The sequence below is a fragment of the Doryrhamphus excisus genome, chromosome 17 (assembly GCF_030265055.1).
Source record: "Doryrhamphus excisus isolate RoL2022-K1 chromosome 17, RoL_Dexc_1.0, whole genome shotgun sequence".
In the NCBI taxonomy this organism is placed as follows: domain Eukaryota; kingdom Metazoa; phylum Chordata; class Actinopteri; order Syngnathiformes; family Syngnathidae; genus Doryrhamphus; species Doryrhamphus excisus.
Window position 1 is genome coordinate 14,318,248 of NC_080482.1, and position 102,671 is coordinate 14,420,918.

At 43.2% G+C, this 102,671-nt stretch overlaps 4 protein-coding genes and 2 long non-coding RNA genes across 10 annotated transcripts; 4 read left to right on the forward strand and 2 right to left on the reverse strand.

Moving 5' to 3' along the window:
• Positions 1–3,380: 3,380 nt before the first annotated feature.
• Positions 3,381–9,283, forward strand: dync2i2 (dynein 2 intermediate chain 2). Its single transcript, XM_058054025.1, has 9 exons — positions 3,381–3,467; positions 4,224–4,484; positions 4,553–4,662; positions 4,743–4,900; positions 4,972–5,081; positions 6,481–6,648; positions 6,808–7,040; positions 7,107–7,264; positions 8,216–9,283. Exons 1-9 carry the CDS (start codon positions 3,390–3,392, stop codon positions 8,452–8,454), a joined length of 1,515 nt encoding a protein of 504 aa, XP_057910008.1. The 5' UTR covers positions 3,381–3,389; the 3' UTR covers positions 8,455–9,283.
• Positions 9,284–10,629: 1,346 nt separating this feature from the next.
• On the reverse strand, positions 10,630–21,639 carry ptpn2a (protein tyrosine phosphatase non-receptor type 2a). Its single transcript, XM_058053591.1, has 9 exons — positions 21,405–21,639; positions 20,839–20,929; positions 18,408–18,508; positions 16,923–17,021; positions 15,551–15,688; positions 13,865–14,074; positions 13,376–13,537; positions 12,509–12,681; positions 10,630–11,395 (listed from the first exon to the last, which is right to left on the reverse strand). Exons 1-9 carry the CDS (start codon positions 21,459–21,461, stop codon positions 11,203–11,205), a joined length of 1,224 nt encoding a protein of 407 aa, XP_057909574.1. The 5' UTR covers positions 21,462–21,639; the 3' UTR covers positions 10,630–11,202.
• Positions 21,640–22,322: 683 nt separating this feature from the next.
• Positions 22,323–28,544, forward strand: seh1l (SEH1-like (S. cerevisiae)). Of its 2 annotated transcripts, none has more exons than XM_058053589.1 (9): positions 22,323–22,588; positions 23,655–23,705; positions 23,867–24,013; positions 25,416–25,627; positions 25,743–25,841; positions 25,936–26,076; positions 26,145–26,299; positions 26,460–26,604; positions 27,762–28,544. In XM_058053589.1, the coding sequence occupies exons 1-9, from the start codon at positions 22,478–22,480 to the stop codon at positions 27,934–27,936; spliced, it is 1,236 nt and encodes a 411-aa protein (XP_057909572.1). In that variant the 5' UTR covers positions 22,323–22,477; the 3' UTR covers positions 27,937–28,544. The 2 variants fall into 2 exon arrangements, with proteins under 2 accessions (XP_057909572.1, XP_057909571.1); XM_058053588.1 differs by having other exon boundaries at positions 22,339–22,588; positions 27,481–28,544.
• A 179-nt stretch (positions 28,545–28,723) lies between these two features.
• cep192 (centrosomal protein 192) lies at positions 28,724–66,958 on the forward strand. Of its 4 annotated transcripts, none has more exons than XM_058053670.1 (51): positions 28,724–29,003; positions 29,767–29,970; positions 32,415–32,525; positions 33,272–33,429; positions 33,508–33,569; positions 33,644–33,785; positions 35,124–35,245; positions 35,433–35,582; positions 35,679–35,823; positions 36,771–36,979; positions 37,041–37,163; positions 37,758–37,847; positions 38,002–38,185; positions 38,248–38,385; positions 39,615–39,679; positions 40,642–40,866; positions 41,275–41,416; positions 41,520–41,602; positions 41,668–41,868; positions 41,967–42,423; positions 42,521–42,632; positions 42,972–43,122; positions 44,170–44,749; positions 45,891–46,076; positions 47,316–47,464; positions 48,181–48,411; positions 48,551–48,676; positions 48,792–48,932; positions 49,018–49,081; positions 49,909–50,048; positions 52,532–52,624; positions 53,264–53,376; positions 54,697–54,873; positions 54,948–55,038; positions 55,980–56,159; positions 56,248–56,508; positions 56,576–56,697; positions 57,358–57,467; positions 57,718–57,880; positions 58,012–58,102; positions 58,834–58,912; positions 59,645–59,768; positions 59,922–60,024; positions 60,091–60,307; positions 62,101–62,177; positions 62,379–62,474; positions 62,732–62,851; positions 63,825–63,937; positions 64,797–64,923; positions 65,082–65,140; positions 66,458–66,958. In XM_058053670.1, exons 2-51 carry the CDS (start codon positions 29,819–29,821, stop codon positions 66,594–66,596), a joined length of 7,494 nt encoding a protein of 2,497 aa, XP_057909653.1. In that variant the 5' UTR covers positions 28,724–29,003; positions 29,767–29,818; the 3' UTR covers positions 66,597–66,958. The 4 variants fall into 4 exon arrangements, with proteins under 4 accessions (XP_057909653.1, XP_057909654.1, XP_057909656.1 ...); XM_058053671.1 differs by having other exon boundaries at positions 29,775–29,970; XM_058053673.1 differs by having other exon boundaries at positions 28,725–29,003; positions 37,761–37,847.
• A 9,458-nt stretch (positions 66,959–76,416) lies between these two features.
• LOC131105624 (uncharacterized) lies at positions 76,417–79,414 on the reverse strand. The gene is made up of 3 exons (XR_009119967.1): positions 79,267–79,414; positions 78,979–79,147; positions 76,417–76,974 (listed from the first exon to the last, which is right to left on the reverse strand). It is a non-coding gene; the product is annotated as an uncharacterized LOC131105624 (long non-coding RNA).
• A 6,039-nt stretch (positions 79,415–85,453) lies between these two features.
• LOC131105626 (uncharacterized) lies at positions 85,454–97,858 on the forward strand. Its single transcript, XR_009119968.1, has 3 exons — positions 85,454–85,548; positions 94,731–94,805; positions 97,551–97,858. It is a non-coding gene; the product is annotated as an uncharacterized LOC131105626 (long non-coding RNA).
• The last annotated feature ends 4,813 nt before the right edge of the window (positions 97,859–102,671 follow it).

The window sequence follows — 102,671 nt, forward strand, 5'->3', positions numbered from 1 at the left end:
GTGAGGAAAAAGCGGTAGAAAATGAATGAATGAAGACCGTTTACCGTTTAAAATTGGTTGCTTGGAGCTAGTGCTAGTTCCCCCTTGGGGTGAAGTGCACCCCCTTGGTCAGGAGGGCACCAAGGGCCCAGCCCACTCCACCATTTAAAATTGTCACTTCCCTGCTAGTGTGCGTGTGTGGTTGCAATCAGTGGCCATTTTCTCTGGTTTTCTAATGTTTTCAGTGCTATATTTGAAGCATGAATTTCTTCTGCTCGTTTTATTGATATCCTGATGCCATTTTATAGTGGGAATGACAGCTGTGTTTGTTGAGTAAATAACATCTAACTGCTAAGCAAATGAGGTACTACGCCTAACCTGCATATCTGCAGTTGGCAGGTGTGTTAGTGTGTCTGTATCAGTGATGTGCAGTCAGGAGAGGCAGGTGAGGAACTATCATTATGAAAAAAACACAATCAAAAAAACAAATAACAAAATACAAATATTTTCTAAATGTATTTTCTATTTTAGTCCAATCGCTTTTAACATGTTCTTAAAAATTAAAATTAAAATTCTCTGAATTTGCACACTTCTCGTTCAAGTGAGGCAGCTGCAAGTTTGACACGCTACATGTTGCGTTGTGTCAGGGTGCCTGCCAGTTTGAGTTTGTGAGCATAATGTCTTTATTGTAAGACATGAGTATGGAAAAAAAACTAATTGTGTATATTTAAAAGTAATAACTGACATCAATGAATGAATCATACACGTCATAAGGCAGTGCCTCGAGCAGGACTGGAAGCACACATTAACAGTAGAAACCTTCCTGCACTCGATGTTCCCAGCACCACTCCTTCCACACTGAAAAGCGTGTTTAGAGCATTCATGGAAACTTATCAAACATTTTAAATGTGCCTGCACATGACTCCCCTAATCCTTAAACTATCACAAACAATAGACAAACTTAAAGAGACAAAGCAATACACTGTAACATATAAGCTGCTAGCACGTTAGCAAGACAAAATTGTCTAATTTGTCACATAAAAAATAATCAAATGCCGTGGTGGAGGCTGCCTGACAATTTGGGATCATTGTGTGATGGTGATATGATGCTACATATACATTCAATGCTAGCTAACTTAGAACATCAACTTTCCCTTTTAACAGTCAGTAACGGTCGACAGATGGATCGGCGCAGCCTCGGCAGTAATGCGGTTGCTGTACCGGACCGTCGTGGTGAAAAGAGAGCTGAGCCGGAAGGCAAAGATGGTGGCAGTCAGTACCCACCATTCCAATTTTGGTGTGTCTACAGCAGGGCTGGGCTTTAAGCACAAAATCAAAACCAAGCTTGTAGAGTAAAACTGGTTAAAAAACAGGCATTAAAAAAAGATCAAAATGAGACATCTTTACAAAAAACAATTGTTTCGGTAACAGGAAGAGTGAGTGCTCTTCTCATGGTTCAACAGTCTTGACGTTTTTTCTTCTCTCTGTGAAGCGCAAGCTAGCAATGGTAGAAATGGAGTTTGAAAAGCTGATAAACAGGCTGTGTTTGTTCTAAAACATTTGAGCCTTGGAAAACCTTCGTCTTTGTGAGTATCTGTGTAAAAATCACCTGAAATAGCAATCTCAAATGTCCCTGAATTGTTATATTGAATGTGTTTGTAAATTTGGTGTGATGTACTAGCTGTTAGCTGTCTTGTGTTTTGGCTAGCTACTTGTGTTTAGCATATTTAATGCACATTTATAGATAGTAATAGTATTCTCTGTATGTTACAGTTACCGCACGCACACATGTACGACAAAGAAAGCTTTAAAAGAAGCAAGAAAAGTAAGCCTTGTGGAGGGAGTTTTCTTTACTGGTTGGCTGGCTGTCTAGCAGCATACAGTCATGTATTGTGAGGACAGCATACTCTTCTCTGATTAAAACCTGGCTTGCAGTTCTTACAATGTAGACCCCTTGTACACATATTATCATATTATTATTATTATTATACTACTATCCTTGTTGTCTCTATAAGGTTCATTCAATAATAGCTAATAATCATACCTTAAAATAAAGTTGATATGGAGTATTAACATGTTGATTGCTGTGGTGTATGTGGCAGGAGCATCACTGTTTATTTGGACATGTCTTTTCAGTCTGCATCATAGAAAATCATAAAATAAAATCTGGAGGAAACTGAGCTGCAGACCAGATGGGGAAATACATGGCTCTGCATCACAGAAACAATATGGACAACAAACAAAAGCAAAAAAGCCATTTAGAGTCAGAATGTGAGCAGGTTACTGGAATCTAAATATGTGCAAGTAAATTATTGATTTTACTTTAATTGCATCTTGTTGCTCTTTGTTTAATTATCACATTCTTAATGTATGTATCTGTTATGTGTATTTATTAAATGTTGGCTAACCCACTGTTATTACAACTGGTATCATGACACATGACACAAGGAAAACATTGCAATATTTTCATGTGCTTTGGGTGTTATCAACAGACCAGCATCCCACCCTGGTGATCAGCCAACTATTGGTTTCACAGTTTAGTCACTAGCAACCAATCGCCAGCATGCCAGCATCCAAACAGTATACAGTATGTTGGTCTTGCTGGTCTTACCAGCATACCATGTCTATCCTTGTCTTACTCGCATCCCATGCTGGTAGGCTGCTCCACCACACCAGCAGAGACCAAAGGACGGTGGTGGTGCAGGATTGAAGGATTAATCTAAAGTTCTAGATTTTTTTTCATGGATAGCTGACACAAACACAAAATCAGTCGAGTGGAAGCTGCCACAGTCTTGCGAGGCTGTGCTTAAACACAGTAGGAGAGAATAGTGACTGTTTCGTTGTGGCATAAATAGTTAAGTACACAGCTGCAACAATGCCAAGTATAACATAGTGTATTTGTAATAAAGGCACGCCAAATTACCCTATTTAAAAAAAGTAAATGATTCAATAAATAAATAAGCAAACTAAAATTTATATAATTATATATATATATATATATATATATATATATGTACACACCCTTATTACTTCATTCATTCATTCATTCATTTTCTACCGCTTTTTCCTCACGAGGGTTGTTATCTTTTAATGTGTGCAGGAATATTTGTTTTGAGTAACTTACCCCAACAATGGCGTTTAGGGACAGTCCGAGATTTCAAAACAAACAATGGGGCGCTTTTAGATCACAGCTCATTGATGAGCTCATGTCTACGTTTACGCCATTTTTCTCCCTTCCTGTGTGGGGCGCTAGTTGGCCTCAGGCTGGCTGGCCGTCCCCAGACATCCATAGAAGAAGAATAGCAACGAACAGAAGAAGACATTTGTTGACGGGTGTTATGACAACATTGTTTGCCTGCGGTTGGTTTTATTAACAAGAGGAAAACGTTGATTATTTGGTATTTATTGCTATGTTTAGCGACGAAGCTCAAGTGCCTGTGAGTATACCGTCCTCATGGAAGAAATGTCAGCAGTTGACCCAGGAATCGGTACGTTTCACCAGCAATTTCAATACCGGAATCGGTATTGATTTGTATCGATGACGATGAACAGGAGGGCATTTGTAGTGATGAGGCTTCGTGAAGAAGAAAGAAAGTGTCTGTGTGCTTTTAAATCATTTCATACAAAAACGTGAAATGAAAATGTATTAGCAACTTAGCTTTTAGTCACAATGTCGATAAACACCTGGACTTTTACTGTTTTACTATTTAATGTTTTACAGCCTGAAATATACACCTTGACTTCTCCACCCTTTCTCATGTAAAGTTAGATTGCAGTGTGTGTGTGTACTGTATGTGTATAGACCTGGAGATGCAACTTTTTCTTGAAGTATGTATAACCTAATATTTCAGCTCTGTGCTACTAAAATGACATTATTTTTCTCATATTACGAGTTTATTCTTGTGAAATTACATCTGATTTTCCATTTCTGTTGTTTTTTTCCCACAATTTCCCAATTCCTAATTTTCCAAAACTATAACTTTAATGTGTTTTGTTTCTCATGTTTCCACTTTTTTCCACTTTCTTTTTTCTTTAATATTTCAACTCTATGCTGCTATAGTAACATAATTGGTATTACCTGTTTATTCTCACAAATTGCTTTGCAAAATATCAAAGTTTGATTTTCACCACTGCTTTATTAAACACATTTTTGGAGCAAGACCTAATATATGCTTTTTCCCCTTGTGTGTCTGTGTGTTTCTGTGTGTGTTGTTTTTGTGTGTGTCTGTGTGTAAATGTTTCAGAGAGGCTGTCAGACCAGGGTGATTGACAGCACTGAAGCAGGAGTCCAGGCTGTTTCCTGTGTGATTGGCGCTACTCAGACGGAGCTGCAGGATCAAGTCACAACTCACTTCCTCCAAGACCCACACGACGAGCTCAGTTCTCCGGGCCTGAAGGATTTCTTACGCCGGGTGGAGGTCCCAGTCATCAGAGAGTTGGTCAGGAGCGCTAAGAGTCACGCTTTCGATGGCTTTCAGGTCAACTGGGAAGAACACAATCAGATGGTAACACAGTACAACACTATGCTGGCAGAGAACACGCGGCGGGTTCCATGGGTCTTTTTATTTTGTAGGTTTTGTGCCTTCACCAACTTGAACATCCCAAAGCTGTGGAGCGATCGCTTCCTGTAACGAGTGTATCCTGGAGTTGCACTGGTGCATCAGTCGTCTGTGCATATGGCCGGTATGTTCCTACAGCCATCATCAAACACCCATTTGGCGTGAGCGTGTGCTTCACTGGCTGCTTTTTGCGTTGATGGGCAGGATGGGAGAAGGCGACTGGAGCGATGACAAGTCATACGTGTGCATGTGGAACCTGGACCATCGAGGTCTGAACCCCAAACAAGCTGATCTGGTCATCAATGTTACAACTGCAGTGACTTCCCTGAGCTGCCACCCCATGCGGCCTGCTCTCATCGCAGGTAGGCCATTCATTGCTGCAACCTTCTACCATCCCACTCAGGAGTGAACGTGTGTTCTGTCGTGGCTGCAGGTGGTTTGTACAGTGGAGAAGTGGTGGTCTGGGACACCAGTCAGACGACAGATCCAGTGCTGATGCAAACAGGCATGTCTGCAGACAGCCACAGGGAGCCTGTTTGTCAGGTCAGTGAGTCCACATGAGATTTTCCTTGGCTAGGGTAGGTTTAGGGTAGAGATACTTGAGCTCCTTCAGCTAGTACGGATGCCTACCAGACGCCTCCCTGTTGAGGTGTTCTGAGCCCAGCTGGGAGAAGCTCCGGGGGCAGACCTAGGACAATGCTACAGCCATAGCATTTCAGTATGTGGAATCAAACTATGGAACAGATTGAGTAAGGGGCTTAAATAATGGACTAAGATTTGCCAATTCAAGAAACAATGCAAGCAGTTGATGTTTGCTAAATACAAGGAAGAAGAGTGTTGAACTTACCTTTATCACTACACTGATTGTTGTATCAGTGTTTCCCAAAACACTGGTTGTATGGATTTTTGTATTTCAGATTCTGTTAAGGGGGTCGTGGTTGCTTTACAGTTGGGACATCATGGAAAGATTCCAGTCAAATATTGGACACTACATACTCAACAAGCAGGATCAAAACTAGCAAACTGCTGTCAGTGCATGAATGAACCACTGAATTATCTTCAATAGTTCGAGTTCAATACCACAATAACGTTTATGTTTTTACAGTGTGCAAGAGTGGGGGTACATGGCTTTAACAATTACATTATGTATTAAAAATCACATCTGGAGTACAGGAAGTGAATAAACGTACTGTGAAACAGATAGGGGTTGAGGGGTAGGATTAAATAAGCTTTGCTTCTTCCTACTCCTTTTGGACATGCAGAACTGTAAACTGAATTATGTGATGTATTCCAGCTTGATCCATGTTCAAATAAAATTAAACCATTACCATAGCTCATTCCCCAACAAATTTTTCCACTATTTGTCGTTTTAAACATTTCAGCTCTTTGTTCCTAAAATTACATTTTCCCTCATAATATTACAAGTTAACTTGCATAATATTGCAACTTTTTGTTGTTAAATTTAAACTTTTTCTCTTGCTTTTGGCTTTATCGCACAAGTGGTTCGCACGTAGGCCACACAGTCAGAGGATCGGGAAGACCTGGGTTCGATTCTGTACTGTGTGTGTGTGGAGTTTGCATGTTCTCCCCGTGCATGCGTGGGTTTTCTCCAGGTACTCCGGTTTCCTCCCACATTCCAAAAACATGCTAGGTTAATTGGCCACTCCAAATTGTCCATAGGTATGAATGTGAGTGTGAATGGTTGTTTGTCTATATGTGCCCTGTGATTGGCTGGCCACCAGTCCAGGGTGTACCCCTAAAGTCAGCTGGGATAGGCGCCAGCGTATCTGCAACCCTAAGTGATGATAAGCGGCATAGAAGATGAATGGCTTTGTTCTTGTAAAATTATTGCTGAATTTACTATATTTTTAAAATGTCTCCCTAATAGAATGACTGAAAAGAGCATCTGATGTGCTCTCTCTCTGTGTGTGTGTGTGTGTAGGTAACCTGGGTGCCACTACACGATAAAGGAGAGTTTGGAGTTCTGAGTGCATGCTCAGGAGGAAGACTCCTGCTGTGGACGGTCAACTCGGAGCAAGGAAGATTTGTACTGAAGGCAGCCTTTGCTTTGGTCCAACAGCAGCTTCCTTCCGTCAGCAGCAGCTTCAAGGTGAACGTGACCTGCCTTTATTTATGTCTTCTAACAGCAGATACTTTCATTTGTCTGCAATGAAAGACCACCGTTTGTCAGCCAAACGCTGACAAATCCAAACTTGTGGTTGTTTCTGCCGAGAATGTCGCTCCAAGCGTTCTTTGATGTTGCATGTAGGCACAAGGAACCATCACCGTGGGTGTCACTTCCATGGATCTCTCCGCCTGGGACCCAGATACCTTGATTGTCGGCTCCGAGGGAGGCCTTCTGCTGAGATGTTCCCTCTCCTCCCAGACACCAGCTGCGGTCCCGCCTCAAAGCCAAAGCGTTCCACTGAGAGCTCCGGTAGTCTTCTCCTTCAGGCCCGGCAGCGGTCCCGTCCACTCCATACACTGCTCACCTTTCCACAGGTACAGACGTGACAACGATGGCTGACTAAAGCTATGGTGACTCACGTTGCTGTTTTTTTGGTTTAGGAACCTGTTTTTGAGCGCAGGGACTGATGGTTTGGCTCACCTACATTCTCTGCTGCAGACCAACCCCCTACTGTCCCTTCGAGTGTCAGACACGTATGTGTTTAAGGTGCAGTGGTCTCCAAGCCGGCCTTTGCTCTTTGCTGCAGCCACAGGACAAGGTACAGCAAAGCTGTCTGTCTTATTAGCAACAAAAGGGAGTATACCCTGAATGAAAATGACCAAACTGGGCCCAATTAGTCTTTTTCCCCCTGGGGTCGTGTCACTTGTCAGTGTTAAAATGCGAGTTTTTATGTGGACATACTTTTGTTTTGTTGAAACTGGACATTTCTTCCACAGTTATTTGAAAATATTGCTGTCCATCCAACCGTCTGTAAGGCGGGAAATGTGTCCTGACTTCGGTAGACTGTCCATCCAACCGTCTGTGAGGTGGTCAATGTCTCGATTTAGCTTTACCGTCTGTGAGGCCATAATTGTGCCCCGACTTAAGCTTGTTTTATGCTGGACGCATCTGAGGGCCAAATTATGTCACTTTTTCATCCGGACCACGCACACAGTCTTGTCCCCGCATCTGAAGTATAGCAATACCGCCATTTATATGAATCATAGTGCAGAGACCACAGGGATAGCCAAGCCATGTGACAAACCTCTTCCTTTGCTATCACAGCAGCAAATAAAAACAAAACAATTCCTCTTCTTCAAGAAGTAGACGTGCAAGTGTCGCCATGTTGGCCGCTGAGTAAACAATGGCAAATTTCTTCCCTTCTAGTTTAGTACCGTAGAAGTGTTTTCGATACACTGCCCCCTGCAGTTTGGGAGCAGACGCCGCAATAAGTATAAAGTCACACATGGTCTCTCAAGCGGCTCGTTTCTGTCCCCCACCTCTCAACAAAAGCTGGGATAGGCTCCAGCATACCCCCGCAACCCTATTGAGGATAAGCGGTATAGAAAATGGATGGATATATTTTGTCCAGACAACCTGTAAATAATTTTTTGCTTGATTTTTAAATGTACATATGTATTTATGTTTATTATTGCTTAAATTATTTTTATTTTTCTTTAACTTTCTTGATAAATGTGTCTCTAATATAAGTTGTATTCTCCTTGGCCAGGTGAGGTGCAGATATTTGACCTGAGCGGCAGGTCACTGAGGCCGGTGGCCACCATTGGCCAGGGAGGCGATGGCAAGGCTGCAACGTGTTTGGCCTTCAACGGCCAGCACAGCGGCCTCCTCGCAGTGGGAAGAAGCGACGGAACAATTGGTGTTTGGAAACTAAGCACCGACTTGACAGAGCAGAAGCCCACAGAGACCAACCTGCTGGAGCAGATAGCCAGTCAGGTGGCAGAATGACACATGACAATGTTTCTTCTAGCTTGGTGGTTGGCGTGGCTTAGGAACATCAACAACATGCACAGGAGAAGAAGGAAAGTAACCAAAGCAAGATACTGAATTTTTAAAGGTGATGGATTGCTAGGTTGCCACCATGTGGCCAAGAGTAGTCTGCCTTACTTCTGGTGTTTGAATGGGGGGGTAACAATTCAATGACTTTTCAGCATCTTCATGCGTATGTGGCTATACTTCTCTGCTGTATAATGTATGGCAGATGAAAGGGAAAAAATGCCCCTTACATTATGTTGCTTTTCCATGTTATTGTCATGCAACAGCGCTGGCTTTGTAATCATGGTGGTATATTATGCAGTTTGTTGGATAATTGGAGCATTTAGATGAAGAGGTCGTTTACATTTTGGAGGCAAAAAAGGTGATGACAACTCCACAATAGAAGAGAGCACATTTGCTGCAGTTTTAAGCTGGAAACACGGCCACAGGGTGGCAGAAGTGCATTTTATATGAACTCTGCCTGCAACTTTTCCCACATAGAAATACATGCTGCATCGCAACCAGGAAGTGAAAAGTCTTGTAGCGTTCAAGAGATTAGGCATTGAGGGGAACTTTGAATGTATCCTCCCATGTGCACACACACACAGTTCAGTTGCAAAAGTGAAAATTGCAAATAGTTAATGGTTTTATATTTGTAAATAAATTATTTTCATGTAAAGCAACAATTTCTGTGTTTATGTTGTGACGTCATTGTTTGGACATTTAGGCTAAATATACATATGTGGCTACGTTATGTCAATGTAAAAGTTGATATATATGTATTTTTCCCCCAAATACTGTCTTTCTTTTCTAATTTGGAAGCTGATTACCAAAGAACACAAAAAGCTAGAAACAAATGTCTTTCTGATGAGAGTTTGAGCTTTCTTTTGGCACAGTACATACCACGTCCATATAACCTAAGAACACAATATTGTGTATCTCAAAAAGTCAGTCTAAAATGGCCGGTACCGAGAGGGACTGAATGAGTTAATGACAAATTGCGGTAAAATTCCCGGCTGTGAGAATTACTGTTTCAGACAAACTGATGGTAAAACAGTGACTGAAGACCTTTGATCAACTCACGGACCAGTGACACTGCTCATTTCTGGGAGAAACGGGTGTTAGTTATGTTATGTATCTTTCTCTCTCACAGCATCAACTTTGATGTAAACAGAAGTAGTACTTCCCACACAAACATTCCTTCACTTCACGATGACAGCATTTCATTCAAATTATTTCTGCAAAATAAGAGTTTGTTTTACAGTAAATTCCATTACTTTGGCCAATTCCGCAATTCCTTCAAAGGGGGACCTATTAAGCTTATTTTTATTGAGTTGTGGCTTATGCGGCTACACACCATAACCCACACAAAACTTTCTAGAGCTTCTAGAATCTGCACCTATTCCAGCTGTATTTCCCTGGATTTCCCTCTCGTGTTTTGAGCCATCCCAAACTTCTTTCAGGGCTCACTTTCAAATGTGCAAACCTCATGATCTGAAACTTTGGCATCGTTTAACACGAGAATACATCATTCTAACTCCATTTACAGGTCAGCAAAATGGAAAAAGCAGAAAAGGTCCCATTTAACGCAGAAATCATAGGGCCCTACAAAAGCACTTGTTCTCAAAAATGGCACCCACGGAACAGATTCAGAGCTTTGGTGCTTCAGTGAAAAGCACCGTGAGCCCATGTGGTGGAAGAGTTAAGTCAAAGCCATCTGTGTCACTAAAATAAGTGAAACACAGGTCGCCATTACAATCAAACAAGCCAACCTTGTTCAGTTGCTTGGCAGTGATATACACAAGCTAGCGCCAAAATAAGCAGTCAATGAAATGACAGCCATTAGTCCATTTCAAAGTCGCTGTGTGCTGTGACGTATGAAGCGCCAAACGTCAGTCACGTGACATTTGCAGCGCAATACAAGCTCCAAAGGACTATTTTGAAGTGCGATTCAGAGAATTCGGATTCACTTGCCCATTCCTATTACATCCCTACACCCCAGCAATACATGGTCACCCCAAAGTATGACAAAGCAGAAAATCCTGGAGGTTCTCCTCACCGTGGCTTGCAAAAAACACCAATGCAAGGCCAAGTCTTAGGAAAAAAGGTCATGTTTTATTGACATATGTGATGATTAGATGAATATTAAAAATAGTTAAAACATGGAAAGCAACAATAAATGGAATGCCAAGAAGTGCACCCCCCCCATCACCCCCACTTGAAGGCACATCCTCAGCAATCAAACACGTAGACACTTGCATTTGCTGTCACCTGGAGGAATTTCACGTGCAAACAAGATGGCTTGGTCCCAGTCACCTGCTGAGGTGTCACGTACAGAATACACACCGACTCTTTGCTTTCCTTCATCAATGAACGCCAAAGACGCAAGTGTCCGCTCGGCTACAAATCTAGATTTGGAACACTTACTCAGTGAGAACGGAAGATGAAGTCCTGGAAGGATTCCAATTGCGTGGAGTGAGAATAGAAATAGGATGTTGCACTGCACATTTGGTAGTACTTAGCCAGGGTACAGTACATTCAGAGATAAAGAAAAGGCTGGCACCAAGATCCTGAGATGTGACTTATATGTCGATGAGGTCTAAGAGAAATACACACGCATTCCTTTGATCTAGCACTCTCACGTGGTGACCTGAAGAAATAAATACCCTCTAAATCTACGCTGATCAGTACTTGGTCTCTTAGAAGTCTGTGTGGAGAGCCTTATGACTGGGAGTACATCCAGCACACCAACAGGCCCAAAGCCAAGGCAGCGCCAGCGCCGACATTCAGGACCAGGGGTCTCCAGGACTGCCACGTGTCCCTTTGTCTCTCACACTCATTCAGTCTCCGCTTCATCTCCTGGACCTTCTGCGAGGTGAAGGCAATCCTCTCTTGGCGCTGGCGCTTTCTCACGCTGCACACAAGGAAAGCACCAGCCATCCATCAACACACACAAATGCAACTTGAGAAGAAGTGCTTGAACTCATCACAGCCTGTACAGGAAACCTTTAGGAGCGCTCGTGTTGTGACAATCCCAGACTACGGTTCCCTAAAGAAGAAAAACTTGACATCCATTTAGCAATAGCAATGCTTTGTGCACAGATGCACGATCCTTTTTTCCAAACTGATACCAACAACTTCCTGCTTTTCAAGATGATATATGTACTTTTTTATTCAGATGTAATCGTAGTATGTGTACACCTGGAGGTAAGAAGGACGGGAACATCAGGAGAGCCAGAGTATAGCGGGGAGGGAGCCACCTGGCATGGCCCACTGACATGTACTGTATTTGGGCACACGCTCCGAGCAGCCAGTGTGATGCCACGAGATCTCTGGCAAATATTTTACAATTTTTTTTCCCTACTCACTCATCACTAGGCATTTGGTACAACTAGCACATGAAATGTTCCTTATAGAGTCAATGTTTGTGTAGAAGTGAACTTATAGGAAGGAACAGGCCATTCATCTCAAAAAAGGGATTTGAGCAAGTGTACCTGATGATTTGTCCTCATCAAATATCCCACCATCATAACTACTAGCAGGAGAAGCAAGAGCAGGAGGAGACATTAACACGCTGTTGGAACTTCCCGTGAGCTCACTTGTAAACAAACTTCCTTTCCAAGGAAGATGTGGTGTCCTAGTTGTATCAAATACTCCATGATGAGGGGAAAAAATCAGCCATCTGAAAAGCCAGCTCCATGGCGTTTGAAAAGTGCAAAAGGTTTGCCAGAGTCCTCCATGGCGTCACACTGGCGTCTCGGCGGGCTTATCTGAATACAGTGCACCTTGCTGGCCCCTCCGCTCTATACTCTGCTTCTCCTGATAGTAGTGATGTGGTAGTAGTAAGGTCATGATATTTCATTCGCGTAATTAACAGGTACACTTGGTTACATCCTCATTTGTTCCAGTCTCTCTTACCTCCAGGTGTACACAAAGGGCATACAGGTACATCATCAATAGGGGATCAAATACTTATTTGACCACTGTAAGCGTCTCGACATTATTTTTGTATAGTTGGGTTTCTTACTGTCCGGAGGTGTCTGTCTCGTTGTGGTCTTGGTTCTCCAGCGGGAGTTCTTTAGAGTCCATGGAGAGCGACTGCAGAGTGCAATAACTGCTGTTGTTAAGGTGAGGTCTGGGTGGAGGGGGTGGTGGTGGCGGTGGGGGCAGGTCTGGCTCAGAGTCGTTGCTTTGCTCCATCTGATGGCAAGGAAAGTGCTTTACATCACAGGGAACGATGCACAGTGGTGTGGATGTTTGGCGCAATTTAATATTTCAGATCATTAAACAAATTTCAATATTAGTCTTTTTACTGTTTTTAAACTCCTTCAATCCCAGCTACTCTACAAAAGCTGTCTCTGTCTGTAGATATATTTTTGACGATTTGGATTGATTTTTCAAGGCACGCAGAATATTGTGTTGTAGGGCTATATAGACATGATATAACAAAGAAAGATTAGACTCTCATCTTTCATCAGGAAAAAAAAGTTTGTTTCTACGTCTTTCCCGTTCTTTAGTAATCAGCAGTAGAACATCGGTCGGTTTCAGCAAAATATCACTTCTCAAAAAATAAAAAAGCAGCTTTCTTTAAAAACTTTAAAGACTGTGTGTGTATGCATGTGTTAACATTTACCTTCATTGCATCACCTTGTGCACCTACACGCCTCTATGCTTTTCAACTTCCTGTTTGCTGTGGAGTTTTTATTACATGGGGACGATGCATGCCCAGTTCTTATAAAATGCACTCCTGCAACCTTGTGGCCGCTTTTACGACTTAAAACTGCGCTAATATGATATCGTCTATAGCGCAGCTGCGTCATCCTCTTTTTAACTATTGTGCAAAAAATGTAAAAGATGTACGAACAAGTGATATACTGCATGTATTTGTTGCTACCTGTGGTGAATTGCTGGTCCCAATGAGTTTGGCTCCCTCAATGACAGCCATGTAGGAGAAGCGGAGCTGGTCAGGCGTCTGGATCAGGCCCATACGGTATTCCCTCATGTCCAGCAGCACCTTCTGTATGTCCACTGAGGATGGGTTATTCCTGCAATCCATCTGTAACACACGCCCTTCCTGATGACAATCAACAGGCTTTCACAAAATGACTGACATTTGTCATGGTGATCAGCCACTTGTGGGGGCTGGTAGGAGAATCACTGAAGAAGACATCGTATCCAGACAGGGAATTTGGAATCGTGTTCTCACTAGACATGGGTCGGTATGAGATTGTGACAGTATGATAACCTTGGGAAAAAATATTCACGACTAAAGTATTTCCACGTGGCAGCCAGGCTGAACCTGGCCTGTTTTTATAAAAACTGTGACTTTTCATGCCGTGGTATACTTTGAAACCAGTAACCGGCTCGTGCCTAACTTTCTTACCAAGACCAGGCAGGTGTCCACCAAGGCAAAGGTCCCGGAGCGGCCAATCCCGGCACTGCAGTGCACCACTGAGGGTCCATGCTCTGCACTCAGAGAGCCCGATTTCCGAACCTTGAAGAGGAAGTTGAGGAAGGAGGCAGGGGATTCTGGAACACCAAAATCAGGCCATGCGGTGTAGTGGAAGTGGTAAATGTGTCTCTGTTCCTTTGTCTGCAACAGATAAGATCACATATAACAAATGTACTTGGAGCAATGCTGAAACATCACTTTTTTCATGCTACTGTTACTTTAAGTCTATGCAGACAGGTTGCTAGGCAACCTTATCAGCTTGCTTCAAGCTTGCATATGTTGAAGGCACGCATTCACTACACTGGCACCAACTGGAACCAGTTAGATGCAGACCAATAGCCACCACTGATCCACATAGGGGAGCGGTACCAACCCTGTGAGGGTGGGACCTGGGAACAGCATATGTGTGTTCATGGGATGGACTCAAGTCCAGTGCTAAGCTTTGTGACACCTTCCAATTACTTCACTAAAAGACTGAAAACATAAAAAATAAATAAATTAAAAAAGTCAGTGTCCTGACTGATCTCTTCTCAAGATAAACAAATGTTCCAGTGCTGTGACTGGCTACACCAGGGGCTACTTGTAGCCCACAATTCGTTTTTGGTTGGCCTGCTCAACATTTTTCTTTTTTCTTTACTTTTGCTGTTTTTTTTATATATCTTTTTTGGTACTGTCCAGCCATTGGGGAAGATATTATAATTGATCCAAATGCCCTCACATGTTGATAAATTGTTGCAACACGGATCTCTTCTACGTATGAGGTGTGTTATGAAGCAGATGATTGCAGATTGTCAATGGAAGCGCTCAGTGATTCAGGGTGCAGACAAATCCGAACTACATGGGTTGCATCTGACAAATCTTAAGTAAGATTAATCAATTATACAATTACGTCAGCTTCTGATTGGAAACCAACAAGTAGCAAGCAGCTGTGATGGAAAACAAAACATCCACACGGCACTTGCTGGCGCTGACACTGAACACCAAAGTAGGTTAGATTGCAGGGTGTGCACTTCCAAAATGCCTTGAAATTTTTATACCTCTGTTGTTGAGTGATGAGTAGCTATGCCTTGCCTTTTATACTTGAAAAGCGTTTCATACCTGTGTGAAGCCTATTTACATACAGGTAAGACCTGGTTATAAAAGACCATTATGGCCGATGTAGTCCTGTTTGTTTTTGCTGTTCTGTTATTGTCATTGCAATGTTGCTGCTGTTCTTGTCTTTCTTTCTGTTGTCCCCACCTTACTCTGCACTCCTTGTTTTATTTTTTCTTCTTTTCAATGCCCCCCGCTCCAGTCTATCAGCTCCAAATTTGTATAACAACAAAACATCAAATAAAGCCAAATAGTAATGTATATAACAGCTCTAGCACGACCTTGTGCCCTTGTACCCTTGTGAGTATAAGCGGAAGAAAATGAATGAAGGAACAGGGAGGATGTAGCTGAGACTTTTCCCTGGCAACGCAAATCTGTTTATCGTGCCAGGGAATTTAGATCAATAATACCATCTGCCCAATGGTTGGACAGGACAAAAAAAATTATAAAGGGGGGGATTCACTGGTAGGCGTGGGAGGTAAATTCCACCAAAAAACATCTTTGTTCTCCCTGACTCAAGCATACCTTTGTGTTTTGTAATTCAAGCAGTCGGATTGTGAAATACGATTGGTCTTCCTCCGAAAGTAGCCTGACGACAAAGCCGGTGTCTGGGAAAGACATGTGGAGCTCCTCTGTCGTTGGCCAGTACTGCGCACACTTTTCCTTCAAGAATGAAAGGCAATCACGTCAGCAATACTACAGATTCACAATGTCTTTCTTTCCAAACTGGTACAATATCTTTGATGTGCATGGGGAACCTTTTTGGATATGAGAGCCAGGAAAGCCACATATCTTTTAATGCATTTCGATGAGAAATGTGTACATTTTTAACAAGACCTCAAATTTTAGAATATACGTCTCTGAATGTATTCTTTTTAACATTTAAAACGTAAGATTGTTATACTAAAGTTATCCAATAATTCATAAAATACTTCTTACCATTAATACTTCTTACAATTCATTAATTCTAGTGTTGCATGATTTTGCACAGTATTCCCCATCGTTCTTTCTTTTCGCCATTTTCTTCGTCCAAAGGGTTGGCCTAGCACAATTAGCTAGCGGACTATATGATTAAAGGAGGGAGCTTCTTGACATCTCAACACCCCAGGTAGGCTACCCCATTATCCATTATTACTGAAGAAATGTCAGAGCCAGATGTGGCTCATTTAATGGCTGCATCTCCTAAGCCCCTGCCATACAGTTACTTTTTTATATCACATTTTTTAAATTACGGTAGTTTGTGTACACCTGGAGGTGAAATTAGGATGTGGCCAAGTGTACCTGTTGATTTGTCCTCAGGAAATATCATGACATGACTACAAGCACATCACTACTAGGAGGACAAGCAGAGTATAAAGGGGGAGGAGCCGCCTGCTGTGGCCCAGCTAGTTACACTATATTCGGGCACACGCTACAAGCAGCCGATGTGACACCACAGATGTCTCTGGCTCCATGGGGTTTTTCCCCTCATTGCAGAGTTGCAATGAGGTGGTTTTTCTCATTAAAGGCATGAATTTCAACGGATTATGACACAATTCACCAAGTTCGTACTTTTTCTTCCAAAAAAGGTGCAGCATCCACATTTGGTGATAACATATTACATAATCCAAAAATTATTACTAAATGCGGCAAAGTTTATTGCAAAATGTCATCAAGAATTTTATGATAAAATGTGGCATTATTACATGAGGTGAAAATGTAGTCCATAATGCATTACATTACATATTATTACATCATGTCCATTAACTATGAATCCTATCCACTATTATCTACCACTGCTAAATAAACATCAATATACTATTATACCCTTTTACTGATCCAATCCTTCAATCATGGACATTTCTGATATTATGTTAGTGGAAAATATTAGTTAGTGGAGGTGTTAAAATATACTTACAGATCCCTTTTCAATGATTCTATTCAGCATAATGACAGCTTTGGAACACTGCTCCCAAATCATTAGCCAGAAGTGACCACAGGTGTTCCTTAAAGGACCCTGGACATGAAAACATCCAGAAGAAGCATCAACAAAGCCCATGAAGCTCAACAGTACAACAGTGGATATTCATTAATTAATTAGAGATGCACAGTATTTTTCATCAAGCCGATACCGCTAACTTTATGCTTGTCCAGACTGATAGCTAAGCCATTACATTTTTTTATGTACTTTTTTCAGTTCAATTGAAGTGTATATTGTGTACACCTGGAGGTAAGGAGGACTGGAACAAATGAGGATGTGACCAAGTTTACCTGTTGATTGTGCCAATGAAATATAATGGCACGGCTACTACCACATCACTATTATCAGCCAAGTATAGAGCGGAGGGAGCCACCTTGCTGGGCCACTGTATTCAGGTACATGTTCAGAGTAGCTGGTGTGATGCCATGGAGACCAATTTTTTGCAGTTTTTTTCCCACTCACTCATCGCTGGGCAAGACGTCTATGGTCGTATTTTGCTTTGGGAGTTACAGAGCAAAATGTGTGGGAATTTCAGGGTTGTAGGTCAAGTATTTCCGTCTCAGTTTTTTGGTGAAAAAACTGGTGTGTTGGTTGAAACCGTCCTATGTTCAACTGCCCATTTATAAAGACCCAAAGAGGCTACAAACAAACTAATTTTTTTCTGATTAAAAAAAGGGAGGCAAAAGTATCTTTACATAGTTTCAATGTTTATGTAGTCCTAAAACTCAATATTCTGTGGGTCTTGACAGTTCAGCAAAAATGCCCAAGGAGCTCCCTTCTCTGGCAGTCAATGAGTTCATCTGCACTTCAACACAGTATTGGTAATTTCGCCTCATTGGAGCATATTTTGAAAGGGGACCAATTATGCTCATTTTTTGACCCTTTGAATTGAGTTGTGGTCTCCTATAGAGCAGCTACGCACAATAACCCTCCCAGAAAACGTTTTAGATTTTGCAGAATCTGCACCTATTCCAGCTGTATTTCCTTTGATTTGTGCTTCCTGCCAAAATGGTCTGTTTTAATTTATTCCACCGACAGCCCGCCTCTGGGTATGCCCACTCCACTGTGATTGGTCACATGCCCAAAGTGCTTCCCAACTATGAACCATATAAGGAAGTCCTCCCCTCTGTGACATCACGAAAGGGCAGTTTTACCACATCTTTTGAAACAGAGAGTTTCGAGCCACCCAAAAATTTCCGGGCTCACTTCCAAATGTGCAAACTGAAACTTTTCCATGGTTTAACATGAGAGTACAACATTCTAACTACATTCATAGGTCAGAAAAGTGGAAAAAGCACAATAGGTCCCCTTTAAATGAATTAATGTTAGCAAACGTATCTGTATGATGTATCATAATTCCCTCCCATCGGCCCAATAATTATGGTGCAGCCTAATAAACACAGTAGAAGAGTCAAGGCTCACCTGAGAAAGAATGTAAGCTCTTTGGACTTCTTCCACCATGACTAAACTTGCATTGATGTAGTCATTGTCCGAGTTTGCCAGTTTGACGCGACTGTGATCATCTACAATGGAAGATAGAATCAGCACCAGATACTTACACATTTCATTCATCTCAAAACAATCAAAAAGTTCAGTGGATTGGGTTCAGCAACACTGAGTGCACCAAATTGGTTTTACCAATTTTACCAAATTGATTGGTAAAACTGGACTAATTGGGGCCCAGTTAGCCACTTTTTCTCCTCAGTGTCATGTGGCTCAGCTTGATCATCCTCAAGTTCAACATGGCACTTCCTGGCAAAGAACTTACTGAGGACGTGGAACAAAGGAATGGTGTTATAGGCCATGGGTGTCCAAAGTGCGGCCCAGGGGCCATTTATGGCCAGTGGCTGTTTTTTTTTTTAATTAGCCCTTGGCACATTCAGGCAACAGTAAAAATGGAAGCCTGTCTTCGCACATGCCCACTCCTCTGTGATTGGTCACACAGCCAAAGTGCTTCCTAACTATGGACCATAAGAAAGTCCACCCCTCTGTGACATCACAAAGGGGTAGTTTTACCACGCCTTTTGAAACCCAGTGTTTTGAGCCATCCCAAACTTCTTTTCAGGGCTTACCAAATGCTCAAACCTCATTATCTGAAACTTTGGCATTGTTTAACATGAGAATACAACATTCCAACTACATGTATAGGTCAGTAAAGTGTAAAAAAGATAATAGGTCCCCTTTAAATAAAAGAATTAATAATGCTGGTCTCAAGCAAAATACTGCCAGAACAGACGTAGTGGCATTTTTCTTGTAAAGAAAAACTAAGTCAGAAGCGCAGATTGTGCCTATTGTTTCCAAGATATTGGGTGAAAATAGCGAATGGTTACCAAATAAAGCAAAAAGGCTAGTTAATCACAAGGTACAGTAAGCCAAAAGGCTAGTTAATCAGAAGGTACAGTAGGCAAAAAGGCTAGTTTATCAGAAGTGTGTCTACAGGCAAGTCGTTCCATCTGAAAGCCTGTCTGCACATTCCAATACATCACGCAAAATCATTGTCATGACAACAAGACAGCAAAGTTGTTCAGTGACACTTGACAAAGTTAGTTCGTACCCCATGAACGTAATATCCACTTCCCTGTGGGACAAAAACGAGCTCCAGGACTTCTGCTTCTGGAGCTCGTTCTTCTCCAGAAGTTCTTCCAGAACTACTACTACTTCTTCAAACAAGCAATTGCTTGTTTGTTTTAACAACATAATGTCACTGCGCTAAAAAGTCACATTTAGAATCCAAAGACCAGAAGCTGATCCATTTAAAAAAATACATAAATTACTTTTTTTAATCTTAACTATATCTTCTTGGTTTTAAACGCAGAATCTCGCTGTGACCACAAGATGGCAGTGTTGATGTGTCTTGTAGCAACCTATTCTTTGTTGGTTTTTTTACAATATTTACATTTTATAGTATTTTCTTCCAGTTGATTGATGCCTCAGTGTGCTTGTGCCTCCAGCATATATTGTAATGTAAGAAGACTGACAGGCTGAGTACTCACGCAAGGACTGCTGTGACATGCAGTGCAGGAATTAGCACCAGGAGCCAAGGTGGGGGCGGGGGGACTGCTTTGAATGCTTTCTTGATGTTTGTGTAAACCAAGTCCAATGTATTCTCCCCTCTGATAGCAAAATCCACATGCTGGTAAAAATTTGGAAGCACCGTCTTCATGTTGGCCTGGTTAAAGTCTCCAGCAACAATGAACACGCTGTCGGGGTGTGTGGATTGCATGTCACTGATGGCAAGGTAGAGTACATTCAGGGCTATCTTACAGTTAGCATCAGGTGGAATGTATATAGCAGATCAAGGCTTTCAAAGTTTAATGGCTACAAACATAAGCCTAATCATTTATATTTCATATTGCATTTTATTCCTGTTGGTATATCTAGTGTATCATCTGGGAATACTCTTATTCTTTCAATTTTTTGTCTCTGTGTCCCCTCGCAGGTTGGGTAGGTTCTCAATAAATGCTGGCACCATATCCAAATGAGCTTAACAGTGAAACAGTGGCACTTTCATAGTCAATCTTAAGCTAAAAGCCTGTGCAGCTGCTTTAAAAGAGAGCTACTTTGAGAAATTACTTTGCGTTTGTGTTGTCATGACATGAATTGTCATGTCACCGCCGCAGAGCAATCACTTCTTGTGATAGGCATGTTAGAATAGCTATGAAAGACTGGCTGTCATAGGGAGGTGTGATGTGCATGGGTTAATGATGTTATAGATTTCAACGTAATTAATTACTGAAATAAATGAGCTACCACCGTTGCATGTACTGTTATATACGCATTTACAGCTAACTAGTGTTGTTCCAAGTGACACACACAAACACAAAGTGTACAATCACGTCAGCGTGACACTTACATGGGCTAACGTCTCTGTAGCGGTTTAAATTGCGATTGACAGGAAGTTTGGCCACTTTGTAGGGATGTTCATTGGCCTGGTTGCGGATTTCCTGCGGGGACAATGAAAAGACAAAGTGAGGATTATTTATTATGGACATATTTGTGCGACAAGATCATTGAAAGTCACGGTCAAAACAACTCTTGGCCACAACTAAGCACTGCTCATATTCCTCAATACATGCTGCTACCACCGCATCGCTGCTTGTACATTTCTTAACTGTCACGCTTTCTACTAAAAACTAAAACTAACTGAAAACGAACTACCGGCTAACACTAGCTACAACTGGCTAAAGCTGTATTAGCACGTTTTGATGCTACGGAAGTGGGGGAACCACTCGCTCACGAAGCTACTTCGTGGGTCAAAAGTGTGTGTGTGTCAACATGAAGGTGGAGTACCAGATAGCACGTTGATGTCAGTGAATTAACGTGAATGGAAAGGAAAATTAAAGCTTTGAAAGCGTGTTGTGTGTGTCGCTAGCTAGCATACAAAGCGTCGTCAACATGAAAGGCCAGTGTTACACTTACGTTGTAAATGTTTTGCCACCTTCCCGAACAATCAATGTCTTGGAATTGTTCCTCCATTGTACTAAGCTACTTTGTGGGTGGCTAAACAACGTTTGAAGCAACTTAGTCGTCTCTGGGAGCCATCTAACAATCTTCTAACAGCGTGGAATCCCTGCGGGGAGTCACCCTGATACCAAAGACTTGAGAGCACCGCGAAAAGCCTTCTACTGTACCACTACTTCCGTAGTGGACCGTAGGCGGCTTGGCTGCCATTTTAGTAAGCAAGATGCTCACTACGTCATCGGCATGTTGTTCGTCTATTGTTCAAATTGACACTCGCAGTCACACTAGCAGATGTGTCACTTTCCTCAAAAATAAAGACACAGATATGTGTCATAAATACATTGTAGATTTATAATGATCTCTTTTGCATAAGACTCACCACTTTTGCTGGGCGATAACTTCTCCAGATCATCGAATGAAGACATTCAACAAAGAATTACATTATCATTCACTAGTGGGGGGTAGAGTTTATACTTTACATGTGATTTAAAAATTACGTGAGGCATTTTAAATATAAACAAGTTAAATAAAAAAGTTAAATATAAACAATTACATCAGTGTCACAGTATCAACCTCAAATAACACATATATTTGTGAAAATAAACAGAATAAAATTAAAATACATGTAGCTCTTGCCGTGGTATCAATTCGGTATTGGTATTATCACTGGCATTGCTTGGCTCGGTGTTTACATCGATTACAATCGATTATTTTTATTGACTCGAATTTGTATGAGTTTGTGAGTCAGTGAATCGAGTACTGAAAATCTGTTGCTTTTCCACTGGGTTAATAAACGTATACAAATGCAGTTATAGGTAACAATCAATGCCATGTTGCTTTCGTTTGTGCAGTTCAGGTTGCGGCAGCAGTCAGCGAAAGAGTTAACAGAGACGAAATCCCAATACTGGGAGTCCCAGTTCAGTAAAAAAAAAAAAAAAAAACTCGCGAGTTTTGGACGACTCGGTCAACACTCGACCATTACTTTTGCTGCTTGCTATTGTGTGCATCGTGTTGCCAACTGGGTAGGAAAGATGTTTGTTGCACGCAGCATTGCAGCAGATCATAAAGATCTCATCCATGACGTTTCTTATGATTTCCACGGACGGAGAATGGCGACTTGTTCCAGTGACCAAAGTGTAAAGGTAAACAGTTAGCTTGTTTGTGTTAGCGCGGTTAGCGTGACTTCATTTCTGTGGTTACGCAAACTTCATAAAAGAACGAGCCGTCATACTAGCAGGTGTACTACGTACAAGTTGTTGATCAATTGTAGGCAAAAGCTTTAGTCCCATGGAAGTTGCTGCTTTTTACACAGGTAGACTGTTACCAGACTAGCATACAAGCTAGTGATGTATACGAATGATTTGTTACGCTACTTAAGTCGGGCTTTGATATTTGTACTTAAGTATTTCTGTTATAGCAGACTTTTGCTCTTAAGTTTACTATAATTTCGAAATAAAATGTATACTTTTATTCCACTACATTCAAATGAGCACTGTCGCAAGTCGTTACTTTTCGTTTGGTTTCGGCAGCCAATGGCTGTAAGAAATACTGTGATGCCGCTCGCCGAAGAAGAAGGTGTATTATATGAGGTATGAGGAGCCGATTGTGGGGTAGCAACCACGTGACTGAGAGGCAGCTCGCGTCACATGCATATTCGTATCGCAACCATATTTATGGTGGTCATTGAATAATTGGGCCCGTAGTTATAAATGCCCAACCTGTAGTTTTCTGTTTTAGGCAATTCTTACTGCATTTGGCATTTTCCTTAAAATGGTGAGCCCCACCAATATTTTAACTTTCCACTCGAGTCTGCAGCCACCTTCCTCTTGCGTTTTTTGGTTGTGAACTATTTTTTTATGGCACCCTTGTTTTATTTACACAATTAGACCACATGTGGCAAATAGCCGTCTTATTTTGAAAGCCGAAAGTGTGTTAAGAATAAATGTGAGCAAGCATACATTTACCTTGTGTGATTCTGTGTTTATCAGTAGTTTTTATTGGCCAATTCCACGATTCCGTTAACACGGAAATCATATGGCCCTGTTTATGGTGGACTATTTTAGTAATAATATTTCCTGAAATCCCTATGCGGCAGTGTCACTCCAACTCCCATCTGCTTGTGCCTGTGACAACACGAGCAAGACCTTATGTTTGAATGGAAGGATACAATTACATAGTGACTTCATCTATTCATCTTGTATTTTGCAGGTCTGGGACAAGAGTGAAAATGGAGAGTGGCACTGCACAGCCAGCTGGAAGGTGTGTGTGTGTGTGTGTTGTAACCTAATTTCTATGGAAAACCATGCAACATGTCCATACTGAAGTTCCAGTTGGTATTTTAAGATGAACACATTTGTCATGGCTGATTCCTTCAATCCAGTTGTCAACAAATTGTGCATTGTCTCCCCCTCCCCCCATAGACACACAGTGGATCAGTGTGGAGAGTGACTTGGGCTCACCCAGAATTTGGGCAAGTTTTGGCTTCATGCTCTTTCGACAGGACAGCAGCCGTGTGGGAGGAAATTGTAGGAGAGTCAAATGACAAACAGAGAGGACTGAGCCACTGGGTCAGTGCAATTCCGTATTGTGTGCTTCTTGCACGACTGATCTTATGAAGTATGGGTGCACCATAATTATCGGACTAGTAAATATCGGGCTGATGAGAGGGAGTTAGGACATCATACCGATAAATCCAATAACATTAAAAATGTGGTGACAGTATTGGTTTGACATTGAAATGTAGAACGTGCATCTTTATTGTAAAGCATTAAAAGGAACATGACTAGTAAGTCAAATTCAGTTGAAATTGAATGCTGATCTAAAAATTATCTGAAAATTGATCTAAAATGTAGAATAAAGGTTGAACTATGTGATGAAATGCTTTCATGTTGTAAGTATCAAACCAGCAACCATTGGGGAACCATCGGGAGATCACCACCGGGTGACCTGAGCCATCCCAGCATGCACAGAATAATGGCAATGAATTCCTACCAATAGGCGGGGACATTGAAATTGTCCATTCATTTTCAATTTAGAATTATGGAAAGCCTGGAATTTTTTTTAGGAAAGTACTGATAGACTCTCAAAACAACAGAATTTGAAATGTAAAAATGGAGAGGAGTTGTTGAAATTAGAGATGCACGATATCTATTTTTCCCCAAACTGATGCTGATGCCTTTCTCTTTTCAAGACCTATACAATATCTATAACTGATACCGTTTTTAGATGTACTTTTTTTTAAACTGCAGTTTGTGCACACCTGGAGATAAAAAGAACTCAAATTACGATTGGATCAAGTGTACCTGTTGATTAGTCCTAATCAAATACCACTATCATGACTACTAGCACATCAGGAGAAGCAGAGTATAGAGCGGAGGGAGCCACCTGCTGTATCCCAGCAAGGTGCACTGTATTTGGACAAGTGCTCTGAGCAGCCGGTGCAAAACCTTTTGCACTTTTCAGGTGGCTGACAAGGTTTTTTTTTAAGTGCTTGTTTGTTTTTTTTCCCCCCTCATCGCTGAGCATATGGTACAGCGCCCTTAGTCTTAAAGTGAATGTTTGTTTACATGTGAACTCTGGGGTGGTTAGGGCAGGCCAAAACAAAAAGGATTTGTTTTGCTCATCCACACAGTATGGGTAATCTCACGTCAGTGGAGCTTTTTTTTTTTTTTTAATTACTGGTTATCTGAGCTATTTTGAATGTTATCAAATTTATCAGTATGAGGTCATAATGCTCTGATAACGGCCCGATAATGATCGTACACCCCGAGTTAAAATGTATACTCACATAACATTACACGACCCCCAAGGATGGACCATTGTCAGCCTGGAGAATAAGCAGAAGGTTACAGTGATGGGAATGTTTTCCACCAGCATTCACACTATTAAGGAGAGCATAGAGTGGTATCGTGTAGAAGCAGGTTTTGTGTATGATCGCAGACTAATCTGTCTTTTCATCTTCCGTCCTAGATCAAAAGAACCACACTTGTGGACAGCAGAACATCAGTGACGGATGTGAAGTTTGCTCCTAAACACATGGGCCTGATGCTGACCACGTGTTCTGCAGACGGCGTGGTGAGGATCTATGAGGCTCCTGATATCATGAACCTGAGTCAGTGGTCCCTGCAGCACGAAATCTCCTGCAAGCTCAGCTGCAGCTGTATTTCTTGGAACCCCTCAAGGTTGGACCCTTCTAAGAATGGCTAGTGTCTACAGCCACGAGGAGCTCACCTTTGATTAGCGTTTGATTGCTGACGTCATCCCCCAATGTAATACTCCAACATTCCTCCCAACCAGTTCACGTGCCCATGCGGCAATGTTTGCTGTAGGGAGCGACGACAGCAGCGTGGCGTACGGCGGCAAAGTCCAGATCTACGAGTACAATGAAAACACAAGGTAGTGTCGTCTTCCGGTTCTTCTGGTTCGTGTTGTGTGTTACGTATGTGTCGTGTGTGTTGACTTGACTCTTCTCTCTGCATGTGTCCTCCAGGAAATACGCTAAAGCCGAGACGCTAGTCACCATCACAGATGCCGTGCACGACATTGCTTTTGCTCCCAACCTGGGAAGGTCTTTCCATGTCCTCGCCATCGCGACCAAAGATGTTAGAATCTTCAAGCTGGTGCCCGTCAGGTGACTTTTGCGTGCCGCTGTTGTGCACGAGTGAATGGGCCGAATGCAAATGCATTGTCTTCATCCAGGAAGGAGAGCACCTCCACAGGACCCACCAAGTTTGAGGTGCAGATCGTGGCCCAGTTTGACAACCACAACTCTCAGGTGTGGCGTGTGAGCTGGAACATCACGGGCACACTGCTGGCCTCCTCGGGGGACGATGGCTGCGTGCGCCTCTGGAAAGGTTGACTTCTTATCCTGTCATTGAAGTGACTTCTATTCTTCATGAGGCTGTTAATTAAAAAAAATATATTGAAAAATGTATGGTGTGTAAAATGATACATGTATGTAAGTATACAGTATGTATTGTAGGCTGCTCCTGTGTAACTCCTGGTCTTCCACAGCCAACTACATGGACAACTGGAAGTGCACAGGCATCCTGAAAGGCGATGGCAGCCCACTGACTGCTTCATCTGGTCAGCCCACAGCCATGAGAACCGTGATTGGGTCCTCGGCTCAGAACACCCTGAATGGCCTGCCTGCAGGAAGGTAGGTGGTGTTGAGAGCCTGACATTGCTCACCCCGCCCAAGCCCAGCCGCTCCAACTGATGAGCCACTTTGACCAACTTCTCCAACTTGTCCCAATGCTAACCTCATGCAAAGATGAAGATAACCAGTGTGAACACCTCCTCCTGTCTTTGCATCGCTCACCTTTCCAATCACCTGTTCTCTCTATCGCATGCGGAGGAGTGATTGCATTCATTAAACGACATGTCTTTATTTTGACTTGGGGAGTCTTTCTATTATGACGTGAAGGGAAATGTAACTGTGGAGAGCAATACAGTCAGCTACTCTGTAATTAGGAAAAAGCCGAAACAAACAAACTAAGAAAACATTGCATGTGTCAGCGTGTGCACATTTGAGTAGTTCAAGGATATGTTTGCATTAGTAACCATTTATGTATGTGTGTGTGCCCGAATGTGAATTTTAGCTTTGTGTTACATGTTTGTTACCAGCTACTGTTGCATGTGAAGTGTGTTCCGCAGTGTCTTACATGGGAGGTGTGCTTTCATAGTGTGTTACATCTGAGGTGTGTTACATAGAATGCGTGTTACATGTGAAGTGTGTGTTCCATGGAGGTGTTTTGTCACTAAGTGTCTTGCATGGTGTGTTACATGAGGGGTGTTGCATGGCGTAACATTTGAGCTGCGTTACATATGAGATGTGTTACATTGAGTTCTGTTACATGTGGGGTATGTGACATGAGCGGTGTCTTAGGTGTGAGCTGTGTTACATGTGAAGTGTGTTGCATGGTGTGTTACGTGGAAGGTGTGTTGGAATTGGGGCGTGTTACATGTGGGGTGTGTTACATTGTGATGAAGTGTGCTTACATAGGTGATGCTTGTGTTATTTTGTTGCATGCAGGAATTGAAGGAGGACACTGTCTCCCAGCTGACCTCTCCAAAGACACACCAGCGTCCTGCATACTACTAATGTCCACCGTACAACTAACGTGTACATCTTTGTTGCTGTGCATGAACGTCTGCTACGCCATCTTGTAGATTAGAAGAAAAAAAATAATTGCATGATGTGACTGCACTCCTTTTCACATCCCTCCTTTGTTCCCACAACTTTCTTTTAATGTCATTTCCTTTCGTTTTTCTTTCCATTCTTGTCTGCGTCTTCTCCTTCTGTGGTGTCTTCAGGTATTTCTTTCCACCTCTGGACCCCCCCAGAGCTGGAAGCGTGCATGGTCACCTGCTGCCTCCCTCTTCCCTCATTGAGCCCTGTGATGTTGAGCCCAGTCAACAGCAGGCTCTCCTTCCACACAGACTTTCCTCAAGGTCGCTCGTGTCCTTGTCACCGTCTGATGGACATTGATACTTTACCTGTCACACACACACCACTTTAAAACAAACATTTCATTTCTCCTGATGTCTATGTGTGTGCGTGTGTGTTTGTGGTAATGCAGTTTTCTGATGAACAACGAGAAAATGAACAAAAAACAAAAGCGAAAAATGACTTTATTAAAAAATAGAACATAGCTACAAGGCTTGTTTGGGTGTGTTCCCACAATAGGTGACAGATGTCAAAAAGGTTTGTAAATTATTTAATATAGGTCAAATTATGAAAAGCATGTCATTGCAGTGCTACACACATTTTTTAACTCTCGCAAGAAATACAAAATATGTAATTCTTCTCTAAAAGAACCGTTCTTGATGCTCCCAAGAACAATGTTGTATGGAAAGGGAATCGTAGATAAAAGGTCTACAGTTTGGACCTTCGTAATATTTTCAGGCAGGCCATTTTAGACAATGTTTTAAAAACCAATGTTTTAAAAAATGTATGACCTTTTAAACATGTTTTAAAAAAATAACAGCCCTATAGTTACCCAATATATTGATATCTGGCATGGGTTAAGGCTGCAACAGTAGCACGTGTATTATTGTGCCTGCTATGACTCATTCAAATCTACAATAAAAGCCTATTTTTTCACCAATCAGATCTGGTGCTTGTGTGTCTCACCCAACACGTCCCCAAAATGCATCCTTGTATTTGACTTCATGACGTTATTTGTGTGCTCGGAAATGCTTCATTTAGGCCGAAAAAGCACCTAACTTCAATTGCTTCAAGTGGCACATCTTTTGTCCAATTGGGAGTGAGAAGGGTTTGTGGCGCTCGTCCAATCAAGTGATTGTAAATGACTAAGTTCTGCCCTTGCTGAGAAGAAGCTGTGCAGTGGCGGGCTTCCTGCTCTCAGCCGTCGAACTTTGGCATTTTTCTTTCGTCTTGTTGCTCGCTTTTCCCAGACGGCGACCAAACTCTAAAATATGTGTCTAAATATGTTTTTAAGTGTGTAAAGTAGTTTGGTTTGCAGGTCAGCCATTACCTGCTGGAACTTGTGTTCACAAAGGAGACACGAGTGGAAGTCCCTGCATTGACGTTAAGTGAGTCAACTCGTGCTTTATTCCACTATTCATGTAGTTCACGACACTATATCACGCTTAACTTAAACTAACTGATTACATTGTACTACGAAGCTGCTGTTCTTGTATACAACGTGTGTGTTTTGTCACCCAAGTGATGAAACCTTTGTTTTTAGCCGCCAGCTAACTAGCCTGCTAGCTAGCAGCGGTATCCAAACTGCGACTCGGGGGACATTCAAGTTCCCCCACCAAAAAACACAAAATGAAATAATGCTTAATTTCAGCCTGTGTCATGTTCCAGTGTTAAAGTAGAGAGTTGTTACTTGACATCTAAACTGTTGCATTGAGTTGCACTCCTATATTGAAAGGGGTTTGGTAAACAAGAGGGCTATTATGTGTTGTGTTAAGTGATGTGCAGCTCGATAATTAAATATCAATACTTCCGATAGCCGCAATATCAATTCTCACATCTCTTCAGTCATTGGAGAATATGTTTGTCTGGAACGTGTGAGATTGTAAACATACATAGCTGTGTGTGACTTGTCATTCCTATAGTAGTTTTTCAAAAGTGTTTTAAAGCCTTTTATTTCAGCAGTCCAGTCTGGTACGTGTGCCAATACATATCAGACATAAGAAAAATATTCATTTTTCTGTTGTAAAAAGGTCGGTGTTCAAGGTTAGCTTGTGGCTTACATGGCAAGTTGGTGAAATGGCTTATTCATGAAAAATATGATTTGTTTTGCGTTTTCTTCATGAAATATTTTTGTCTCGTCTTGGCTGTAAGTGTTTCAGATGGTCATCGTCCGTGAACACAGCAGCTTGCATTGTTGCAGTAAATGGCAGAGAGTTACAGGTTAGAAGATGAAGCCTTCCCCAGCTTCCTGTCTTCGGACAGCACCACGTTGGGGAATGTGACCCAGGGACCCGGGCCTGGCCTGCCAGTGGCAACTTCTACAGTGGCTAAGATTAGACCTCATTCTGACAACAGGTGGGTGTGCATGCTTCTCCTTGGGGCGTGTGTCACTACCATCATGTGTTGTCTATTCCTGCATGACACACAAATGACTCAAACCCTCAGTCAGTTTTAATCATTTTAAATTTGTTTATACATTAGAATTTTGTTAAAAGTAATATTATTCTACTGTATGCAGATTTTTGGTCAACAAATTTATTTCCTTCAAAAATAAGCCATTTTATTCTGTATGAAACACATCTAAACACTGAAACACACAACAATGGACAGAGAAAATAACACAGAGCGATTTGTGCTGTCTGATTATTTTTCTAGTAGGCATTTTTGTGACGCAAATGTGTTATGCTTTTGAATGCATATTGTTTAGAGAAGCCAAACTCTTTACTTAACTGTCCTCAGCAACTAGCTGGAACTACTTTCCTCAGCACCGAAATCCGACCAGAACTCTGCTCAGGACACAAAGTGGGGAGTGAGTTGCTGTTGACAGACTTCACTGCTTATGTGAAAAAATCCCAACTATCCCTTTAAACTAATGTGGTGGCGGACTAAAATGCAAATTCTGATGTCCTTTAACTCGTCTTTTTTCCCTTGGTTATTGTAACGTCATGTTATTGGGACATGTACGTTCTCCTAGGTCAGGGGTCGGCAACCTTTACTATGAAAGACATTTTACCCCTCTTGCCCATTAAAGATAAATAGCCCGGAGCCGCAAAACATAGGTTTAAAACATCTTATAAACTCTAACAAGAGAATGAAGAAATAGAAGTGCAGTTAGTGTGCCGGATGCCAACTAGTAGGGTTATCATGGTATCATCCTGGTTAAACCTCACTACCTAATAAATGAACCTAATAAATGTGTAGTACAGTGAATTGAGAGCCTGTTTCTTTTAGCGACCAACAGCTGTGATGGATTTGGAGGATTTGGAGGGAATCAAAGTAGTTCAGATATGAAAAGACCAGTTCATCAAGTACTCTGGCTCGTATTGAAGATAAACTTACATACTTACTAGGGATCGAAGGATATGTTTTTTTCGGGCCGATACCGATTTTTTTTTCCATCACCCTTAGCCTATGGCCGATTTTGCTTGGGCCGATATTTGTGGCGGATACAGCTTTTGCTCCCTCAATTTACTTGAAAAAATGACAATGATAACAAATACTGCAGGTCTCAAGTTTAAACAAATATTTATTGAAATGTAAACACTGAACACCATAGGATTCAGCTTTCTTAAACACACATTTAAACGGCATTAACAACTTTAAAAGGAATATAGAATATATGCCAGATAAGTTAATGCTAAGATAAGATAATGCTAGATAAGTTTTATCTGGCATCGATGTGATGACTGCCCCCCCGCCTCCACACAAAAACACATCAGACTGACAAAACACATCAGAGAGAGCGCACACACATAACACGCCGCGCATTTAACCTCAGCCCGGCGTTCGCCGACTGAAACTCCTACAAGCACAATGGGACTGAATTGACAACACTGACATTAAAGCGTATTAGCATATTAGCCTCCAACTACATCAACAGCCCCCTAATTCCAATGGTAGGCACTTTTAAATATGAAGCATTCAGCAGCATTCCTGTTTTTCAGACCCACAAACTCAACTATATTTACAAGCCCGTATATAGCATGCACTTGGCATTCATGGTTCCTATTTGAAAGCAGTTGGAGGCTAACTGTTGGAGGCTAATTAAAAGTAAGTTGAAAACGTACCCTTGTTGTGATTCACCACCTTTGCAGTGGGGGAGGGGCACCGCGACTGCATGTGTTGCAGGGTCCAGCTGCCCGGCGGATACCTGTCTGAAAATCTTGCGGTGGAAAAATACATCGGCGAACCCACGCGCGTATCGGCCGATACCGATTCAAGTAAAGAACGCCCAATATATTGGCCGGCCGATGTATCGGTCTATCCTTAATACGTACATGTAGTATGTGTCTATGCTACCCCTTCTACGGTATTTTTCTGCCCAGTCGTGTTCCCTTGTCATTACCTTCCAACAAATGTAACTTATCGATTCGTCTTCATTCTTGTTCATTCTGTTTAAAACATTCCCACACTGGGACTGTGGCATTCACTTAAGAAACTCTTACTTCTGTGCTTTCATCATGTTGGCATATGCTAACTTGCTGCTAGCACTCTAGGATCGTTCACTCCAAGTTTATTCCATTATAGTACCAATGCACACAGACAGATGCAGAGTGAACACTCTTGTCATCAAGCATGTTTGGTTTACTGAGGCGAGGAAAAGAAACACACGTACACATTCAATTTACAGATTCCGGCATATTATTGACCTTGATTTTTTTTTATTATTCGCTTTAACGATCCACACGTGAGGGCAAGAGCTGTAGAAAATGTGTGGATGTTATGTGTTTTGTTGCGTATTTTAGCGGTGTTGAAATCAGTTCCAATGTGAATGAGTTGTGTGTTGTCACCATGAACAGAGGTGATCACATGGAGGCCTCGTATCTGGAGGAAAGACCACTACAGCAGAACAACTCCCAATCATCTCAGGTCCAGCAGCGCAAGTTTGCCCTCAGCTTCAAAGATGACATGTGAGTAAGCAAGTCCACGTGTCCACAATTACTGATGCTTCAATTGCTGATTTTACGTGTGCACTCAGGATATCACATTGACCACTTCTATACAATCATTTATTAAAGGGGAGCTGTTATGCTCATTTTCTGCCATTTTTATTAGGTAGTGGACTCCTATAGAGGAGCTTCCCACACAGAAAGCTTTCTTGATCTTCCAGAATCTGCATCGATTCCAGCAGGATTTCCTGCTTCCCGCCAAAACGCTCTGTTTTAATTTATTCCACACCCAGCCTGCCCTTGCACTTGAAAAATGCAATTTGCCAGAGACCTTGTGGCGTCACACCACCTGCTCGGAGCGTGTGCCCGAATACAGTGCACCTAGCTGGGCCACAGCAGGTGGCTCCCTCCGCTCTATACTCTGCTTCTCCTGATAGTAGTGCTATGGTGGTAGTTATAATGATGGTGATATTGGATTAAATCAACAGGTCCAGTTAGTCAAATCCTAACTTGGTCCAGTTTTTCTTACTTCCACTTGCGTCCAACTACAGTTAAATCATAAAAAAAAGGCGACATAAGCAAGTCAGTTATCAGTACCATAGCGATGTTGGTCTGGATCTCATGCAATCAGTTTCAGTTGCATGGATGAGCCTGGCTTGTTACTACTTCCCAACTGGTCAATCATTATCTCGCCCCTGTTTGCTGTGTGTGTCATTTAAAAGGAGCCCTGTTCATGATGTTCATGATTTTTCTATTTTTTTTAATAGGGACAATGCAGATGACTTTATTGCAGCCCATAATCTATCAGACATGCTGCTCAAGTTTCATGTGGATGACACTCCATCCCGAAACCAAGGCTCCCTGCTGCATCTTCTTCCCACTCACATGGCCTCAATCCAGGGCAGTCACACAGAACTTTCAACAGGTAAGAACATCCCTCTTATTGACCAAGAGTCCAACCCCTATCTTCCTATCCCCAAATGGTTCTTTTCTTCTTTGACAGAGCTTTCAGCGGGCCTCCTGACATTTGCTCAGTTTGAACACAAGCCTCGTACAGATACCAAAGTAGGTACCACGCTATTAGCATGTAGGTTTTACAAATTTACAGTCCCCCTCCTCCATGTGGTCTTTTTTGTTAGGCTTCATCCCCGCCATCCACAGCTGAGAAAGAGAATGTTGAAGGTGAAACCATGGACAGCGACCATTTCAGTGGCAGCAACTCCAGTTTTTTGGCAAATGAACAGCTCATGTCTGTGGACAGCATGAACAGTGACATAACTGGTATTTATCAACCCTCAGTACTTACTGACACGCTAATCCCTCGTTTATGGCGGCTTATTGGTTCCAGACCTGGTGATAATATCATTTCCACAAAGTAGTGGAAGAGTCTTTATTTGGAAATGGATTAATTGTGTTGTATACGACCTTCTAAATACGCTCTTTAACGTTATTGGAGCCCTCTAGACATTCATACAGTCTCTTTGTCTTGGTGGGTGGTGGCAAGGCCACTAGCATACACACAGACTGCAAAACAGTGTAATGTAGTATACATTTAATTAGTAGTTTCCTGTGTATTGTCATGTTTTTGGATATTTTGTCATTCCACCTTTTATAAAAAAAAAAAAAGTAATGTTAAAATCCAGTCACGCCTTGTTCTCGTAGACAAAGTCTTATATATCGTCTCGTCTCATGACAGCCCTATTATTTATAAATTTAATAGTTTTGTTTCCTGTGTACCACCTTCTACATATGGTGTTCAATATTATTAGAGCCCTCTAGACATATAATAGCAGTTGTCTTTACACTCCTGTCACCCAATATAGTAGGCATAAGAGAAAATAAGACATCATCACGTCTTTAAATGCATCTTCAGAATGCCTTATTTGTACTTTACTTCATTTAGCCAATTTGTTTGCTTAAATGCTTCCATCCATTTTCTATACCGCTTATTCTCGCTAGGTTCGCGGGCATGCTGGAGCTTATCCCAGGTGTCTTCAGGTGGGAGGCAGGGTACACCCTGGACTGGTCACCAGCCAATCACAGGGCACATCCAGACAATTATTCATAACAAAATATATGTAATAATTAAAAATACACAGTATTACCTGTGTACTTGTATATTTACTTTTAATTTTATAACGCTTGAGTAAGTTGTTCCACAACAAACATTTTTGGAATGTGGGAGGAAACCGGAGTACCCGGAGAAAACCCATGCATTGGGAGAACATGCAAACTCCACACACAGATGCCCGAAGGGGGGGGGATCGGACCCGCGTCTCCTAGCTGTGTGGCCTGTGTGCCCACCACTCAACCGTGCAGCCTTAGAAAATGCTTCATTTAGATCAGAAATATGTAAAGATTTTTGTAATGCATGGATGAGTTCCATCTAGAATAACTCCTTCTCTCTTTAGCTAACATGCTGGGAAGGAAGCTAACAAGCTACTGTAAATAGTTGACCTTAAAATGAAAGTACTCAAGATTGGCAGAGAGGCTGTCAGCATGTGTGTGAAGAATTTACTTGATTGTTCCATCCTTTTGAAGTAAAAGTTCCAGAACAGCATTGCAGATGCTGTCCAATGGCTTGTCTTATGGAGTCACTGCCATGTGTGTCACCCCCAGATGATGACATTGATTTGAACAACTTCCCTGATGAACTGGAGCTGTACTTCAATAACATGATGCCTGCAGCCATGGAACGAGGCACAGTGGAGGGCCAAGAGCTGCCTGCTGCTGATGTTGCAGTAAGAGTCAATCTTGTAGCATACTCTTTCCACTGTCAAATTCCCTGTCATTGGTTGGGGCCACCCCAAGCGTCCCATTCAAGGACCATCCAGCATGTCCAGTGCAGACATCCAATCTGTGATGATGATTTAATGAATTGGGACAAAATAAATATCCATGATGTGTGCAAATTCTCCATTTGTGCAGGTCAACTTCCAGATGCCTGATGTACGTCTGGCTGCCACAGGTATGGACTCCTGTCCTGCCAGCGACGAGGACACAGAGGATGAACTGGAATCTGCTAGACGGACCAGTTCCACAAGAACAAAGCTATTACCAAGCACCTCCAGACAGTTGGTCAGAAGTAGAATAGAAGTGTTTCTGGGTGAATCTAACCCCAATGTAATGTATATTGTAACTAAGATGGTTTGTGTATATCTCGTCTTCATCCAGGTTGGTGAGAGTCATCATCCCAGCTTTAGGCCAGGTTTAGAAGGAGGAAGCTCCGATGATGAGCCGTCAAGTGGCCTCGACGCTCCATCTCTGTCTGGAATTGAACACAGACGATCCGCTGAGGGACAAGTTATTAACACTACAGGTTGTACAGCTACTCTCACAAATGCGCCATGTTATTTGTTTTAAATGAATACCCATAACTTCTGCTTATAAAGACCAATATGGTACCATTAACTGATAATCCAAAATTTTAAAAGTACATAAACGTTAAGTGTGGATTGTGCACACCAGGAGATAAGAAAAAATACCAGGTGTACGTGTTGATTTGTCCTGATCAAATATGACATGACTACTAGCACATCACCACTATAGGGAGAAGCAGAGTATAGAGCAGGAGGAGCCACCTGAGGTGGCCCAGCAAGGTGCACTGTATTCGGATACATGCTCTGAGCAGCCGGTGTGATGCCACAGAGGTCCCTGGAAACCTTTTGCACTTTTCAAACGTGTTTGGGTTTTCCGTGTGCTCCATGGGGTTTTTTCCCCTCATTGTGGCGCATTTGACTCAACTACTATATGAATGTCTTCCTTGGACAGTGAATGTTTGTTTACAAGTGAGATCAGGGGAAGTTACAACTGTCCATTACAGTCACAGGCAGAATCGCTTGAGTTGCTTACCCTCACAGTAAGGGTAATCTTGCCTCATTGGAGCGTTTTTCAATTATCTGAGCTAGTATTTGTAATGTCATCAATATTTATCTATATGACATAATTCCCTCATATCAGCCCTCCTAAATATTGCATCCCTAATTATTATCATTATTTTTATTTTTTGACCTTTAATCAAATGCTTTTGAATCTACAAATATAATTATTTGGCACATTTTAAGTTTAAATGAATGAATAAATTAGTCCTGATTACCCCAATACCAGAACATGTTTTGTGATATATATACGTATATATATATATTTTTTACAATAATTAAAAAAAGAAGGATGTTTTCTGATTCATGACTTGAGGAAAACCTGTTGTGCATAGTATAAGTCATCCTGCACAGAGAAAGTTCCAGTGGCATTTGTTTTTGTGTGAAGCAGGGGATGGAGGCGGTGGTGATGGGAGCAGCGGGAGCGAAGAAGTTGGAAGTAACAGTGGGGTTTCAGCAATGCCTTTTCCAACAAGCACGAATGATGTGCTGCGTGGCCTGGGCCTGGTGGGTAGCAGTGCTGTTGGTGAAGATGGAGACGGCGCTCGTAAGAGTCTAACAGCACATGGAAGGAGCAACCTTTCCACCCTTGCTGAGGTAACGAAGGCAAATCCTAGTTATTGCTCATGATACAACCAGTCATGTTTATGTTTTCCAGATGGGAGATCGTGTGGGTCCTGTTGGAACTGTTGAGGCCAGCAGCTGTAAAAATGCATCAGAGGGAAGTCAAAATGTCTCTCCTGTGAACTGGACCATGCTTATGGACAGACAGGAGTCACATGTGAGTTTAAATACGATCCTGAACTGGGACCTATTATTATGCTAAATTTCTTCCCTTTATATTAAGTTGTGGACTCCTATAGAGCAGATACACACAAAGCTTTCTAATTCTTCCAGAATCTGCACCTATTCAGCTGTATTTCTTTGGATTTCGTGTTTCCCTCAAACTGTTATTCTGTTTTTTAATGTATTCCACCTCCAGGCATGCCTACTCTGCTGTGGTTTGTCACAGTTCTTAAAAGGACTTCCGGTTTCTTCTGCTAGCTGTGAACAGTATAGGAGTTGATAGTAAACTGTGATGTATCTTTAAAATGTCGGCCTTTGACATACAGCCATATGTGTTGGATTCCGAATCTTATCTGGAGTAGAGAGTCCCAAGTTTGTCAAGAAAAAGGGTTACTTCAAGGCGTGTCGCAATGGTGTGTATATATATATATATATATATATATATATATATATATATATATATATATATATATATATATATATATATATATATATATATATATATACGTACGTCCGTCCGTCCGTCCGTCCGTCCGTCCCTCCATCCCTCCATCCCTCCCTCCCAGGCTAACATGAGGAATTTGATTAGCAGGATGAGTCCAGGACCAGCACTGAACCGTCCCACTCTGTTGACATGAGAAGTGAAGCCCAACTTCAAGTTGCCCAGGACAACTCTCAGGTACACGTGGATGACAAAGATGATAGGCCTTTGACAGTTGGGGTGGCAGTTATTCTGTTTGCATTAAAAGGAGTATGTAGAGGGCTAGAAGTTCTTTAAAGTTCATTTGTAGAGTAAGTGATGAGTCTTACCCCAGGCGTGGACTTTATTGCAGTTGAGGGGAGGGCCGTGTGGTACTGCGTCAGAAGCTCGGGCGTCAGACACGACTAGTGAGGACGGAGACCTTCCTACCCCCCTGGACGCCAAGTATTTTTGCCAGAGCGTCCAAGAGGAACAAGGGGAATCAGATGATGCCTGGTTCAGCTGTCCAGAAAACCTGCAGTTGGAGTTTGACCAAGGTTGGCGGGAAGTAGATTAAAGGTGTTTATAGAATTGTAAGGAATTGATTTTCTCTTTCCAGGTGCCGGTGCTCCTCACAGTGTGGTGTACCAGAATGAAGAAGGGCAGTGGGTGACAGACCTGGCTTATTATACCTCTTTTGAGAAGGAGACAACGCAACATCATGCACAATTTCCAAATGAGGACTTTGTTTCTTCAGGTATGTACTCGGATCACGCTTGCACACATCATGATACCTTAGGGAAAAGAAGTATTTGATTTTAGTAACTTTATCCTGTTTATAAACTAGGGCTGGCAAAACTGTCAAAAATAGCACCTTAAAGAGGACATATTGTGCTAATGTGGGGCCCTTTGTATTGAGTTGTGGACTCCAGAGCAGCTACACACCATAACCCAGCACAGAAAACTTACTGCATGTTCCAGGATCTGCGTATATTCCAGCTGGATTTCCTTGGATTTCCAAAACACTCCATTTATCACTCACACTCACATTCATACCTATGGACAATTTGGAGTCGCCAATTAACCTAGCATGTTTTTGGAATGTGGGAGGAAACCGGAGTACCTGGCGAAAACCCAGGCATGCACGGGGAGAACATACAACATACATACAACTCCACACAGAGATGCCCGTGGGTGGAATCGAACTATGTTCTCCTAGCCCGCAACCAAGTTATTTTGGGAATTACAATAAAATGTCTAGTGCCATTAACACATATCAAGCCACATCTGTTATGATGGCAGGCAGCGCTACAAAACGTTTTCAACAGTCAGAGTCTGATGCTCTTTTAGAACTTCAACCTAAGCTGAACACATCAACAGCAGTGCAATTCCGAAAGTATTTATGTATCTCCAACTCACAAACACGTGTGTTCATGTCTTGCAAAAGGATTGTGGATGATGGACAAAATTCCAAAAATGGTGCAGTTGTCCTTTTTAATGTAACGTTAACACTTATTCTGCTACATAAACGATATACCTGGGAAGAGGAATGGACTAAATTAACGTAACAAGCCTGCAAGTTACCACTGAGCAAGTTAACCAAACTCCCAATCTCATTTCACATCACTGAAGCCACTGAATTCTTCATCCTTTGTATCCCCAGCCTAGAGTGCCCTCTTGTGCCTGTGCGCAATAATGTTCGCTGGTTTGTCAGTCAGTATGATTTTTTAAAATGTAGAAACGTTTGCAATGCCACATATACGTTCTGGATATATTCATAATTAAAGTGTACAAGTTGCAGTACCAACCAAACAACGAAGAATAGTGTGACTCATAGTTGGGAAAATACAGTATTTCCCTCAATCAGATATTCTTAAGAAGCTGAAAGTATACTGGATATGAAAGTTATTTTCACACCGTGTATTTTATAGTCACTCAGAGCGTGTACGTTGTCTGATCTTGATATTGTCATGTTTTGTTTTATAGGAGATGCTTTAGAGAAGATCGCGAAAGACCAAGAGGAATTTGAGAAAGAGCACCAGTTCATGCAGGTATGGGAGTGTTGCTTTGTACTGGGGATCGACCAATATGTTTTTTTTCCATCACCCTTAGCCGATGGACGATTTTGCTTGGGCCGATATTTGCGGACGATACTGCTTTTGCTGCCTCAATTTATATGGAAAAAATTACAATGATACAAATATTACAGGTCTCAAGTTTAAACAAATATTTATTGAAATGTAAACACTGCATACAGTAGGATTCAGCTTTCTTAAACACACATTTAAACGGCATTATCAACATTAAAAGGAGTAAATATTCAACCATGTGCAAAACATTTCTGTCGTAGTTTAAGTTTTATCTAGCATCGATGTGATGACTGCTTCGATGTGATGACTGCTCCTCCGCAGTGTGACGCACCGTCGATGTAATTACTTCGTCAGTTTGTAGTTAAAGTTGCATAGTTGTTCATTCTTGGTCTGCTCAACTAGTGAGAGTGCTTTTATTTGTCTTTTGCGTTGGTAGTGATGTGTTTGGGATTTCTTGTTGTCAAACCATGACTTAAACTGTTATGCCTAGCGATCACCCAGTGAAATGTGATGGGCTATGTATGGTGTAAAAAGCAAGCTTATTCTTTTACTTAGCATTTGTTTCCTATTTCAAAGCAGGTGGCAATATTTCAACTAAGCCTAACTGTTGCTGGGTCCTCCGGCAACACACAGCTGCCCGGCGGATGCCTGTCTGTAAATCATGCGGCGGAAAAATATATCGGCGAACCTGCGTGCATATCGGCCGATACTGATTTGAAGTAAAGAACGCAAATATCGGCCCGATACGTCGATCCTTACTTTGTACGGTCCCTGCAAAGCATTGGATTAGCTGCGTTTGTTCTACATTTCTAATCAGCAGCCCACATTTCAACTTTCAGGCGCGATTGCACACTGATTTTGCTTATTGTTTTTGCCTTGTTTTGTAATTGCACTTTGTAAACGGTGTGCTGCTTTTGTTGCAGGAGGAGCAGATTGTACCAGCCAGCAGCAACAGTACCTTGCTAATGGACTCTTCTTGGAAAGCTGCTAGCAGCAGACACGTCTTGATGAGGGCCTCTCAGGTTTCTTCGGAGTTTAACCAAGGGGACCAAAGCTACCTGCGGCTGTCATTAGGGCAGTTTTTTCAACAGCGTTCTGAAGCCCTGGGCTGTCTTGGTAGCGGTAGCCACGTGGACTGGGTCAAACGGGTCAGTGATTCTGCTTTACTTCTTCTCTGCTTTTCCTTCAAGTTCACAAAAACGCTCGAGCTGTTTCTCATATCAACTATTGCATTGTCTAAAGGAAACTATTTTTGTTATTCTGATCTGCTTTAATTACTAGTAGTTAAACACACCCCATCCAGTCTTTCTTCTCGGTTCACAGCTTTAGGGTGTCCATTCCATAATAACAAAGAAATAGACTGAAAAAATAATCCACAACATCAAAACAAAGATGTTTCATGAATGCAATTGCTCCTCCAGTTATATTACACAACCATTCATAATAAGGAAGAAATAGACTAAGTAATCCACTAAGTCCAAGATGCTATCCGTGTGCATGCGTATCTTGAGAGAACATGAGTTACCGCATATCTTCATGTTTCCTCCACACTGCAGCCATCTTTTGGCTTCATTATCAGCTCTCCAGAGAAGAGGGAACCGTTTGCGCTCATCCACCCCTCTGACTTGTCACCTGAGGGGAATTCTCCTCACAGTGACTCCATGGACATCGGTGAAAGTGATCAAACACTCAATCCTGGTGAGTATTGTTGAAGTGTCCAGCCAAAGGCTTGCTGATCAAAGGAATGCTCTGCTACCTTACAAGCTCATTGGATCAAATGACTGAGTTGAAGTTTTTGCAGATGACTTGGACAAAACGTTGGTGGTAGTGGATGAAAGGATGTTCCCAACAGAGAACAAAGACATGAAGTCTTCCAATCAGGAGGTAGAAGCATGTACTTACTGTTAAAATAGCCATGCTTGGCATACAATGAGTTGTCTGCTTTTCAGGGTGCCATACTTAGCCGCAATGAGGGTCCTGACTCTGCAGCCAATCAGAACTCTGTGTCCCCCAAAAATAACCTTATGCTGAATATCAGCACCATTGCATCGGCCATCGCGGACGCATCCATCAGTACCAACCCATCGCAGCTGGCTGCTATGATCTTGGAGCTTTCTAAGAAACGCAGGCAGGAAGCACGCTCTCAACATGTAAGACTTTTGGGTTTTTTTTCCCCAATTTGATTTTGTATATTGTTTTATATACACTGTCATGATCATATCCCAGCTTATGTCTTATCTGTCCTCAGGTCCACCCCGTTGTGGAGCAGAAGAGCCAGTCGGACACGCTACAAACTAGCACTAATGTAGGAGAACAGAGTGCCTTTGACTTGGAGAAATACCTGAAAAAGACGAACACGTCGTGCCACAGTGACACATCTGCAGCACAAACTACCTTTGACCTCAGCGACTGGCTTGGCAACTTCAACTCCTCTAAGGTGCGGACGGAAGAAGAAGAATGCTCACCTCACGAATCGGAGTGTGCGAGTGGTACACACCGAGAGAGAAAAGAGCCAAGATTCAAACCCGGATCTTCCAGCACAAAGGCTGATTCAAAAAGAAGCTCTAAGTCGTTGACTCACTCTCCGGGCAGGAAATCCAAGCCAGCCAAGATTGTCACGGCTGCTCTTCTGCATCAAAGCTCTGCAGAGAAACATGGAGACTTTTCTTCACAAAACACTCAGCCTGCCCTTGAGCACACATTCAGTGAGTCCAAGTCTTGTTTCCAACATTTTGCAGTAGTCTCTAAATGTGTGACGGCATGAATATGCTTTAATTTTACTATTGCATGTTGTTCCTGCAGGGCTGCCACCTGAACCTCACATGCAAGAAGAGACACAATGCAACTTCCGACCCTCCACCTCCCCTTTAACACACTCCTCTCCAAGTCAGAGCTCCCCTTCTGAAGCCGACAGGTACTGCATGGCACGGGTTCCCTTTTATTTAGTAAAGGTCATTATGATAAATTATTTTCATTTTCTTTATAGCGCCACATAACCATGTAGATTATTTGTAGCAATGCTCCATATGCATATGATCGTGTGTGTGATAGCAATCATTCAATTATTTTACAGATTTAGTTTTTTGACTGCATTGTTTTGCGACTCGGTTAAATTATAAAAAATATTGTGCAGTCATATATTTTCCAGAAAGACTGGATTACAAAGTCATGTTACACTTGGAAGTGGATAAGATGAATATTTAGAATGACAAATGTATTGTTCGCATGTTTATGTCCTTGTCTTTCCTCCCAGTATGGCGTCACCTTCCTCAACTAGTGGCATCCTGACACACCTTGGTCACGACCTCTCTCCTCAGTCTCCCTGCTGCAGCCCAAGTCTCAACAGGCTCACATACATCTCAATGAAAGACTCCACCCTCGTACCCACACCAGACAGGCACAAGGTACCTGGATGCATGAGCTCCCTGCAAGCAATCATATGATACTAATCTAACTTTATGGAGCTTCGTTGCTGCCAGGTCCAACCGTGATAAGTGAATTTCCACAGATTAGGATTCCTTATTTATCAACTTTGTAAATACGGACTTTAACATTATTAGGGCCATTTAGACATGAGGGATTGTTGAGCTGCATACGTAAGCAAGGCATCTCGCAGCACGCCATTGCTGCTCAGGATGGATGCAGTAAGATATCATTTGAAACGTCTTCAAACATCCTGAGCGTTACAGAACAAAAAAGTCAAGTGGTAGACCCAAAAGAAAATGTCACCGGCTCTGAGCTGGAGGATCCTATTGGCTGTGCATCATGACACGGGAGCATCTTTGGCCCAAATGAAGGTTGTTACTGGTGCCCAGTACAGTCCAATAACCATAACATACCATCACCAGGGACGACTTAAGAAGAACAAAGGTCTCAAAGGCCTTGTCTCCTTCAAGGCCACAAATTCCAAATTGCTTATTTGGAATTTGCAGGAGAGAACCAAACATGAGACATCGAAAGATGGAAGGTTTTATTCCGAGAAAAAATGTTACTGACATGACAAGGAGATGCCACCTGTGATTTTTTTCCACATGGCACAGTGAAGAGTGTGCCATCATGATCCTTCAGTTCCAGACTGTGGGAGAAACATTCCCACTAGCCTCCTGGAAACACTGGCATTAAGCCCAAAGCCATTTTTCACCTGATTAACAAGAACAGCACATCAACTCATTACTCACTCCTTATTTCAACATTTTATTTGTTTTAGCAGGGGTTCACATTTATGTTCTTAAACATAATTTGATTTGACATTTTGGTCAGCTCATGATCAACCATTTAAATTTAATGCTTGTTTGCAATAAATTGCTTAGGCAAACAATTTTTCTCACTCCCGTTTCTTCTTTTTGCATTTTGAAGCTGTGCAAAATGTTTTCAACTGCTAACATTTTAATCAGAAGTGCAGATGTTGAATGGACTGATTGTTTGTTTGATTTGTTGTATCTTTTGAACAGAATAACTGTACCATGGCTCTCAGCACCACCATCATCAGAATCAGTCCAACCCCACCTGTGGAGCCAGATGCCCCCTCTAACAAGGATCCACCAAAGCAGAGTCAAAGTCTGGAAGAGCTGCCGGTGCAGTATTGTCAAAAAATATCACATGGTGGAACTCCTCTGAGTTGTACCCGCAGCCAGAGTGAATGTGGCTGTCCCAGCCTTCAAACTCTGACCCACGAGAACCCCTCGGAGTCCAATGGAACGAAACTCACTAAAGTGGACTCTGGCTATTGCAGCCATTCTCACATTCCTCAAAGCAACACCACTGCAGCTCCCCAGACGTCGGAACATTGGGGAGCTCCCACCTCTGTCTCATCACTATTTTCTGGTGGTTTTCATGCCCTTCCGAACTTGAAGCCTGCATATCCCGGCATGATGAATTTAATGCAGCAAGGAGATGTGCAGTCCCTCCTGGCTGGACCCGCCCTCAACTCCCAACTGGCTCAGCAGTATTTAGGAAGTGACGTTCTATTAAATCCTGGGATGTATAACGTTGGAGCGTCAGGAAGCGGCCTCTACAGCATCTCGTCTTCAGGCATGTACTTTTTCAACTTCCACAAGAAAGTATTGCTTTATAAATAACTAGAAAAGCGCTCAGAGTGTGCATTCCTCAGTCAAGCCCCACAGCCCCCCCATCCCCCCTTGTGATTTACACCGGAAATATTAGCCCTTTATTTATTTCATTTACATATTTAGATTGCTAAGTTTAGCATGTTAGTACTGTTTTTTTATGTTGGAACACCTAGCATAATAGTTAAGTGTTGAGCTATGAAAATGGAAAAAAATGCTACTAAAATGTTAGCATGCTAGTAATGTTAAATCGACAACATGTAGCATAATTGTGTTCAGTGTTTATGTACAGTTTGAGTCTAGCTATGAAAATGGTTAAAAATGCCACAATGATAATGTTAGCATTGCAATGTTAGTGTGCTAATATTAGGATGCCAACACCTAGCATGATAGTGCTCAGTCTTTATAGAACTGCTTACCTATGATAATGGCTAAAAATGCTACTATGCTAATGTGAGCACACTAACACATTAACATGATAGCACAATGGTCCGGGAAGGCTAAATGTCCGAAATGGGTTTGGAATTGTGACTTGGGAATGGTCTGAATCGGTTTGGAAATGTGGAAGTAGTAGTCGGTGATAGCAGTTTTACAGAAAAGCAAACATCATGCAACAAAATGATCACTGCTGCACTTTTGCTTTGTGGAAGTATTAATTAATAGAAAATGTAATTCCCCATCCTTATATTAGTTTCAGGCCACACGGTCAGGAGGTCTGGGTTCGATTCTCTGCTTGGTCGTCTGTGTGGAGTTTGCATGTTCTGCGTGCATGGGTTTTCTCCGGGTACTCGGATTTCCTCCCACATTCCAAAAACATGCATGTTAGGTTCATTGGCGGCTCGAAATTGGCCATCGGTATGAATGTGAGGGTGAATCGTTGTTTGTCTATATGTGCTCTGCGATTGTACCCCGCCTCTCGCCTAAAGACAGCTGGGATAGGCTCCAGCATACCCACGACCCGACTGATAAGCGGCATAGAAAGTGAATGGATATTTGGATATTAATGTTCTATATAGTGTCCCTCAATGGTAGAAACACTGAAAATCATCTTCATGCTAGCAAATATCTATTATGTTGTTAAATCCATGCCGCATCATCTTTTCTAGGCGTGTCCAACAGTGAGCCGCCAGTGAGACACGTCCATCCCACAGTATGGCCTTTGGGGATGACTGCTGCTCCTGGGTCCCATTACCTTCCCAGATCCGCGCAGAACCATCAGGACATGGGGGTCAAACTCTTCAGCCAATTTGGTGCAGAACCACTGCTGGCAGGTGGTCTGGAAGAGCTAAGCGGTAAGCTTTATCTGTGAGATGAAGTATGAGAGACACTATATGGTAATTTAACTCCTATATCTTACCTCTAGGGATGCTCTGATCAGGGTTTCTTGCTGCCGATACCGATCATCTCTGAGTGAAATTGGCAGATACCAATATCGATCACGTGGATCAACATTTAACAATGTATAATTTATAACAGAATAACATTTTAAATATCTTTCTTATAGAAATATGTCTTGCTTAATATAAACAAGCATCGAAGCTGCAGATTTACTAAAGCTGCTTGGACAAAAAGAAAGTAATACTTGTGTTTTATGAGACTGCCAACTTTTACATTGTACTTAATTTACAAAGCACAAGTCCACTCAAACAGTGTGCTCATTGTCTTAAGGCTATTTTTTGTTAATTTGTCATTAGATACAGGCAATTGAAAAGTTATAATAAATGCTAAGATATGAAGCAAATATTCTTTAGTGGGTTCACTTTACTGTTTACTGTTGGTTCACAATCTACCTGGTAAGATAGCGTCACTATTTTAAAGCTGGACACACAAAGTGTTAATTTTGAAGATGAGCCAAAATTGTTACAATGGAGACAAGAGAGCAAGGTTGTTAAGTGACATTAAAAAAGTAAGACCTACCTGTCAGTCACATTGGACTGCATGGACCAGACCCCAGGCTCATAAGTGGCTGCAGGTAGCCGGGCTGGCCGCTGCTCGTATCGGCTATTTTCCCTTCGTGGCGCTGGTCTTGTGTCTATGTGTGTGAACAATGTCTTTTACCTGCCGATTTATATGCCTAGGTTTTTTTAACAGTCCCACACTGTACTCCTTCATCTAAGAGTCTAGTTTGGAGTTGTTGTTTTTTTCCCCTCTCCTAGTGTTGTTTAATTCAAGTTTTTCAAGTGCTTGAAATGGTACAAAGGTAAGTGGTAAGTGTCAGACCTAAGTACGCTGGGTGAGCAGACTCACTGCTGTAAACACAAGGGGCTTCAAAGTATTTATGCATCAACGTGCATAAAAATGCCCACAAATGATGCTCAAATGGAATTTACAGATGTGCGCCATCCCTCGTGTGTAAAGTGGGTGTTAAGAATGAATTACATGAGGCACCGTATTTCCTGAGATGGCTAAATTCAGCATTGTGGCTTGTCACAATTTTGCGACCTTGGCACTTAAAGGGTTAATAACTTCACATTGCACAAGTATTTGAGTACACGAAGTATGATTCCAATCGCATGTTTCATTGTCTTCAGTTCAAGTGGTGGTGCCTGAGGAGCTGCACTTTCCTAATGCCTGCTGTGTGGGCATCGCTTCCCAGACCACCCTCAGCCTCTTCAACCCCTCTGAACGATGGCAGCAAGTGTCCATCGCAGTTGCAAGTCTTGCCATCGATGGAGAGAAGGTACTTCTTAAGTGACAGCTCTGTGGCCTCATCTATAAAAATGTGCATGGAAATTTAATGAAAGTCCCCAAACGCCAAAAAGCCTGCCCTACCCTGTAGCTACGTGACACATCACAGATGGGTAGGTGTGCATGGGGGTATGCATATGTGGTTGTGGTTTTCTATGAGGGAACAAACACACAAGACAGTGCTAGTGAGCATATACACTTATGAGCCTATAAAGCGGCTGCAATGAAACTAAACATAAGCACAAGGCCTACTACAGTACACGTCGAGTGGCGATGCTAACAAGGCTAACTAACCAGGCAGTTCGCAACCAGCTTGGTGGTTGGATGTAAAGGCACATGACACTGTACAACACAATATATGGATCAAATGGCGTCTAACACTAAAAACAAGTGAGAATAAGAGTTACTCATGTTTATAGATGCACACAGCTAGTGATAGCATCAACCCAAAGTCTGTGTGGATACAACGGCTCCCGAAGCTAAAGGGCTGCTGTGACACATTCAGGTACCCGACCAGCGTAGTAATTCTGAGTTACGTTTGCATACATGTCAACTTGAAATAAACCAAAACGGAACAGGTATCACAAAGAGTGTCAAAATACAGTCAACACAGGCACCTGTCCTCCCATCTGGAACTGGAGGTTTTAGCAGAGAGTCTACACATAGTTGTCATTATAATGTTTTTGTTGTCTTTGCCAATCTCCCCAGGTGGCTGGTGTGCCTTACCAATGGCTGATTGTCAAGAACAAGACAATCATTGCCCCCAAAAGTACAGAAGAACAGAAAGTGTTGTTCATGCCTCCAAAGGCTGGGCTCTACCACTGTGTCCTCAGTGTTTGCTCCTGGCCTGCTTCTGCCAACACACAAGTGGCTGCCAGGGCTACTCTTTTTGCCAGAAGGGTGCTGCTGGTCGCCATCGCAGAGAATCCCTCCATAGAGGTCAGCCACGTATATATTATTATCTCAATCCGCAGCCATTTCAAAATGAAATGATGGTGGATGTACATGGAAGGGGTGACATTTCTTAAATTATAAACTACACACTCATTGACTTATGTTACGTTCATTCCATCCTCAGGTTGAAGTGGACAAATCTGGATGTTTGAATTTTGGTGATCTACCAGAAGGTAGTTCTAAATCAATTCCACTGAAACTTATCAATATGACTCGAGCCACAGTTCCCATCAGGCTGGTCGCCAATGCTGTGAGTGTACACACACGTAATCAGCTGTAGGCTACAGCAACCTCCAGTGGCATCTGTCACTTGATCTTCAAGTTGAACTGTTTAACAATGGCTGGCTCATAATAAATGTGTTCAGAATGCAACATCATGGCGCTGCTTCACGCTGTCTAAGCAGCCTGCTCCCTTGGCATCTGAGACGGTGCAGCCAGCAGGAGCCATGACACCACTGACATCTCCTTCTGTGGTCAATCATGTGATGCATGCCATCTATGGAGAGGTGAGTGTGTCTTCTGTCAGTTTAGGCTGGTGAACCAGTACATTCAGCTAGCAACACATATCTCACTCTTCTCACTCCCCTCTAGAATCCAGAATGTTTGATGGTTTGGGTTCACTTCAAGGCCTGGCATAAGTACACAACCTCATCAGGTACTTCATTGCTGCTGTAGCACCATTTGTAGAGAAGACATGGTTTTTCATGCAAGCTAAGTTTGCTTACATTAAAGGCAAAATAAACTTGTATTTGTGCAGTAAGTGAGTAAATGGAAAAGCCAACAAAATATTTTTTCAAGGTATTCTGTTCTTTAATGGCAGGTTCACTAGCATTAAAAATACAATATATAATAGAGCTGGACAATACCTTTTTTTCAAACTGATACTGATTAATTGCTACTTCTCAAGACCGATGTGATATTCATAACTTTTTCTTTTTTTTATATCTACTTTTTTAGAACTATATTTTGATAGTTTGCACCAGAGGGCTAAAGCAAATTATTTTTTGCAAAATAGCGAGCAACATGGTCTGTGAGCGCGCACTCTTGTTTATATTTACATTGCTGACCAAACGTCTCAGAAAGCATCGACTGTCGTGATGAAGGTGCTGCTGCCCGAGGCACCTCCGTCAGCAAGCGTACAATGCTGCAGTTTCGACTATGAATCCCTCTAAACAAGACAAAAAACTCTTAACAGCATTGCATCATTTGATATGCACGCTCTGATCATGCACACGTAACCTGGTAATATTATGTATCTGGAATGAATTTTAGATCTTTAAGTCCATCTTGTGAAAAATGGGAGCAAAAACAGAAGAGTTGCGTTTATGTTATGGAATAAATAAGAAAGTCGTGATGTCACAAAGGAACGGTTTTAGTAAATAAACTTATCAGCCACCTGAAATGCCAGCAAAGAAAAAAAGAAATCAGGAAGGGTGAAAACACCACTGTATTGTCTTACTGTCAACGGTTTGTGCTCCTCAGGAGAGCTGGGTCCCGCTGATGAGTACAACGCCCGCATAGACATTGAAGTGGACACACCCGGCGCCAGCCATGTGATCAAAAGTGTTCCCGTCAGAGCTCGGTCTGGAACTGCTCGAGTCCATGCACCTAAAGATCTACAGGTACAGTAGTCAAGAAGATGCTTTCTTTGTGTCCAATACATGACAAACGTTCATGGAGAATATGAAGACCGACTCATTCAGGTGATTCAACAGCTTACTTTTGAGTTCCTCAAAGTCTCATTGATGCACATAAACCAGTGTCTAACGTGTGTCCCACAGCTTCTCGGCATATTTTCTTCTTCTCGCAAACTTTATAGATTGTTACAATAATCTAGTAGAATGTTGTATTAATCTGGTGTTAAACGATGACAAAGTTTCAGATAATGAATTTTGCGCATTTGTAAGTGAGCCCTACAAGAAGTTTGGGATGGCTCAAAACACACAGTTGGAAAAGGCGTGGTCAAACGGTTCCTTTGTGACGTTATATACGGGTGGACTTCCTTATATGGTTCATAGTTAGGAAGCACTTTGGGCGTGTGACCAGCGAAGTCAAGTGGGCATGCCCGGAGGCGGGCTGTTGGTGGAATAATGAAAACAGGCCTTTCCTCTGTGAATAGATGAACACATTTAATAACAATAATTCAACAGGGAGGAAATGGAAACCATCTGCCCTCAGACCCTGGGATACAGTGGGGCGTGTCCAACATGGCACCGGAGGGTTTGGTCTGGAAGCAACAACACCAACTTGGCAAAAGGGTACTCCAACTGAACGGCGGAACATGGTGGTAGAGGAGGTGCACCAGCAAGATGAGGCATCCAGGTGTGCTAAGGCAGTCTCCCAAGCCCTGCAAGGCCGCTGGATGAAGTGGGAGGACATGGAGAGGAGGAAAATCACATGGAACGACATGTGGAGGATGGAGTCCAACAGGCTAAGTTTCATCATCAGAGCCACATATGATGTCCTGCCCTCTCCAGCCAACCTACATCTCTGGTATGGAGAGGAACCAGCCTGCCTCCAGTGTGCAGCCCCAGCAACCCTCAAACAAATCCTGGTGGGCTGCAACGTCGGTCTAATTCAAGGAAGATACACTTGGCTCCATAACCAAGTGCTGAAGTGCTTGGCTGCCGAACTTAAGAGCAAAAGGACAACCACTAACACTATGCTGCTAAATGCCCAGACTGCCTTCCCATGAAAGATAACATTCATTTGAGAAGCGGAGAAAGGGAGGAACAAGGCATCACCTCCAAACTTAGGCTCATTGAACGCAGCCCGGGATTGGGAAATGTGGATGGACCTAAACCAGAGGCTCACCTTCCCTCCTGAAATTGCATTGACCAACCTGCGTCCAGACCTGGTCCTTTGGTCCAAGTCCTGCCGCCGTGTCTTCATTGTTGAACTGACCAACCCATGGGAAGATGCCATCGCTGAACCAGACGAACGTAAGAGACTGCGGTATGCCAACCTAGCAGCGGAAGCAGTGGGGTGGAGATGGATTGTGAAAGAGTGGTGCAGAGGCTTTGTAGCTAGTTCCACCACAAGGCTCCTGAAGTTGGAATCAGAGGACGGCCCCAACAGAAGGCAGTTAAGAAGAAGCTTAGGGACACAACATGGGCGGTGAGATAGATGATTACGAGGTGCAATCGTGTGACACGCACCCAGGTGTTGATCAGCCTTTGGTGGGCCAACCTTGACTGAAGGTGCATTGTGATAAGAGGCCGAAACCACCCCCCACCGACATGACATTTAGTGTGCTGAGATACATTTAGGGAAATGTAAGTAGTCCTAAGAAAAATCCAATAATAATGGGAGAAGGGGTGTAGCAATCAAAACGAATGCCAAAATAACAAAAAATGTTGCCAAGAGGAAGAAGGTAAATAATTAAAAGTAGTTGACCGAGGACTGAACCTTGAGAGACACTGTGAATGATTGGTGAGCATTGGTGAACATTTTGACTTTGAATAAAGTGTGAACGGTTGGACAAGTATAGGAATAGAACCATTGGAGGGCCATGCCAGAGACCCCAGTGGAGGCTAAATGATCCATGTGGACAGTGTGGGGTATGGTATTGAAAGCTGCGTAAGGTTGAGGAGGATGAGAATGGAGAGAAGGCCATGACTTTAATATTCAATCTACATTCCAATTCAGTTTGTCATTTCTACTGAAATTGCTTTATCTAGGTTTGAACATGGACAAAATTTAGTGCACAAAATCTATCCATGTGATCACGTGATCCCCAAAGTTTTTATGTACAGTATATGACCCTAACTACAACAATTCTGACAATTCATTCTATTTTATGAGTGTTCTTAGCACCACACAATTCCTGGTGCTGCCACATTCCTCACATCATTCAAACCATTCCTACATTAATTCTAATTTCCACAGCATTTCAGCTTCGGCTAGTCAGAATTCACATGCGATGTTGTGTGTGAGCAAAAGGGTCAATGAGAGTAAAAGAGGGTGAGAGAATGGATATGACAGGGTGAAAGTTAGAGTGTAAAAGTAAGAGAGGGGAAAATAAAGAAAGGAACCAGGCAGCTGTGATATAACCTGAATTGTTTTTTCCATTGCAAATGTGTTCATTGATGTGTTTTGTTTCCAGATTGTCACCTTGCGTGCTGCACTGGGTAAATGTTGTCAAAGCACACTGCCCTTAAAGAATGCAGGAAACATTGATGTGCAGATGAAACTCAAGGTAATTCTCACCTTTTGACTCGTAGGTAGGTAATACTACGTATTATTAGATCAAACATTGTTGCTGTGCTGCAGCTATTGTTGTTTGGTAGCATCAACGCTGTATGGGCCAATGCTCTGAAAAAGTCAACGGAACTCGGCAAAGGATAGAGAATTGTAGTTTTCCACAAGTTCTGGAAGAAGACCCATGCTGTCGCCCTCAAAGGGAAGGAAACATGGTAGGATGTTGAGCAAGAACCACCAACAATCAATCCTACAATCCTACCATTGCCCCTTTTACATCACCATGGATGGAGAGGACGCCACCAAGAAAGCCATGACCCTGCCATGAATCAACACCTTCAACCTTGACCGATATCTGAAACTCCTTACATGGACAGGACGTGTGTCTTCTGGGTAGAGGTTTGATGTCTGGCAAAGTGTCAGGTTCACCAATTTGAGGAGCAGCTGTCTGAGGAGAACAGATATACAGAAAGTCATCCACCTGTTACTGTGACAGATAAAAACAGAAAAATATATAATTTTTACCTATTTATCATATATATACCTTTGTGTCTTCCCTGTATGTATGGTTTATTACCTTTTGTCTTACTCTGGTCTTGCAAACATTTCTCTCCTGGTATTTGTCTTCTCTTCCAAGAGCAACGATGAGTGTTTCTCAGTCACACCTGATGAGTTGTTCCTCGCGACTGGAGAAGAGCGACACGTCGTGGTTTCATTTCAAGCGCGGGGAGCTAGGAAATGCAGAGAAAGGTAACACATGTGAATTTAGAAAGTATTCACAGCACTTGTCTTATTTCAATATGGAAAAAAAATCCTCAAATTTCTTAGCCCCTAATAATGACAGTGGGGTATATGATAATGAGTTGATATGAATGGAATTATGACATCATAAATCCAATAACATAAAAAATAGCTCAGCTCACCTATAAAGTTAAGCACACTAACATAGTCAACTATGTGAAACGCCAGCATTGTATCATTTGAAAAGTGCAAAAGGTCTGCCAGAGACCTTCATGGCGTCACACAGGCTGCTTGGTACATGTACCCGAATACAGTGCACCTTGTTGGGCCACAGCAGATGGTTCCCTTTTCTCTCTACTCTGGTTTTCCTGATAGTACAGTAAACCTCGGATATATCTGACTCGGATATATCGGAAATTCGCTCACAACGGACAGATAAAAAAAACCCGATTTTTCTGTAATGCATTTCCAATAAAAATTCATTGCATATATCGGATTTTTTATAACGGATTTCGCCTATTTCGGACAAAATCTCCAGTCCCGTTCCAATGCATTTCCATTAAATTTCCCTCGCATATATCGGATGGCCGCATCGTTATGCTAATCTTGTTGATGTCACTGGCTATTGTCTTTCTCCTGCCTCCAGATTTAGGACAAATATAAAAGTGAGTGACGTCAATAATACTAGCACAGCAGTGAATGAGATCTTAACCTCACTATTGGAAATAACGTAGGCCTGACGGGCGTAACAGGGCCTAGCTTAATTAACAATTTGTTATGCTCAGAGTCCAATAAAGTTAAATTCTCATTACCTTACGTCTCTTTTCATTGCCCAGTCCAGGTACATTGGAAACATAGTCAAGGAAAGTTCCTTTTTATAACGGATAAAATCCGATTTACGCATATACCGGATATAAATCCGATATATGCGTAAAACGGACATTTTCCGGTATACGCATATAACGGATTTTGCTTATATCGGACAAAACCAGTGGGAACAATTGAATCCGATATATCCGAGGTTTACTGTAGTGATGTTTTGGTGGTAATGTCATGATATTTCATTCGGGCCAATCAACAGGAACACTTGGTCACATCTTCATTTGTTCCAGTCCTCCTTACCTCCAGGTGTACACAAACTACACTTAAATCTGGATCAGTTATATGTACCATCGGTCTTGAGAAGCAGAAAGTTATCGGTTTGGGAAAAAAAAAAGACTTCAAAACATTCACATCATGCTAACGTTACCATGCACGGTGCTTGGCAGAGGTCTGTGCTCTCCTAATGCTTTTCTAGTTTTATACTTAACTATTTTTTTTTCCCTTCAGCCTTCTCAACATCTTGGTGCTGCCTTCAGGCCCTCAGTATGAAGTCATGTTAAAAGGAGATGTTGTCCCAGATGAGCCAGCTGCCATCGTTGGCTCTGGCCTGGCCAGTCAGCTTCCCCCAATTCTCTCTAACAAGCAGTTTGTGGCCTGGGGAGGGGTCACCCTGGGGCAAGCTGTGTAAGTCACGTTACAAGTTCTTGATTATTGTAGTCACAAATACAGCCTGACAAAGAGCTGCCGTTGTTTTTCAGTCAGCAGAAGCTGGTCCTAAGGAACAATTCAAGCAATATCACTCAGCAGCTGCGGTTGCTTATCCGTGGCCAAGACCATGACTGTTTTCAGGTATCTTGTTTACACTAGCACACTACACCATGTCTGAAAGAGGAGGAGGAAGCATTCATTTCATCCTTCCCCTTCTTCGTCTCAGCAGTGACGGGTCATTGATTCACTTCCACAATGTTTATCTCTTTTAGAAAGCTAAACACAGGAACAGCGTATGCAGGGTTGAATTAAAAGCGAAGAAAGGAGGCGTGGTTGGAACGGTGTTGAAAAATTACAACTTAATAGAATAAAGTGAATACATACAAATAAGTAGGGCTATCGGTAACTAATTTAATTACGTTATGTAACTAACACATGTGCATCATGGCAACCCACTGCTCGATTAATGACAACAGACGGCAACACAGTAGGCCCCCTCAGAGTTTGACACTTAAGTTTATTCTTACCTGAACACATGAACAGCAGTGCAGTTCCAACACCATATATGTATCTCAGCTCTAAACACCTCTGTAGTCCACTTGTCATTGCACGTCACGCTGAGACGCTGAGACGCTTCTCACAGCATTGCCACTAATTCATGATATTGTTAGCATGCTATGTCAGTGTGTTTAGTGTACTGCTGGTAGCTGAAATGTTATGTTGCTGTGCATTTGTGTTTGCCAACTGGTAGCTTTATGAGCATTGCAGTAGGCTTGATTAATATCATTAACTCATTCAATCCCAACCATTTTAAAAAGCCATCCCTCTCGGTACGGACGTTGTTGATGATTTGGACTGATTTTTCAAGGTACACAGAATATTGTTTTCTTTGGCTATATACACATGGTACACCAAAAGAAAGTTAGTTTCTCCCTTCTGTTCTTTAGTAATCAGCAGTAAAACAGTTGTGCAACATGGTCAAATGCCGAAAATGCAGAAAAAAGCGTGCAACTGTGTATTTGGCTAAGATGGCTTATTTGGTGGCTTATTTGGATGTAAACACAAGGACTTATCTTTCTCAGCTGCAGAGTTTGTTCACTCCAGAGGAGCGTTTGACCCGGCATGGAGAGCTCTCCATTCGCCCCAGAGAGGATGTGGCCATCCACCTGCTCTTTGCCCCCACAAGGGTGGCCTGCATGTTTGCCAAACTGGAGATCAAACAGTCAGGAGTCCGGTCATCTCAACCAGGGGTCAAATTCACTGTAAAAAGTTTTCTCCTTGGTGGTTTTACCTCTTTTGGTTATCAGTTCTTGAGTTGTGGCTGACCGTATTGTGCTTTTTTTTTCTCAGATTCCCCTTTCTGGCTATGGAGGCACCAGCAACATCATCTTGGAGGACCAGAGGAAGCAGGCGGATGGCTATGTGGCGACAATGTGGGACGTTGCTGTGAATCATGTCAGCAAGGTGTGCCTGTGCGTGAGGAACACCGGGTCCAGAGCTGCTTTCATCAAAGCTGTGGCCTTCTCGGATTTACCGTCTCGCTCGCTTATGGACCCAGCTGTCATCAGTCTGGCACCGTCACAGTTTGTCCTTAAGGAAAGGACACAAGAGGTAGGAGAGTGCATGCCGGATGCAGCACGGAAAAGCAACGTGAATCACAGCTTTGGTGCTTTTTCAGGTGGTCACCGTGCTAATCAAATCTACACAAAGGGAGCAAAACCTGTGTCAGTCGGAGACACCCCTGCTGGCCACTGTGCTACTCTTTTGTGGAGATGAGGTTTCCAGGCAGCAGTACAGGAGGTGAGGCCTTCACACTTTCATGATGCTGCACTAGGAAGTAACCCGGCTTTGGGCTGGCCTTGGCCAAGCAGTTTTTCTGACGTATAGTGGACTATTTCCAGTCTTATCTGGAGTCAGAGGGGCGATTACATTGATTAAACCAGGCTATTCAGCACTATTACCACAATTCCCATGACTTTGGAGGTGATTTCTAGTCTTGTGTGGTATCATTATTTTGTGCAAAGTTAATTACTCTGTTACTTTGTTTTTGTTTGTGTTTTTTTGTTTTGTTTGTTTTATGTGTGACTCTATGTGGACTCAGAATGAAAATTAGATAATACAAATGTGTGTGTGTATAATTGAAACTCTGTGTCTGGTATAGAAAGCTACATATGGAAGATATTTTTATCACAAACTTATTTGTACAGACTGCAAACAGCATTACAAACGGCTGGTAGTATGTCCTCTGTGTGTTGAGAATGTTGGATACAAGAACGAAGCTGCTTCCCGTCTTCACTTGCGCATGGTCACGGGGCATTGTAAAACACTCCTTACATTAAAGTAGTGAAGAAGCTCATATAGTCTGAGTCATAACCATGCTAGCATGCAAGCAGATCTGTTCATCGATGCCCAGTCTGTGTAGTACTCAACATTGTTTCTGAAGACACTTTTTTTTTTCAGACTGCTTCAAAACAAACCAGATGCCGGACAGAATGTTCTTGCTGAGAACAGTTTGCAGAAAAACTCCAACTTCGATGAAAGGTTTTTGGGAGAGGAAATGATTAATGAAGGTAAGACATAAGATTAAAACAAATAATAACAATAATACTAATAACAGACAAACCATCTTAAAAGAACTCTTAAGATTGTGACATCCCACAATACCCAGTGTTTATAAATGCAGTTGTGTATTTCTGTCATAACTTCCTGACCTGACACTCATGGTGACTCCTCGCGTCTAGGGATTGTATTCAAACAAGATGTGGGATATTTATTGTGATACGTGCCCTTCAACGTTTGACTAGACTTACTTTCTTGTAGCATTGGATATGCCTCCACGGCCCAATGAGGCATACGTCTTCTTTGGGCACATGAGAAAGGTTGCAGTGTTGTTACTGGGAAGCATGCATGGCAACAAGTGTGAGGAGAGTGACTGCACAGAGTTACTGCTGACCTCTACTCGACAAGAGCTGGTGACAGACGGGTAACCTAACCATGGCAACTTGCAGTATCATCACTGTCTGCCTTTCATTTCATTTGTATATAGCAACACAACACTAGTCCTTGAAGGATGCTTCCATGTCATTTGATGTCATGTGTCTTGTTGATTGCTAGTGGCATTACAAATCGTAATGTGTCTTTGGACGTGCTGCCAGTGAAGGGTCCGCAAGGTCCAGCCATGCCAGTCGCAGCATCCTCCTTCCAGGTACCATGAGCCCTTCAAGACTAGGTTTTACTAGCTGGCTTATCAGTGGAATGATGCAACACAGGCGTGTCCAAACGAATCCAAGCAAGGCCCACATCATGATAAAAGGAAGGGTGCAGCTTTGTGGTATTGATGAAAAAGCCTCTACTTACTACAACTTTGGGCGTGATTTCCTTCCTGTAATATTATTACTTTATTTTTATTTTATTTTAGAATTTGAATATAACAAACAATACATTATATGTGACTATCATCATCATTATTACTTATATTTTTTATTTCTAACTTACTCAACCTAATGTTTCAAAAATGACAACTTTATTTGATTTGTTTTTCATATTACATTTTTTATTTTTTATTTAATATTTGAACTTTAGGTTGTTAAAATGACTTTTCCTCATAATACTACAAGTTTATTCTTAAGTATTTTACCACTATATCAACATTGTTCTACGTTTTTGTCCCATAATTATAACTTTTTTCACATATTTTCATTAATGGTAATGGTTTAATTTCATTTGAACATGAAGAACAGTGATTTCTGATTGACCCTCTTGTAAAATTACTTCAGATTTTTCCATTTTGGCAGTTTGTTTTCTTGTTATAGTATGCTTTCAAAATGTGCTGTGAGCTCAAATGGGCCCTGATTTGCACTTGACACTCTTGATATAGCCCATGCTCATACATTTGAAGAAATTCAAAGGGTATTTGAATGTGTTTTTACCCCACAGACCTCAGAGCTTTCCCAAAAACAGCCACCGTCCTGGACGGTGTATCCACAGCAACTTGTCCTCGCAGTTCCCTCTATGAGTAAGTCTCCTTTTGACATATTTCACCCAAACTATTCCCGCTTTACAGATGGAAACATGATGACGTGCCTTTGTACCCCTAGTTAAAGGTGAACATAGTGTAATACAGTCTTCCCTTGTTTATTGCTGGGAATAGGTTCCCAAAATAGCCTGCAATAAGTGAAATCCGCAAAGTAGCCAAGTTCATGATTATCTATGTTTTAAGGCTGTAAAACCCACCATAACATTTTCTCTCACTTCTCTCTTTCTCTTCTCCTTCCTTTGAATTTTAATCACCAACCTAGGTCTGAAACATGAAATTATGAAGTCACTGCAAATTCAAATCAATGCAAATTTTTCCTCCTGGTGCCGTTTTACTGTAGCGTTTTTGTACCCTTGTTAAAACATGTTACCGCAGTACTCCTGCTGCCACCCTCCATCCAACCCAAGATTCATTTGCAAGCTAGCTAGCGATGACACATGCAGAAGACATGGCAGGGCAGCACGAATGATTGATTGATTGACAGTGGTCTACAGCCAGTCAGGATAAAGAAAACAATGGATGTTGCAGACAAAGGGAAGAGACACAGGAGCCTTCTTAAAGGGTCAAGCTCAGCCTGTAACAACGTTCATATGCTGTAATTAAAAATAAATAAGTAAATGAATATCTGCGAATCCGTGAAAGGCAAACCGTGGTAGAACATGTATTTATTTTTTTTCTAAATGATTGTTGTACATGACTTTGTCTTGGTAGACGCTGTGTCCAGCACCAGTCAGGTGCAGATCACAAACAAAACCTCTCGAGAGCTGAGCTTTGACTTGTCCTGGCCTGCCCACTACCTCATTATCACCCCTCAGCATGGCGTCATTGAGCCACAGTAAGAATCTGTACCTTTTTAAATACGAATTTTGCTTGCACACCAACATGCTTAATGCACATGTTTAGCCATTATCTGACCGAATGACAAACCTCACTCTTGCAGTTGTGAACAATATAGACATTTTTTAAAGTATAGTCCTTGTTTACAAAGGTGCCACCTGCAGATTTTGATCAGCCCCAACCCTTCACTCGCCAAGTCTGTCACGCTCCCTTGGAGTGGACAAATATACGTCCAGTGTGATGGCCAACAGAAGGTACCACAACTGTACACAACTATTCTTTGGGGATGTACGATAAATAAAGAACCTGCTTTTCTACAGTTGATCAAGATCCAGATCCGTCGGGATCTGGCCCTGGATGTTTCTGCTGCCCCAGCGGATGTGACTCTGTCAGCTCTCAGCCCTCAGGCCGCCACTCCCGTGTTGCCGACATCTAAGACAGCACTGAACCCCACACCACAGCAGTCAACTCCAGCTCTGGTCCACATCAGCAACAAAAACATAATCTTCCCCAACACCCCCTCAGGAGAAACATCAGGTAGCACATTCAATGAAAAATGAAAATTTGTCATTTGACCCCCTGACAAACATGGGAAAGTCCATTCCATGTACATGCTGCCACAGGGCATTCAAAAAGTGAGTGTACAAAAAACGCAATATGTTTCGAATTAGAAATTGGGGCCTGAGACGAGCGATGCATGTTTTCATGTGACTGTCCAAACGTGTCCAGTAGGGGTGTTCTTATTCAATATGGATATGCGTTATTGATCTGACGTCAGTCAAAAAAAAGACACAATTAGATCATATTGACCTGCATCTGAAGTCTCTGATATTGGCACTCTGATGCAAAGAGTCCATTTCAGACTCTGTGCAAGCGCTTCTATCCAGCATGCAGAACCCACGTGACCATAGCAGCGTGTGCTAGTCTGTTTGGTGAAGAGTAGGGGTGATGTCATTGCAGCTGAGTGCAATACTTGTCATGCACACCTTTGGCACACACCTGGGGAAGTCATATTGGGTTTAAGCTAGGGATGCTCCCATCCATATGTCACCGATGAACATCTGCTGATTTCCGTGAAAAAGCATGTGATCGGCATTCACCAATAAAAGCCTTGAAATGCTGATCACAAAAGCCAAAACAAGCAGGGAGTAGCATTTTCAAAAGCTTGAATTTAATACGGCATTTTGAGGGAGTATGGTGAGTTTTCAAGGATCACGGCGTGATCATCAGTTAAACGGCAGCTAATGCAGCCGAAACTAATGTTTCACCAGTAATATAACCTATAGTACTCTTGAAAAAGTGAGTCGAATGGTTTACCTCTATGAAGGTGATTTTCTGGCTTCTTTTTTCAGATCATATAGCCAAAGGGTGCAGCCATGAATTCTGTGCCCTGTGAAAAATAAATCAAGTTGGAGCCCCATGTCTGAATAATTATCAATTTTTTGGCCATGGCAGCCAGGGGACCGAGCAATTGTCCGAACCGTTCCACCTTATATGGCACCCCCGGCCAATAGCACTGGCATCCATCGCTTAACCGAGTCGGCTCAGGGGTGCAGCAGCCTAAGCAGGGAAGCCCAGACATCCCTCTCCCGTCCTTTGTCCAGCTCCTTCCAGCACCTCCCAAGGCATTCCCAGGCCAGTTGAGCATGTCCCGGGTCTTCCCAGAAGCCTTCTATCACCTGGGTGTACCCTGAATTCCTGCCCAGGGAGGCATCCTGAAAAGAAGCCACCTCATCTGGCTTCTCTCAATGTGAAGGAGCAGCAGTTCTACTCTGAGTTTCTCCCAGATGACAGTGCTATTTACCTTATCTCTAAGGGGGGGCCCAGTCACCCGACGCAGAAAACCTATTTTGGCTGCTTCTACCTGTCAACTTGTCCATCATATGCAAAAACCATACACCCAATCATACAGCCACCAAACCACCGATAGCTCTCATTATAAATACATTGGAAAATGTACAGTTCCATGCAATCGGCCAATCTCCATCATGGATGATGGGTATTACAATCAGCAGCATCAAGCCCGGATCGGAGCATCCCTACTTGAAATGCTTAGTTGAAACCTACTGTTCCTATTATTCTCAATGTTGTTTTGTTTTTTTTATTATTTCATGCCACTAAAGAAGGTGAAAATATTGGATCACATTGGAGTAATTTGATCAGTAATATGACCAGCAAAAATAGCCATATTTGTCACTAACATCTTTATTGGGAAATAAATAAAAAGGGCAGGGGGTATCTAGATGGGTATGAGTACTCGCCAAAGTGTTGCATGTTAGCTTGAAGTCCTAATGTGTCAGCAGTCTACATTGTCTCTTCCTGCACTCTAGAGGCACAGCTGGTGGTGGAGAATGGGGAAGTGGAAGTGAGGTGGTACCTATCATCGTTTGCACCTCCGTATGTCAAGGTGATTGTTTCATTAGTTTGAATGCATGACTTTCTATTCTGTCCTCCTTAGGCAACTCATATTCATACCACACTTGGTCTTCTGGACCTGGCTGTGGCTCACACAGCATGTAGATCTTTTTCCACCAATGAATTTTCTAGTTGTCTTTTGTGTTGGTTGGACACAGTCACGCAGAGAATGATCCCTTCTCTCTGTCCTCAGGGGGTCGACAACAGTAGTGACGTCTACCGGGCCACCTACACTGCTTTCAGGTGCTCCAGATTGTCAGGCACTTTGGGAGCTCGTGAGAAAATGCAGGTGGGACAAGGGACACGTGCATTCCACCTCTTATTAAAACACCTCCAACAAGGTTTTATATCCATGCTTTGACCATTTGCTGTAGTATCAGGCACATTTATGATAACATGGAATACTTAAAGCATTTTGGTTTCTAGCTGGTGTGGTGTGGTGAGGTGTCACTATGCCAGTAACGTATTTCTGAGGTGTAACAATGCTAATGCTAATAAAAAAATAACAATTCCGTTGCAGCTCGGTTAATGTAATGCCTCCCACAGGTGCTGATTACTTTCCTGCCGAGAGACAGAGGCGACTATGCCCAGTTCTGGGATTTGGAGTGCCACCCATTGTCTGAGCCCCAGCTGAAATCTCAAATACGCCTTGAACTATGTGGAACGGTGAGGACTATTTTACCTGGAGTGGAACCTCACCTTCAATGGCATTCTGTAGTGGTGGAAGGCTGTTAGTTTTACGAGAGAGTTGACTTGATAATGTTTGGGGGCGCAGTGATCCTCTTGGGATGGCTTTGACTTCTAACATACATACATTCGTACATATATTTTGTGCAAAGAACGCACAGGACCTCACAAATTTGAGGTCATTGAAAAGATAGTATGGAGTGGAATAATTACTTCTGATGTAACAGACTTTTATCTGCCATTGGGATTAGGGATGCTTGATCGACAGCTGCCAATCAATAGCTGAGGATTTGTACGTGATAAGCATATCCTGCTAAATTTTGATGCTGATCTCAAACGCCAATCACCTATGGCCGGGACTATTTCACGCTGAAGTGATCCCAGCGTTAAGTGTGGTTTCTTGGGTAGCAAGACACCACACCCGCCTTCCTCTCACTGTGCAGGTGAGCCAAAACAAACAATTCTGTCTGCTTTCTTTTAAAAGTAAGTCAAATATGTTTTTGTCTAAATGAGGATGATTTTATGGTCCCTTTTTTCATGTTATCTGGCCAATAGGAGGGCAGCCAGGAATTGTGTGAAGAAGAAAAAAACTCACTGCCGTGACCTATTTTTGGGCTCTCTGTCAGTCAGTGGACCTTGGAATACTTTTCATCCTTATACAGCACCGCTGGCACTCATCCTAAAATCATTACAAAATGTGAACAGTATCAGCCGCTCTCACTCATGGATGATTGGTATCGGAATGGGCAGCATAAAACCCAGATAGGAGCATCCCTAATTGGACACCGTGAAGATGCATTCATGTTTGTTTATATACATGAGTGTTTACCGAGCCTGCGCTTATAATTGTATGCTGCAATGGGTGATGCTGTATCAGTCCAATCTCTACTGACAAGCTTTTCAATGACAGTTCTGTGAAACAGTGAAGAACTAATTGTGTGTATGTCTGTAGGGGGTCAAATGTGGAGAAGTGGTAGGACCCCGGGAAGGAGACTGCTCTCTGGTCAAAACCGAGGTCACCGTTAAGACGAGGAAGAAAGCTGAGGTTGAAGCAGGGAAGAGCAGGTATTGTCCACTTGGCACAAATTTATTTACGTGAGTCCTTCAATGTGTGAACTGAGCTTCCATCAATCTTTCAATCAATCTTTTCCATAGCCATGTGTGGCATCATACCGCCATATTGTACGTGTTTTTACACTAGGGTAGGGTGATATGGGCCTTTGCATTTATCAGGATATTTTTTAGGACGTATCACAATATGACGATATAAAAGTTTTATTCAGCAGAGTCTTGTATAAAAAGCTACAAACATTAAGCCATATAATGAAATACACTTCACTTCAAATTGTAAAGCACATGTATTTATTGGTAAGAAAGCAGCTAACTTTTCTAATGGGCTGTCAGCCTCTGCACACACTGTTACTAAAACTTCAACAAACTAATGCCTGTGCTTGTCATAAAATGTAGTCACTCATGAAATTCAAACTGCATATGTAGATATTTTTTATGATACTCTCGTTTTGTTTAAGCAGACATGGGGCATCTTGTGTATATTTTTTTACTCAAGACCTACATCTGGTCATGGAGCGCAGTAAAATGTTCCTTCCATTAAAGCCATAAAACACACCGTGGTGAAAATATACTCATCCAGCCCACTCATCACACTTTCGCCCGCATTTACTCTGCATACGATTAAGCGGTCTGCAGAGTAAATGCTTCCCCACACGAATGTTTCTTCTGCGCACAATGACAGCATTTAATTTAATTTAAACTTATATTTCCACTGCGACGCGCAGTGTTCAACTTGGCTTGTTTATGTTTGAACATTTATACCAATAAAAGTATTTGTTTTTTATTAGTTTTATATACAGGAATAGATTCTATCGCCCAACTCTATTTTACACCTGTGCAAACTTGTCCTCAGCCAGGAAGAGCCGGTGTGGAAGGGAGTTTATTCCCCTCAAGAGCTTTACACGTTCCCTGATACATGCGTGGGCCAGTCCAGCACGCTGAAAGTCACCATCCGCAACAACTCACTCAGCGAAGACGAGGTGAGGACGAGAAGTGTCCTGTTAAACACTCCACTGTTACACCATTTTGCTCACCAAAATAACATGACTAAATTGTTTGAATCATATGTTAGCACTAACACTTGCTGTGTTTTGCGTGGATTTGATTTTGATGTGTGGCTTCTCAAATTGACTTGCAGCTGAGGTTTGTAAAACCTCAGGAGCCCTTCCACATCAAGCATTCCACATATTCCCTCAGGTGAGTTAAACTCTTGTTACAATCCTCCATAAGACACCTTTAACACCACCATGCTCAGCGTTTCATTCCATCCCGTCTGGCTAACTGAGGTCTTTGGGCTCTTACGCCCAAAGATGTCTACGCTGCTCCAACGGGGTGTGGCCAGCACACTTTGTAAATTTTGTGAGCAGTGCAGTCTGGCGCAGTTCCATGGTTCCATCATGCTGTGGGGCTGTGTGGCCAGTGCAGGTACTGGAAATCTTGTTCAAGTTGAAGGCCACATTGATTCCAGTCAGATTCTTGCCAACAATGCTCAAGAATCAGTGACAAAATTGCAGTTGCACCGGGGCTGGATAATGACCCTAGACAATGACAATGACAATGACCCTAAACACAGCTCAAATTCTACGAAGGCATTCATACAGAGGAACAAGTACAACATTCTAGAATGGCCATCTCAGTCCCCACACCTAAATACGTATTATTGAAAATCTGTGGTGTGATTTGATGCTTGGAAACCATCAAACCTGACTCAACTGGAGATGTTTTGGAAAGAGGAATGGTAAAAAATATCTTCAACCCGAATATAGAACCTCATTGGAAGCTATAGGAAGCATTTATTTCTACAAAAAGAGGATCTACTAAATATTGATGTAATTTTTCTGTTGGGGTGCCCAAATTTAGGCACCTGCCTACTTTTGTTTCAATAATTATTACACACTTTCTGGAAATCCTATAAACATCATTCCACTTCTCATCTATCACTGTGTTTGTCTGCTATATGATACATTTCACTGAAATGGCTGATCCCAACAACATTTATTGTCATTTATAAAGAACAATCTTTAACATTATCAGGGGTGGCCAAACTTTTTCATACCACTGTGTTCCAAACTTAAAAAAGGTGTGTGTGGAAGAAGGACAAAGAAGCCAAAAACTTACCACTTCCACACAAAACGCGTATAACCTCCCCCAAGCTCTATTTTTAGCCATGGCGTGGCAGCTGGGCTCTGCTAACTCTGTAGCCAGTCTCCATTACTGATCCCTAGTGACTACAATACTTACATATAACTTGGCTTTCAATAGTTTTGACTCTTTATATGCCAAAGTCAACCATGAAACGGCAATCATTTTCAGAAAGTCTGATATAGTGAAGGAGCAATATTCCAACCATGATAGCAAGGGACAGTTGTATATGACGAAGATGGGATGCAACATATCTTTACAAAATATCAAAGTGACAAAATGGTATCATTTCTTTTTTCACTGTAAATGTTTGTACACTCCTGGTCTATATTATATTTTCTATGTCTCTTTTTCCTGTTTGATTGGTTTTAGGCCTCAGCACTATATGAAGCTGCCTGTGAAGTTCAGACCGAGCAGCGCTGGCAAACACGTCGGCTTGATGCTCATCCAAACAGGAAGCAGTGGAAGTGTGCTCATCCAGCTGGCTGGTGAGGCATTGTCTTCAATGTAGAGCCGGACTAGAAAAGGGTGCCACACGTTGGAGTGATCTGAAAGAATGAAGTCCTTATCTTGCTTCTCTGTAATGTGCCATAACTCCACAATGAGGATGTGTCTCCCTTTGGTTCCCAGCATGGCGTCATGCCCACTTGTTCACGTACAGCAAGTTGTAGTATTTCATTGACATCTACTAAGCTGCTTTTAACATACAGTACGTTATCATGGCAACACCTTCATCGTTTATGTAGTTTAGTTTATCTACAGCGTTCCAAGCACACCTTTTTCACACTTGTGCATAGTGGATTGACCTGGACTATGAGTTTTATTGTGAAGGATGCAAATATGTACATACACTGCTGTATTGATATGTTGGAAATAAAGTCTTTATTAAATAATAGCGTTGCCTCTTGTTAAAGCTGGGTAATTATTACAAATGTTAATCATGTGGCTTATGTGATTAATCACACAATCTGCAATTAATTGCGCTAAATGCTACTATGCATACAAAATGTGATGATTGATTCAGAAGTTGTGTGGAGCAGATTTCCACTTTTTCACAGGTGAAAATATGTGACTGCTCCCCGTCCAAGCTCTACTTGCTCGATGTTGACCTTGAGAAACAGTTGGCCAACTTTCTACAATCAAAGTGGACGTCAACAACCTGGATGAATCAATTCCAATGCAAGGTGGAAATATTACACCATCCATCTTCTATCACTTATCCAGGATGAGGTTGCCGGTGCAGCTGCCTAAGCAAGGAAGCCCAGACTTTCCTCTACCCGGCTACTTTGTCTCACGGCGCGATGAAGCCAGCAGGACCACACCACATGACAAATGCATAGACGCAATCCTGCAGCCAACAGATCCCCTCAACATCCATGCGTCATGCGACGCCACACCTCTCTTCTACAATAATGTTTATTTGTTCATGGTCACCAATAAATCTATATGCAAATACTAATCTTCATTCATTCATTCATTTTCTACCGCTTTTCCTCTCAAGGATCACAGGGGTTGCTGGATCCTATCCCAGCTGTCTTCGGGCGAGAGGTGGGGTACACCCTGGACTACTGGTCGCCTGCCAATCATAGGGCACATATAGACAAACAACCATTCACACTCACATTCATACCTATGGACAATTTGGAGTGGCCAATTAACCTAGCATGTTTTTGGAATGTGGGAGGAAACCGGAGTACCCGGAGAAAACCCACGCATGCACGGGGAGAACATGCAAACTCCACACAGAGATGGCCGAGGGTGGAATTGAACCCTGGTCTCCTAGTGAGGTCTGCGCACTAACCACTAGACTACCGTGCCACCCAAATACTGATCTTTTACATTTTTATTGTATTTTATCGATTTGTCTACATTGACCCTTTTCCTTAATAATATATAAATATTGCAAGCAACACGTAAAACTGTGTAAATGATCAGTGATGGATATGGTGAATGGGTGGGATTAAATAATACCTTTTTTTTCCTACTGTTTCGGACATAATAAATTGGATGCATGTAACCACGTGACGTTCCTTAACAAACAAATGATCCAACCAAGCAACATTGTGATGCAACCCTTAAATATGCCAGTGTACCATCCATCATCCATCCATCCATCATCCATCCATTCATCTACCTTCTGTGCCGCTTATCCTAACTATTGTTTGAGTTTGCCTCCCTCTGCTGGACACTTTTATTACGCCCGTTTGGGACATACCAGCTGTGGTATACGGAAGACTTCTGGAAAAAAAAGTCTCAATATTTCAACTCTGGTTAAACATCTTTTGGATTTTGAGGTTTTTGTGTGAATATAGAATATTTAATTTCGCCAATGAGACTAAAAGAAGAAACTGAATATATGCTGTTGGCACTGACGTAAAGACTCATATACCGGTCATATACGAGCAGGAAAACAATGGAGACCTGCAGACGTGCAGTGTGAACATAGCCTTGGCTGATGAAGCTTCTATTTCTCCTTTGTATTTTTCATTTTTAGTGAAGCCATTTAGCAGCACCTCCAAGCCAGCCAAAATGAGTTCTCTCATTTCTCATTTCTCACATAAGGTCATGTAAAATGGTTATATTTGTCCAAACAACTGTACCTTTAGTTGTACCAGGCATTTAAATGTACAAGAACCTGAAGAAAAAAAGTGCTGTAATATTTTTTTCCATAACTTTATATAGCTACATTTGTGTTAAAGTGAAAGTTATGCCTGAAATGTATCTTTTCACAAAAAGTCACATTTTGCTGAAGCTTACCTATGTTCTACTGCTGATTACTAAACTCATTCAAAGATGAGTCTCATCTTTCTTTTGGTATGTAATATGTAGTTCAAGAACACAATATTCTTCATTTGAATGAGTAGAAAATATTCAGAAACTTATTATATACTAAAATTGTTGGTCTTGCTTAAAATGCATTTAGTTGTATTCAATATTAAATATTATTATATGCCTTGCACAGAAGTACATTTTGTACAAAGTACAAATGTGGCTTTCATGGCTCTCTTAGCTGGAAAGGTTCCCGACCCCCGGTCTAGGTTGTGTGTGTTTGTGTCTCCTAAGTGAAGTAAGCTGCAGCAAGCAGATAACGTTGCCAAGCAACCTGTCTGTAGAAAGTTGAAGCAATAGCGCCTGTATTGTTTAATGGTGCAGTGCCGTGCTGTTTAATAGTAGCCATCTCGCTACACGAGGATGCGGGTGTTGGATCTGCCTTTCCAGCCAGAGTGCCAGCAGATGATGCACGTAGTTATCACTATGGCTTCCACGATACCATCTACTCTACCTGCTTCCTGACAGGTGCCACAGTTGAAGGGCTAAGACCAGAAAGCTGCCAATGTTGTTGTTGTTTCTCTCTTCTCAGAGCTTCTGATGATGTCCTTTTTCACTTTTCTTTTTCCACCAGAAGAGCCCCCACCCCCGCACCGGATGCTGCCGCCAGCCCGTGCCGTCTGTACAGGCCTGATAAACCCCAGCTAAGTCAAGAGTCAGTCGGGCAGAAACAAAATGCTGCCACTTCAATCACATTGACAGGAATTCTCTTCAGTGCCCCGTGTCACCCGATGGGAAGTTGATGTCAAACTGAGCAGGTCCCCCCTGAAGAGAGGAGGAGCTTTGCACCATCACCTGTTGTCTTTGACATCTGACGCACCGGCTGAAGTTGATGGGTGGGTTTCAGTAGAAGACTGGTAATTGAGGTAATCAAGGTGAGAGGTGACCAAAGCATTCATGGACATTTTTGTTGAGTGCTGGGAGAGAGAGAGAGAGAGAGAGAGAGAGAGAGAGAGAGAGAGAGACTCTAAGTCTAGAAATGGAAGAAGGCTGGACGTGAAATATTATTAATGTGGGATTTGAAAGAGTGTATGCTGTCAGGCGTAACTCCAAGGCTCTTGACTTGAGGAACAGTAGGAAATAAACAACCATCCATGTCAATATTGAGGAAATGGGCCTTGGAGAATGTTGACTTAGAGCCTACAAGATGAACTCCCTTTTATTGCCATTGCATTTGAGCATTTTGGTGGACACGACTTGGAGATGGTCAGTCAGGGCAGTAGGGGGTGATGTTGAGGAGGGTGACAGTTCTGGATGTCATCAGTGTAACAATGAAAAATAGCAAAACCATGACACATATTACCAACAAGGGGAAGAAGATCAATTCTAAAAAGTTGTGGACTGAGGACTAAACCTTGGGGGACACTGAATGACTGGTGAGCATGACCATTTGACATTGTGTCCTGGAATACGCTTGAATGTTTAGAACTACAAGAAAAGAACCACTCTAGAGCCAGTGACCCACAGACGATCCAGGAGGACAGAATGGAGTGAGGAGGTGATTCATGATTTGAATGAGTTATCAGTTGAGAGAAGATGGTCCTGGAGTTGTACAGGTTCTAAATATGACGACTTTCTTCATCAATAATCTTGGTCAATTTTCTTTATGAAATGAATGGTAATGGTAATGGTATTATTTCATTTGAACATGCATCAGATTACAATTGAGTGCATCCCATAATCAGTTCACAGTTCCACATGTCCAAAAGGAGTAGGAAGAAGCAAAGCTTATTAAATCCTACCCCTCCATCTGGTACTTTTACAATCACTAACTGTTGCATTTGTTCACTTCCTGCTTTCCATAATACGGTTTAAGGTTTTTTTTTATTTTTAATAATGTTCCTCGTACCAAAGTACATGGTGATATGAGCATCCAATGCCATAATGTGTACCATAGTGCGTGTCAATATAGTGATATATATAGCACATCATGACTGGTTCAAGACTCTTCATCCTTGTATTTAGCAAACATCAACTGCTTGTATTGTTTCTTGAATTGGCTCATCGTTGTGCATTGTTTGAGGTCCTTACTCAATCAATTCCATAGTTTGATTCCACATACTGAAATGCTATGGCTAGCATAACGTAGTCCTAGCATAGAAGTGTTTCAACTTTAGTTCTTCCCTGAGATCATATTTCTCCTCTCTTGTAGAGAAGTATTGGATGACATTTTTAGCTAATTGGTTGTTTTTAGCCTTATGCATTATTTTAGCTGTTTGAAGATGAACTATATCAGCAAGTTGAAGTATTTGTGATTTTAGAAATAAGGAGTTAGTATGTTCTCTGTAGGCGGCATTATGAATTATCCTTACTGACCTTTTTTGCAGTACATTTAGCGAGTGAAGATTGCTTTTATAGTTATTAGCCCATATTTCCACACAATAAGTAAGATATGGTAGAACCAGAGAGCAATAAAAATAATCAATGACTTTATTCCCATGATATTTTCACTTCATTCCCATATTATAACTTTTTCCCCAAAAGTGACTATTATATTTATTATATTTATTTTGTTTCTCCAAAAAAAAACACCTTTCAACTCAATGCTACAAAAGTAACGTTATTTTTCCTCACAATATACCAAGCTTAGTCTCATAAATCATGACTGTTTGCATCAAAAAGCAGGTTTTCTTTTCTCTTAAAATTTTCTACTTTCTTCCGGTTAGTTTTCTACTATGACTGCAGTATGACTTCATTTGTACATACATATATTCATATATTATTCATATAGTTTGACTTTATTCTCACCAATTATTTTGTAACCTAATTTCCTTAAAAATTGCTGACTTTATTTGTCGTTTTGTTTCTCATATTATGACTTTTAAAAAGTACTGTCTTTTTTTTAATGGTACTAAAATTTTTATTCTGAATTTTATGACTTTACTAAAATCACAATACAATACAATAGTTTATTTGTTAACTGACTAACTATATTTTTAGAATGTGGTGCGGACCAATTTTTTCCCTACACCAAAGTAAAAACTTAAATAAAACAGCATCTTTATTAAATTGAAATAAAATTCATGTTAGTTCCATAGCGGTACATTTTGTCATGGTGCCTTTTTAGCACACCATGGCCTTTTGGTTTCTACTCCCTCCTTTGTCGGCTTTGCTTGGACTTTGCTCATTAAAGAGACTGTGTTTCCGTCCAGACTGTCCAAACTTATTTCATCTTCTCCAGCATTAATGCGTTTCCTTGTTGCTGCAAACCCGCTTAGTCATCCTCTCTAACGTTCATGTTTCCCCACCATTAGAATGATTAGAACGACTGCGAACATGAGTGACAAGATGAGGCCGGTAATCGATACAAACAATCCTGTGTCTTCAAACAGCATTTAGAGTAAATGTAAGAAGTCTTTGCTTGGTGAGTCTGTCAAACAAAGAAGTTGTATCCTCAGAAGGGTGCGAGACAGTCGCTCGACCTTAAAAAGCGTCCGTGATCTCCATCCTCCATCCTGGCCTCAGGCCAAGCTCGTCAAGCTGGAGTCCGGTACAGATGGAACTAATGAAGCTGACTAACATGAATCATCAGTGGCGTGATCTTCATCCATCTGTGTGTGTGTGTGTGTGTGTGTGTGTGTGTAAAGAAGTGATCTATGAGCACATTACATGGCCAACTTCAAGTCATAGATTCAATGCTTTGTGGGACACTAAGGGTGCCAATACGAGGGAATTCTGAAGTACCGATAAATCTGATAACATTAAAAATAGCTCAGATAACTCATTTTAAAATGTTCCAAAGAGGCAAGATCTTTTTCCTCCTGCCTGTGATGTTAACGGCCTGTCCTAACCTAGTAACTAGTTGTACCAGATGCTCCAAGATGAGGAGCATCCCCTAGACCAGGGGTGGGCAAACATTTGACTGGCGGGTGGCATTGCTTTAACAAAATTTCTGGGGGCCCAGACTATACGTATATTTTACACGTAACAGTCCACCTGGAATTAGTCTCTAAAGAGAGAGAGACAAAAACCTCCGCAAGGAAACCCCTCACCCCCGACACAACCAATAGCTCCAATAGATCACCCCCCAAGGTCCTACATGTATGTGAGGAGGTGCAATGCAGCAGGGAGGACCGGGGCCCACACACGCCCACCCTGTACTTCTGACCAACCAAGCGGGGCAAGCCAGCACAGCACCGCCTGGAGCAAGTCATGGGCTGCAGGACCGGCCACAGGCCCCACCAAGCCCATCATGGCAACCAGTCTGGCCCGCCAACCCCCCCAGCAATGCACTCCGGCCACACCAGAGACTGCAGGGGAACCGGGACCCACATGAGGCAGAGCACAACCACGCCCCCAAGGCACGTGAGCCAAAAGTGCCAGGGAGGGACAGAGACACACACGGCAGAGCCCACGACACCCCAACGGCCACAAAAAGTGAAAGTCCCCCCAGCCCCATCCTCTGCCACAGCGCCGAACCGTCTCCACCACATTTTCCATCCGCCCACCGACCCGCCGAGTAGGACGCCTCAGAGGCGGGAAGACCACCACAAGAACGGAAACAGAGGGGGCCAGCTGACACCGGCAAATAGCAGGGGCCACCCGCGAGCCACCAGCTAGACCCGCTCCCAAACCCTTGGCCAAGGCTCCCCCACGATGCAGAGCCCACCACCTCGCCCCCAATCAAGCCCCCTCGCCAATCCCGGGCCAGAGACCCCCCGCCCCCCATCCTGGAGCATTCATATGTTTCTCCTAAAGAAACAAAATGCTGTCACTTCAATTCTCTTCAGTGCCCCGTGTCACCTGATGGGAAGTTGATGTCAAACTGAACAGGTCCCCCCTAAGGAGAGGAGGAGGTTTGCACCATCACCTGTCGTCTTTGACATCCGTCCCCCAAAGACTGTCTTAGTCCACCACTCGTTTGTGGTGAGTCTGGATGGAGGCGACAGAAGCAGTTTATGTGCAGACCTCGGGGCCCGACCTGGGGAGTGAGGCTGCAGGAAGTCAGACAGGTACATTGTGGCCAGTAAACATTTAAAAACTGACAGCAGCGCTTTTAAAATGAAACCCTTAGGCCCTGCCCACATGTCGGCAGCATGGACGCCCTCGGAGATGTGCTGGTTGGAGATATTGTATTGTTCAAGCGCTTCATTCTGATCTGAACACACACAGCAGTACAGTTCCAACAGCGTATCATGCATGTATCATGTATGTATCATGTATGTATCATGTATGTATCATGTATGTATCATGTATGTATATCCTTCATCCTTTCTTTCTCATTGTCATTACAAGAACACCAAATGCTTTCATCAACACCCCGAACATCCCAAAAATGGCTTATAAAGGGCAACGTACGGAGCGTGTAGCCACACTGGTCAAAACAACGCTATGGTGGTTGTGGTGGTGGTTGGTGCGGAGCCGGGATGTAAAAATAACGTGCATACAGGGACAGTCGTGGCAGAGCCCTCTCCTTGTTTGCTCTGACGGATGAGATCAGACAGGAGGCTCCGTGGACAATGATGTTCACAGATGATGACGTGATCTGCAATGACAGCAGGTGGAGAGAAATGACGGGAAAGATTGACAAGATGATGAGGAGATGGCGGTTTTGTTTGACCACCAGACAGGAGGCAGACCTGAAGATGTCCAGATGTTCCTCCTTGGGAGTGACAAGGATGGACAGGATCAGAAACAAACAGATCAGAGGAACACTGGAACGGAACACCTCAGTTGTCCATAGGCATGAATGGTTGGTTGTGTACATGTCTTATGATTGGTCGATTACCAGGGTCGGCTGAAATAGGCTCCAGCTGAACCATGTGCAATGAAGACAGCAGATTAGAAAATGGATGGATGGAGATCAGAGTTTAGACGTCTGGGAGAGAAGGTCAGAGAGACCAGACTGAGGATTGGCCGTGTGATGATATTGGTAGATGGAGAAGAGAAGGAACACCAAAGAGGAGGTTTCTGGATGTGGTTCCAGAGGATGTGTTTCATCTGTGCAGGCCACAACAAAATCTCAATACTATCAAGACCAGGGGTCTCAAACTCAATTTACCTGGGGGCCACTGGAGCTAGGGTCTGGGCAAGGCTGGGCTGCATCAGGTTTTCCAAAAAAAAAACCAAAATGCATTTATTAAAAACAGAAAAATATACAAACTTTTTCAGTGCTTTGGTTCCGATTTTCTACAATAAAAGCTCTGATAAAACATTCCACTGTTACTCCACTGTTCCACTCTTACTTTTTATTTTTCTGCACAAAATAAGATGAAAAATAAATAAACAAATCAAGAATAAAGAAAATCAATCAATCAGTAATAAATAAATATAATAATAATATTAAAACGGCAAATAATAAAAACTTAAGAAACCACATATCCACATATATGATATCACTCTTTTTATTTACAACATATTGCGCAACTGCAGGGTCTTGAGACACATGCTAACTCGCAAACTAGAGAGCTAGCGACCTAAACGGTAGCCTTCAAGTTATTTCCTTTAAACTTAAATAGCCAAAACCTTACCACTTCCACACGGATAGGGAGGATAACTATTAACCGTTATTTAACCTTTAACATGAACATTAATCAAACATAATCATTTTTTCTGGGTACATGATACCATACAGCATCCATATCAAACTTGCGCGAGCCGCACTAACATTAAACTTTCATATCAAGGCGGGGGCCTCAAACTACTGTCCTGCGGGCCACATTTGGCCCGCGGGCCGCGTGTTTGAGACCCCTGATCAAGACATTTCACCTTTCTTCTTGGAAATGTTCTTTCCATAATATGAGTCTATTTCGAGAATATTTTGTCATAATATAACTCAACCAAATTCAACCCTAAATTACTATTTTATTTGTTGTTCTCTTTTTTTTCCCTTAATATTTCCACTCTGCGCTGCTAAAATGGCATAATTTTTCCTCATCAATTCAGAGGTTTATTCCAATATATATATATATATATATATATATAAAATGTTTGTAGTGGTGGGGGCAGCAGTCTCCGTAGGGAAGCCCAGACTTCCCGGTCCCCAGCCACCTCCTCCAGCGCCACTGGGAGGACACCAAGGCGTTCCCAGGCCAGCGATGAGACATAAAGGGATTATGTCTCATCGCAGGTGTCCTAGGTCTGCTCCGGGGCCTTCTCCTGGCTGGGCATGCCCAGAACATATCGCCAGGGAGGCGTCTGGGAGGCATCCCGACGAGATGCCCGAGCCACGACCATCTTCAGACTGGACCCAGCCAGGCCCCACAGGTGAAGGCCCAACCACCAGGTGCTTGCCTGTGAGCACCTCGCACGGGCCAGGCTCCAGAGTGACACCCGGTATCCAACGTCCGGGTGTGGTGCGCTCCCGTTTGCGTTCATCGGGTCCTCTGAATACCTCTTGGTGTGGCCCATCACCTGGGACCTGTTTGCCTTTGGAGACTCTACCGGGGGCATACAGTATCGCCCCAGACAACATAACTCCTCGGAGCTCAAACCCCTCCAAAATGGTCACTACAAATATAATGTAGAGAAGAAAACAGTTCCAAAAACACTTGCAACCTGTTTTAATAAAGGAGCATTTTCTTTGCAATGTGCTTAGAAATATTTCCAGCATCCAATGGAATGACGCATAGTGTTAAACAGCAAGTGTCTTTCTTTCTTCACTTCCTGTCTTCATAGATTGTTTCAGTTTATTATATAATGAAATTATCCACATCCATTGAGGGAATAATTGGTGTATGGATTTGGAAGTAACGCTGACAATGGTTGGCAGGGCTCAAGTTAACAACACGCTCATGGGACTCATTAAGCACCAAAGCAAGCAGCAATCAAACTCTGCATCCCCTGTGGTGACACTTCAGGTGGAGTCTGCATTGTTGAAATGTGTGAGAATGATTACATGCGGCAAAAATGGTCCAAACCTTTCTGGAGTCTATGAACATTACTATAAGTACAATACACAAAGAATAAAATCATCTTCTTCAGGACATTCCAAATGGTCGTAGTGCCTATGACCAATGTTCATTGGTTTTCCGTCGCCTCAGATTATTTCCTATGATGTTGGCGGGTTCAAACAAGAGGTTGCATCTTCTAAATTATGCATCCGATCCAGATGTAAATACCTGGAAATAAAAGCTGAAATGTTTTGATGGCAACCCAAATGTTTCAGTCTTTGTTTTAGCCTGACGGAACCCCTTTTTTCAATTGCTGGGCAGGCTAATCCAATCTTTGGAAAGTCCAGCATGATCTAATTAAGATGTCTTACCTGGTGATCTTAAACTAATTCATGCAAGAATTTATTTTTTTTAATGGCATGTAAATGTATGGATGTTGAGGCTGGCACGTCTCTTCAACATTGCGTGGAAGTCGGGAACAGTACCTTTGGATTGGCAGACCGGGGTGGTGGTCCCCCTTTTCAAGAAGGGTGACCCTAGGGTGTGTTTCAACTATAGGGGGATCACACTCCTCGACCTCCATGGGAAAGTCTATTCCAGGGTGCTGGAGAGAAGGGTACGACTGTTGGTCGAATCTTTGCTACAAGAGGTCCAATGCGGTTTTCGTCCTGGTCGTGGAACACTGGACCAGCTGGTCCAGTGGCAGTTTTCCCAACCAGTCTAAATGTGCTTTGTGGATCTGGAAAAGGCATTCGACCGTGTCCCTCGTGGCGTCCTTTGGGGGTGCTCCGGGAGTACCGGATTGGTGGCGCGCTACTACGTGCTATCTGGTCCTTGTACAAACGGGGCAGGAGTCTGGTTCGCATTGCCAGCAGTAAGTCTAGCCTGTTTCCGGTAAACGTTGGCCTCCGCCAAGGCTGCCCTTTGTCACCGATTCTGTTCACAATTTTCATGGACAGAATTTCAAGGCGCAGCCAAGGTGTTGAGGGAGTCCGGTTCGGGGGCCTTAGATTCTCATCTCTGCTATTTGCAGATGATGTGGTTTTTATGGCCTCTTCGGGCTGTGACCTTCAGCGTTTACTGGGACGGTTTGCATCTGAGTGTGAAGCGTCTGGGATGAGACTCAGTACCTCCAAATCAGAGGCCATGGTTCTCAGTCGGAAAAGGGTGGAGTGCTCCCTCCGGGTTGGGAATGAGGTCCTGCCCCAGGTGGAGGAGTTTAAGTATCTTGGGGTCTTGTTCATGAGTGAGGGAAAGTGGGAGCGTGAGGTCGACAGACGGATCGGTGCAGCCTTGGCAGTAATGCGGTCGCTGTACCGGACCGTCGTGGTGAAAAGAGAGCTGAGCCGGAAGGCAAAGATCTCAATTTACCGGTGGATCTATGTTCCCACCCTCACCTATGGTCATGAGCTTTGGGTCATGGCCGAAAGAATGAGATGGCGGATACAGGTGGCTGAAATGAGTCTCCTCCGTAGGGTAGCTGGACTCACCCTAAGAGATAGGGTGAGGAGCTCAGTCATCCGAGAGGGTCTCAGAGTAGAGCTGCTTCTCCTTCACATCGAGAGGAGTCAGTTGTGATGGCTCGGGCATCTAGTCCGGATGCCTCTCGGACACCCCCCTGGTGAGGTGTTCCGGGCATGCCCAGCCGGGAAAAGGCTCCGGGGCAAACCTAGGACACGCTGGAGGGATTATGTCTCACAGCTGGCCTGGGAACGCCTTGGTGTCCTCCCGGTGGAGCTGGAGGAGGTGGCCAGGGACCGGGAAGTCTGGGCTTCCCTACTAAGACTGCTGCCCCCGCGACCCGAACCCGGATAAGCGGAGGAAAATGGATGGATGGTAAATGGATGGATGGTAAATGTATGGACGCTTTCGACCATCCTTCTTCTTGCTCTTTAAAGACCCTTTTTCACCACAGCCACTTTAACCGACAACCGATGATTAATCATCATGATTAATCAACATTTTAAACATCATTTAAGTTGAATTTACTTTTTTAGTGTATAAAGTGAGTGATAAAAAATACCACATACCAACTTCCTTTTCAATCTGACTGTGCTAATGATGCTGAAGGTATCAACTGACATTTTTATTTTTATATTTTAGTGCATGAAATTTAGATTTCAATTTTTTTTGTGATGAATAGCATTTTATTGCTTGGCATTGAGCAAAGTAGTCAGGGATGGACATTTGAAAATGATCACCGTTGAAAATGTTTTCTTCAGTTTTTCTCACCTTTTTGTATGGCAAAGGCACAGCTTTTTCCGTGTGTGTTTGCATAAGCAGCCTTAGCTTGTTTATCTGTGCTGGCAGCCAGACCGCTCATCTCATTCAGCTGCTTGAAGGTGAGGTTACTGATGTTATTCTGTCCGCATTCACATCCACAGCGTGACGTGCGGGTTGGCTTTGTAACCCAAATGACACGAAGACAGCAATCAAAAAAAAGAAGAGAATAAGTTACTTTGGTTACAGATATTGTTTTCAAATATTTTTTTATGAACTGAAAAGCATTTGTGTTCTTACCTTTCATCTGGATATGAAGTACTTTATATGCAATTTATACTTCTAAACTTTGCTGTAAAAGCTTGTAAAAGCTATGTACTGCATATCCTCCGTGTTGGCCGCCAATTTGTTGTGATCTGTGTTCGCTTTGCTGCCGCCTTCTGCCCTTTTGTTGCAGCGCACCTCTGACTGGCAGGAGGCGCTCCACTCATGCACACACCTGCTGCCAATTACCTCCTTGGCCTTTTAAAGGGGAACTGCACAAAAAAAAAACATAGGTGTATCCCAAGGACAGTATTTTAACTCATTCTCGTGTGTTAAAATCCACAGAAAAGGGAAAGAAATATGTGTTCATGTTTCGCATAAGGATTGGGAATGATGAGCAAAGCGGGAATCCAGTGGAGCAAATGGAGGGTGGGGGTGATGAGACGTTTACCAAAGTACAGTCCCACAGACACCGGCTTGCACACTCTCACCAGAACCCCAGCTGCAGTTTGGAGCCCCTGCAGGTTCTTGCCAGGGGTCCCATTGAGAAGTGCATTGCAATAGTCCAAGATCTGTGACCGCTGATGAAAGAGGGACATTGGTGCCAGAAAACATCCTACTGGTTATGCGTGATGACTTGGATGGCTTCAGTTTTGGAGCTCTTGTCCTAGGCCTCAGGGGACTTAGAGGGACTGAAGGGGAGTCAGGGCACCTAACTCTCAGGGGACTTTTGACTAGGGAGTTGGGAAAGGGACCTGGTAAAGGTTTTCATCCTCCTGATCCTGATGTAAATCTGCACCTCTTTGTGGTTGAAACTTATCAAAGTTGGAGAGGTGGTTTTGGTGGGAGGACTGGAAATGGCAGGCAGATATGTAGTCTTTGAAGTCAGGGAATCCAGCAAGTGATTGCACTGCTCCACCATTGTACCAGTAAGGGGGGAGGATTGTGGTTCATGAAAGATCCATCCATCCATCTTCTTCAGTAGCCGAAGCAGGGAATCCCAGACTTCCCTCCAAGTCACTCCAAAGTCTCTCCCGCTTCTTCCAGAAATGGGTTTAGTTTTCGTGTTTGGTAGAAGTGGAAGAACAGTACAAGGTAAGGGAGCTTACATGTGAATGCAAGGCATTCAAATGAAGAGCGTTCAGATACTTTCAGGGATAATACCAGATCACCACAATCTGTGCTGTAGGTTTTCTGGAGGTATTGATATCCTGGGCAATGGATTACTCTAAGACAGTGGTTCCCAAACTTTTTACACTCACGTAACCCTTCAGACATTTGACCTGAAGCCATGCACCCCCGACTCCAGGACACTTCAAAAGCATAAACCTTATTGTGTTTATTAACTTGAAATATTGAAGATAATTCATTGGTTCATTCATGGGTGAAAAATGTATATTTTGGATGGTGACGTTAGGGTAAGGTTTGATATGAGCACTGATAAATAGATAATAGATAAATAGTTATCATCCCACATATACTGGGGCCAAAACTGTTCAACTTGTACATCAATGATATCTCCAAAGTTACGAAAGACTTAAAGCTGGTATTATTTGCCAATTATACCACTGCTTTTTGTTCTGGGGGGAGTACAGACAAAATCATTAGAAAGGTCAGAGAAGAAATGGTCACACTAAAAAGATGGTTTGATGATAATAGATTGTCCTTGAACCTAAATAAAACTAAAATCATGCTGTTTGGTAACAGCAGAAAGGACACGCATCAGCAAATACAAATAGACGGTGTGGACATTGAAAGGGTGAAAATACATTTCTGGGGATCACAATAGATGAAAATATGAGCTGGAAACCTCATATTACAAATATACAACATAAGGTGGCCAGAAATATTTCAGTATTGAACAAAGCAAAATTTGTTCTCAATCAGAAATCACTCCACACTCTTTATTGCTCTCTGGTTCTACCATATCTTACTTATTGTGTGGAAATATGGGCTAATAACTATAAAAGCAATCTTCACTCGTTAAATGTACTGCAAAAAAGGTCAGTAAGGATAATTCATAATGCCGCCTACAGAGAACATACTAACTCCTTATTTCTAAAATCACAAATACTTCAACTTGCTGATATAGTTCATCTTCAAACAGCTAAAATAATGCATAAGGCTAAAAACAACCAATTAGCTAAAAATGTCATCCAATACTTCTCTACAAGAGAGGAGAAATATGATCTCAGGGAAGAAGTACATTTGAAACACTTCTATGCTAGGACCACGTTATGCTAGCCATAGCATTTCAGTATGTGGAATCAAACTATGGAATGGATTGAGTAAAGACATCAAACAATGCACAACGATGAGCCATTTCAAGAAACAATACAAGCAGTTGATGTTTGCTAAATACAAGGATGAAGAGTCTTGAACCAGTCATGATGTGCTATATATATCACTATATTGACACGCACTATGGTACACATTATGGCATTGGATGCTCATATCACCTCCTACTTCGGTACGAGGTGCATTATTAAAAAAAAAAAAAACCTTAAACTATATTATGGAAAGCAGGAAGTGAACAAATGTACAAATGTAACAGTTAGTGATTGTAAAAGTACCAGATGGAGGGGTAGGATTTAATAAGCTTTGCTTCTTCCTACTCCTTTTGGACATGTGGAACTGTGAACTGATTATGGGATGCATTCAATTGTAATCTGATGCATGTTCAAATGAAATAAAACCATTACCATTACCATTAACATTACCATTACCATTACATATCTTTTATTCCACTCTGATGTTGACATCCTTCCCTTTCAATCCATTTCATCTCAATAGATTTTGAATGTCCAGTCAAAGTGACAGGTTTTCACCACTGGGGCCGTGCAGGGATTAACTGGATTAACTATTACAAATGATATCTTCAAGATGCAACTCTCTTAATACACAAAGCAATGGAGTGGGTTGTTCCACCGCACTAAACTGGACGGTCATTGAATATTTGATGGGCTCTGGGGGTGCACCGAGCAGCGGGCCGACCCGGAGGCTGGGCTTCTGCATGATGATTGGATGATCTGTTTTAGGCGGAATCCCTCTTTGATTGACAGTGAAATGACTGAATCAGCAATCTGATTCAGATTGCTGAATCATTGCTGAACAATTGCTGATAAAAACCTCCACTGGAGCATTTCCCAAGGTTTTCATTTTGTTGTTCTGAGCTGATCTGGAGACTTTGCAACATTTTCTTTCTTAAAAACAACTAGCGTTGTGTTTGGTGGCTTTCTTCTGTCACTCTTTCTATGCTGCATGAGGAGCAGCAGCTGCGGAATCCCCCCCTTCACACACACTACCACTCACACTCACATTTGGTCTTCTCCTGTGAGGGACAGAGCCAATGAAGGACAGACTCGCATGCCTAGACACCCAGCACTATTTGAATGAGATGATAAGCATGTGGAGGACTTGTTTTGGGAGACAAGCGGCCTCATACTCAAGTTGCAAGTTGAACTTAATCTGTGCTAATGTTAGTCAAATCAAACGGAATAATAGACAAGACATTAATGGGTGACACACAACAATTGGCCAGTTTGTTCTTGTGTAAGAGGCAAGATGTGTTTTGATTGACAGTTTGGTTTTGCTGCGGGATGAAGTGAAGTAAAGGGTCAGGTTTTTGGACCCACCACACAAACACACACACACACACACACACACACACACACACACACACACACACACACACACACACACACACACACACACACAGCAGTGATGCATTGTCTGAACTGCATGGAGGAGACAGTCTGAAGGTCTCTCTCCTGTTCTCCATCGCTAGCTCCCTCCTGTGCTGAGTCATCACAACCGTGTCATGTTTAATTATCCTGATAGCACACGCCAGACAAGGAGAAAAGGAGAAGGAGAAAAAGACCAAGAAGAACAGAGACATAATGCCAGATGGATGAAGTTAGGTTTTACAGCAGGGAGGCTGGGAAGGATGAGATGTACAAAAGAGGGATGAAACAGAAAAATGACAACACTGAATTTAAAGGTCTCTGTGTATGTATGAAAATAAGAAATGTATATTCATATGCTGATGTGTGACATCATGCCTATATATATATATATATATATATATATATATACAGTGCATCCGGAAAGTATTCACAGCGCTTCACTTTTTCTACATTTTGTCATGTTACAGCCTCATTCCAAACTGTATTAAATTAATCTCTTACCTCAAAATTCTACACAAAATACTCCATTATGACAATGTGAAAAAAGTTTTTTTTGACATGTTTTGAATTTATTAAAAATAGAAAACAAAAAAATCCCATTTACATAAGTATTCACAGCCTTTGCTTAATACTTTGTTGATCCACCTTTGGCAGCAATTACAGCCTCAAGTCTTTTTGAATATGATCCCACAAGTTTAGCACACCTATCTTTAGGCAGTTTTGCCCATTCTTCTTTGCAATAAGTCTCAAGCTCCATCAGGTTGGATGGGAGACGTCTGTACACAGCTATTTTCATATCTCTCCAGAGATGTTCGATCGGATTCAAGTCTGGACTCTGGCTGGGCCACTCCAGGACATTAACGGAGTGGTTCTGAAGCCAATCTTTTGAGATCTTGGCTGTGTGCTTCGGGTCGTTGACCTCAGGTTCATTTTTCAGCAGGACAAGACGCTCTGGAGCAGGTTTTCATCCAGGATATCTCTATATATTGCTGCATTCATTTTTCCTTCTATCCTGACTAGTCTGCCAGTTCCTGCTGCTGAAGAACATCCCCACAGCATGATGCTGCCACCACCATGCTTCACTGTAGGGATGGTATTGGCCTGGTGATGAGCAGTGCCTGGTTTCCTCCAAACATGGCGCCTGACATTCACACCAAAGAGTTCAATCTTTGTCTCATCAGACCAGAGAATTTGGTTTCTCATGGTCTGAGAGTCATTCAGGTGCTTTTTGGCAAATTCCAGACGGGCTGCCATGTTCCTTTTACTAAGGAGTGGCTTTCGTCTGGCCACTCTACCATACAGGCCTGATTGGTGGATTGCTGCAGAGATGGTTGTCCTTCTGGAAGGCTCTCCTCTCTCCACAGAGGAACGCTGGAGCTCTGACAGAGTGACCATCGGGGCCTTGGTCACCTCCCTGACTAAGGCCCTTCTTCCCCGATCGCTCAGTTTAGAAGGCCGGCCAGCTCTAGGAAGAGTCCTGGTGGTTCCAAACGTCTTCCATTTACGAATAATGGAGGCCACTGTGCTCATTGGGACCTTCAAAGCAGCAGAAATTTTTCTGTATCCTTCCCCAGATTTGTGCCTCAAGACAATCCTGTCTCGCAGGTCTACAGACAGTTCTTTTGACTTCATGCTTGGTGTTTGTGCTCTGACATGCACAGTCAACTGTGGGACCTTATATAGACAGGTGTGTGCCTTTCCAAATCATGTCCAATCAACTGAATTTACTGTAGGTGGACTCCAATTAAGCTGTAGAAAGATCTCAAGGATGATCAGTGGAAAAAATTTTGAGCTTCGTGGCAAAGGCTGTGAATACTTATGTAAATGTGATTTCTTAGTTTTCTATTTTTAATAAATTCAAAAAAAGTAAAAAAAAACAAAAACCTTTTTCACATTGTCATGATGGAGTATTTTGTGTAGAATTTTGAGGTAAGAGATTAAATTAATACAATTTGGAATGTGGCTGGAACAAAATGTGGAAAAAGTGAAGCGCTGTGAATACTTTCCGGATGCATATATATATATATATATTCATATATATTCATATATTATATATATATATATTCTTATATTATATATAATATATTTTTGTGCATATTGTCAATGGTGCCCTCTTTGCATGACATCTTTATTGTTTTGATTTAATCTACCTGTGGTCGTTGGTTTTAAGTGGAGCACTTTTACTGCTTGGTGCTGTTGCACGGTTGCGCCACGGGGGGGCGTTGCGACTTGGTTGGGCGGGAAAGTCACGCACAGCAGTGTAGAAGAAAAATAAACTGCTGTGTTGGAAAGACACCAATTGCTTCCGTTCTTTTCTGTGTTCCAGGTTGGTGAAAAAAAGAAGTGTTTAAGTGTTTTTAATTAATTAATTTGTAGTATTGTCATGTAGAGTGACTTTTGATACCTTGGTAATGTTTGGAGTTTGTTTATGTGGTGTAAGTGGTGTAAATTCGCTAATGCTAACAAGCCTAGCTTGTTAAAGGCATTGCTTAGCACTTATTTGATGCACAAATACAAATACAGTGAAGAAGAAAAATAAGCTGCAGTGTTGGAAAGACACCAACTGCTCCTGTTCTTTGCTGTGTTTCAGGTTGAGAACGTCTGTGTATTTCCCTGAGCATAGTTTAGGGAGGTAAGACATGCACAGGGAGAACATGCAAACTCCACACAGAATGGAGTCTACTAACTGTGAGTCCTCCGTGCTAACAACTCGGTCGCCAACTGAATAGCGGAACACTTAACTTCTTAAACACTGAGCATCTTTGATGCTGCTTATTCTCACGAGGTATGCTGGAGCCTATCCCAGCTGACTTTGGGTAAGACTCAGGGTACATCCAGTACTGGTCACCAGCCAATGGCAGGGTGCGTATAGACATTCATACCTATGGACATACTTAGAGTCACCAAGTAATCTAACATGCGTGTTCTTGGAATGTGGGAAGAAACCGGAGTACCCAGAGAAAACCCACGTATGGGAACAACATGCAGATCCAAAATGGGGATTCTGACTCAGATCTTCAAGATCTCCAGACTGTGTGGCCAACATGCAACTAATCACTCGGCCGTGCAGCCGTATCTCAATCCGTGCCAGCAAAGTCTCTTAATTTTCTTGCTGACTGTTCTCCCAACTCCCTTGACATCATCACCCAGATCCCCTTGTAATTCTGGGCTGCTTGTCATTTCTCACAATCATCCTATCTTCTTGGGGTCCAATCCAAAATCCAAAGGTTCCATCTACAAGGATTGTTTAGCCTTCCCATGACGCCTGAGTGGACCGACTCAGAAGCATCCTGTCTTGTGTCTCTGCATCCGTTGGACATTTGGACACCTCTGCTATAAATTATTATTAAAACCAACATAACTTATGCCTGGTTGCCCCTGGTACCGGGTATCTTGGGCACCAGAGGTTCTTTGAAGTTTGACCTTTCAAGTAATATAGACTGTAATAGCATATGTTTAATGAGTTGGAGTGCCTTCAAAGCTGCTGATGACATCTTGCCGGCCGCTCATCTATCATTTGTGGCATTTTCTGAAGCTGTGTGCATGGGAAGACCGGGGGGGTCGGTGGGGGGGTAAAGATGGCTTTTATGTTGCCTTCTCGCCTTTTTATGGCTTTGCTTTGTTTTTCAAGGGGGTGCGGGGTGTCCAGTTAACATTATTGGAGAGAATTGGAGAATTCTACGGCATTACACAACAGACCGAGGGAAGATGCAGACAGATGACAGATGGGGTAATAGATAGTACTCTGTACTAGTTCTTGTAGTTGCGGCTACTGTAATTCTCATGCTGGTCTGTATTCTTCCACCCCCCACCGTCGAGACCAGAGCAGAAAATGAGATAGGAGGAAATGCAGCATCATTTGCTTTCTCACTGCCAAAAGGGAGAATCCCAGTGACTTGGCACAAGGAGACGAAACACTTGCTGTTCCTTCGTGACCAAGCTGCTTCTGTCCTTCTGTGGGCGAGAAAAAGAGAAATTGAATAGGTGTGTGCTTGGACAGGGATGATGCTGTACAAGGATGATGCTGGTATGAAAGGAAAGACTTGTATGGTGTAAAACAGGGGCCAGGGGCCTTTTGGAGCCTATGGCTGTTTTTTATTGGACCACAGCAAATATGAACACAACAAAGTCATCTATTTCATGATTGCATGAGAATAACGTTGTAACATTTTGAGGAAAATAACATACATTTATTAGCATAAGTTTAAAGAAAAAGAGTCAAAAGTCAATAATAGTCAGACAGAGGGAGAATATTAGGAGTGGCACGTCCCTGGTTGACCTACGGCAGTCCCGTGTGCCATCCAGTCGGTTCGTGTTTTTTCTTTTGCTGCACGTCCTGTGGCTCAGTCTGTTCTTTTGTACTTTACTTTTACCGGACTTGCATTCGCGGTGCCTTTTTATTTCCTTTCGAGCGCCGTTGTTTTTTGTTCCCCCTTTTGCAAAGACTGGAAGACGGCTGGAATGACACGGCATGGCGAGGCGCGTACCGGGCAAGCCTCAGCCAACGTGTGCAGGATGAGACCCAAACCTTGGAGGAGCTCATCTCCCGATCCATTTGGCTCGACAACCGGCACAGCGGAGGGCGGAGCCTCTCCTACCGACTTGCCAGCTCCAACTCACACCTCCTGGGGCTCTTCCAGCCTCCCTCCCTCCAGTGGGGGCGCGCCGCCTGATGACGTTGGAGGTGCCGTTCCTATGCAACTGGGAGGTAGTCGCCTATCGTCAGCGGAGAGGGGTCGCCGTCTACGCCTGCGTCTATGTCTGTACTGTGGGAGCGCCACCCACATGATGTCCCGCTGTCCAGTCCGCCCAGCACAACGGCGCTCCTCCTCCCCAGCAGCTGTCATCATCTGCTCCAACCACACCTGATGCATCATTGGCCCTGGTGGGTCGACTTCAGGTCGAACCTACGTTGTCCTGGGCGGGGGGAGCTTCTCCCATCACTGCGTTAACTGACTCTGGGGCGGACGAGAACCTTATTGACAGCGGACTGGTCACTTCTCTCAACATTCCCACCGTTTAGCTTGTTACAAGAATGTCCATTCGCTAGATGGACGTCACCTGGCTTGCATTACTCGTCAGATTCGTGCCGTATCATTGCTACTGTTGGGCTACCGCCACAAAGCCATACATTTTTTTCTTATGCTGTCTCGCTCAGCTCCTTAGTACTCGGGTTCCCCTGGCTTCGCCAGCACGGTCCCGTCTTCGATTGAAAGGCATTAACTATTTCTCATTGGAGTACATTCTTTCACAGTCGCTGCCTTCACGCCGCCTCACTTTGGTTCCCCCTTGGCCGCTCCCCCCGATCTGTCCTCGGTTCCAAGGGAATATCACCCTGTTCGCGACATGACCCTCCCGCCTCACCGCCCTTATTACTGCATAGACCTGTTACCCGGGTCACCACTTCCCTCTTCACGCCTGTAAAATATCTCCCAACCCGAACACCGTGCACTTGAGCAATACATCTCTACCCCCCTTGCCGCCGGCCACATCTGACCGTCATCCTCTCCCGTCGCAGCGGGGTTCTTCTTCGTCAAAAAGACGGTTCTTTATGCCCCTGCATCGGCTTTAGCGCCCGCAATAATATCACGGTGTAACGATCGCGCCCTCCTAAAGAGGTAAGGAGGCTACAACGCAAAAAGGAAGGTCGCGGGGGGAGCGGATATCAGCTGTAAGAAAAAAAAAGGAAACACTGTCGAAAATGTTGGGTTGCCACACCACGGCAGTTTAATTACTCCAAAACAAACCCCGCATGTCATCCCCTCCCAACCAACCTAACTAACTAACCAACTGACTAACTAAACGTCCCACCCGCCAACAAAGACAACCATGAAACACCCAAATTGATCCCGAAAGTTTACCCCCCACCCCGCAAGTGTCCCAAAGTTCCCGAAGAGTGTGCTTGCGCACAAAACAGAGGTGAAAGCCGCGGTTCCACTCACGGACGCGCATCCACTTCTCCGTCCAATCCCTGGGTCCGGAACCTTGCCCAAAGTCCAATTGCTCAAGCCAGGAGGGAAAAGGGAATCCCGTCAGGTGTCGCTTGACAAAGTTGGCCCTCGTGGCTAAAACGCCGGCTCTCAGCATCCACTCGCATGTGTGACGTCACAATTTTTCTCTTCCTCCAACCACCCCGGCGCCCTGGAAGAGCCTTCTTAAATACGCGCCATCTACAGGCGCGTCTGCTCACTGCAGTCGCTCTTGCAGATGAGGAGGATGCATGATAACATTGATGATGCACGTATATATGGTCCTGTACCTGTTCCCCCGTACACAGATCATGACAGTAGTTTTTCTTACAGCTGAGTATATTGTAGCGACGCACTTATGGACCCCACTACCTCAGCTGATGGACTTCTGTGGCCATTACAACGGTCAGGAACAAATATCCCCTCCCTTTTCTCAACGCAGCCTTCATACCCCTGCATGATGCTGTAGTATTCACTAAGCTGGATATACGTAGCATATACATAGCATGGTGCGTCTGCAAGGGCGACAAGTGGAAGACAGCCTGTAACACTCCTCTCAGGCATTTTGAATACTATATACCAGGGGTGCTCATTAAGTCGATCGCGAGCTACCGGTCGATCGTGGGGGTGGTACTGGTCGATCGCTGGTCGATCGCGGCGTGACATTACAAAAATATCATCCCAGCATCAATGCCGTCACTTGATTGATATACAGGGCAGCCATTCAGATGACAACTGAATGTTGCCCTTCGGTTGACCAATCAAATCAAACAACGTCTCTAAGTGCAGCAGAACTTACGATGTCAGCCTATAATCCATCCCCGTTACTTGATTGACATACAGGACAACCAATCAGATGACAACTGAATTTTGACCTTTAGGTCACCGCTCATGCGTAAACAACGATGCAAAGTGCTAAGCTAGTCGACGAATTGTGAGATTTTAAAGCCCTCGCTAAAGTTTATGGTCACTAAAATGAGTGAAGGAGCTGGACCAAGTAAAAAGGCAAAAACTGGACCAAGTAAAAAGGCAAAAAACATATCACTTCCATACGGATATGGAATATTATACGGATATTGTGATACGGATATTATCCATGACTGATAAACATTTGGAAGTGTGCTTGAGGCTGGCTATCAGCAGCTACTGTCCGGACTATGCATCCCTGGCTGGTTCAATTCAGTGCAAGTCATCAAAGTAAACTCAGGTAATTACAAAAAATGTTAATAGTTAATTATGTGTGTTTTGCAATATTGGCTCATTTGGTTATGTAAGGTACATCAACATACATTGTACGTACAAATAATCCTCAATACATTTGAAAATAAATAGATGTTTTGCATTTTTGTAGTGGGTAGATCATTTTGACTCGGTCATTTTAAAAGTAGCTCGCATGCTGAAAAAGTGTGAGCACCCCTGCTATATACTATACCCGCTGTCTTCCAATGCCTTATCAATGATATATTGCGTGACATGATTGGCCATTTTGTATTTGTTTACTTTTTTCTCCCTCCACACCACCAGCATGTTCAATTGGTCCTCCAGAGACTCCTGGAGAATCGACTATTCGTCAATCCCCAGAAGTGTTCGTTTAACACTTCTTGGTGTCCTTCTTGGGGTTTATAGTGGAGAGGGGTAAACTTAGACCTGACCCTGCTAAGGTTCAGTCAGTGGCCAATTGGCCCCCTCCTACATCAAGGAAGCCGTTGCAGAGGTTCCTGGGGTTCACCAACTTTTACCGCCATTTTATTCGTAACTTCAGTAAAGTGGCGGAACCTCTGCACAAACTTACATCTTCCAAGGTACCTTTTGTACCTTCCAGCACCTCAAATCTCTGTTTACCTCTGCGCCCGTATTGGTACACTCTAACCCCTCTCTCCCCTTTTTTGTTGAGGTTGATGCTTCCGACTCGGGGGTCGGGGCCATGCTCTCCCAGTGCTCCACCACCGATAACTACACCGCTGTGCCTTCCTCTCCCGACGCTACTATCTAACCTGGCCTACATCCGCTCCGCCCACCGCCTGAACCCCCGGCAGGCAGTGGGCCCTCTTCCTCACCAGGTTTAACTTTTGCATCACCTTTTGCTCGGGGTCACTCAATGGGAAGCTTCATGCCTTGTAAAGAATGTTTGCGCCCGCAGTTGAAGACCCCTCCCCCTTTCCACAGTCCCGCATCATAGGAGCCCTGGGATGGGAGGTCGAGAGGCATGTGACAGAGGCTGCCAAGGACTCACCCACCCCGGCTGGCTGTCCTCCGAACCGCCTGTTCGTCCCAGCGGCACTCCTTCCCTCCACCTTCCTCCTGTCCCAGCACTTTTGGTGGCCCACCCTCCACGCTGACATCAGGAGCTTTGTCGCAGACTGTTCCCTCTGCGCCAGGAATGAATCCTCACCACACCAGCCACCTGCTGGACTGCTACGACCCCTTCTTATCCCCTCTCGGCCTTGGACCCATATTGCTTTGGACTTCGTAACTGGATTGCCCCCATCTAGAGCCGTTATCCTTACCATCGTGGACAGCCCCGGACTACAAACCTGGTCAGAAGGTTATCTCCTTGGGAGAAGAATCTAAGAAACTGTCACCTAGATTCATTGGGCCTTATGAGGTGGAACGCATGATCAGGGCCTTACGATGCATGATCAACCCCATGACGGCACGTCTCAAACTCCCAGCATCCATCAAATGCTACCCTGTGTTCCATGTGTCCCGCCTCAAGCCGGTTGCTTCCTCCGTCCTGAATTCTCCTCCCACACGGTAGGTTGACGGCCACCCGGCATTCACAGTAAGGTCCATCCTGGATGCCCGAAGACTGGGCAGGAGAGTGCAGTTTCTGATCGAGGAATCATCCTCTCTGCCTCCCCGACCGGAGCTACAGAGGGCCTCAGATGGGGTTTGGGCTCTGGAGCATCCAGCCGCTGGGCAAGGGAGCCATGGGTTGCAGGGGCTTGAAGCTGCAAGGTTTAGGCATGGGGGGAATCTGGGGCATCATGCAACTTGGCACGGCAGCCAAGCTGCTCGGGCCTGGTAACCCCAGGCCCGACCACTGACGCAGGACCGCCCCGGCCGGGACAGAAGGGGCCCGGACCCACTGCCCAGCGCCAGACCCCCCGCAGAGCCCACCACCCATATATCTATATAGCTAGACACACACACACACACACACACACACACACGCACACACTCCATCCACTCAATACGCACACACGCAAGCACACACCGTGGACGTCCCCGAGTGGGGCGTCCGGGGCGCTATAGGGTGGGGGACCCAGGGGTCCCAGATCCACAACCAGGCCCCGAGCCCAGGGAGACACAGACCGCCAAGGGATGGCACACCAGACTCTCCTCGACCACGGCGACACGGCACATCAGTGAGGCAGACAAGGAGCGGGCGAGGGGGGGAGGCCCGCACATGAGAAAGCGGAGGCGGTGCGTAGGCAGGCAGCAAGGCACCCCATCGCGCCAGCCGACACCCGCCGGCAGCTCACCCCCGGAGAGCAAGTGCCACAGCTCCAAGCCGTGGGAGGCCAAGCACCAGAGCCGAGGAGTGAAGACCAGCGCTAGGCCACCAACCCAGCATCCACCAGGAGGCACGACCTCCCCCATAAACAGCAGCACACCACCCATGCACTGGAGAACCATCCCCGACAATTCCCAAGATAAGACCAGGGACGGGCAAAGGCAAGGAAAGCGATGCAGCAGAGCATAGAGACCAGTGGTAGCAGACACCCAAACGTCTGGGCAACCAGGCCCCCGTCCCCACGAGCAAGATCAGGCCCCATCCCAGCACACAGCCCGGTCCCCGCAGCAGCCGCCACAGCACAGCAATCCCAAGCCACCACCGCAGACTTCACCAGCTACGAGCAGCATGGACCCCACTGCCCGGAGACCGCTGAATGTCCCCTCAAGGGCACGGTGGTGCCCGCGACCCAGGACAGAACAAAGGGAGGTAGCGCCAACCACGCCCCTCGGGCAAGCCCCAGCATCAGTTGGCAACCAGTCCAGCCCGCCAACCCCCCCAGCGATGGCCTCCGGCCACCCCACGCAGGGGGCCCCACCAGAGATTGTACCAGCTACGCCACCCCCAGATCACCAGGAGCCGCGGACAAACCACGCGCCCCAAGGCACCTCCCACAACCGCCAGAACAGCAGGGACCGCGCCCTGGCGACACATCCATCACCATGTTTAATTTTCATTTGAACATGCATCAGATTACAATTGAATGCATCCCATAATCAGTTCACAGTTCCACATGTCCAAAAGGAGTAGGAAGAAGCAAAACCTATTAAATCCTACCCCTCCATCTGGTACTTTTACAATCACTAACTGTTACATTTGTTCACTTCCTTATTTCCTAATATAGTTTCAGTTTTTTAATTTAATTAGATTTTTTAAAATTTTATTATTATTTTTTTGTCACGTACCGAAGTACGAGGTGATTTGACCATCCAACGGCCACATCGTGACCACATCCTAGCCTTTTTTTTTATCAAGTTGAAGTGGTAATTTTATGTTTGTAAATTATGGTTACAAAGTTGAAATACTATGACATTAATATCCGAATGTTATGACAAGAAAAGTTACAAGAAATTGAAATAGCTGGTAAAAAAAAAAAAAACAGCAGCAGAAACGAAAATCCCTGTAATTTCACAAGAATATAGTCCAAAATTTCAGAGAAGAAAAGCTGTATTCTAAAAGAAAATATGTTGCAATTTTATGAGGATAAACTAAACAAAATGAAGTTGTAATCTTTGGAAAATTGGGTTGTGGAAAAAGTAATAATATGGTGGGAATAAAGTCCAAATATGATGAGAATAAATTGGAAGATGATTTAAGACAAAAGTTGAAATAATGGGAAAATGAAAACAATGTCATGTAACCATCACAACAGTCACTCAAGCAAGCAGGAGGGTGTGGAGGGTGAGGCGTGAGCCATGGTTTTCGGTGCGTACGCCTGAATTTTTCGCTGGAAGGCCTGGACTGTAACCCCCTTTGGAAGCGATCTACTTCATGAATTAGTCTGACATCTTCCATCCAAGATCCGAGATTTGCCACCTTTCAGTTTCTGCCCCGTTTTTGCTTGAAGCTCTGCGCTGTTTTGGTGGGCGCCCTCCCCCCACTACTTCCTCATTCAAAGGACGGGGGGTGGGGGGGGTGGGGGGTGGTGGTCCCTTGACGTGCCGCAATCAATGGAGAGAGAGAAGCAGAGCGTCCGATGGAGGGCGAGAGGGTGAAGGACACCATTGGGCTGCGGTGGCTGTGTGCCAGCCCACTTTGATGTGCTGCACCTTCTTTTTCACCAACTTTTAGGAGGAGAGACGACTTTAAACAGCAGCACATACATCCTTGCATCCTTGGCACTGGATGTCCTTCCTCTCATCACATTCTCACCACCCTACCTCAATTTAGTTTCACCTCAAACCTTCTTTTTTTTGTCTTCATCTCTACCCCTCGCCATCGACACAAACCACTTACCTTTCTATTTTGGGAGCGTTTGAATGGCAAGAATTCCACCTCCACTAAATAAAAGCCTAAAATGGGTACTTCAAATATTTAGCAGTCTGGAGCTATGTAGTAAAGTAGTCTACAGCTGACATCATGGGAAAGATGTACAATGCTTGGAGCTGTAACCTTTGGCTTTTGGAGTGGACCCCGAATGTAGACACAGAAGACAGGATGATTGTGAGAAAGGTGAGGGGGCAGCCCAGAATGACAAAGTTGATGATGTCGAGGGAGTTGGGAGCACACTCAGCAAGCATTAGTAAGACACTTTTCTGTCATGAATTGAGATTCTGCAGTGAAGAAGGAAAAGTAAAGGAACTGACCTCCCTGTTCCAATACTCGCAGGGCCTCGTGTGGATCAACGTCTAGCTTATACCTCCTGTAACCACATGTTGGGTCGCAGCCCCAGATTCAGAGAAGGTAAGGACTACCGTAGGTTTAATAAACTGACCTGGAGCTTACTTGTGAAGACAAGCAGCTTGCCGCTTGTCGTCACGGGGAGCCCATTCCGGCTGACTTTGGTGAGAGGTGGGGTACACCCTGGACTGGTCACCAGCCAATCATGGGGCACATATAGACAAACAACCATCCACACTCACATTCATACCTATGGACAATCTAGAGTTGCCAGTTAACAGAACATGCATGTTTTTGGTGGCTTGGATTAAACCGGGGTATCTAAAAAAAAACAAAAAAAAAACACAAAAAAAACGCACACACGTGGAGAACCAAAGTAGAGATACCAACTAAAATCTTCCAGATATACTGACTGGGTGGCCAACATGCTGACCACTCGGCCACCATTCTAAATCCTACTGAAGTACTCGTCACACTAAGAACAAAGAAGCATGAATCAAGCAGAAGCAGCTGGAATGGAAACATTTCAAAATTGGCACCACCTTTGGGAGAGGATCTGAAATTCCTAAGCTTGGCTCCTTTTTTCTTTCTTTCTCGTGTTGTGAATCGACAATGCATCAGTGGTGGGTGTCAGGACCTCTGCACTGTCCATGCCGGTGCCCGCTGGTGGAGTCCACTTGGCTCCTTTTTTTCCGTGGCGTATGACGTGATGTGACGTTTTAGCAGTACTTGACTGATTTTTTATGTGATCAGAAAATTTGGAAAGCTGTTGGAATATTGTACGAATATTTAGAGTGCAGTTAGAATATCTTTTGAATGCTTTTCAATTTTTTATTTTTTTATTTTTACACTTCACTCAAAAGTTGTTGACATGCTAAAAACATTTAGGCCAGCCACGTGAATTGGCCCTAATATGTGGAATGCACTCAGAATACAGTCATATACTGCAAAAATGCATTATCCGTAACGGATACTAGTTTATACCCTGGCTCATCCCTATCTATAGCTAACATTAGCTTATTTGAGCATATAATACATTTCTAAATTTGGTGTACATGAATATCTTTCTAAATTGTGCACATGATGGCTTTGACTTTGTCTTTTCCATGTTTTGTTGACACAAATCAACAGCACGATTATCATCATCTCCTACCGTCACCGTCACCCAGCTAGCAGCCAAGGCTAAACCAACTCATGTCCACTCACAATTCCCTCCTTTTTATTTCACACTTTTGGTCAATGTGATCAAAAATCACATGTTTGAAGCTTTAATGTTAACAATTATATGTGTTTTATTTTTGAACAATTACTGTTGTAAAGCTGAAGGCTGAAGGCCAGCAGCACCTGCCTCCTGGCAAAACTTGATTTCATCCACATCGTGTGGTAGACGTTTGATCACGTTTGGGGGCATAAGTGCCATGCCTGTAGAGGGCACCTGCCTGCCATGTGCTGACTGGATGAGGATTCGGTGAGCACTGAGCATTAATAAATATACTTTTTCCCCCCCAAAAGATCACTTTTTAAGGGCAAAAACCTTCCTTTGTTTTGACAAAAGTACAAAACAAGTTTGTATTGTGTGGAGACAGCCTCGGTTATTGACTTACGGGTGCTGATTCAAATGTATTTCAAGTGCCCAGAATGTCAAAATACAAAAAAGCTTAATTTCCAATCTCCCACTCCCAAAGCATGCCAGTCTGTGCTCCACTTGGAGGCTTTGGCAGCTTGATGCAGATGATGAAAAGGAGCAATGGAAATGGGTGACACACAACTCACAAGACGAGACAATGCACGACACGTATTATGCTTTTTCCACTTTTCTGACCTATAAATTGCTTAAGTTGCTTAAGCCAGAAACAGTACGCTCTCGCCGTGAAAGGTCCAAATGGCGCCCTCACTTCCGGCTTCTGAGCATCATGGCACCAACAGTGCCTTTGACAAAGTGTGTTCGACAATGACTGCTCCTCCTCGGGGAGGTGAGGTTGGAAGCAGCGCTACACATCCGGCTTCTGCTGAGCTCCACAGCACCAGGGGTGCTAACGTTGCCACTCTGAGTCCATACACAGTAAGTCATGGGGTCTCCAACCAGCAGATCATGAGCTGCCCGTCGCTCCTAAACACTTTTCAATTAGCTCTCCAAAGACTTTATTCATTTATTATCAACTCCTATACACACTAAATTAGAACAGAGATGGGAAGGACGTGCAGCAGGTTAGGGTGGTCAAGGATAGGAATGGAAGTGTACTGACAGATGCCAGTTGTGTGATGGGAAGATGGAAAGATTACTTTAAAGAGTTGATGAATGAGGAAAATGAGAGAGAAGGGAGAAGAAGAGGTGTCTACTCGGGACCAGGAAGTAGAAAAGATTGGTAAAGCGGAAGTGAGAAGAGCATTCAAAAGGATGAGAGTGGGGAGGCACTTGGTCCTGATGGTATACCTGTGGAGGTATGGAAGTGTCTAGGAGAGGAAGCAGTGGAGAGGAAGCAGGAGAGATCCTGACATGGCAGCTCAGTGTGAAGCTTCTGGGATGAGGCCATGGTTTCCAGCCCGAAAAAGGTGGGAATGAGGGAACCCTTTTAGGTTGGGAATGAGGTCTTGCCCCAGGTGGACAAAGTCAAATATCTCGGGATGTTGTTCACGAGAGAGGGAAGGCCTGAGGTCAACAAGTGGATGATTATGTTGACAAGTGGTTATGGTGAAGATAGAGCTCGGACGAAAAACGAAGCTTTTGATTTACTGGTTGATCTCCATTCCTACTCTCCTACGATCATGAACAAGCTGCTACTAATGGCAGTTGACTTTTCCCCATAGGGAGGCTGAACGCCCTGGAGGGATTGGGTCTTCACAGCACAGCAGTGTCTCGAACTGGAAGAGCTGGCTGGGGACCAGGAAGTATTGCCTTCTCTACTGAGACTGTGCCCCCGTGGCCCGGACCCATACTATAAGCAAAAGAACAGGGATGGATGGTACGCCTCTACCCAACCAAAGGTTCTGTACCAACAAATGTGATTATGAACCATTACCATTACATCCTTTATAGTTAGTGTCCTGTCAATTTCTCAGTCCATTGTGCGAGTGACCCTGATGTCTCCCCAACAAGTCTTCTTGCCACCGACCTCTTTGCCGTCTATTAAAATAATGCAACATACGGTTGCCTGGCACCTGGCATTGGGGGAGTTCAATGTTAAAGATGGGGGTGGGGGTATTTTTTTGTGTCGCACTATTCTCGTACATGTCTTCTAATGTTGTTGGATGCACGAGTGCACTCTCTCCCTCCCTTCCAGGCCACTTTTTCTTTTGTCTTTCAACAGTAGAGTGCATGCTGGTTAATGACAAGTGCCCCCTTCCTTTCTCCGTACTTAGTTTGATAGACTTGTCTATACACTCGTCTATTGGGGCCCAGTGTGTGTGCACAAGGTAATGATGCAGCTGGGCCATTAAAAGCGGCGGGCTATTTGACAGCACTCCTTCTCAGCCCCGCACACACACACATTCTGATGCACACATACACACACCTAAATGAACCCCCGCGGGGGTAAATGAAGCCCTCACTATAATATGGACTATTTCTTCCCCTGATGAGGATTATGCATTTGTTTAGAACGAGACAAGAGGCTAGAAGGAAGGGTAGAATCTATTTTTCTAGTAAACCACCGCCTGCCTTTTTCTTCTTTGGTCTTTTGGAGGTTGTGTATGTGCGTGTTTGAAGTCTGTCCATTTGTCTTAGGGGATTGTGAAGTGCCTCCATTGACTATTGAGTGTGTAAGCGAGTGTAGGGAGTGAAGTGAAGGTGTTAAAGGCTTGACATGAATAGCCTTCATCCATCAGTCATGGAGGTCAGCAGGGTGATGCCATGATGCCTGGGTGGTCCTGCGTTTTCATTCAAAACACCCGCCATTCATACACACATTTGTCTACTGTAAGACACGGGTGGGCCATAATGTGTGTGTGTGTCTTATATATACGTATGCATATGTAAGTCTCAAGTTGAACTTTTGACATGCTGTTCAATTTCAATTTCTACAGATTGTTTTAACGCCTTCAAATGATGGGACTTCTTTTGAGTAGAGCACCAAAGTCATACCCAAATTACAGTGGTCCCTCATCCCAGACCCGACCACGTTAAATGAATTTACACATACTCAGGGCACAGAAAACCTGTTTATGTTTCTAAATATGGGTTTTAACAGTACTAGACATGAAATAACACTCCTATAGTCACCTTTGCACGCCTGTTATTTATTGTTTACACCTGCCGCGGGGACTCGAGACAGCCGAGTGAGCTGGGGAGCTAACCACTTACCCTCAAATTTATTTTTCCTAAACTTAAGAATACAAAAATGGACCACTTCCACACGGAATGGGAGGATAACTTTTTTCACTCCATCATGTTGAACATACCATGGCTGTCTTCATGCCATTCATTCATTTTCTACCGCTTTTTTCCTCATGAGGGTCGCCGGGGGTGCTGGAGCCTATCCCAGCTGTCTTTGGGTGAGAGGCGGGGTACACCCTGGACTGGTCGCCAGCCAATCACAGGGCATATATAGACAAACAACCATTCACACTCACATTCATACCTATGGACAATTTGGAATTGTCAATTAACCTAGCATGTTTTTTGGAATGTGGGAGGAAACCGGAGTACCCGGAGAAAACCCACGCACGCACGGGGAGAACATGCAAACTCCACATGGCCGAGGGTGGAATTGAACCCTGGTCTCCTAGCCCTGAGGTCTGCGTGTGCAACACTTGTCCGCCGTGCCGCCGTCTTCATGCCATGTGAAGGAAATTCAGTGGTTCTCAATTATCTTCTGTGTTTCGTTTAGCTTTTAGCTGATGCTCTTATTATTACCATGGCAACACAGACACAGCCCAGCAGCCCCCAGCATCGCGGTAACAGTAGACAGTGAAGGAAATAAAAGTGTGATAATATAAGGGGGATTGACATCTGTGGACTCGAGGCATGTGTGTGTGTGTGTGTGTGTGTGTGTGTGTGTGGGAGACAATGACAATGTAAGAGGTGAGGATCCACATTGAAATGTGCCCCCCCCCCAAAAAAAAAGACACACACACACACAACACTCCCACACACACAGTTGGTGGCCTGACCACTGTTATGTGAATCCTTCCAGTCTGGGAAGAGGTGTCAGACAGTTATAATCATCTCACACACACACACACACACACACACACACACACACACACACACACACACACAGACAAGCACCACAGAAAGGCTTCTGTTACTTAATTTGCTACCATGAGGGGATGCTGCTTTCCAGTGTTCCAATTTTCCACTTCTGTTATAACATTTTTGACTAAAAATCATCTCTATTTACACACCAGAAAATGACTTTCAGGATATATTTTTTCCAAACAGATACTGCTTCTCATGACCGATGTGGTACCATTCATTCATTCATTCATTCATTTTCTACCGCTTTTTCCTCACTAGGGTCGCGGGGGTGCTGGAGCCTATCCCAGCTGTCTTCGGGCATAAGGCGGGGTACACCCTGGACTGGTCGCCAGCCAATCACAGGGCACATATAGACAAACAACCATTCACACTCACATTCATACCTATGGACAATTTGGAGTCGCCAATTAACCTAGCATGTTTTTGGAATGTGGGAGGAAACCGGAGTACCCGGAGAAAACCCATGCATGCACGGGGAGAACATGCAAACTCCACACAGAGATGCCCGAGGGTGGGATTGAACCCTGGTCTCCTAGCTGTGAGGTCTGCGCGCTAACCCCTAGACCGTGCCGCCCGATATGGTACCAATAACCGGTCATTTTTTTTTACATGTATTTTTTAATTGAGATATACAGCGGTGTGAAAAAGTGTACAAAGCCCCAATTCCTTATTTTTTTGCATGTTTATCACACTTAAATGTTTCAGATCATCAAACAAATGTAAATATTAGCCAATGACACAACTGAACACAAAATGCAGTTTTTACATTAAACTTTTTATTGTTATTATTTATTTTATTTATCTCACCCGAAGACAGCTGGGATAGACTCCAGCACCCCCGTGACTCTCGTGAGGATAAGCGGTAGAAAATGAATGAATGAATTGCCATACCTGCATGGTCCAGTGTGAAAAAATGATGATAAAACATAACTTGGATGAATTGAGCTCTATCAGTGTGAAAAAAGTTATATAGCCATTTCTTATGCTTTGGGACTCCAGCCAACCACAGTGAGAGCCATTATCCACAAATGGTAAAGACATGGAATCGTGGTGAACCTTCCCAGGAGTGGCCAGCCAACCAAAATGACCCCAAGAGCTCAGCCACAACATCCAAGAGGTCACAAAAGACTCCACACAACATCCAAATAAGTGCAGCCTCATTTGCCTCAGTTAAGATCAGTGTTCATGACTGCGGCGTAAGGACGACACTGAGCAAAAGGCCTTCATGGCAGAGTTCCAAGACCAAAACCACTGCTGAACAAAAAGAACAGTAAGGCTGGTCTCTATTTTGCCTGAAAAGATCTTGATGATTCCCATGACTGTTGGGAAATACTCTGTGGTCTTGATGAAAGATGAGTCCAAGTCTAACCTTTGTTTTGGTATATAACATGTCTATATAGCCCAAGAACACATCATTCTTGAGAAATCAGGGCACACATAAAAAATGGCCGCTACCGAGAGGGACGACTTTTGATAAATGACTGGGATGGAATGAGTTAATAATAAAAAGTTTCATTTAAAAATGTTTTGTTGAGTTGCGTTATTGACAAATATTTAAACTTGTTTGATGATCTAAGACATTTACTGTGTTGTTTGTTTGGTTGTTTGTCTATAGCAGGGGTGCTCATTAAGTCGATCGCGAGCTACCGGTCGATCGCGGAGGTGGTACTGGTCGATCGCTGGTCGATCGCGGCGTGACATTAAAAAAATATCATCCTAGCATCAATGCCGTCACTTGATTGATATACAGGGCAGCCATTCAGATGACAACTGAATGTTGCCCTTCGGGCGACCAATCAAATCAAACAACGTCTCTAAGTGCAACAGAACTTACGATGTCAGCCTATCATCCATCCCCGTTACTTGATTGACATACAGGACAACCAATCAGATGACAACTGAATTTTGACCTTTAGGTCACCGCTCATGCGTAAACAACGATGCAAAGTGCTAAGCTAGTCGGCGAATTGCGAGATTTTATAGCCCTCGCTAAAGTTTATGGTCACTAAAATGAGTGAAGGAGCTGGACCAAGTAAAAAGGCAAAAACTGGACCAAGTAAAAAGGCAAAAAACATATGACTTCCAAACGGATATGGAATATTATACGGATATTATGATACGAATATTATCCATGACTGATAAACATTTGGAAGTGTGCTTGAGGCTGGCTATCAGCAGCTACTGTCCGGACTATGCATCCCTGGCTGGTTCAATTCAGTGCAAGTCATCAAAGTAAACTCAGGTAATTACAAAAAATGTTAATAGTTAATTATGTGTGTTTTGCAATATTGGTTCATTTGGTTATGTAAGGTACATCAACATACATTGTACGTACAAATAATCCTCAATACATTTGAAAATAAATAGATGTTTTGCATTTTTGTAGTGGGTAGATCATTTTGACTCGGTCATTTTAAAAGTAGCTCGCATGCTGAAAAAGTGTGAGCACCCCTGGTCTATAGTATGTGCTCTGTGATTGGCTGGCCACCAGTCCAGGGTGGACCCCGCCTCTCGCCCAAAGACAGCTGGGATAGGCTGGAGTTTATCCTACTGAGGATAAATGGCATAGAAAATGGATGGCTGATCACATTGTTATGACTTATCTCATAACTTCTCACATTATCTCATAATTTTGACAAAGTCAATGTTATGAGATCAAAAAGTGGAAATTATGAGATTAGAATTCCTAATCATCTCAGAATTTAGACTTTTTTTAATCTTAAAATTATAAT

Bases quoted from the DNA above. Each gene is read 5' to 3' on its own strand.
- dync2i2 (XM_058054025.1), top strand. From the start codon at position 3,390: ATGTTTAGCGACGAAGCTCAAGTGCCTGTGAGTATACCGTCCTCATGG. The intron at 5,082-6,480 runs GTCAGTGAGTCC...GTGTGTGTGTAG, and splicing joins ACAGGGAGCCTGTTTGTCAG to GTAACCTGGGTGCCACTACA. The intron at 6,649-6,807 runs GTGAACGTGACC...TGTTGCATGTAG, and splicing joins CCGTCAGCAGCAGCTTCAAG to GCACAAGGAACCATCACCGT.
- ptpn2a (XM_058053591.1), bottom strand. From the start codon at position 21,461: ATGGAGGAACAATTCCAAGACATTGATTGTTCGGGAAGGTGGCAAAAC. The intron at 20,930-21,404 runs GTAAGTGTAACA...TTGTCCCCGCAG, and splicing joins GGTGGCAAAACATTTACAAC to GAAATCCGCAACCAGGCCAA. The intron at 14,075-15,550 runs GTATGCTTGAGT...TATCTGTTGCAG, and splicing joins TTGAATTACAAAACACAAAG to ACAAAGGAACAGAGACACAT.
- seh1l (XM_058053589.1), top strand. From the start codon at position 22,478: ATGTTTGTTGCACGCAGCATTGCAGCAGATCATAAAGATCTCATCCAT. The intron at 26,077-26,144 runs GTGACTTTTGCG...GTCTTCATCCAG, and splicing joins TTCAAGCTGGTGCCCGTCAG to GAAGGAGAGCACCTCCACAG. The intron at 26,300-26,459 runs GTTGACTTCTTA...GGTCTTCCACAG, and splicing joins CTGCGTGCGCCTCTGGAAAG to CCAACTACATGGACAACTGG.
- cep192 (XM_058053670.1), top strand. From the start codon at position 29,819: ATGGCAGAGAGTTACAGGTTAGAAGATGAAGCCTTCCCCAGCTTCCTG. The intron at 49,082-49,908 runs GTACTTCATTGC...TGTGCTCCTCAG, and splicing joins TAAGTACACAACCTCATCAG to GAGAGCTGGGTCCCGCTGAT. The intron at 60,308-62,100 runs GTAGCACATTCA...CCTGCACTCTAG, and splicing joins CCCCTCAGGAGAAACATCAG to AGGCACAGCTGGTGGTGGAG.